Raw genomic sequence first — 144,179 nt, 5'->3', positions numbered from 1 at the left:
TCCGGCGCAATATTCCATCTCTGGCAAATAGCCTGTTGCATGTATGTTGTGCGTTGTAGATGTTGGGTAGTGTGGTGTGCTGTAAGTGTTAACCCCTTATCCTATGCACATTGCACTACACCCACAGTGTGTCGCATCACGCCATCTGGGGAGAGGTACTGTACAGATGGCATTGCCTTAGACCAGGCCCTTTGGGTAGTGGTCATTGTGCTCATATTTGTATTTCTTTATAGAGCATTACTATGAGGTGTTTCGTAGTTCTATCCTGGAAGTAGGAGTAGAATGTGTTAAGGGTCGACTGTAGCCATTCTTTAGGGTGGCATTAAAAATGAGAATGTTATTTTTCAGGCAGAGAGTCTGAGGGAGTTGATTCCAACACCTGGCTGTCCGGTATGAGAAAGATCTTCGCCTAACCTTTCTGAATATGGGATTCCTAAGCAAGCTCTGGGGGGAGCATCTGCAGTGAAAGAGAAGGCTCAACACAAACATTGTAGATCTACCACAATAGGGAGTCTTGTGGGCAAGGCACATGGCCTTGAAATCCATCCTTTCACTGACTGAACGCAATCTGCACTCAGGCTATCCCAGGTGAAATAAACTGCTTGATCTTCAAAAGCAGCCTGGATTCAGCATTCTGGACCCTTCAAGAAAACCCAGATACATGTTGTTGACAAAGACTAGTCTGGAAGATACAAAGGCAGTCACTGCTGTGGCCTTGTGTGAAAACGTTAAAACAAGAGAAGATGTTTTATTTTGCAAAGGTGACAAAAACAAGATTTAGCCAGTGATGACATCTGAGGGACCACGGAAATGTCAGAGAGTATTATGTTTTCAAGATGTATCACCAGTGGTGAAGGTGTGGGGCATGTGCCAAAGGATTCTGGCCAAAACAGTGTTAATGACCACCAGTCCTGTTTGGGATTGAGCTTCAATACGTTCCTGCCCATTCAGCTTTTTATAGTTGTTAGGCAATCTCTGAAGTTTTAGGAGGACATGTCTTGTCAGCCCGATTACTTGACCAGTATTTGAGTGTCGTCTACCTAATTCATAAAGTAGAAACCACTTTCTCTGTCACCTGCATACAGCATTGCAAAGGTGACAAAAACAAGATTTAGCCAGTGATGACATCTGAGGGTCCACGGAAATGTCAGAGTGTATTATGTTTTCAAGATGTATCACCAGTGGTGAAGGTGTGGGGCATGTGCCAAAGGATTCTGGCCAAAACAGTGTTAATGACCACCAGTCCTGTTCGGGATTGAGCTTCAATACGTTCCTGCCCATTCAGCTTTTTATAGTTGTTAGGCAATCTCTGAAGTTTTAGGAGGACATGTCTTGTCAGCCCGATTACTTGACCAGTATTTGAGTGTCGTCTACCTAATTCATAAAGTAGAAACCACTTTCTCTGTCACCTGCATACAGCGTGCCTGTAGCAATGTCACTTATAAGTGTGGAATGTCATTGTACCATGTGACTATGAAGCATTGGCCATGGCCAAGCGCAGTAGCAATCCCACTGCCAATGCAATTATGGCAATACAAGCGGATACATATGATACCTACTGGGACAACATGAGGTACAAAGGACTCAGAATAATCTTTGAGACAGATTCCCCTAATTGAAGCATTTTAAGTACATCTGACCCACTCTGACCCACTAAAAGTAACTTGGGAGTAAATCAAGGTGAGTCATGTTATCTTCTTTTGTAAATTGACAAGGACCCTCTGTTTTAATCCATCTGATTGTCCTCTGTCTTCCCGCAGAATAACACAGCATGTAGCTGAAAAGATGTCCAGGAATTGTATTGATAAAGGACTTTGAACCAGTGACACACAAGGTCGTGTGTGTTAGTCAATGTATCTTCAACTGCACTCTGTAGATCTCTGAGAGGCAATACATGAACTACAGGACCAGAAAGGTCTGCTGATGCTAACCATGTTCTGAATACTTTGAAGATCTTTCAAGTCAGTTTAAGAGAGACCAAGACAGGCTGAGTTGCAGTAGTCAATTCACCAAAAAAGACAAGCAAGGAAGCACTTAAGGCATTTCTGTTGATAAAAAAGCACCCATCTTTGGACCTGTCATAAAGTCACAATCTATCAAGACCCCTACACTCTTGGCATGCCCTATGGTGTGGGGACATACTCATGCATCAAGGACCAAAACCTCTTATCTGTCTTACGGTTAATGAGAACCATCTCTAATTATGATGTGTTCAACTTCAGCCTTTTCCTGGCCATCAAGTTGGCCACCATTTCTAAAGATGTGTTGAATAACGATGTTGAAACTGACGGATATCCCTCAATCCAGAGCTGATTGGTCCATCATCAGCATGCATATAGAAGATAGAAGATCACGCACATGAATCTGATCAGCCAATATCTGCATTGTTACTGTAGGTTTCCATAGAAGTGGCAGCAAGGCAGACCCCATTGCAGTACCACAAGAGACAGCTTACTGGCTATATTTGAAAGAGGGTAAGTTGACTGTCTGGCATCTACCTTTGAGGAAGGATATAAGCCAGTCATATGCACAATCAGATAATCCTGCATAGTAAATGTAAACCAGGAGGATTTGGTGATCAACATTGTCAAATACAGCTGAGAGCTGTTGTCTGATCAGTGCCCTGACACTCGCAGCATCATCCCAAAATCATCCCCCACTGTGACAAAGACCTTTTCTGTGGCTCTGGCCAGACATTACCAAATCTAGAAGAAATCTAGCAGACTGCTGAATTTGGAAAATGACAGCATTTGAGAGGAGCGCTTACCAAAACCAGGTAAAGTTCCCAACTTTTTTTCTCTGGGGATTAGAACTCAAAGGGAACTACGTCAAAACGGATAAACATAAAGTGAGTCTAATTACCCCTCTTTACTTTACTCCAATGTTTCAAAGTGACCAACAATTACTAGTTAAACAGATATCATATTGATGTTAATGTTGTTTACACACCATGGACCCGACACATACCAATCATTACACAAAAATCAATGTAATCATCAAATATTGCATATAGGTAAAATGGCACACATTGCCACATATATAATATTGCCCATTTCAACAATTCGGCAATTCACCATTGATTAAAACAGTTTTTGATAGAACAAACAACACAAAATGAAGAAAAAACACAGGGGGCGTACGCAACTCAAAATGTAGATGTTATTCGAAAACACTTTGTTTGCAAGCGAAATCCCGCAGTCAATATAAATGGATATTTCAGATGACTGTTGACATGTTTCGGCAGTTTATTGTTTCAGACACTATCTCTAGTGTCTTGACTTCTTTTCTTTGAAAAGGCCATCTTGAGGACAATATTTCTTTTTGAAAAGTCAACAAAGACTTAATACCCCAAGGGTTGATCACCAGGACCAATCCTACAACAGAATATACAAAAAAATACTATAAGAGACCATATCTAATACATTTCATGGGTTCATGGTTTTTCTCAGACAAATATGAATATTTGTATTCTACAACAAACACATCCAAACTATTACAAATCCAAATACATTATCAAACCATACAGAAGTACAGAGTTCACTTTGAAAAATAATTTTTAGACATCAGAATAAAGTAAGCACACTGTTCATAACTCCAGTTCATACAATTTACTGTTGAAATACAATAGTTTCCATCCGCTTAGCCTCCAGGACAATCTTCCAGTGGGCTAATTTCTAAGGATTAGGAGGAACTGTTCATCAATGAGTGACTTCATAAATGAGGGTAAAGATCTGAAACTTCGTCGTAAATCCCGTGGGTACCAGAACACAATAGTTCACTGAGCTTTCAAGCGGGCCCAGCACACCAATCGGGAAAGGAGTCTTTTTCCGGAGAAGACCGTAAAAGATGACAAAATCACCTGTGTCACGACATACAGCCCAATAAGCAACAACCTAAGAAGAATAGTGAAAAAGCACTGGCATTTTCTAAAAACCGCAGAGTTTAACCCCACAGTCCCGAGATTTGCCTTTAAAAGGCAAAAGAATAACAAGGACCTTTTAGTCCATTCTTATCCAGTAAAACAGGATACAACACCACAATCAACACTCTGGAATTTGCCACAACTAATAGGTAACCACAAATGCGGACGGTGTTCCGAATGTGAATTGACTAAAAATCTTTCCTTCATTGATCTCAATGGGAATTTGTGGCAGTTACGCATGTTTACTACTTGTGCCACAGATTGCCCCGCTAAGGGACCAGGGCACAAATAACGTGCTTGCCATTTGCAAGCCCATTATTTGCGCCCTCCCCATTCCCATTGAGCCTTATGGGGGCTCAAATGGAAATGGGGAATGGTTGGTGCAATGGGGATTTACCGGTCCCACCAGGGTCAGACTAGGCCGGTAAGTCCCCATTGCACCAAACCGGACACGGTCACGGTATGCGAGGGAGCCATGGAGCTAATTGCTCCATGGCTACCACCATACTCATAATGAGGGCCAATGAAGAGTAACTGTCTTTATCTATTCCTAGCACACGTCTAGTGGATCCCACCATGTCCAGCAATGCTTCGATTTTATGGGAAACATTAATGGTGGCTGGTTTTTGGGCAATTAATGGGATGGTGAAATCGAACACTGCTGGTTGTTGAATTCGGGCCACATTACAACTTTGCCGGTCTGGAAACAACGGTGCTAGTAAGCTTAAAGGCACCATTGTTTCCGGACCAGCAAAGTACAAGTCTGCCTGCCAGAGCCGCTGTGCTCGACAGGGCAGACCCTGCAGAACACAGCAGCCACAGTAAGCAAGCCATAATGGAAGCACCAGCACCATTATTAACAGTGCTGATGCTTCCGTGTTCCCCATTCCCATTGAGTCCTATCGAACTCAATGGGAATGGGGAATTACAATTTACCAGCACCTGACTTTCCGGAACGCTGGGGTGGTAATCCCCCAGTGTTACTGGCAAGCAAACCAACTATAAATCTTACAAATCTAGCGACAACCCGCTGGTAGGGTTACCACCAGACTTGTAATGAGGCCAAGAGAATTGGAATTCTCCACAAAGACAGTGATACTAAATAAGGAAGACATTCTGACCGGCCTAGACCTTAAGTCTTCTCCAATAGCAATTGTTACATCTTTCATTCTGTTTGTGGAGAAGTGTAAGCTAATCTTCTGCCCTACCAAATCTGCTATGACCAAAGAGTCTGGATGAGGGAAGTCTTGACCCATTTTCAAGGAGAAGCAGAGGTTACTCCTCGCAGCCATCAAAATGCCCTCTCCAAACGAGGCAGCCATACAGTTAAGGAGGCAATAATATAAAAGGCAGAAATAGCAAGTGCACTATGGGATGCTCTTTACTAAACAGCAGCCTCCAGTGGCACAAAAGCTTTTTAGAAAAATAATCTTGGGAATCAAGAATGAGTTGGACCTTGGTCATGTTATAGTTCTGAAGATGCATTTCCAGGAACAAGATTCGGTTAGACATTTTAGAACCATACACTACGTACATGAGGCCCAGGGGCAGTTGAGTAAGCAGGTTACTGCAGGGTCTATGGAGGCATTGGCCCTTCTAGCTGTGGGGGAATTTATGTCCATGATAGGGAGACTAAAACCACTCAAAACCCCCAGTTTTAATGGGTTACCGAATAATTTGTTTTGCTCCAATCCTGATTTATGGACTCCGTTTTTAACACTTGTTTTTAATGCAATCATTGTCACCAAACAGATGCCTAACATTTGGGAAACAGGTATAATTGTTCCGTTTATAAAAAGGATGATAGGGCTAACACCTACACCTATCGCCCAGTGACTCTGCTGGACGGCACGTCAAAACTTTTCACTGGGACCCTGCTCAGGATACTGGAGGAATAGGTCGAGGGCCACCATCTCTTATCTGATACTCAACTGGCTTATAGGGCATGTATGGGACTTGTGAACCAGTGTCTCAATCTATACTTGATTCTGTCTAAATATGTTTCCATGATGCGATCCCCTGTCTACAAGGCTCTTATGGACTTGAGCTCAGTCTTACGACCACTTGGACAGGGGGTTGCACTGGATGACTCTTGTTGAGTTGGGCATACTAAAACCTCTGGTTGAGATGACTCTGAGTCTTCACACTTACTCTCAGGTTCGGGCTCACTATGGGAGGGAAGGCGATTTAAGTAAGCTGGTGGAGACAAAAAATTGTGTCAGACAGTACTTGAGTCCCTTTTGTTTAAACTTTATGTTAATTCCCTTGTGTCGCTCCTGGTTGACACAAATACTGATGTGCCTCAATATGCAGTTATGCCAATGATGTGGTCTTTCACGCAAGAACTCCCAAAACCTTGCAGGTATTGGTGGACACTTACAGTGGTTATATGCAGGCTAGAGGTTTAACTGCCAACACAGGCAAATGCAAGGTCATGTGTTTTTCAAAGTGTTAAAATCTGCAGAAGGGTCCCACATTATTCTGAATGGGCAAAAACTTCATGTGTACCGTGACTTTTACTATCTGGGGACTACCTTCAGTCATCACCTCGCCTGGAGCACTAATATAAATAACCAGAGGGCAAAAATGAACCAGGTTATTGGAGGTATATTTGTGTTTGCCAGGTCTTTGGAGTCGTTCTTGGTCAGACACATGCTTGAGATTTTTAGGGGGGAACCTATTGGGTCTGGGGCCTACAGATGTGAACTTTGGGGATATTTATTTATTCATTTTTTTTATTTTTCTATTTGTAGAGTACACACAAACCCTTAGGCATCTGGGTGCTTTTTACCAGTTACATGAGCCCCGTGGAAGGGCGAAGGCATAGTTCCTCTTTCACAGTTATAACTACCAAAGCATAGGTACAGGTGTTATCAAAATGATTTTACAGACATGATAAATTGGAGGCAAACAAAGCCAGAATGATTGTGGTGAGGCGGTTAGACTAGGTGAACATCCAAGTTTTTAGGGTTTTGTGGAAGATCCAGTAAGATAAGACAAGAACTGGGAAGCTAGATCCTCCTGCTTTGGCTCGTTTGAATTTGGGTTGGACCAGCCTGTGGGCGTAGGGTGCTCTTGTAGGACTGCTAGATTGAGCTTTGACAATTTTCTGGGTCAGATAAGGTTGGTCTGAGTTGGAGATGCATTTGTGGGGAACAAGAGTGTCTTGAAGTTCATTCTTTCATTAATGGGTAGCCAGTGAGTGGCTCTGTTGGCGGCGGAGAAGTGATCTGACCATGGGATATTGAGGGCAGCGCATAAAGCATTATTTTGGATAGTTTGGGGTTTTGTGGGATTCTGAGTTGAGGTGCCCGCAAAGAGGACATTGCAGTGATCAAGCCTAGCGCCCACCACTGCCCGGGCAACTGTAAGGCAGTTGTCAGGGGATTGGAGGGATCTCGCAGCATTGAGTAATTTTGTTGTGTAAGCTGCTGCCGATGGGATGGCACTTACTTGGCGTGTTAGGGAGAAGGTGGCATCAATGTAGACACCCAGTGATGTTGAAGTTGGAGTATTGTGAGTCAAGTGTTTTTAGGTAAACTTGACACACTTCAGAACAGTCAAATCTATTTCTTGTCCGTCTTTTGGGTGTGCCTCCCACTAAGGCTGTTTATAGGACACACATTGTGACTGGTACCCCCTTTTTCACAAATGTGCTGAGATTAAGGTTGGTTTTGATGTGACATTCTGTGTGGACAAACAAAGAGGGAACCTTAACTAGGCTATTATTAAAGAACATCTTGAGTCCAGGGAACTCCCACAGAGTAGCATTGTGCAACGTGATCGTAGCCTGCTATTTCAATAGTGACGAAATCAATGAGATTCACATCTCGATCGGAACTCTAAAAACTCATTATTGGTCTTCCCAAAACAGCTTGCATGAAACGACAAACTGGGGCAAACCAACCATTAGAATGTATCTTCCCCTGAGCCCGTTGGGTGGCCCAGCTGAATATCTTATCTGAATCTCACATATTTTTCACCAAACATTGCTAACTAGGGCCATTTTTACTTTTTGGCCCTCAAAGCTATCACTTGCAAGTGGGCAAGGGGCCCCAACACAGGCGATGACAAATGCCTCTGTGGGTTACCAGAAACTTTGTCACATTTTGTATTGTCCAGCCCCTTGTATAGCAATATGCACAAAATATATCTTCAGAATGTTCTTAGATCAAGTGGTGTACACCATTGGAGACCTGCTCTCGTGATAGTGCTACCTCTCCCCACTGTTGGAGTTGCCTTTGCTTTTGCTTGTTTTAGTTTTCAGAGAAATTATGATGCTGGTATGTTGTAAGGTTTTTGCTGTCTCCTCTCACTTTTAATTATATGTGTTTTTAGATGATCTCACAATGACAAAATAGAACCTTTATAGCTTGTGTATTTGTGTTAGTATGAACTGCATGCTGTATGTATTGCATGTGTATTTTGATCTATGTTAATGTTTGATGGATTTCTAACTATAAATCTGAATGAACAGAATTACTACTACTACAATTGCTATGTAGCTCATATGGTAAATACCCAATGTGATCACAGCTCATAACTGGATTATATATATTTTTTTTAATTGAAATATTCAAAATACCACACCTGACAAAATCGCCTTAGTGACAAAGAGGCCCATAATATTTTAAATACCTCTTATTTTTTTTTAATACCACTTGATTAATAGTTGGGCCTACATGTGATTTTTACATTATGAGGTACATGGAAGTTCTGCCTTTTGGTTACTTAGCTCATCCAGTACTTTTTTTATACTTCAAGCTCAAACTGCTCCATGTGATTCAAGCTCATAAGTATATGGTATTTTAAAATATTAAATATTTAAAATACTGCATGTGTTTACAGCTACCACCATACTCATAATGATTGGGGGTATTCATCCCAGTTTAACATATTTTCATAGTAGAAACATTACACAGTACAAATATAGCATATCATTATTAGTTGAACCACATGGTATCAACAGGAATTTGTTAATTATAGGCTAATCTATCTCATAAATCCTGACTTGAAACCTCACTCATATTCACCCTTATCCATGAAGCTCAGGTAGGGTTTATTAAGGGGAGGAAAAGAACCAAAAAACCAACCATCAGGCCAATGCAGGCCGATATGCAATTATACAAGTGGCAAAATGAACCTTCATGAACCTTCATGCTAGGAACGCTAGGGACGATTTCAACGATGTCCAATGGAACTGACTGAATGCTAAAGGCTCTGAACCTAAATTCCCCTTAAACACAGGGATTTACTAGTGTTGAGCCTTCTCTCTACTGTTATTCAAATGTCTGCTTGAACTTGTGGCTTGAGCTCAAAGTAATTAACATATGCTACAGAGGCATGAATTAGCTTTCATAACTTCAATGTGTTGATGTTTGATGATGACATGCTGTGGACGATCTCAAACCCTTGAGAAACACCAAAAGCACAACATGACATGGTTAAAGATTTTGGAAAACTCTTGTTCTGCAAGATAATTTTTCCCAATTCAAGCCCAATGCCATATCATCAATGCTTAGCAGAGCAGACTATCCATGCTGTCTTTTTAGGTGGCAGAAAAGTGATAGTGCCCAAAGTTAAGTGTGTATATACTATGGGGCGGGTGAAACAAAAATTCCTTTGACTTTGCAAAATCAATTGCTAGTGTTTGACTCATTTGATGAATCTGTATGAAGTTTTCGAAAGAGGTTTTTGACTCGGCAAATTTGAAAGTTTAGTACATGTGTGTGTAAAGTTTTAAACATTAAAAAGCATTGAATATAATCAGCAGTTTTAACCCTTTGCATTGTTTTCACCATACTCGGCATTCATTGAACAGGTGCACAACCTAAACTGCATCACAGATTTGCTTTAAATTTGAAACCTGTTAGACACAAAGCAAGGCAGATGTGGTGTTTCATGCTTTGATACACATCCATCCAGTAGTTGTTTTTAACATTTTGTGGAGAACAGGATGCTGCCCGGCACATACATCTTTTATATATTTCCCATGGTGCATTGCAGCAACTAAGACTTTTCAGAAATGAAAAGGTACATTTTTTTTCAAAAAGAATGCAAGCCATTTACATGTTCATTTTACTATAATTTAGTGATAAATTCACTGTCATTTCTCAGTAAATTAATAACAAAGGAGGTGTCACACAAAGCTCTTTTCAAAATGTATGCTTAAGCACCAATGATTGCTCCCATTCTCATTATTGTTAAGTAGCACTGACTCGGCCATGGACCAGTAATGGTAAAAAGTCCCATAGTGCGTACATTGAAAACATACTAACAACATTGAATTTAACATCTGTGATGACATGAAATGAAAACATTGTTAGTACTAAGGGTGATATGAGATGTGGCATACCAAACACCTTTTAATTCAGTAAAAACTCTTAAGAGAATGTTAAGTTGAAAAAGGTCAATGCAACAAAACACTTCAAAGTCAGCGAAAAAACTTTAGTTGAAGTGTGATGGTTTCAAACACTAAAACCCTGGAACTTCAGCAAGTGTTGTAGGCTACACCATCTTCACTCTGAGCACCCCATTGTGCAGCTCATGATGGCATCACCAATGACATAATTTGTGTCATCACTTATATCACTGATGACACTGCATACATGATGGGAAGCTACCCATCAGAGTAGAATATTCTCTTTGCATATTTGAAGACAGTGAAAAGCATATTTTATAGACATATGTTTAGTGCATGCTAACAGAGATGTAATATAGCAGTGGAACTGATTCAGAGAAACAGAGCTCAACAGTCTCTGTGATAACCTGGGTATCACTTTGCTCCAACTTTCAGTGCTATTCAGAAGACACTCTGCTCACTTTCAGGCTTCCCTCTGCCACCTATTCTCCCTCCCTCATCTCTGACTGTCTGTCTGCCATCCTGGTCTGGTGTGCTGCCAATGATCTCTGCCTGGAGATTCTCCTCATCGGCACACCTGCACCCTCCTTTCCTGTCAATCTCTGGCTGGTCTCACATGGCCCTCTTCCTGCTCCCACCTTTGAGGCTAAGAACCTCAGTGTCATTTTCGACTCCACACTCTCCTTTTCTCCTCACATCTCTGACATCTGTAAAAAGTCAAACTATCAACTGCACCTCCTCAAGCCCAGGGATCACATCTCTCCAGCCCTGAAATCTCTTCAATGGCTCCCAGGGGCTGCAAGGGTTACATTCAAGACCCTCTGCATTGTCCACATGGCTTTCTGGGGCCTGGGTCCCAAATACATTCAACTCTCCCTCTGTAAATACCTTCCCACTTGAGCTCTTCGCTCCTCCACCGCCAACTCCCTCAGGGTCAGTCGCTTCTCCAAGCAACGAGTTGGGGGTAGATCTCTTTCCTCGACTGGGGCCTCCCTCTGGAACAGCCTCCCTACCACTGTGAAACTTGAAGAGAGCCATCTCCGGTTCCGAAAGCACCTCAAGACTTTCCTCTTTACCTCTGCCTTCGCTCTTCCTCTCACCTGCTGATCTGTCTGCTTCAGCTCCGTGCACCTGGCTACCCTCTGATTTTGGGCCCAGTTCCCTGCCCACCCAGCCACACACCCACACTGCCTCCTGTCAACTCTTGCACTTGGGTCTGTATCTGTAACCCTACAGTCCCCTTACCTACACTTATCAGACACCCCTTGGCTGCGCTTTAAACCTTGCACTTGCCATCCTGCTGGCTGCACTACCAGTTGTTGTTGATTTTACCCCTTTCTCAGCACTTTCCACCTCTCCCCCTCCCTTGCACTTTCCCCCTCCATTCTCCCCTCTCCATGTCACTGGGCCAAGTAAAACCGTTGTTTTGTCCTCACTTGTTCCACTCCCTTGCATCGTTGGGCTCTGAAACTCGTGTGTATGAGCGCGATACAAATAAAATATCATATCATATCACTTAAGCGATTTCAGCCTCAGTGGCCAAAGAGAGAGACAGTTGTATTTATTTATTTATTTACTTATTTATTTGTATTGCACCGGTAGCTCTCGAGCTTCGGGGCGCAGAGACAAGAACACAAAGACAAAAAGTAAGACAATAAAACACGTAACACGAGATATTAGGGCTGCATAGGTAGGTGGGCAGGTTGTAGTATATGTATTACTTGAAGATGTGGGTTTTCAGTTGTTTGCGAAAGCATTGGTAATTGGCTTACAACCTTAACTGGCCAGGGAGGTTGTTCCAAAGGCCTGCTGCTGTTATAGGCAAGGATTTACCTGCCCCGTTTTTAAGTCTGAAGAGAGCTACCACTATCAGACCTTGTTCGGCTGATCTTAGCTCTCTCGTAGGTTTGTATGGAATGATTTTAGTTTTCAGGTATGCAGGGGCTTTGCCAAAAATACATCTATGCATGAGCGTGAGGGATTTAAATTGGACTCTCCCTTCAATTTTCAGCCAGTGAAGTTCCTTCCTGGCTTCGCTGATGTGCTGATTCCTGGTTTTTTGCTTAATGATTCTCACTGCATTGTTTTGCAGAACTTGGTAGCTGTGGCAGCAGTTTTTATTAGCTCCTAGAATTAGGGCATTGCCATAGTCTAGGCGAGATAAAATGGTAGCTCTTGCGACTGTGGCGCTATTTTCCTCAGATAAGTAGGGTCTTATGGCTTTTAGTAGGCGCAGGTGGTATGTGCACGTTTTTTTAACGTAAAGGGTTTGGGCATCTGATCACAGGGATGCTTCTAGCATCATCCCCAAGGTTTTAACCTTGTTTAGGACCTTAATATGGGTGTTTTTGATGGTGAAGGTGTTGTATGCAGGATGGAGCTTAGATCTGACAAGATTGGCGCCAAAGACCATAAACTCTGTTTTGTTGCCATTTAGGCACATCCAATTTTGGTCCATCCATTGCTCTACCGCGTTGTAAACTAGGCTTAGCTTTTTGTTGTCCTTATGATGGTCTCCACTTAGTTCAATTACCAACTGAGTGTCATCAGCGTAATTGGTAAAGAACGTCGCATTGAGGAAGTTTGCTATTAGACAAAGAACGTTTGTTTCCTGCAGAATTTCTAATCGGCACTGCGAGTCTTGTGGGACACTTGCCGATCCGTGCTCGCTTCCTGGAGGAGGCGGAGCCCATCGGCGGTCACGTGAGTAGTCACGTGACTTTATCCAACTTGAAAAAGCAGCCCCAACCGCCCGAGCGGTGTACTTTGTCGCATTCAGGAAGTTTGCTATTAGACAAAGAACGTTTGTTTCCTGCAGCATTTCTAATGAGCACTGCGAGTCTTGTGGGACTCTTGCCGATCCGTGCTCGCTTCCTGGAGGAGGCGTAGCCCATCGGCGGTCACGTGAGCAGTCACATGACTTTATCCAACTTGAAAAAGCAGCCCCAACCGCCCGAGTGGCGTACTTTGTCGCATTGAGGAAGTTTGCTATTAGACAAAAAACGTTTGTTTCCTGCAGCATTTCTAATCGGCACTGTGAGTCTTGTGGGACTCTTGCCGATCTGTGCTCGCTTCCTGGAGTAGGCGGAGCCCATTGGTGGTCGCGTGAGCAGTCACGACACTTTATCCAACTTGAAAAAGCAGCCCCAACCACCCTTGCAGCGTTACGCCCGACTGCGGAGTAAAGGGCGGTGCATTCTATTTTTATCAGAACTGTTTTGCTGGTGTTTGGCTCTGGGTGGCCCTGATATCAGGAAATATTGCTGTGACTTGGCTATTAAGGAGGTAATACGTTTGGATTTGTGTTGCTCTTAGTTGGACATTGGGGAGGAGAGACGGACTAAGGCTGCTCCTCAAGCCATCGGGCGTTCCCAAGGCAGTGCAAATATATTATACAGAATTATTTTTTTAATTTGATGCTAGATTGCTTTTAGAAAATTTTTGAATATCATACAAATTTTAATTGCTTTCTTTTCCCATCCATTTTATATATAATTGTTTTTTTCTTTCCCTTTTTCCCCCTTCTTACTTTTAAGAGGTTGCGAGTCGTATTCTCCTCTTTTTTTTCTGTTCTATCCAAAGGGAGTGTTCCTATACAATCAAATCACTTTATTATGCCTGCACTTAGAAGCGGGTTTGAAACTGTCGAGAGTCAAGAGACTAAGATAGTAGAAGTCCAATTGGGCTCTTCGATACATTGTGAGGCGCCCATTAATATAGATCATATGGAAAATATGGCTGCCTCAAATGTATCTGTTGAAAACAATAATGACATTTTTAACTATAGATCTGAAGGGAGCATGAAGGGATATCCTACTACTGATCCCGCAACCTTGGAGGTTGAAGCTCCCACTGAGGGAAATTTGGATATATGAGATATAGAGGCTTCTGTGGCTCATAGGGACATGTTGGATTATAGGCAGGAACTTACAGACAAAGAATGTCTTCAACAAAGCTTAATTGGTACTAAAAGGGTTGTCCGTTATCATGCATCCACTCCTCTACAGAAGATGATTATAAATGGAAGAATGCAAGCTAGGGAAATTCAAGGCTCAGATTTATTAACATTGAATATGATGGGAAATAATAAGGGAAAATACCCGTTTGGAACTAAGCAGTACACTCATATCTCGCCAGCAATATTTATTTTTGGAAAGGATAATCAGGATAAGACGCAGTGTACATTTGATTCTACCCAGTTGGGGAACACTAAGCTTGCTGGTTGGGGAGAACAATTTAAAGGGACCCCTATTCGTTCCAAGCATAATCTTAATCAACCTATTGGGGAGAGTGATTTGGATGACTCTTTTTTTCTTATGGCAGATGCTACGGGTGGTTTGCTAAAAGAAATTATTGATTTAGAGATACCAGTAGGTAGAGCCTCATATAAAGATAAGGGGGCGAGGAGCTTATCAGAGGGTGCGCCGTGTGGTGCACTCTCACAATTTAGAAATACTTTCACGATGGGAAAACAACAAGAGGGTAGGCAACAACCCCCTATCAGACCGGTTTCAGAGATACCCAAAACACTCACACAAAGGAAGATAGCCTATACTCAAACAGATAAGGAAGGGTACTTTCGACCTAAAACAGTGGATAGAGCAACCGATCCCCATCAAATTATACCGGAAAATCGCGCTGTAGCTAAGGATAAACAGGAAATACCTGATTTAGGTAGGGAGGATAGAGGAGATTATCTCCTACCACTCCTATCTTACTTACATATTAGCTTGAACTTGGCTTTGAAAACCATGAGTGAGTCAAAAAAGATTCTTTGTGGCTCCATGGTAGGGCAACAAGCTGCTTTTAACCAACTTGTGACTCGTCTGGCATTTCTGGAGGGCATAGCGGATGGTAAAACCAATTATGAACAGAATATTAAAGCACAGAGTCTATTTGATAAATATAGAAAGGAACAAGATACTAGGTTAACAACCATGGATGCTAAGATCACCACTTTGTTGGGAGTTATGCTTACAGGGGATCACCCTACCTCTTCAAATAAAGGGATAGGGGATCTAGATTTCCCTGGCCAAGGAGGTAATAAATCCAGTAATAGAAACTATGGAAAGGAACTGAGTTGTCTAGATAGTCCTTCAGACCTTTTGGATGTTATTACTAAGGCAACAAAAGGGCTTACTCAAGAACAGGATTTGGGAAATCTTAGTGCTCAGGAGCATGGGAGAGAAATAGCAATGGAGGGGGAATGCTTGAATATTAGTAGTGAGGACAACATACTCCACCTAAAAAGGGGCAAAAATGTAAACAAAAGACAAAACATAGAGAGAAAAAAATTAGTAGACCAAGCTTTAGAAACCATGACGAATACCGATGAAACAGGCCCTGTTAATAGTTCTGACTATGATATAAATGAGGTGACCCAATACCCAGTGTGTAGACGTAAAAAGGCAAAAAAGCAGGTTAGGATGCTTAAAAAAACCAAAAATATGCCTAACACTAAAATTAAAGGTAGAAATTCGAATCTCAAAGCAATCAGAAGCATTCCGGTTCAGGAAGAGCGGGAGGATAGTGGGGTAACAAGGGCCGTAACAGGGAAGAGAGTCAGGTCCAGGGCGAGCCCATAAATAAAGGCTCTTTAGCCAGAGGAGAAATAAATACCGACCCTAACATGGATGAGAGTAATTCATTGAAAATTGGGCAAGAGCGCCCACAAACCAAACAAACAAAGATGACAGCTTTTGGTAAAATAACCAGTACCAAACATGCTAGAACATCTATAGGCACACAACAAACTAAGTTCCCTCCTATTGCTCAAGTAATAACACTGGTAGTATGTTCTAGCTTCCCCTCCCTTAATGGGCCAATTGCTATGGTTGAGAGTGGGAGTAGTTTAACCCTTAATAATATGGGGGAAAACCCCCATGATACACAATCTTTTAAAATCCAGGATTCTCAAGGAAACGCATCGAGTAAATCTTATGCTGATAACATCAAGAAGCAATCTACTCTGGCCCAGCCCCTTTCAAAGATCTATACAGGGAACATTTTGGGTTGGATTAACAATAATAAAACAGACTCTAAGGCTAGTTTAAACAGAACACATCTCTTAAATCTGTTCAAAAAGATTCCCTTATTACGGGCAATAACAACAGATGGTATAGACGCTATTTCTCTACCTAATCACAATAACCATAGAATGGTAAGCTGTTTTCATTCAGTGATGATAGCAGATATGGTGCGTGCTCAAGAAAAAAACCTTAACTCTTTGGGCTATGATCTATCTACATTAGCAGATGACAAAGAGGCCGATAATTTCCTTCTATACAAGAAACCGAATAATACTGAAACACAACAAACCACACAATTGGGTAAGAATAAAGTAGAAAATTCCGGTCCGGGGTTGGCTTTAATTTCCAGCCTCCTTAATAGTGGTCAGGATTGGTCATGGTTTCTAACCAGCACTTAAAACTTTGGAGACACTTAGGCAGGGTAATGGGTGCTCCTAACAGCTCTAATATTGATGTGATTTCCTGGAATTCTTGTGGGGGATTACACTTGAATATGTTTTTGAACAAAAGGGAAAACTACACTTGCCCCCGTATTTACTTTTTCCAGGAAACTATGATGTTGTCTGAAATGTATATAGAAGGTTTCTACACTTTTTCTTCATTAGCATCAAGGGGGCTGGCGGGCAGGCCTAGACGTGGCTTGATTATAGTCATCGATCATGACATGGTGATGTGATTTTTAGGAGTGATTGGCTTTTGGGCATTGCTCTTTCATCAGAGAATAATGTAGAGCCGATCCTCCTGTAGAATCTATACTGGAACCCACTAAAGGTGACCATTGAAGTAGTGGAAGACTCTCTTGATGTAATTCTGGGAGGTTGGTTTGAGAAGGGGTTGGGAAATCGTATTATTTTAGGAGGTGACTTTAACTACGCCTGTGCTGAGGGCTCTATGCTAAACGAAAGAGGGGTGATTCCTAGATTTCTTCACCCCAATCTTAAAAGAGGTATATGGTGGGATAATTACCTTGATCATTGGGACTTGGGTCTTTTAGATCATGCTTTATATTGGAATCTACCTAAATATACCTGGAAAAGAGGAAGTAATAGCTCCAGAATTGACTTTTTCTATGTATCGAATACTTGGAAGCAAGCCTGTGGAAAACTGACACTTATGGAGGTAGGGTTGGGTGACCACTTCCCTTATGTTTTTCTCTTTCAGTTCCCAATGCTGGTAACTATATTAATCCTATGTTTTTGGGCCTAAAGGTTGAAAATAATGGGAGAAGGATTGCATGGAATAAGAAAATGATTATGGAATTTAATACTTTGGTTTTGGAGAACGTGTCCCCAGTGTTGAATCAAATTAGTAGGGGAGAGGACAATGATTTGGGGGGATCCTACTATAACATGATACTGTCATGTGTTTATAAAATTAGTAGGACTAGTGATAGGGAGATGCTGAAACCAAGGGGGAGGGCGGTGACTCCAGAATCCAAAGTTCTAAGCGTATTAAATATAGGGAAATTAAAGCCTTGAAGAAATTACCCATTTCCTTTTCTGAACTACAGCTTAGAAAGACAAAAATGATTCTAAAACACAAACATTTAATTAAGTCCTTGAGAATGGAGCAATATCTTGAAGCGCACCAATTGATGATGCATAACCTCTACAAAGGAAGAGATGTAAAATTTTGGGCAACTATTAATACTATACTTACGCCTGTAAAAGACAGACTTGATTGCCCCATCCAAGCGGAGGTGTGGTGCTCCTTCTATAAGAAAACGTTTGCCTTGCCTTCTGCCTTCTCTAGGGAGCAGGATTTGGACTTAGGTCCACCAGTGGTGGGTGATTGTCTGTGGGATATTGAGGATATTATGTGGGTTATTAATAAACTCAAACCACCTAGAGCGCCGGGCCCTGATGGTATTCCTCCTTTTGTCATAAAGGCGGCCCCTGAAATGTGGGCAGAGTTGCTCAAACCCATATTTGATGATATTTTTAAATATCATATCATCCCTAAATCCTGGGCCCAAAGTATTATTGTTCCTATATTCAAAAAAGGGGACGTTCTCAACCCCCAGAATTATAGACCAATAGCGCTTTTAGATGCAGCTAGTAAGGTATTTGGAATTCTACTTTTAAGAGACCTTAATAAAGTGATTAGAAGGAATGCTTGCTTTAGCAAATTTCAGGTTGGCTTTAGAGAAGGCTTAGGAACAGACCTGAATGGGAATATTTTGGCCCATTTAAGAGATTCAGTCCATCAATCCAATATGGGTGAAGTTTTTATGGCATCTTTGGACCTTTCTAATGCTTTCGACAGGGTTATCAGAGCAAGATTGTGGACTAAAATGCTAGCTATGAATTTTCCACAAAAAATTGTCCAACTCTTGGCTCTGTTACATAGGAATACCTTGATCAGGGTTGCGCTTAACCCAAGAAGGTTCTCTTTCCGATGCCATTGATACTAAGGTTGGGGTCAAGCAGGGCTGCTCACTTGCACCCACGCTCTTCAACCTGTACGTTAGCGATGTAGAGGACATGTGGCAGGGTCCTTCCATTGCTCCGGTAAGGTTGGGGAGTTTGGTTATCGAGTGGATGGCCTTTGCAGATAATTTTATTCTTTTTGACCGTACCCCACGTGGCCTTCGTAGAAAGATGAATATTTTCTATCAATACACAATGATGAACAATCTTTCCCCTAATGCATCAAAATCCTGAACGATTGTAGTTTCTAGGAAGAGAATTGTCAAATCATATATCTGGAAGATGGGAGATGATCAAGTGGAACAGGTCTAGGCTATAACATACCTAGGTTATAAGTTTTCCAATTAATCTAGCTTAAAGATGTGGAAATTGAGTCTTGTAGAAAAAGTGGCTAAATTAAAGACTCAAATGAAATTTCTGAGTATTAAGGTATGTACATTTTCGCTCTTACCAATAAGACGTTTCTATCTTGCGAAATGTGAGCCGGTTCTTTTGTATGGTCTGGACATCTGTACCCATGACATGAGCTCATATTTGAATGTGGTTCAGGGGAAAATGTGGAAAGAAGTAATGGGCCTATCTATGGCAATCCCTAATGCCATTATTTGACATGAGCTATGTCATATCACACTCAAAGCTATATATTTGTGGAGACAATTATCCTTATTTAGAAAAATGAATGATCCACCCATTAATACCCTATATGAGTTGTTAGATCAGGTCGCTGAATCCGGGTCAGTGAAATCTATCAGGGGATTCAGTGATAGAATGAATTCTCTGTTAGATACTCTAGGTTTTTGCTTAGATGACCTGGTCCTACGACCGGGACTAGTCAAGAGACTTTTATTTAGGGCAGATTGGGTGGATACACTAAATGGCGTAGAGTCCTATGCAACTTATAAGGAATATGCTAACTTTGGGCATGCAAGGGAATGTATTCCCCTTTATTTATAAAGATTCCCTTGCCATAGGGCGAGAGCAATATTTATGCGGTTTAGACTCAATCAGATGCCAACTTTAGAAAGAATACATCACTGGATACATAAAGAAAAGGTGCTTAATTCTAACCAACTTAGTCTTACATGTCGTTTCTGTGGAGAGACTGACATGTTAGAAACCCTTAAGCACCTTGTCTTAACATGTACCCATTTTGGGTCTAAACGAGCTCTCTACCTCAAAGACAGATTCAATGGGGATTTTGAAATATCTATCAATTTGTTCTGGATCGCTGTATGTGGGGTGTAAATATTTCCTTAATTCTTGCATTGAATATACTGCTCCAAAATATAACGGAAAAATTGGAGGTAAAAAATAAAGAATTGAATGTGTAATGTCGTTACAGTAGAATAACGGCAATGAAAACAAAAAGCAAAATAAAATGAAGGCTGGGAGAGATATTTTAAAGATTTTATGATAATGTTTGTGACTTTGATGAAATCTTTTTTTTTGATTGTATGGAATTTTAGCATTTTCTTCATTTTTATATATTTGTATATTTGTTTTATAAAATGAAGTGTATATTTCCTGTGTGTGAAATGTTGTATAAGGTTTTATGTAAACTAACAATACATCAATAAAAATAAATTAAAAAAAGAAAGTGTTGATGTTGTCGAGGACTATGCATAGAAACCTAAGATAGAGGTTAAACAGGAGTGGGGACATGCTGGCACCTTGTGGGACTCCACAGGTGATTTCTTTTTCTATTGAGAATAGATTTCCCCAATGAACTCTAGATGTTCGGTTTTGTAGGAAAGACATGATCCAGCTTGTTGCTTCATCTGAGCAGTTTCCTGTTTTTTTTAGCGCTGTCTTGAGTAGGTTATGATCTAATAGGTCGAAAGCAGCGCTCAGGTCCAAGAGTACGAGCAAGCCAGCTTTCCCCTGATCAATGATGTTGAGCATCTTGGCGTGTAGATCCAGCATAGCTGTTTCTGTGCTATGCGCTGATCGAAAGCCAGACTGTTGGTGGTGGAGGATGTCTGAGCTTTCTACGTGTTCTTGGAGCTGTGTGGTGGCAATCTTGTCCATTATTTTAAGTATAAAGTTGCAATTGGTTATGGGCCTTAGGTTGTTTGGGTCCCTTTGGTCTAGATTCGGTTTTTTAACAAGGGGGGTGACTGTTACCCTTTTTATACTTTTAGGCACAATTTGATCGAAAGATGAGTTTATCACTTTGGTTGAGGCTGGTGCAAAGATGTCAGGCTGGTCTAAGATGATGCTGGCCAGGAGTATGTTTTCGGCGCAAGTGTGGGTTTCATGGATGCCAGGGCTTTTATCATGTCGTTGGCAGTAATGGGCTTGAACCTAAATTGGGTCATCTGGTGAGTAAGTTCCTTTGGTAAGTCTTGAGTGGGTGACTTGGTAGCCACTTGGGATTTGGCTATAATATTCCTGGCCTTATCAATTTTGTTAAAAAATGCTATCTGAGTTGCATCACATTCCTCTTGGGTGGGTGAGAATGTGGGGGTGATGCCTTTTGGTTTATCAATAGATTTCAATATATTGAAGAGTTTGCTTGTGGAGTTGGCTGCCACTGAGATCTGTTTGTCATAGTAGTTCTTTTTTGCCTCAATTATCATTTCTTTATAGGTTTTCTCACTGATTTTCCAAAGTGTTTTCTTGTCCGATGTGGGTTCTTTTTTCCACTCATTTTCCTTTTTTCTTTTGAGTTTTTTCTGTTCGAGGAGTTCCTCTGTGAACCAGTCATATTTTTTGTCCTTGGGCCTAGAGGTTTTGGTTAGAAGTGGAGCTTCTAGGTCCACTAGGGCCTGTAGGTGGCTAAGTAAGTTGGATAGGGTGGCCTCGCATGTGTCTTCATTATTTCCCAGTGTTTCAAATGTGTCTAGACATTGCATAAGGTGCTCCTTGATGATGTTTTTATAATTCGCAGTGTTTTTTTAACAGGGAGGTTGGGAAGTTTGGGTTTTTGAGTGGGGGGGTGGGGGAAATATGTATTGTATTGCAATACAATGAACAGAGCTACATACTCTACAAGGCCAATCCCACAACAATCTGACCCACTTACCAGCTCTCCACTTTTATAGTTTATAACCAATGACCAAAACGAACTTAAGAAAGAAGACCCTTCCACGAACAGTCCACTGTCTCTAAGAGGCAGCCTGTGTTGCAGGGTCCCCGGGACTCGAGTGGACTCCCTGAGACAGGAAATCTCGAAGTCAAGATAACACAAGTATGAGATGGTAAGTCACCTTTATTTAAGTGAGCTTAGGTGTCAATGCTTGATACAGTTGTACCCGTCTCAAGTAGTTGTTCCCCTAAACTACCAATGCCACCACGGAGGCTAGTTAGTTCTCTCTTGCTGAGTAACCGCTACTCATGGAACCCTCTACCCTCAGTCCTTACTCAGATTCTGTAAATAACATAGTGCTGTGTCACCCCTGTGGACTGCTGCCTAATACACACCATCCCCCTTAATAATGCAATAGCAGATACAATTGACAAATGGTACCAAATAATACTAAGTACTAGAGCATTATGACTGTACTGAGAATCTAAAGAGAACACGGCTAGTGCATAAATCTACTGGACTAATGCATCACCGCCACACCTAGATATGCTTAAACTTCATGCACAAATGTAACAAGCTAGTGCATAGTCACTGTACAAAAATAATTAAACCACTCTATAACACACTGATAGGAAGTTGCATATCCCATTGAAATCACAGTAAACATCCATAATAATGTGATGACGGTAGACACTAGATAATGATAGAACCTTGCTCGTGCATTATTAGGACTGGAACAATGCTCGTGCATTATTCGAACGGGTACTATGTTCATGCATCATTACCATACTCATATATCATCAATCATACACAGAAACAGTTAACAACTTTAACTCATAGATAGGTGGAGTTGCACATTGCAAAGATTGTGCAGCCACACATGCTCATCCCCCACTAAACATATGAACAATTAGCAAAACTCATTACACCAGACTCCCTTCCTTGAACATGAAAAAAACACAACTAACCAAAAACAACTTAAAGGAAAATAGAAAACACATGAATTCCTTTATGATTGCTCTAAACAGTCAATTATCAGAGCATAACACCTCACTCCAACATCATACCTCATGACACCCCAGTTAGAATACACGTATATTTTACCTCTACAACACCACTGGCAAGATCACAGACCCCCAGAACCAACCAAGTATCTGGAGTCTGGGAAATGTACTGTTGTACACCTCCCAAATCCCTGCAGTACTTACAAGATGTACATTGATCATCACTGGCAATGTCAATACCCCAGGACTCAGTTTGAATTACTAGGTTTATCAGCAGGACCCCTTGGCCAAATATGAACTCACGAAGGTCACCTAATAGACACACACAATGCCCCCATGGCAGGCCCTCTTGGCCTAATGTGAACTCACAAGAGTCACCAAATGAGTGCGCACAATGTCCCCTTGGCAGGCCTAATGTGAACCCATGAGATTCACAAATTAAAAACACACAGTGCCCCCTTGGCAGGCCCTCTTGGCCTAATGTGAACCCATAAGATTCACATATTAAATATTAAAACATACAATGCCCTCTTGGCAGGGACACTGGCCTAATATGATTCACAAATGTATACATACAATGCCCCCATGGCAGGACTAACAGTTCAAACTCACTGTGCGAAGATATCAATAAAATCACAAATCTGATTGATAGCCTGCTCATCTGGTAAGCTCCCATAACTACACAATAAAGAAAAAGGAATAAACCAAATTCTATAATGCTAGGGATGTGTTAATTTACCTCAAGAATCCCTCGCAGCAATAGCAGACTTGCAAACACAACTCACTAATCACATAATACACACCCTGGATACCAACTACCCATGTGCTTAGCACCTCACATCACCTCGCATGTCACATTCAATCACATTTGATCACTTTCAATACAAGACAGGATATACCTATCCCCAAATAGACTGTTAAATCTCCCACATAAACACGCACATTCCACTTCTCATATAATCGTTGCAGACAAATAGCCTTGTATCACTTATACCCCGCTATAAATAACAAGTGAACATTAAGGCACCTTAACTTACTTAGTTACTGCAGCAGAATAACTAACATTAGCAACATGCACATCACAACTCTAATCTTCACTTACATGTTTTAATGAAATCTCCTTAAAAATGTTCAACAAGTCTGGGTCCAGTTCCTGTAACACAAACACATCATAATTTCCCGGAGCTTTTAAAACTTCACTGCACACTAAACAGAACCCCAGCTCTGCTGCAAACATCTCTTCCTTCTCCGAACAGTGATGATTTTTTCCCAGCAGTCACTGCATAATCACTTCCCCGCTGCACAGTACCATAGGGAACCATGTCCCATTGATGATTTTTCCTCTGAAAGGTCAGTTTCCTCACTTAGGCCCTCATTACGACCCTGGCGGAGAGGGGTTTACGCCAGCGTAATGCATGGCGTACCTCTCCGCCAGATTACGACTTTCCGTAGCGCCATGGTGATTTTTACGCCCGGATTTTCCGGGCGGAAAAATCCATGGCGCTACGGGACCTCTTGTTAATTACGCCACCGTAATCTACGGTGGCGTAATTAACGCCTTCCCCACTCCCATTATACCCTATGGGGCAAAAATGGGAATGGGGAAGGGTAAATGGGGATTGGGGACTTACCGCCCCGCCAAGGTCGGAATGGGGTGGTAAGTCCGCCAACCCCCATGGCGGAGTTGGCAGCTCTGCGCCATGGTCCATGGTGCAAATTGCACCATGGACCTCCGCCAGGGTCGTAATGAGGGCCTTAGACATTTCTCTTCCTCCATCTTGTTACTGCTCTTTAAGCCTTTGTGCTCCGGCTGCCGCACACATCACTGCGCCCTTTCCCTCGGCACAGGTGATCATCTCGTTCTGGGCAATGGAATTCCTTTGACCATTCACTGGAACATAACGCTGTCACCCTGGGATAATCACCCATTGGTTTGTCTTGCAACCTCTCTGCAGCGCAACAAAGTCGCAGCTCCTGATTCCTTAATGGCCTTCTTTCCAATAACCACAAGCCCAACGGTCTTCTCCACCCACCACAGCCGGCTGTACTGCATCAGTGTGTACCACCATCAACTAACCTGCAGCTATATGCAAACCTGGCACAGAGGGCATCTGCCGTCCACTTCACTGGCAGTACTCTAACAGGCCGATTCATGGAATAATTAGCGCGACGCAAGTGGCCAAAAACGTGCGATTCGCAGTGGAATAGCGAAAATCGCAGTGCAAGTGTGAAAATCGCACGAAAAGCAGCGCACATCGATTCATGGAAGGCCGTGCGCGAGAAAACCATCGGATGTGCACTAAAAAAGTGCGCGGCGCACGTTGGTGCACAGGCCATCTAACGGCGTGCGCCAGGTCACAGCGAAAATCGCACAGGCCACAGCGAAAATCGCACATAGCGCAGCGCACACAACAAAAGTAGGCGGAACACAGGGTGTAACACTCGGAATGGGGAACAACTTGCCAAAATGTGGGCGTCACGGGGGAAGTACAGGGTGCAAGTGCGCGGAACGCCCACACGCTCGCCTACAACCCGTATTCATGGAATCGAATAGGGCAAAAAAGCGCACGGTCAAACCAGCGCACAGGCACAAACACGACCGCCACAAGAAAGCAGGCGGTAGCGTCTCTGCGCCTGTAATAAATGTGCGCCAAAGGGTGCGCCAACAAATGGCACCTATATACAGCCATGATGAATGTCCTATACTGTGGCCCTCCAGGACAAATGACGTGCAAAGGGGTACCCACAAACACGGACACCCGCTGACTGAAAAATAACGTGTGCGTGTATTCCGGGGTGCGCGGGAAGTCTCACACGCGATTTGGCAGGGTACGTGGATTTCAGGGGTGCGCGGGAAGTTCCACACGCGATTTGGCCGGGTACGTGCGCGGGAATTTCCACACGCGATTTGTCTGGTTCGTGGATCTCAGGGGTGCGCGGGAAGTCACACACGCGATTTGGCAGGGTACGTGGATTTCAGGGGTGCGCGGGAAGTTCCACACGCGATTTGGCCGGGTACGTGCGCGGGAATTTCCACACGCGATTTGTCTGGGTACGTGGATCTCAGGGGTGCGCGGGAAGTCTCACACGCGATTTGGCAGGGTACGTGGATTTCAGGGGTGCGCGGGAAGTTCCACACGCGATTTGGCCGGGTACGTGCACGGGAATTTCCACACGCGATTTGTCTGGGTACGTGGATCTCAGGGGTGCGCGGGAAGTCTCACACGCGGTTTGGCAGGGTACGTGGATTTCAGGGGTGCGCGGGAAGTTCCACACGTGATTTGGCCGGGTACGTGCGCGGGAATTTCCACACGCGATTTGTCTGGGTACGTGGATCTCAGGGGTGTGCGGGAAGTCTCACACGCGATTTGGCAGGGTATGTGGATTTCAGGGGTGCGCGGGAAGTACCACACGCGATTTGGCTGTGTGCTCCCAGGTATTCCCTGTACACCCTCCACGGCCCCTGCAGGCAGCCGACACCACAGGGGACTACCCTGCACACCTGCTCATGTCACCCAGCACCCCCACCCCCCAGCACCCAGGGGCACCCTCCACCAGGCCCCCATCCATGTCCCCCTGCACCCCCACCCCCCAGCATCCAGGGGCACCCTCCACCAGGCCCCACTCATGTCCAACTCATGTCTCCCACCACCCCCACGCCCCAGCAGTGCAGGGGCACCCTCCACCAGGCCCCCACTCATGTCCCCCTGCACCCCCACCCCCCAGCAGTGCAGGGGCACCCTCCACCAGGCCCCCAGGCCCCCACTCATGTCTCCCACAACCCCCACCCCCCAGCCACCAGGGGCAGCCTCCACCAGGCCCCCACTCATGTCTCCCACCACCCCCACCCCCCAGCAGTGCAGGGGCACCCTCCACCAGGCCCCCACTCATGTCTCCCACCACCCCCACCCCCCAGCATCCAGGGGCAGCCTCCACCAGGCCCCCACTCATGTCTCCCACCACCCCACCCCCCAGCCACCAGGGGCAGCCTCCACCAGGCCCCCACTCATGTCTCCCACCACCCCCACCCCCCAGCATCCAGGGGCACCCTCCACCAGGCCCCCACTCATGGCCCCTATCACCCCCACCCCCCAGCAGTGCAGGGGCACCCTCCACCAGGCCCCCACCCATGTCTCCCACCACCCCCACCCCCCCAGCAGTGTGGGGCACCCTCCATCAGGCTCCCACCCATGTCTACCACCACCCCCACCCCCCAGCCACCATGGGCAGCCCCTACCAGGCCCCCACTCATGTCCAACTCATGTCTCCCACCACCCCCACCCTCCAGCAGTGCAGGGGCACCCTCCACCAGGCCCCAACACATGTCCCCCTGCACCCCCACCCCACAGCATCCAGGGGCACCCTCCACCAGGCCCCCACTCATGCCTCCCACCACCCCCACCCCCCAGCATCCAGGGGCACCCTCCACCAGGCACCCACTCATGTCCCCCTGCACCCCCACCCCCCAGCAGTGCAGGGGCAGCACCACCAGGGACCCACTCATGTCCAACTCATGTCTCCCACCACCCCCACCGCCCAGCAGTGCAGGGGCACCCTCCACCAGGCCCCCACTCATGTCTCCCACCACCCCCACCCCCCAGCCACCAGGGGCAGCCTCCACCAGGCCCCCACTCATGTCCCCCTGCACCCCCACCCCCCAGCAGTGCAGGGGCACCCTCCACCAGGCCCCCACTCATGTCTCCCACCACCCCCACCCCCCAGCATCCAGGGTCACCCTCCACCAGGCCCCCACTCATGGCCCCTATCACCCCCACCCCCCAGCAGTGCAGGGGCAGCACCACCAGGCCCCCACTCATGTCCAACTCATGTCTCCCACCACCCCCACCCCCCAGCAGTGCAGGGGCACCCTCCACCAGGCCCCCACTCATGTCCCCCTGCACCCCCACCCCCCAGCAGTGCAGGGGCACCCTCCACCAGGCCCCCACCCACGTCTCCCACCACCCCCACCCCCCACCCACCATGGGCAGCCTCCGCCAGGCCCCCACTCATGTCTCCCACCCACCCCCACCCCCCCAGCAGTGTGGGGCACCCTCCATCAGGCTCCCACCCATTTCTACCACCCCCCCACCCCCCAGCCACCATGGGCAGCCCCCACCAGGCCCCCACTCATGTCCAACTCATGTCTCCCACCACCCCCACCCCCCAGTAGAGCAGGGGCACCCTCCACCAGGCCCCCACTCATGTCCCCCTGCACCCCCACCCCCCAGCATCCAGGGGCACCCTCCACCAGGCCCCCACTCATGTCTCCCACCACCCCCACCCCCCAGCATCCAGGGGCACCCTCCACCAGGCACCCACTCATGTCCCCCTGCACCCCCACCCCCCAGCAGTGCAGGGGCAGCCTCCACCAGGACCCCACTCATGTCTCCCACCACCCCCACCCCCCAGCAGTGCAGGGACACCCTCCACCAGGCCCCCACTCATGTCTCCCACCACCCCCACCCCCCAGCCACCAGGGGCAGCCTCCACCAGGCCCCCACTCATGTCTCCCAGCACCCCATCCCCCAGCAGTGCAGGGGCAGCCTCCACCAGGACCCCACTCATGTCTCCCACCACCCCCACCCCCCAGCCACCAGGGGCAGCCTCCACCAGGCCCCCACTCATGTCTCCCACCACCCCCACCCCCAGCAGTGCAGGGGCAGCCTCCACCAGGCCCCCACTCATGTCTCCCACCACCCCCACCCCCCAGCATCCAGGGGCACCCTCCACCAGGCCCCCACTCATGTCTTCCACCACCCCCACCCCCCAGCATCCAGGGGCACCCTCCACCAGGCACCCACTCATGTCCCCCTGCACCCCCACCCCCCAGCAGTGCAGGGGCAGCACCACCAGGGCCCCACTAATGTCCAACTCATGTCTCCCACCACCCCCACCCCCCAGCAGTGCAGGGGTTACCTCCACCAGGCCCCCACTCATGTCTCCCACCACCCCCACCCCCCAGCATCCAGGGCACCCTCCACCAGGCCCCCACTCATGTCTCCCACCACCCCCACCCCCAGCATCCAGGGGCAGCCTCCACTAGGCCCCCACTCATGTCCCCCTGCACCCCCACCCCCCAGCAGTGCAGGGGCACCCTCCACCAGGCCCCCACTCATGTCTCCCACCACCCCCACCCCCAGCCACCAGGGGCAGCCTCCACCAGGCCCCCACTCATGTCGCCCTGCACCCCCATCCCCCAGCAGTGCAGGGGCACCCTCCACCAGGCCCCCACTTATGTCTCCCACCACCCCCACCCCCCAGCATCCAGGGGCACCCTCCACCAGGCCCCCACTCATGGCCCCTATCACCCCCACCCCCCAGCAGTGCAGGGGCAGCACCACCAGGCCCCAAATCATGTCTCCCACCACCCCCATCCCCCAGCAGTGCAGGGGCACCCTCCACCAGGCCCCCACTCATGTCCCCCTGCACCCCCACCCCCCAGCAGTGCAGGGGCAGCACCACCAGGCCCCCACTCATGTCCCCCTGCACCCCCACCCCCCAGCATCCAGGGGCACCCTCCACCAGGCCCCACTCATGGCCCCTATCACCCCCACCCCCCAGCCACCAGGGGCAGCCTCCACCAGGCCCCCACTGAACAAAGGAAACCTACAAAAAACCCTAACTAAAATGCAACTATATACAAAAAGTGGAGCAGTGTCCGTCGACTCCAAATCATAAGAAGAAACAAAGGAAACCTAAAACTAAAGAATTATATACAAAGGCGGCGGGAAATTCCAGCGGCTCACTCCGTGGTGTTCCGGGCCAGGGCATCATCAATCTCCTCGTCTATGTCCCGGAGGCGGTCCTGTTCCATGGCCCCGAGGGTCCGCAGGGAAGACGCCATCTGCTCCTCCAACCCCCTGCGGATTGCCTCGAGGCACTCGGCACGCCTCAGGGCCCTCCGCATGGAGTTTTCTGCCCTGACCATCGTGAGCCGTGCCTCTTCCGCCCGCCGCCGCTCCGCACTTATCTGCTGGCCCAACCGCAGCCACACGGAAGACACTTCCTGTCCTGGGTCCTCCTGCCCTCCGGCCGATGCCTGCCCCTCCGATGTTGACGGCCCCGAGCCATGATGCCTCCCATGTTGACTCTGCTGCTGCCTCCGACGCAACTGCCTCTGCCAGCACGACGGCATCCAGGCTGATGGAATCCACCGACGCCGTCGTGCACGTGCCCTGCCTGATGATGCCGGCACATCCTCCATCTGCTGGGGTACAGTTGCTGTGGTGTCCACCCCTGCTGGACCTCCGACTCCCGACTGTGGCAGGGATGGGATCCCCACCGAGCTGGCTGCATTGGTCAGGGCAGGTCCACAGGGGGCCCTGGTGGCATCTGGGCCGGAAGACGGCAAGGAGAACGATCGGCGTATAGCCTCCACAGAGGAGGAGAGGGCCGCCAGATTGGCCGACACATGCAGGAAACCCCACGAACATGGAAGATCCCAATTGGGCCACATCGGCACGGTGCTCTTCGTGATGACGTGCGTGCTCCTCCCAGGAAGCACGCACGTGATCACGAATTGCACCCGCGCGCATCGTGACCTCGATCAGGACCTTCTCCATACGGCCACGGGTCCCCTCGTCCGCAGGTGGAGGGGTGTCAGGTGACATGGACATCCCCTCTACCTGCGGACGGGCCTGGGACGGGGCATCCCTGCTTGTGCATGGTGGTGCACTCACAGGGTCAGGGACAGCGACATGCACAGGCCCCTCCACGGTGACCTGTGCTGCCTCCTGCCCCTGCCCCTGGACTGCACCACTTTCACCAGCAGGGATGCCCCCACCAGGCCCCATGTGTGCCTCAGTGGCGGCCTCCTCCTCCTCTGTGGAAACCACCAACCTGGATGGCTCCTCACCGTCTTCCGCCGTAGCAGGCCCCTGTGGGGGCTCACCCACCCCTTCCGCTGCAGCCGTGGGGGCATCCCCACCGCCTTGCTCCACAGCGCCGTCTCCGCCCTCTTCTTCACTAGCCCCTGCGTAGAGGGAGACATAGAACACAGGCATCAGGGTACTGTTCAATGGTCCCATAGACAGGAAGCAATAGCAGATGAGTACCACTGTCAAAGTACACTTCCATCATGTCCCTCCACAACACATGGGTCAGTCCAGGCAAAACACACACAGTAACAGGCATGGTGCATACCATGGACATTTCCATACATGTCCAATGGACTCTTGAAACATACAATGATATGGAACTCACATGCATCATGGGTCATGCCTATCACATGCACACACTACACCTCAGTCACATCCATCTGGCCTCATACACCCCAAACACAGCGGATACAAGGATAACTAGGCTGCATCAGTGAATCTGTGCATTGTCACACACATGTGTCATGCATCCATGGCATTCACAAGTCACAGACACGCAGGCCAAGCACACAGACATGGCTACCATATATGTACCTGGCATCAGCACCCATCCCTCACCCCCACCCATGTCCAGGAACAGAGACTGGCATGCCCTCATGTGTAAAATCTGCATAGGGCTCCCCATGTCGCATTTAAACACATGCAACAACCATGTGGTTCACACATCACTGGTCGCACATGCATTACCATGATGTCCCTGCACACATACATGCATACATGGCCTATGTCACACATAAAGGCAAGTATCAGACAACCAGCACACCGCAACATGCCCTGTCTCACACAGCAATGCTTGGCCACTTACCGCTCAACTCCAGACGGGTCTCCCTCTCAAGGATCTGGGCGTGGAGCACTGGGCGTATGCGTTCCAGGACCCTCATCTGGATGGAACTCATGCGGCCCCGGCCCCCCTCCACGAGGCGCCGGGCCTTCACGAGGGTCCTGGACCTCAAGTCCTCCCAGCGCTTCTTGATCTTCTGGATGTCGCGGGTTGCCACCTCCTCCGCGTTGATGGCAACCACACAGTCGGCCCAGATCCTCTCCCGTCATTCCTTGCTGGCGCGGGACGATCCAAAGAGGGCATCATACTGCCCCAGGACATGCTCCACCAGGACACCAACTTCGGTGGCAGTGAAGCTGGTGCCCCTCTGCCCCTCTGGCCTGGGGTTGCCACTGGTGCCAGATGTGGAAGTGCCCGACATGGCAACCCCAGAGGCAGGAGTGGGTGGGCAACTGGGTCCTGGGGCTGGGCTGTGGAGCGATGTTATCCCAGTCGGGAGTCTTCAGTTCCAGCAGGGGTGGACACAACAACTGGACCCCTGCAGATGGCTGATGTGCAGGCACCAAATGGCAGGGCACGGTGGCGGCAGGCAGGCAGGCAGGCAGGCAGGCAGCAGCAGCAGATGGCACGTGGGAGGCTGCTCGGGGCACTGGGGGGCAGTAATTCGGCCTTCTGGGCAGGAGCGTGGTCTTCCGTGTGTTTTCGCGTGGCCAGCTTGATACGGAGTGATTTGGCACGTGAAAATGCTGCACGTCAGCGTGAAATTCGAGGAAAGGCCCTTAGCGCGTAAGCGCGTCAGCACGCATACGCGATTCTATTGGACCAAAGGCCCTCAGCGCGTAAGCGCATCTGTGACGTGACCCGCACGGGTGTTTCCCTCATAGCACGTGATGACGGAGCACACGTGGAAAGACTGCACGTCAGAGTGTCATCGCGTGTAATTGGACAAAAGAGCACGTACACGCGATTGGCCTATGTACGTGTATTTCAGGGGTGCGCGGGCACTTACACACGCGAGTACATCAGCGCACGTGTATTCCGGGGTGCGCGGGAATTTCCACACGCTATTGGCCTGGGTACTGGATTTCAGGGGTGTGCGGGAAGTTTCACACACTCGCCTACAACACGCGCAAAGAAACACGTACGCCAGTAGGAAGCAGGCATACGTCCACCCGCGACGCATAAATTTGCTCGCAAAAAAAAAACAAGCTCAGACACCAGGATGAATATACCGTTCCTAGCAGCAGTGGCCGTGGGCTACCAAATGAGGAGGAGGAGGATAGTCAGGGCCAGAATATTCACACCCAGAACCAGCCTTTTCGGGATGCCTGATGACCAGGTGTATGGGAGGTACAGGTTTCCACCACACATAATACTGGACCTGGTGAGTGAGTGGGAGGATGTCCTCACATCACCCATCCTGTGCTCCCAAGCACTCAGCCCCCTGGAGAAGATCCTCAATGTACTGCACTTCTTAGCCACTGGATCATTTCAGCGGACAAGTGCCATAGTGTGTGGTGTGTCACAGGCCACGCAGTCACGCTGCCTACACCAGGTCTTGAACATCATCACTGCACGCCCATCAGTCCGCAGGCACATATACCTTCCCAGAACACAGGCAGAAGGCATGCTGCCGCCCTGGATTTTTACGGTGTGGCACGATTCCCCAAAGTGCTAGGTGCCATCGACTGCACCCATGTGGCTCTACGTCCCCCCAGGGCATCTGAGCACATCTATAGGAACCGCAAGCACTGGCATTCCATCAACGTGCAGGTAGTATGTAATGCCAAGGGAATCATCACCTCAGTATATGCCAACTATCCCGGGTCCACCCACGACAGCTTCATTTACCGAATGTCCACCCTAAGCCGGGACCTAGAAGCTGGGCGGCATGGCGATACATGGCTGCTTGGTGAGTATGAATGCCACTGCACATGCATGCATGTCAGATACTGAGCAAGGTCACAACCCCACCAATGATACCAATCACCACCTCCACAGGGGACAGTGCCTACCCTCTCAGCCCCCACATGATGACGCCAATTCGGAACCCCACCACGCCACCCGAGGTAAGATATAACACAGCCCACATTGCAACCTGGGGCATAGTGGAGCGCACATTCGGAGTGCTTAAGTCATGCTTTCGCTCCCTTGACTGTTCTGGCGGGCAGCTGTTATACGCTCCCCCAGTAGTGTGCAGGATCATAGTGGCAGCATGTGTCCTGCACAACGTTGCAACACGCCGGGGCCTGCCTGTGGACATGGTGGTGCCCCCACATCCCCAACCACATGCACGGCTGCTGCGCATGGGAGGGGAAAGGGCACGGGGGGAGGCAGCCCGTACACAGCTAGTGGCTAATTACTTCACATAGAAATCACACCCCTGTGGAGTGCACACTGCCCTGGCACATATCATCTGACAATCAATGATGACTCAACCTGACACTGATCCTGAATGTCTGGAGAATCAACCGTCAAAACCATATCAGCCTGAGATTGTTCACCTGGAAGTGTTACAATGTGTGCATCCCTACCTACACAGACACCACCAATGCAGTTTCGTGAAAAAACACATTCATGCAGCTAAAATGAATACCCACTTGCAAAATGCAACATGAGGACAGTGCCATGTCACCCAACCCATCCCCAGCACCGCCACACGACACACCGTGCCATGTCATGCTATGTGCACGTAAACAAAGTAATCCCCACAACATGACACAAGTGTCACAATGTAGAGTGTCCCTAATTGAAACTCACGACACCTGAAATGCTCACAGTAATGCAGGACCAACAACACACTTGAGCAGGTATTTAGCAAAAACACTTATCATCTACTGACCCTCAAAACTACCATTAACATGACATTACGAATGTAAGGAATTAGTAGTCTCACCACCTGGAAATGCCTGCACTCCCACCACTTCCAACTGTATGGTGTTGCCGCCATGTAGAGTTGTAGGTGCACTGCTGCCAACATGGACCCCATCTCCAAAGTAGAGGGCCTTGTGTAGACATGAGGAAAGGACCTGCAAATTAGGAGGTAGACACGGATGATGAGTTACACATCAATGCAACATGCAGTGTACAACACAACAGCAATATGCACTAGGAATGTATACACAGTATTGACTAGACTGCCCACACATGTAGTGGGAGTCCAATGTCACCATGTACGTCAATGTCACTTGGGCACACCCTTTGCAAGCCCATGGAAACGGGAAGCAGGAGGGGTGTGTGTGACATAAACCCAAGCATCTGAACCAAATACATGACAAGCCTGCATGTGCCCAGCCACAATGCAGCGTATGCCCACGGGAGCCACACAAGGCAACACATTGTCCCAAAAAAAAAAAAAAAATCAAAAATGGCCATTAATGGGCCCGGGGGGGTTGGGGAGGCCACCCAGGAGGTCCGAGGACAGGGTGCACACCAAAACCCACCTGTGTGGATCTTGCAAATAAAAAACACCTCCATGGGCTCATGGCCCACACGGCTACCCTATTGTGGGAGTATCACTGCTGTCGCTATTATCACCCTGTGCAGCTGCATCCGGAGGTGGTTGCACTATTGGAGGCAGCCCACGCAAGGCCCTAGCCTGTTCCTCCATGGCTGCAAGCATGCGGGTGTGGTAGGTCTCGTTCTGGAGGATGAGTGTGCGGAGGTCCCCATGCAACAACTCACGGGATGCCCGGGCCTCCGCCCTAGTTGCCTGCATCTCAGCTGAGAGCGTACGGGTGAGACGCTCCATCTGCTGTTCTGTCCTTCGGTTTGTTGAAGCCTCAAGCTCAACAAGAGTCGTCCTGAGGTGAAGGAGTTCCAGCCTCAGGGCTTCCCTGTGGCCCTGGGACTCTATAGAGATGGCTTCCTCCAGAATCGCCAGTGCCACCCGCCTGTCCCTGTTGGACGCCAACATGTCCTCCCTGTGTGACTGGCAGATGGAGTCGGTTGCCTGCTCTAGTCGCTCCATCAGCCTTTCGGGGGGGACAATGGAAGTGGCCACCCTATCCATGCCCTGAGCCATCATCTCTGATGATGCTGCCTGTTGGGTTGCCATACCGTAAATGGATTGCTCCCATGCGGTATTGCCAGGTGGCGTACGGCCACCACGTCGGCGGGCACCACACCTGTCTGGGGCAAGGCGAACTGCGCCTTGCTGTGCCGGCACTGCCTGAGGCTGCAGGGCTGCATTCCCCCTCTGATCTGCTGGCCCAGGAACAGGATCAGATGTCGCGGAGTGTGACCCTGCATCCGTAACCACCAAAGGCGTAGCTGCCAACACTGACATCCCCATTGAGGGTTCTGACCCTGGTGCAGGTGGGTGGGACAGAACAGAATCCCTCCCAGGAACACTCACCTGCGACGGCACGTAGGTCTCATCATCCGAATCAACACCTGAGTACAGCTCGGGGGAGGTGCAGCCAGAGACACCCCTTGAGAGCACGACCTGCAGCAGGTGTGGGTTCTCACCCACCACCACACCACGTCCCTCACTGGTGGTCGGTCGGCCCTCGGACCCCTCCTGGATCTGCACCATCTCCACAACCCCAGCAGTATCAGGTGCGTCTTCCCCTGCAAAGACATAAAAGCAAACAAATGGAAACAGGCATTAGCACCATGGCACACAATAAGGGCTGAGAAGCAACAGAACCAGTACTTGATTGACACATGTCCCACATGACTAAAACCCTCCCATGCATGCACCCTCACTGCATATGAAGGGGAGGCAAATGGCACACATTGATGACACCAAGATGGAAGATGAACAAATTTGCTGCATGCTGCCTAGCAGTGGCATCACACATTGGCCTGTGATTGCCAGGTGAAATACACATGCCATCACACAGATGGCATGCACCATTGCTATTGAGTGAAGATGGAGAGGAGGGCAGCACTTATTCATTCAGTCCAGTTCCCTCATGTAACAGCTTTTCTAATTCAAACAGGTCTGATTTTTCACCTGGAGCTGCCAGTCCAAAATGGTCCGATTGCACAGGGACATGTCTAAACAAATGATATCCAGGTAACAAAGTCACTCCACTTTACCATAGCCATGTCAGACATGTGACTAGAGGACTGAGAAATGCCTAGTAAAAGTGGTGGAATGCAAACAATCTGCCTGACTGAACAGAGAAAAATAAGCAACAATGTTGGTGCAAGGTGACACTTCAAGGGCAACTGGCGTGCTGTTGGGCCATATGTCTACTGTTGGCAGAAGGGATACTGCTATGGCCAAATGCTGCTGCGCAGAATGTATTGCATGAAGCACATGGGTGACCCAAACGACTCAGGCGTACACACCCTCACCTGGCACACAAACAGAAGCCCTCACACACACACCAAGCACATGGATGACACACACATGCATGTGCACTCACCGGACAATGCCTCATAATCAGGCAGATCTCCCACGCCTTGGATCTGTTCCTCCGTGACACAGGTCCCAGCGACTGACTCATGTGGAGTGAGTTCCATGTCTTCTACTGGAGACCCACCTCCAGTCACTAGAGTTGCGGCATGACTTGAGGCCAGCTTATTCTTTGCCCTGCGCTTTAGGTCATTCCAGCGCTTATAGCAATCATTGGCTGTGCGCCTCACGATTCCAAGGGCACTTACGATGTCCGCAACGGTCTGCCAGTGTGCCTGGCGTTGTGCAGGTGTGGTCTTGGATCCTGCAACAATGACCATCTCGTTATCATGTGCGGACACATACTCGACAAGTGCATTCAGTTCGGCATCCGTGAAGCTGGGCTTCCTCGACGGGCCAGACTGTGTAGCAGTGTCTGGGGCATCAGCCTGTGCCGGACGAGCACTCTTCCTCTTCCGCTTGGAAGGTGGTGGTGATCCTGAGTGTCCTACGCCGCTCTGGACACTAGGGGCAGGAGCCCTGGTGGACTCTGTATCAGGAGTGTGGGATTGCACACTCAGCATGGGAGTTGGTGCAGGCATTGGCTCAAGTGTAATGGTGTCAGAGGGAATGTCAGCAGGATGGACTAGGACCGACACTGTCCTGGCTGGGTGCGTGAGAGCTGGGGTGGATGGAGCCGCAGCTGCCCCTGCAGCCTCTCCACCCTGCCTACTTGGGGCAGCAGATGACCTTGCTGCCCCTGATCCACGTGGCCTGATGACATCAACGTGCACCGGGGCACGTGTCATAGGCCTGCTGACCTGGAAGTCTGCCATGGAGTCAGCCAGGTCTAGTGCCACAATGGGCTGGTCCAACAAGGGCTGAGCATGGATGGTGTCAGCCACATCAGCCTCAACCAGGGGGGGGGTGATTATGGGTGCCCTTGACTGGTCCTCCACACATGGGGGGACAGGGTCACCCTGCAAGTAACGGCCACGTCCCCTACCGGATCCACCACGGCCACCACTTGTGGCTCGTCCACCTTTGCCACCCTTACGGATTCCTCGCCTCCCAACCATGGCACTGATGTTAATGTGCGTATGGGAGTGGCTGTAAACTATTGTCCTGGGCAATTGGTGGTCAAAGGGGTTGGGTACCAGATGGTAATTGTACCCTAGTGCTCTAGCAAGGCTGAATGTGACCCCTGGGGAAAGATGACGGGTCACGCAACGCACAGGAAGCCCAAAAAAGGGAGATGACGTGCACGCAACCCCTCCTAGACCACGTGTGCGGAAAAAAAAACCTGCACTACGCTGTGGCACCCAGTAACACAAGAATGAACGTATGCGTGTCACACGCAGCCTAGAATGACCTCTGAAGGGGTAGGCTACACACGGGGCAAGCACAGATGTTAGATACGTGCGTGACTCACCGTCTGCCAGGAAAAAAAGCGTGAAAAAGAAGCGTGTGTGCGCGTTAGCAACACCCCCGCCAAAAGAAGAATTGTACGCTGTCTGAGGAGACAGGACAACTGTAGAAGGGAACGCTGTTTGAGGGAACAGGCCCAGGAAAACCAGAAAAAGAGAAAAAAGAGAAAAAGCTGTCAGAGGTAACAGGAAGTACGAACTTGAAACGCCGTGAAGTAAATCGCGTGTGAAACGACAAGAAGTACAGATTTCACCCACTCGCTCTCCACGAAAAGCACGTACAAGGAAATGGTGTTCTACACGTACCTTTTATGCAGGCCCACACGTCCAGCGTCACTTACGCGGCGTGTACGCGCTAGGGCCATTTCCACCAATTACACGCTTTGTCACTTCTGCGTGTACACGCTAAGGCCATTTCCACCAATTACACGCTTTGACACTCGGACGTGTCTTTCATTTTTTTAACACGCAACATTTCCAACGTGTGCCCTATTCAACGTGCACGTGACTTCATAGACGCACATACGCTGGTGCCCTTTGGGCCAATGAATGTACAGACGTGTGCTGATGCGTTTACGCGCTAAGGGCCTTTCCTCGAATTACACGCAGTCGTGTTGGATTTTCACGTGCAAAATCACTCCGTATCAAGCTTACCACGCGTAAGCACACGGAAGACCACGCTCCTGCCCAGAAGGCCGAATTACTGCCCCCCAGAGCCCTGAGCACGCTCCCACCTGCCATCTGCTGCTGCCTGACTGCCTGCTGCCCACGTGCCCTGCCATTTGCTGCCTGCACATCAGCCAGGGGTGCTGTTGCTGTGACCACCCCTGCTGGAACCGAAGACTCCCGACTGCTTTTCCATCCCCCCACAGCCCAGCCCCAGGACCCAGTTGCCCACCCACTCCTACCACTGGGGTTGCCATGTCGGGCACTGCAACATCTGGCACCAGTGGCAACCCCCGGCCAAGGAGGCAGAGGGGCACCAGCTTCACTGCCACCGAAGTTGGTGTCCTGGTGGAGCATGTCCTGGGGCAGTATGATGCCCTCTTCGGAAGGTTGCGCGCCGACAAGGAAGGACGGGCTCGGATCTGGATGGAGATTGTGACTGCCATCAACGCGGAGGAGGTGGCAGTCCGCGACTACGAACGTGTCAGGAAGCGCTGGGAGGACTTCAGGTCCAGGACCCTCAACAAGGCCCAGCGCCTCCTGAAGGCAGCGGATGCTAAGGGGTGCCGGGGCCACTTGTCGGAAGATCAGATGAGGGTCCTGGAACGCATATCCCCAGCGCTCCACATCCAGGTCCTTGAGAAGCAGACCCGTCTGGAGTCGAGCGGTAAGTGTACATGCATACTGATTGTAAGCTGTGCGTGTGGTGGAGTGCCAGGAGTGTGCAGGTTGAACATGTATTTTTATGTGGCCAAGTAGGGGGGGTGTACAGGGCCGTGAGGGTGACACATGCGAGGGGTCTCATGTGTGACACATGGATGGTGCTTGTGTGTGTGTGGGCTTGCATGGCACAGGATGTGGAGGAATGATTGTCAGGTGTGACATGGATGTCGATCAAAACACTGCGACAGTTGGCGGAGGTGTACACATGCATGCAAGTTTGGTGGTGTGTGTGCATGTGTAGTGTACTCCCTATGTTGCATGTGATGTGTGGATGACCTTTGGCTGCTCATGCTGTTGTATGTGAATGGATGGTGCTGGCTGTTGCAATATGGCTGTGGTATGGCTCATGTGTGCAAGTTGAAATGACATGTGTGTTGGGGATTGTGATGCCATGTCTGAGGTTTACCAATGCCACTCATGTATAACTGTCATGTGTGTATGAGTCCATTTTACAGTGCCCTGTTGCCTGTGTTTTCTTTCTCCCTGTCTGCAGCGTCAACTGATGAAGAGGGCGGAGAAGGTGCTGTGGAGCACAGCGGCAGGGGTCGCACCACCAGCCGGAGACGCAAGGCCCAGATCCCCTCCAGGTTGTGATCTCGTCAGGGAGTGAGGAGTCCGGAGCCGCGTCCCAGGCTGCAGCTGCCGAGGGGAGGTCCAAGAGGCGGAGGTTGGAGTTGGACTCCTCGGCAGCAGAAGGGGCAGCTGGGACCCCACAGGGACCAACGGAGGAAGAGGGCACGGAGTCATCCAGGTTGGTGGGGGGTTTGGTGGAGGAGGAGGCCGTGCAAGCGACAGTGGCGGGGTCTGGAGGTGGGGATTCCACTGGTGCTAGTGGTGCAGTGCAGGATCAGGGACAGGAGGCAGCACAGGCCGCCGCAGAGGTGCCTGTGTGCAATCCTGTCCCTGCTCCTGTCACTGCATCATCTTGCACCAGCGGGGATGCCTACCTCCAGACCCGTTCTCAGGGAGAGGATTGGCTTACAACACCAGGCCTTCCTTTCCCTGCGGATGTGGCTATCCTGCACCAGGTTGAGCCTGTCCAGGGTGGGGTGGCGTTGTGTCAACGGGCCATGCGAGCTGACCTGCAGTCTTTTCATGATGAGTCTGCACATCTTCTCGCATGGCTCGTTGACCGCGTTGACCCACTGGGACAGCTCACCAGGGCTGGACTCCTCCGTTTCCTGGACCTTGTTCCGACCCCCTTCTCCACAGAACCCCCTATGCCCCATTCGTCCTCCATGCCATCTTCCCACCCATGTGTCACCTGGGTGCCCTGTGGAGCTGCCTCCGACCGTGCGGCCAGGCTGGTGGACAACAGATCCCTGCCACAGTCGGGAGTCGGACGTCCAGCAGGGGTGGCCACATCAACAACTGCACCCCAGCTGGAGGAGGATGTGCAGGCACCATCGGACAGGGCACATGGACAGCAGCAGCCGCAGCAGCAGGAGGCTGTAGGTGGGAGCCACGATAGCTCGGGGCCTTAAACATCGGAGTGGCAGGCATCGGCCAGAGGGCAGGAGGACCCTGGACGGGAAGTGTCTTCCGTGTGGCAGCGGTTGGGCCACGCCATAGATGCGGAGCGGCGGCGGGCGGAAGAGGCGCGGCTCACGATGGTCAGGGCGGAGAACTCCATGCGGAGGGCCCTGAGGCAGGCCGAGTGCCTCGAGGCAATCCGCAGGGAGTTGGAGGTGAACATGTCGGCCCCTCGGGGCCATGGAACAGGACCGCCTCCGGGACATAGACGAGGAGTTCGATGATGCCCTGGCCCGGAACACCACTAAGTGAGCCGCTGGACTGGCCCGCCGCCATTGTATATAGTTATTTAGTGATAGGTTTCCTTTATAGTTTATTTTTATTTGGAGTCGACGGACACTGCTCCACCTTTTGTATATAGTTCCATTTTAGATGGGATGATGGACCCTGAATACTTTGTACATAGTTGGACTTTGGATTTGGATATTTTTTTTACTATGAATATTTTTTCCCATGGACCAATTGTTTACTATTTCTTTTTTCCCTTCATTTCCTTTTCATGGACTTGAACTTTGGAAGATATATTTTTTGGATTATCATTTATTGATTTTAATTTGAAAAGGGACAGCCAGCTTAATTTTGTTATTTTTTTACTTGTGTATTTTGGTTAATTTTGATTGCCATTGCTGTTGTTTTTAATACATTATTTGGATTTTTTCATTCTTCAATGTGTGGTTACATCTCATTGTTTTCATGCATGTCATGATATGGGTCTTCAGGTTCACTTGCAACCATTGTGTTTGTGTGAGACACATGTGTTGATTTACATTGTTTCCATTGGAGTAGTATCATGGGCACATGTAATACTTGGTTGTGTCTTTGGGCTGTGGTGGCTGGCCATGAGGCACATGCTTGAGGATTGTCAGGGCCTGTGGGCAGGGGGACATGAGTGGGGGCCTGGCGGAGGCTGCCTATGGTGGGTGGGGGTCGTGGGAGACATGGGTGGGGGCCTGGTGGAGGGTGCCCCACACTGCTGGGGGGGTGGGGGTGCTGGGAGACATGAGTGGGGGCCTGGCGGAGGCTGCCCATGGTGGGTGGGGGGTGGGGGTGGTGGGAGACATGGGTGGGGGCCTGGTGGAGGGTGCCCCTGCACTGCTGGGGGGTGGGGGTGGGTGGGAGACATGAGTGGGGGCCTGGTTGTGACTGCCCATGGTGGCTGGGGGGTGGGGGTGGTGGGATACACGAGTGGGGGCCTGGTGGAGGCTGCCCCACAGTGCTGGGGGGTGGGGGTGGTGGTAGACATGGGTGGGAGCCTGGTGGAGGGTGCCCATGGTGGGTGGGGGGTGACATGGGTGGGGGCCTGGTGGAGGGTGCCCCACACTGCTGGGGGGTGGGGGTGGTGGGAGACATGAGTGGGGGCCTGGCGGGGGCTGCCCATGGTGGCTGGGAGGTGGGGGGGTGGTAGACACGGGTGGGAGCCTGGTGGAGGGTGCCCCTGCACTGCTGGGGGGTGGGGGCGGGTGGGAGACATAAGTGGGGGCCTGGTGGAGGGTGCCCCACACTGCTGGGGGGGTGGGAGTGGTGGGAGACATGAGTGGGGGCCTGGCGGAGGCTGCCGATGGTGGGTGGGGGGTGGGGGTGGTGGTTCGAGACATGGGTGGGGGCTTGGTAGAGGGTGCCCCACACTGCTGGGGGGGTGGGGGTGGTGGGAGACATGAATGGGGGCCTGGTGGAGGGTGCCCCACACTGCTGGGGGGGTGGGGGTGGTGGGAGACATGGGTGGGGGCCTGGCGGGGGCTGCCCATGGTGGCTGGGGGGTGGGGGGGTGGTAGACATGGGTGGGAGCCTGGTGGGGGCTGCCCCTGCACTGCTGGGGGGTGGGGGTGGGTGGGAGACATGAGTGGGGCCTGGTGGGGGCTGCCCATGGTGGCTAGGGGGTGGGGGTGGTGGTAGACATGGGTGGGAGCCTGGTGGAGGGTGCCCCACACTGCTGGGGGGTGGGGGTGGGTGGGAGACATGAGTGGGGGCCTGGTGGAGGGTGCCCCACACTGCTGGGGGGTGGGGGTGGTGGGAGACATGGTGGGGGCCTGGTGGGGGCTGCCCATGGTGGCTGGGGGGTGGGGGGGTGGTAGACACTGGTGGGAGCCTGGTGGAGGGTGCCCCTGCACTGCTGGGGGGTGGGGGTGGGTGGGAGACATGAGTGGGGGCCTGGTGGGGGCTGCCCATGGTGGCTGGGGGGTGGGGGTGGTGGGAGACATGAGTGGGGGCCTGGTGGAGGGTGCCCCTGGATGCTGGGGGGTGGGGGTGGTGGGAGACATGAGTGGGGGCCTGGTGGAGGGTGCCCCTGCACTGCTGGGGGGGTGGGGGTGGTGGGAGACATGAGTGGGGGCCGGGCGGGGGCTGCCCATGGTGGCTGGGGGGTGGGGGGGTGGTAGACATGGGTGGGAGCCTGGTGGGGGCTGCCCCTGCACTGCTGGGGGGTGGGGGTAGGTGGGAGACATGAGTGGGGGCCTGGTGGGGGCTGCCCATGGTGGCTGGGGGTGGGGGTGGTGGGAGACACATGTGGGGGCCTGGTGGAGGGTGCCCCACACTGCTGGGGGGTGGGGGTGGTGGGAGACATGAGTGGGGGCCTGGTGGGGGCTGCCCATGGTGGCTGGGGGGTGGGGGTGGTGGGAGACATGAGTGGGGCCTGGTGGAGGGTGCCTCTGCACTGCTGGGGGGGTGGGGGTGGTGGGAGACATGAGTGGGGGCCTGGCGGGGGCTGCCCATGGTGGCTGGGGGGTGGGGGTGGTGGGAGACATGAGTGGGGGCCTGGTGGAGGGTGCCTCTGCACTGCTGGGGGGGTGGGGGTGGTGGGAGACATGAGTGGGGGCCTGGCGGGGGCTGCCCATGGTGGCTGGGGGGTGGGGGGGTGTTAGACACGGGTGGGAGCCTGGTGGAGGGTACCCCTGCACTGCTGGGGGGTGGGGGTGGGTGGGAGACATGAGTGGGGGCCTGGTGGGGGCTGCCCCTGCACTGATGGGGGGTGGGGGTGGTGGGAGACATGAGTGGGGGCCTGGTGGGGGCTGCCCATGGTGGTTGGGGGGTGGGGGGTGGTAGACATGGGTGGGAGCCTGGTGGGGGCTGCCCCTGCACTGCTGGGGGGTGGGGGTGGGTGGGAGACATGAGTGGGGGCCTGGTGGGGGCTGCCCATGGTGGCTGGGGGGTGGGGGTGGTGGTAGACATGGGTGGGAGCCTGGTGGAGGGTGCCCCACACTGCTGGGGGGGTGGGGGTGAGTGGGAAACATGAGCGGGGGCCTGGCGGAGGCTGCCCATGGTGGCTGGGGGGTGGGGGTGGTGGGAGACACGGGTGGGGGCCTGGTGGAGGGTGCCCCACACTGCTGGGGGGGTGGGGGGGTGGGAGACATGAATGGGGGCCTGGCGGAGGCTGCCCATGGTGGCTGGGGGGTGGGGGTGGTGGGAGACATGAGTGGGGGCCTGGTGGAGGGTGCCCCTGCACTGCTGGGGGGTGGGGGGGGTGGGAGACATGAGTGGGGGCCTGGTGGGGGTGCTGCCCATGGTGGCTGGGGGGTGGGGTGGTGGGAGACATGAGTGGGGGCCTGGTGGAGGGTGCCTCTGGATGCCCCTGGGAGACATGAGTGGGGGCCTGGCAGGGGCTGCCCATGGTGGCTGGGGGGTGGGGTGGTGGGAGACATGAGTGGGGGCCTGGTGGAGGGTGCCCCTGGATGCTGGGGGGTGGGGGTGGTGGGAGACATGAGTGGGGGCCTGCTGGAGGGTGCCCCTGCACTGCTGGGGGGGTGGGGGTGGTGGGAGACATGAGTGGGGGCCTGGCGGGGGCTGCCCATGGTGGCTGGGGGGTGGGGGTGGTGGGAGACATGAGTGGGGGCCTGGTGGAGGGTGCCTCTGCACTGCTGGGGGGGTGGGGGTGGTGGGAGACATGAGTGGGGGCCTGGCGGGGGCCGCCCATGGTGGCTGGGGGGTGGGGGGGTGTTAGACACGGGTGGGAGCCTGGTGGAGGGTGCCCCTGCACTGCTGGGGGGTGGGGGTGGGTGGGAGACATGAGTGGGGGCCTGGTGGGGGCTGCCCCTGCACTGATGGGGGGGTGGGGGTGGTGGGAGACATGAGTGGGGGCCTGGCGGGGGCTGCCCATGGTGGTTGGGGGGTGGGGGGTGGTAGACATGGGTGGGAGCCTGGTGGGGGCTGCCCCTGCACTGCTGGGGGGTGGGGGTGGGTGGGAGACATGAGTGGGGGCCTGGTGGGGGCTGCCCATGGTGGCTGGGGGGTGGGGGTGGTGGTAGACATGGGTGGGAGCCTGGTGGAGGGTGCCCCACACTGCTGGGGGGGTGGGGGTGGGTGGGAGACATGAGTGGGGGCCTGGTGGGGGCTGCCCCTGCACTGATGGGGGGGTGGGGGTGGTGGGAGACATGAGTGGGGGCCTGGCAGGGGCTGCCCATGGTGGTTGGGGGGTGCGGGGTGGTAGACATGGGTGGGAGCCTGGTGGGGGCTGCCCCTGCACTGCTGGGGGGTGGGGGTGGGTGGGAGACATGAGTGGGGGCCTGGTGGGGGCTGCCCATGGTGGCTGGGGGGTGGGGGTGGTGGTAGACATGGGTGGGAGCCTGGTGGAGGGTGCCCCACACTGCTGGGGGGGTGGGGGTGGGTGGGAAACATGAGCGGGGGCCTGGCGGAGGCTGCCCATGGTGGCTGGGGGGTGGGGGTGGTGGGAGACACGGGTGGGGGCCTGGTGGAGGGTGCCCCACACTGCTGGGGGGGTGGGGGGGTGGGAGACATGAATGGGGGCCTGGCGGAGGCTGCCCATGATGGCTGGGGGGTGGGGGTGGTGGGAGACATGAGTGGGGGCCTGGTGGAGGGTGCCCCTGCACTGCTGGGGGGTGGGGGGGGTGGGAGACATGAGTGGGGGCCTGGTGGGGGTGCTGCCCATGGTGGCTGGGGGGTGGGGTGGTGGGAGACATGAGTGGGGGCCTGGTGGAGGGTGCCTCTGGATGCCCCTGGGAGACATGAGTGGGGGCCTGGCAGGGGCTGCCCATGGTGGCTGGGGGGTGGGGTGGTGGGAGACATGAGTGGGGGCCTGGTGGAGGGTGCCCCTGGATGCTGGGGGGTGGGGGTGGTGGGAGACATGAGTGGGGGCCTGGTGGAGGGTGCCCCTGCACTGCTGGGGGGGTGGGGGTGGTGGGAGACATGAGTGGGGGCCTGGCGGGGGCTGCCCATGGTGGCTGGGGGGTGGGGGTGGTGGGAGACATGAGTGGGGGCCTGGTGGAGGGTGCCTCTGCACTGCTGGGGGGGTGGGGGTGGTGGGAGACATGAGTGGGGGCCTGGCGGGGGCCGCCCATGGTGGCTGGGGGGTGGGGGGGTGTTAGACACGGGTGGGAGCCTGGTGGAGGGTGCCCCTGCACTGCTGGGGGGTGGGGGTGGGTGGGAGACATGAGTGGGGGCCTGGTGGGGGCTGCCCCTGCACTGATGGGGGGGTGGGGGTGGTGGGAGACATGAGTGGGGGCCTGGCGGGGGCTGCCCATGGTGGTTGGGGGGTGGGGGGTGGTAGACATGGGTGGGAGCCTGGTGGGGGCTGCCCCTGCACTGCTGGGGGTGGGGGTGGGTGGGAGACATGAGTGGGGGCCTGGTGGGGGCTGCCCATGGTGGCTGGGGGGTGGGGGTGGTGGTAGACATGGGTGGGAGCCTGGTGGAGGGTGCCCCACACTGCTGGGGGGGTGGGGATGGGTGGGAAACATGAGCGGGGGCCTGGCGCAGGCTGCCCATGGTGGGTGGGGGGTGGGGGTGGTGGGAGACACGGGTGGGGGCCTGGTGGAGGGTGCCCCACACTGCTGGGGGGGTGGGGGTGGTGGGAGACATGAATGGGGGCCTGGCGGAGGCTGCCCATGGTGGCTGGGGGGTGGGGGTGGTGGGAGACATGAGTGGGGGCCTGGTGGAGGGTGCCCCTGCACTGCTGGGGGGTGGGGGTGGTGGGAGACATGAGTGGGGGCCTGGCGGGGGCTGCCCATGGTGGCTGGGGGGTGGGGTGGTGGGAGACATGAGTGGGGGCCTGGTGGAGGGTGCCCCTGGATGCTGGGGGGTGGGGGTGGTGGGAGACATGAGTGGGGGCCTGGTGGAGGGTGCCTCTGCACTGCTGGGGGGGTGGGGGTGGTGGGAGACATGAGTGGGGACCTGGCAGGGGCTGCCCATGGTGGCTGGGGGGTGGAGGGGTGGTAGACACGGGTGGGAGCCTGGTGGAGGGTGCCCCTGCAATGCTGGGGGGTGGGGGTGGGTGGGAGACATGAGTGGGGGCCTGGTGGGGGCTGCCCCGGCACTGCTGGGGGGGTGGGGGTGGTGGGAGACATGAGTGGGGCCTGGCGGGGGCTGCCCATGGTGGCTGGGGGATGGGGGGGGTGATAGACATGGGTGGGAGCCTGGTGGGGGCTGCCCCTGCACTGCTGGGGGGTGGGGGTGGGTGGGAGACATGAGTGGGGGCCTGGTGGGGGCTGCCCATGGTGGCTGGGGGGTGGGGGGTGGTAGACACGGGTGGGAGCCTGGTGGAGGGTGCCCCACACTGCTGGGGGGGTGGGGGTGGGTGGGAGACATGAGTGGGGGCCTGGCGGAGGCTGCCCATGGTGGCTGGGGGGTGGGGTGGTGGGAGACACGGGTGGGGGCCTGGTGGAGGGTGACCCACACTGCTGGGGGGGGTGGGGGTGGTGGGAGACATGAGTGGGGGCCTGGCGGAGGCTGCCCATCGTGGGTGGGGGGTGGGGGTGGTGGGAGACATGGGTGGGGGCCTGGTGGAGGGTGCCCCACACTGCTGGGGGAGTGGGGGTGGGTGGGAGACATGAGTGGGGGCCTGGCGGAGGCTGCCCATGGTGGCTGGGGGGTGGGGGTGGTGGGAGACACGGGTGGGGGCCTGGCGGAGGGTGCCCCACACTACTGGGGGGGTGGGGGTGGTGGGAGACATGAGTGGGGGCCTGGCGGAGGCTGCCCATGTTGGGTGGGGGGTGGGGGTGGTGGGAGACATGGGTGGGAGCCTGGTGGAGGGTGTCCCACACTGCTGGGGGGGTAAGGGTGGTGGGAGACATGAGTGGGGGCCTGGTGGGGGCTGCCCATGGTGGCTGGGGGGTGGGGGGGAGGTAGACACGGGTGGGAGCCTGGTGGAGGGTGCCCCTGCACTGCTGGGGGGTGGGGGTGGGTGGGAGACATGAGTGGGGGCCTGGTGGGGGCTGCCCATGGTGGCTGGGGGGTGGGGGTGGTGGTAGATATGGGTGGGAGCCTGGTGGAGGGTGCCCCACACTGCTGGGGTGGTGGGGGTGGGTGGGAGACATGAGTGGGGGCCTGGCGGAGGCTGCCCATGGTGGCTGGGGGGTGGGGGTGATGGGACACATGGGTGGGGGCCTGGTGGAGGGTGCCCCACACTGCTGGGGGGGTGGTGTGGTGGGAGACATGAGTGGGGGCCTGGCGGAGGCTGCCCATGGTGGGTGGGGGGTGGGAGTGGTGGGAGACATGGGTGGGGGCCTGGTGGAGGGTGCACCACACTGCTGGGGGGTGGGGGTGGTGGGAGACATGAGTGGGGGCCTGGTGGAGGCTGCCCATGGTGGGTGGGGGGTGGGGGTGATGGGAGACATGGGTGGGGGCCTGGTGGACGGTACCCCACACTGCTGGGGGGGTGGGGGTGGTGGGAGACATGAGTGGGGGCCTGGCGGGGGCTGCCTATGGTGGCTGGGGGGTGGGGGGGTGGTAGACATGGGTGGGAGCCGGGTGGGGGCTGCCCCTGCACTGCTGGGGGGTGGGGGTGGGTGGTAGACATGAGTGGGGGCCTGGTGGGGGCTGCCCATGGTGGCTGGGGGTGGGGGTGGTGGTAGACAAGGGTGGGATCCTGGTGGAGGGTGCCCCACACTGCTGGGGGGGTGGGGGTGGGTGGGAGACATTAGTGGGGGCCTGGCAGAAGCTGCCCATGGTGGCTGGGGGGTGGGGCTGGTGGGAGACACGAGTGGGGGCCTGGTGGAGGCTGCCCCAGAGTGCTGGGGGGTGGGGGTGGTGGTAGACATGGGTGGGAGCCTGGTGGAGGGTGCCCCTGGATGCTGGGGGGTGGGGGTGGTGGGAGACATGAGTGGGGGCCTGGTGGAGGGTGCCCCTGGATGCTGGGGGGTGGGGGTGGTGGGAGACATGAGTGGGGGCCTTGTGGAGGGTGCCCCTGCACTGCTGGGGGGGTGGGGGTGGTGGGAGACATTAGTGGGGGCCTGGCGGGGGCTGCCCATGGTGGCTGGGGGGTGGGGGGGTGGTAGACACGGATGGGAGCCTGGTGGAGGGTGCCCCTGCACTGCTGGGGGGTGGGGGTGGGTGGGAGACATGAGTGGGGGCCTGGTGGGGGCTGCCTCTGCACTGCTGGGGGGGTGGGGGTGGTGGGAGACATGAGTGGGGCCTGGCGGGGGGCTGCCCATGGTGGCTGGGGGGTGGGGGGGGGTGGTAGACATGGGTGGGAGCCTGGTGGGGGCTGCCCCTGCACTGCTGGGGGTTGGGGGTGGGTGGGAGACATGAGTGGGGGCCTGGTGGGGGCTGCCCATGGTGGCTGGGGGGTGGGGGTGGTGGTAGACATGGGTGGGAGCCTGGTGGAGGGTGCCCCACACTGCTGGGGGGTGGGGGTGGTGGGAGACATGAGTGGGGGCCTGGTGGGGGCTGCCCATGGTGGCTGGGGGGTGGGGGGGTGGTAGACACGGGTGGGAGCCTGGTGGAGGGTGCCCCTGCACTGCTGGGGGGTGGGGGTGGGTGGGAGACATGAGTGGGGGCCTGGTGGGGGCTGCCCATGGTGGCTGGGGGGTGGGGGTGGTGGTAGACATGGGTGGGAGCCTGGTGGAGGGTGTCCCACACTGCTGGGGGGGTGGGGGTGGGTGGGAGACATGAGTGGGGGCCTGGCGGAGGCTGCCCATGGTGGCTGGGGGGTGGGGGTGGTGGGAGACACGGGTGGGGGCCTGGTAGTGGGTGCCCCACACTGCTGGGGGGGTTGGGGGCGGTGGGAGACATGAGTGGGGGCCTGGCGGATGCTGCCCATGGTGGGTGGGGGGTGGGGGTGGTGGGAGACATGGGTGGGGGCCTGGTGGAGGGTGCCCCACACTGCTGGGGGGGTGGGGGTGGTGGGAGACATGAGTGGGGGCCTGGTGGGGGCTGTCCCTGCACTGCTGGGGGGGTGGGGGTGGTGGGAGACATGAGTGGGGGCCTGGCGGGGGCTGCCCATGGTGGCTGGGGGGTGGGGGGGTGGTAGACACGGGTGGGAGCCTGGTGGAGGGTGCCCCTGCACTGCTGGGGGGTGGGGGTGGTGGTAGACATGGGTGGGAGCCTGGTGGAGGGTGTCCCACACTGCTGGGGGGGTGGGGGTGGGTGGGAGACATGAGTGGGGGCCTGGCGGAGGCTGCCCATGGTGGCTGGGGGGTGGGGGTGGTGGGAGACACGGGTGGGGGCCTGGTGGAGGGCGCCCCACACTGCTGGGGGGGTGGTGTGGTGGGAGACATGAGTGGGGGCCTGGCGGAGGCTGCCCATGGTGGGTGGGGGGTGGGGGTGGTGGGAGAAATGGGTGGGGGCCTGGTGGAGGGTGCACCACACTGCTGGGGGGGTGGGGGTGGTGGGAGACATGAGTGGGGGCCTGGTGGGGGCTGCCCATGGTGGCTGGGGGGTGGGGGGATGGTAGACACGGGTGGGAGCCTGGTGGAGGGTGCCCCTGCACTGCTGGTGGGTGGGGGTGGGTGGGAGACATGAGTGAGGGCCTGGTGAGGGCCGCCCATGGTGGCTGGGGGGTGGGGGTGGTGGGAGACATGAGTGGGGGCCTGGTGGAGGGTGCCCCTGCACTGGTGGGGGGGTGGGGGTGGTGGGAGACATGAGTGGGGGCCTGGTGGGGGCTGCCCATGGTGGCTGGGGGGTGGGGGAGTGGTAGACACGGGTGAGAGCCTGGTGGAGGGTGCCCTTGCACTGCTGGGGGGTGGAGGTGAGTGGGAGACATGAGTGGGGGCCTGGTGGAGGGTGCCCCACACTGCTGGGGGAGTGGGGTGGTGGGAGACATGAGTGGGGGCCTGGTGGAGGCTGCCCATGGTGGGTGGGGGGTGGGGGTGGTGGGAGACATGGGTGGGGGCCTGGTGGAGGGTGCCCCACACTGCTGGGGGGGTGGGGGTGGTGGGAGACATGAGTGGGGGCCTGGCGGGGGCTGCCCATGGTGGCTGGGGGGTGAGGGGGTGGTAGACATGGGTGGGAGCCTGGTGGGGGCTGCCCCTGCACTGCTGGGGGGTGGGGGTGGGTGGTAGACATGAGTGGGGGCCTGGTGGGGGCTGCCCATGGTGGCTGGGGGTGGGGGTGGTGGTAGACATGGGTGGGATCCTGGTGGAGGGTGCCCCACACTGCTGGGGGGGTGGGGGTGGGTGGGAGACATGAGTGGGGGCCTGGCGGAGGCTGCCCATGGTGGCTGGGGGGTGGGGGTGGTGGGAGACACGAGTGGGAGCCTGGTGGAGGGTGCCCCTGCACTGCTTGGGGGTGGGTGGGAGACATGAGTGGGGGCCTGGTGGGGGCTGCCCATGGTGGCTGGGGGGTGGGGGTGGTGGGAGACACGAGTGGGGGCCTGGTGGAGGCTGCCCCACAGTGCTGGGGGGTGGGGGTGGTGGTAGACATGGGTGGGAGCCTGGTGGAGGGTGCCCCTGGATGCAGGGGTTTGGGGGTGGTGGGAGACATGAGTGGGGGCCTGGTGGAGGGTGCCCCTGGATGCTGGGGGGTGGGGGTGGTGGGAGACATGAGTGGGGGCCTGGTGGAGGGTGCCCCTGCACTGCTGGGGGGGTGGGGGTGGTGGGAGACATGAATGGGGGCCTGGCGGGGGCTGCCCATGGTGGCTGGGGGGTGGGGGGGTGGTAGACACAGGTGGGAACCTGGTGGAGGGTGCCCCTGCACTGCTGGGGGGTGGGGGTGGGTGGGAGACATGAGTGGGGGCCTGGTGGGGGCTGCCCCTGCACTGCTGGGGGGGTGGGGGTGGTGGGAGACATGAGTGGGGCCTGGCGGGGGCTGCCCATGGTGGCTGGGGGGTGAGGGGGGGTGGTAGACATGGGTGGGTGGGAGCCTGGTGGGGGCTGCCCCTGCACTGCTGGGGGGTGGGGGTGGGTGGGAGACATGAGTGGGGGCCTGGTGGGGGCTGCCCATGGTGGCTGGGGGGTGGGGGTGGTGGTAGACATGAGTGGGGGCCTGGTGGAGGGTGCCCCTGCACTGCTGGGGGGGTGGGGGTGGTGGGAGACATGAGTGGGGGCCTGGCGGGGGCTGCCCATGGTGGCTGGGGGGTGGGGGAGTGGTAGACACGGGTGGGAGCCTGGTGGAGGGTGCCCCTGCACTGCTGGGGGGTGGAGGTGAGTGGGAGACATGAGTGGGGGCCTGGTGGAGGGTGCCCCACACTGCTGGGGGAGTGGGGGTGGTGGGAGACATGAGTGGGGGCCTGTTGGAGGCTGCCCATGGTGGGTGGGGGGTGGGGGTGGTGGGAGACATGGGTGGGGGCCTGGTGGAGGGTGCCCCACACTGCTGGGGGGGTGGGGGTGGTGGGAGACATGAGTGGGGGCCTGGTGGGGGCTGCCCATGGTGGCTGGGGGGTGAGGGGGTGGTAGACATGGGTGGGAGCCTGGTGGGGGCTGCCCCTGCACTGCTGGGGGGTGGGGGTGGGTGGTAGACATGAGTGGGGGCCTGGTGGGGGCTGCCCATGGTGGCTGGGGGTGGGGGTGGTGGTAGACATGGGTGGGATCCTGGTGGAGGGTGCCCCACACTGCTGGGGGGGTGGGGGTGGGTGGGAGACATGAGTGGGGGCCTGGCGGAGGCTGCCCATGGTGGCTGGGGGGTGGGGGTGGTGGGAGACACGGGTGGGAGCCTGGTGGAGGGTGCCCCTGCACTGCTTGGGGGTGGGTGGGAGACATGAGTGGGGGCCTGGTGGGGGCTGCCCATGGTGGCTGGGGGGTGGGGGTGGTGGGAGACACGAGTGGGGGCCTGGTGGAGGCTGCCCCTCAGTGCTGGGGGGTGGGGGTGGTGGTAGACATGGGTGGGAGCCTGGTGGAGGGTGCCCCTGGATGCAGGGGGGTGGGGGTAGTGGGAGACATGAGTGGGGGCCTGGTGGAGGGTGCCCCTGGATGCTGGGGGGTGGGGTGGTGGGAGACATGAGTGGGGGCCTGGTGGAGGGTGCCCCTGCACTGCTGGGGGGGTGGGGGTGGTGGGAGACATGAATGGGGGCCTGGCGGGGGCTGCCCATGGTGGCTGGGGGGTGGGGGGGTGGTAGACATGGGTGGGAACCTGGTGGAGGGTGCCCCTGCACTGCTGGGGGGTTGGGGTGGGTGGGAGACATGAGTGGGGGCCTGGTGGGGGCTGCCCCTGCACTGCTGGGGGGGTGGGGGTGGCGGGAGACATGAGTGGGGCCTGGCGGGGGCTGCCCATGGTGGCTGGGGGGTGAGGGGGGGTGGTAGACATGGGTGGGTGGGAGCCTGGTGGGGGCTGCCCCTGCACTGCTGGGGGGTGGGGGTGGGTGGGAGACATGAGTGGGGGCCTGGTGGGGGCTGCCCATGGTGGCTGGGGGGTGGGGGTGGTGGTAGACATGGGTGGGAGCCTGGTGGAGGGTTCCCCACACTGCTGGGGGGTGGGGGTGGTGGGAGACATGAGTGGGGGCCTGGTGGGGGCTGCCCATGGTGGCTGGGGGTGGGGGGGTGGTAGACACGGGTGGGAGCCTGGTGGAGGGTGCCCCTGCACTGCTGGGGGGTGGGGGTTGGTGGGAGACATGAGTGGGGGCCTGGTGGGGGCTGCCCCTGCACTGCTGGGGGGGTGGGGGTGGTGGGAGACATGGGTGGGAGCCTGGTGGGGCTGCCCATGGTGGCTGGGGGGTAGGGGTTGGTAGACACGGGTGGGAGCCTGGTGGAGGGTGCCCCTGCACTGCTGGGGGGTGGGTGGGAGACATGAGTGGAGGCCTGGTGGAGGGTGCCCCACACTGCTGGGGGGGTGGGGGTGGGTGGGAGACATGAGTGGGGGCCTGACGGAGGCTGCCCATGGTGGGTGGGGGGTGGGGGTGGTGGGAGACATGGGTGGGGGCCTTGTGGAGGGTGCCCCACACTGCTGGGGGGGTGGGGGTGGTGGGAGACATGAGTGGGGGTCTGGCGGAGGCTGCCCATGGTGGGTGGGGGGTGGGGGTGGTGGGAGACATGGGTGGGGGCCTGGTGGAGGGTGCCCCACACTGCTGGGGGGGTGGGGGTGGTGGGAGACATGAGTGGGGGCCTGGCATGGGCTGCCCATGGTGGCTGGGGGGTGGGGGGGTGGTAGACATGGGTGGGAGCCTGGTGGGGGCTGCCCCTGCACTGCTGCGGGGTGGGGGTGGGTGGGAGACATGAGTGGGGGCCTGGTGGGGGCTGCCAATGGTGGCTGGGGGGTGGGGGTGGTGGTAGACATGGGTGGGAGCCTGGTGGAGGGTGCCCCACACTGCTGGGGGGTGGGGGTGGGTGGGAGACATGGGTGGGGGCCTGGCGGAGGCTGCCCATGGTGGCTGGGGGGTGGGGGTGGTGGGAGACATGGGTGGGGGCCTGGTGGAGGGTGCCCCACACTGCTGGGGGTGTGGGGGTGGTGGGAGACATGAGTGGAGGCCTGGCGGACGCTGCCCATGGTGGGTGGGGGGTGGGGGTGGTGGGAGACATGGGTGGGGACCTGGTGGAGGGTGCCCCACACTGCTGGGGGGGTGGGGGTGGTGGGAGACATGAGTGGGGGCCTGGTGGGGGCTGCCCATGATGGCTGGGGGGTGGGGGGTGGTAGACACGGGTGGGAGCCTGGTGGAGGGTGACCCTGCACTGCTGGGGGGTGGGGGTGGGTGGGAGACATGAGCAGTTGTGCAGGGTAGTCCCCTGTTTTGTGGGCTGCCTGCAGGGGCCGTGGAGGGTGTACAGGAAACACCTGTGAGGTTCCACCCAGCCTAATCACGTGTGTAACTTCCCGCGCACCCCTGTAATACACGTACCCAGCCAAATCGCGTGTGATAATTCCCGCGCACCCTGTAATACACGTACCCAGCCTTTTCGCGTGTGAGTATCCCGCGCACCCCTGTAATACACGTACCCAGCCAAATCGCGTCTGACAATTCCCGCGTACCCCTGTAATACACGTACCCTGGCTAATCGCGTGTAAAACTTCACGCGTACCCCTGTCATATACGTACCCAGCCAAATCGCATTTGATAATTCCCGCGTACCCCTGTCATACACGTACCCTGGCTAATCGCATGTAATACTTCCCGCGTATCCCTGATATGAACGTTACCCGCTTTGCGTTCCTTGTTTGGCAGCCCTGTAAACTGGTCCAGGGATAGCGCAGCCCTTTGCGATGATTTAGCGATTTTGATGGCTTTTCCTTGCGCGAGGGCGTTCTTGGGGGCGTTACTGGCGCTGCTGCAGGGTCGCTGCGATACTCTGCGCCACGGCTGGTTTGGGAGCCTGAAATCCATGAATACGCTGTGCGCGGAAATCGGTTTTGGCACACGCGCCTGGCGCAGACAATCGCACGCGGACACTCTGCGCCAGCCGCTTGCGACACTTTTCTGCGAAATTCTATGAATTACCCTGTAAATGTCACCGGCTGGGCGAAACATGGCAGGGGCCATCAGCACTTGAGCCCTGGGTGGTGGCTCATTCTGGGGGGGCGGTAGGCAGGCTTCTTCACTTCATCCCCCACAACAGCCCACAGGGTCTTGGATGTACAATGTTTCTCTGGAGGCTGAATTCATCAAGGCCCGGTCGCCTGGATGTGTACCCAGAGCACTCTCACTCTGTGTAGGGATATGTATTTCCCTGATTTTTGTTTGCTAAAATATGGGGAACTTACCGATATCCATACCTTCTTTTTTATATGGGACCCTTGGCTAGGGAGATACAAGGCTTGGTGTAGTGCCAAGCACGCTAATTTTCATACTAGTAATTCTGATCACCAAATAAACAAATCACATTAAAAAATAGATCAGGAAACAAGCTTTCATAAACTTGTACCTTTATATGCTCACTTGGAAACTCCAGCACAAAATGAGACGTTTACATGAAAACATCAGCCAGGATGTGCCTTTTGTGATAACAAAACACACACGGTTTCCACGGCTGTGCCCTGAGACACTTACTAAATCTTCAGCAAACCGTGAAAGTATGGAGAGAAAGCAGTTATCTTCAATTTGAATATGTGCAAAATAAACAGAAAGAACAGTTTGCCTTGGGAAAAAATATTGTTTGTAAGGCAACACAATCTCAGACCCCCCTCTAGTATCTTATTCTTGGAGAAAGGAAAATACAATTCATATACACCCCTCCTCCCCCCGCCACACTCCAGGCAATTATATCTCTTTTCTTCAAGCAAAACGTGCATTTGATCTATCTGTAACTTTGGAAGTTAAAGCCTTTGGAACTCAGCTAAATACCTCTTTTTCATGGATCTATCTTTTCGCACAGGAGAACACAGCTGTTTTTCCATAACTAAGAACGCATGTGATCATGTCCCCTTGATCATGTCCCCTTGTGTTTGTTTTATCCCAATTTGGCCCTTCACAAATCAGGTCAGGGGTTTCCCTAATTCATTGTTTCATTAATTCTTCTTGTTTTAAACTCATACTCACCAAGAGCCTCGTCAGGTGGGGATTCAGTCTGTACGAGGGATGCCCCCCATCCCATGTGCACAATGTCTCCCACTTTCAGCTGCCTGCTGAAGCCCAGCAACGTCCACCCCTCCTTCCTCTGCAGCTTGGGTCAGCAAGTCTGCCATCCCACCGATCAGCACCACCAGCACTCCAATTTCTTTGATTTATTTCTTTCTTCTTCCCTCTCTCCTGCTCCTCTACTCCATCTTGTTCTAGCCAAACCCTTTATTTCCTTCTTATCTGGACTATTAGCTTGTCTCTGTTCACCCACAACTTGCTTATATCTTTCTTCAGAATCATTTCAGCTTTTGCACTCATTCCTGCATAAATCGTGATGTCATTAATAATGTTTCTAGACACATACCACCCTTCTTTAGTCGACACCTAGTAACTTTTCAGTCTCCTTCCTCAATGACCCTTGTACAGCAATCTTCCCCAGCCCAGATGAAATGTGCCACATAGCATCCTGACATTCTCTGTGTTCTTTCCTTTTAAACAAAGAAGCTGTCTTTGCAATAGATTCTGCTGTCTCATTGCACTCTGAACCTCATGTCCACAAAAGCACACTGCATTTCAGCTTTCTACTTTTTACATTTATTTTCGAAGCCAAAATCGTGTTGTGAATGCCCCTGCACCCACAGCCTGCAGTGTGGACTATGCCAAAGCAACCCAATCTAATTACCAACAATTACAAGTATTCTTGTTAACATCAGTCATTAGTAGTGTTAGTTATTAATCATGTTTAGTTTGTAGCACTGTACACTACACTGTGCTAAGCTAGATCCCAAATCACCTCTTCTTTAGTTCACCCTCAACGTCTCACATCATCACTTAGTCACACACCTAACATGTGCTGCACATTAGCATCATTTGTGCACGGTGTGCCACTTACCACAATTGGAGTCAGTGGTGCTGCTAAAATTAGTGCATGGCTGAAATGTGTGTACTAATTATCCCTACATCACCCCCCCCCCCCCTTTCTTCTGTAGGGACCTGAATCAACAAGGGCCTCTACAGAAACAAGAGTCCTAGCAACACCTCACCAACCCATGTAATCCTCAGACATGACATGATAATGTGTAAGAACATATTTGTTTTGAGTGACTCAAAATTAGCGACAATCGTCTATTGAACCAATCATTCACAAATGCTCACGGCACTGAAAATGTGTTTTGCAAATATTTTTGTTCTTTTTTTTACCCTTTTTTACCAAGTGTAACAATTAATTCATACATGAGAGTATGTGGTCTGTTAAATATCGCAGTAACTAATGCCTTCTAAAAAAAAATATAGTTGACCACAGATAAAAGAAAAATAACAATGTATGTCCACACATTCAATAAATGCCGAGGGATAAACGTCAGCAAATGTCTATACCTAGGCATAAGTAGCAGTGATTGTCTGTGCCTAGGAATAAATAGCAGCGATTGTCAATACCTAGTAATAGATTTCAACCAATGTCCAAACCTAGGAATAAAATTCAACAATTGTTCATAGGTCAAGGATAGACAGAGGTTAAGGAAATGGGGATATCATTGAATAATTTTAGAGAAAGTACAGAAAATGAAAACTCCTTTAGACCAGCCATGGCATATGCATCACAATGTCCAACGCTGGCCCTGGCAATTTTGCACAATGCGTCTGTTTGCCAGACAGGCCTGTGTCTATGCCACAAATGTCATCACAAAATGGATGCAGGTTTCCATCCCATATGTCTGGGTCCCTCCTTTATGCTCATTAGTTTCCCCATCTTCTTCCCCCTTTTCAGTTCAGGGGACTCAGTCCAGAGAACTCGGGTTCTGCGATCTCCTCGGTCAACACTCGGCTGCAGGGGTTCTGGTGAGGTAAACAAATGAACAATCTAAACCAAAAGAGAAACAGACAGGTTAAGCATCAAGCACAATATATTTATTAACTCCCCTTTCAATTACCTGGAAAGCAAATGTTACACTAGCATCATATATTTCCTACTTTTTTAATTTATATCTTCAACTTTTATTTACACCTTTATAAACACCACACCCTACACACCTACTTTCCTACTCCGATTAATTATTTTCATCCTTTGTGTGAGTTATTTACCTCACTTCCATTCACAGATCTATTTATCTTGATGTTTATGGAACCATTAAACCTTGCATTCCCTATTAGTTTCTTCAGACTGTTCCAGACTCCTGATCTCATGTATTGAAACCCACCCCCTCCTTTCCTGTACTCTCTGGCCGGAATCTCTTGGCCCTCCTCCTGCTCCAACCTGCGAGACTTAAAACCTCTGGGTCATCTTTGACTCCACACTCTCCTTCTCTCCTCACATCTCTGATGTCTCTAAGAAATCACATTACCAGCTGCACCTCCTCAGAGGTATTCTTCCTTTCCTCTCCTTTCACCAGAAGCTCACTGTCTCCAGAGCTCTGGTTCTCTCTAGGCTGGACTATTGCAACAGCCTCTTTCTAAATCTGCCTGCTTCTACTCTCTGCCCTCTGCAACTCATCCAGAACAGGACTACGAGACTTGTCCTTGGCCTCAAGCCCAGGGATCGTATCTCTCCAGGACTGAAATCTCTGCACTGGTTCCCAGAGGCTTTGAGGATTAAGTTCAAAACCCTCTGCATTGTCCAGAAGGCCTTCTGGGGCCCTGGGGCCTCAATACCTTCAACTCTCTCTTCCTACATATCTTCCTTCTCAAGCTCTTCGCTCATCCGCCTCCAACTCCCTCAGGGTCAGTAGCTTCTCCAAGCAACAAGTTGGTGGTAAATCTCTTTCTTTGGCTGGGGCCTCCCTCTGGAACAGCCTCCCTGCCTCACTGAAACTTGAGGAGAACCATCTCCCGTTCCGGAAGCACCTCAACACCTTCCTCTTTGCTTCTACTTTCTCTCCTCCTCTCCCCTGCTGATCTTCTGGCTGAAACTGTAACTGCACTGGTCACCTGGCCACCCTCTGATCTCAAACCCAGGTCCCCTCCCCTGCCAGTTTCACACCTGCACTGCCTCCCTGGTTACCGCCGCACTTGTTGACTCTTTTCTGTATCCCTACAGTCCCCTATCAGCACTGACTCCTGATGTCTGCACTTACCCTTGCACTTGCCACGAGCTGGCCGCACTTTCACGTATTAATTTATTTATATTCTATTTATCCCATGTACTGCACTGTCCCCTCCCGCTTGCCCACGCACTTTTCCCCTTCCCCCTTCCCCTGCACTTGTGCAATGTGAATGACACCTGGCCTAGTAAGATTGTTGTCTCTGTCTTCCCTCTGTTATCCCTCCCTTGCCTCGTCGTGCCTTGAAACAATTGTGTATAGGCGCGTTATAATTGCCATATCATATCATATCATATTATATCACATATCAGGAGAATGGCTTTATGTTAGGGATACTTATCATGTCTATGCTAATTCCCTTCTACCTTAGAGCCCCCCAATTCTTTTGATGGACTTGAGGTCTTTTAATTTTGATCCTGGAGTGAGACCTTTTTCTCACACTCTCATGTATTTTTATCTGATTTGGACTCTGAGAGGAGTGCCTGCTACCTTTTTTGAAATATTTGCAAGGAACTTGGGGTTGGTCACCCTAAATTACCTGGGGGCAACCAGACGTGGACTCCCTGCTCACTGTGCTCAGAGAGGCGCAGCTTCACCTCACTGATGAGGCCCAACAAAGCTGAAACACGTGTATGGGGTTGCTGTTGGTACTCTTGTTCAGAGAGGAATTGCCATAGCATTTCGGTGCTGGACTGCCCATGTGGGCGGGTCAAAGACTGAAATGCAAATGGATATTTCCCATCTGTGAAAGGTACAATGAGCAAAAAGCGTGTGCTGCAAACTCTCATCTCAGAACAGGTTATCATGCCTTGTTCTTTCTGGAGAGGAGCGCCTGCTACCTTTTTTGAATTCTTTTGGTTTTGGAGTCTGACCTCCATAGGCATCACCTTCTTTATTGCGACATACAGCACCTTCGGTGCAGTGTCACAGAGAAGTCCTTTGGATTTCTCTTAAGGTTTAAATACCTTCTCTTGGATAAACTACTGTTTCCAAGAGTAGTAAAGTGAAATTGACTTTACTTACTGTTTTCTCTTTGTAGACCCAGCAAACCTCATGTTATGTGGAGTGCTGGGGGGTTACTTAGTATCCTCTTTGTCTACTTTCTCATGTAACATTTTTATGTTACCCTCACTACTATTAATGGCTGGTGGAAGTGGTTTAATTTTCCTACCATTTTGCGTTTTTACCACAGACTGTATCCTCAGCTGCAGTATTGCACCTATGGGTGCCCATTTTATCAAAATGGCCACAGTCTTCTTTTTTCACCATTTCTTGTGAGGTCTTTCTTGTGTTTTACTCTGAGTGCCAAACCAGGTTTGGTCCCTTTGTTCATTTTGTCTTTGGTGTGCTTTAGTGCTGAAACCTGGCTCCAGCGTGTCTAGCAGGGCAGGAAACGAGGGAGGTTCCCGAAACTCCCTGGGCTTGGTCTTATTGGTTACAGGAATGCACCCAAAGGTGATTGGCTGGCTGGCTGTCCTTGGAGGACAGCCACCCTGCTGTGTGAGTGACAGCTAGGCTGACCTTGGATGACAGCCACCCTGCTGTGTGAGAGACAGCTAGGCTGCAAATGAATGGGAGAAACCTGCATAAAAGGCAAGGTCTTTTGAGTCGACCATGGATGAAGGAACCAAAAAAGAAAATGGAAGAGAAGCTTGCTGCACCCTCCTGGACTGTTGGTTGGCCGGTGAAGCCCTGCTGCAGACCTGAAGCTCCAATTTTCGTATCGACTAGAGAAGCCAGAACAGATGACTTCTTCCCTTGGGTTGGTGGGACCAACTGACCCCAAGACGAAATTGACTGGAACTCCTCTCCCTGCTGGCTGTACTTCTTCGCTGCTGCTGGAAACGAGCGCCAGGGGACAGGAACACCAGGAACAAGCGCATTGTCTTTAAGCCGGACCGAAAGCTCCAGGCTCCAGGCAGCAGTCTGACACAAGCCTGACCCACTCCAACAGAGTGCTGGACCCCAGAAGCAAAGGGAGCCCACAAGGTGTCCAAAAACCACAGTGTTGATATTTGTCGGTAGTTGAAACTGAGAAGTGGTGCTGATCTGGAGTAAGCCCATTGCTGCCGACAACCTTCGAACCACAGTACAGGAGTCCCCAGACGTCCTCTCTCTTGTCCCCATGACTGAAGGCCAGGAACACAGGATCTGCAGCACTGCAACAGGAACAGAAGCCAGCTGGATCCTTTTCTTCAGACCTAAGGTAATGTCTAACTAGGGATACTTACCTCTTGTTGTGTGTAGCTTGCTTGCTCTTGCTGGAGACTTGCATTTACTGCCCTTTGCAGAGTTGCTTGCATCTTTGCTTTTCGCAAGCTTCCCAGCCTGTGGCCCAACAGCGATTCTTTTCTACAAACTCTCTATATAACATTGTGCAAGACATTTGTGCTATCCTCAAGAAGATGACTCCCCTAGACTTTGTTCAATTCACATTGGCTGTATTGGCTCCCTGCAGACTCATCTGACCCTCTGACTTTGTGTTTACCTGTCCCCCAAAATGTCATACATAAGTTACTTGTATAGCTGGGAAATGGTTAACCTATATTTCATTGGAGGAGTGTAAAAGTACTTACCTGTTCAGAGAACTTGCTAACCTTTGTTTCCTTCCCTAGCCTTTTCATTTTGCTACAATCTCAGTATTGCATTTAAGTGCTAAACGTGATATATTAATGTCCACAGTGTCCTAGCTAATGAAGCCATCTCAGGGTGTAGGAAGTGTGTGTGTGTGTGACATCCCAAAAGGGTATCTACTTACTTAACTGTAACTGAAGGAGTGTATCTTTTGAAGTGTATTTTATTGTTGCATATTGCCCTCTATAAAGAAAGCTTAGTTTAAAACTGACTGTTAAATTAATAAATGATTATTTTAATAAGAAACCTTCAGTATAAGTGTTATTTTAATGCCTATCACTGTGAATATCTATGTTGCACCTCTACAGCTCACATTGACTCTGTCTGCTCAGTCACTCTACCAACTAGTGTAGTCCAGACCTATACCAAAGTTTGGATTCCCTATGGCCAAGAGGACAAGGGTGGTGTAGTCTCCCACAGGGTTACTACATACAATCTTGACTAACACTTTATTTGATTGACGTGGAAAAATTGTTCCACAGCCATATCTCCTTCCTTCATCATATTCCTGTAAACAAAGGGCAAAACCTTGTCCACAATTTTGTATAGGCCGTGCCAGGATACCATAAATTTAGCATTTTTATTTTTGCCTTTTGCAAAATTAAACTTAAACACCTACTTGCTGACTTCATATTCCCTCACAGAAGTCTTCCTATTACAATATAATTTGGCACCCTCAGCTGCCCTTACCAGATTCTGCTGTTCAAATGTGTGTTGCAACTGCTTTCTCAGCTCTTCCACATATTCATGAATTGTGGATGCATTACCAAGACTTGTTCATTGGCCCTGTAGAACACATATTGAGGCAGAACTATTTTCCTACATGTCATAATTTCACGTGGACTGAGGTTTTTGGACCTTGATGGTGTTGACCTAATGGTCATTAGGACTAAAGGGAGCACCAAATCCAACTGGACCATGCTTCAGCACCAAATCCAACTGGAGCATGCTTCAGCCATACATGTTTTTAGACTGTCAATTATTGATCTATTGCAATGTTCCACACCACCAGAAGAAGATGGCCAATAGGAAATATGTAGCTTCCTTTTCACTGCATGAATCTGCCATATCTAGTCACCAATGCACTAGTAAAATGACTTCCACAGTCTGATTCTATTCTTTGAGGCAAACCAAACCTAGAGAAGATATGATTCACTAGCAAGGTGGCTATTGTTTGTGCACTGTAGTCAGGTACTGATATGCACCCTAACCATTTTGACATTAAACAGGTAGCTGTTAAGAAGTACCTGTTTCCCCTGGCTGATCTTGGGATTGGGCCAAAAAGAATATATGCAAATATGACCAGGGTAGTGTCAGATCTCTTTACATTAATGACACACTATGTGTTGGAGAGGCAGGTTGAAATTGTGCACACACCACACTCACCCAAGTATACAATGCTACACCTTGGGACATATGTATCCAACAAGCATATTTTTGGAATATTTCCAATGTTTTCTGTGAACCTCTGTGTTGCTATAATAGCATCATGGGCATGATGTATCATCATACCGCTAAATGTCAAAGGAACTACACATTGGATTTGACCTGACACAGATTCTCACATTAAAAGTCCATCTTTCAATTGAAATCTCTTTTTATTCTTTAACAACATCCTAAATGATGTTCTCCCTTTGCAGTCCACCTTTGTTAAAGGAGTTTGCTCTGCATCTGACAGATTATTGTAGAGCAGACCTAAGATTGGGTCTTCTTTTTGTGCCTTTATCAAATTCTGGTCAAGCATATCAAAACTACACTGCACCACAGGCTGATCAACTGTTCCCTGAGATTTGGAAAGTGTTATCACATTCACCTCTATTTCACCAGATGCTCGGATGCTCAATGGGAAATAACTCTGCCATCACTGCCCTGATTTTCGCCAAGTGATCTACCTTGCCATTCCCCTCTTTGTCTTCTCCTGGTACTTTCAAACGGCCTTCTATCTTTCTCCAGTGAATGATCACGTCATTATTTGAAACCAGAGTATTGATTTCCTGACACAGCTTTCTATGTTTGAGTGGCTTTTTGTTACATGTGACCATTCCTCTCAATTTCCACCCCAGTGAATATTCCATAAAACAGTTTTGGGCATAATTAGAATTGGTGACTAAAACTATTTCTTTTAATGTATGCCCTACTTCTGTGGATATTGCCTTATAAATGGCAACCAATTCTGCAAATTGACTGCTTTTGGAACCTAGCCTCATGCTTAGTCTTGGGATGCCCTTACATTTGACCCACACATTCCCTATTCCTGCCACAAGTTATTTTTCAGAATTTCCCCCCCCTGCGTGATATGCACATCCACCCACACACATGATAGGGAGATTCCTGCACACTTCTTCATTGGAGGTCTTTCATGAGAATGGTTCGAATTCAGCCAAATTTGGTTCTAATTTTGCATCATATGTGGCACCCATGGCTGCACAGTCATGTAAATCTGACAGCCCTTGAGCAACTGGGGTCTTTTTGTTCTGTCCATATCTCACTTCCACTGGGAACCCCTACAATGTCCATGATGTAATTCTTGACTGGTCTACGTTCCCTGACCTGATACTTTTACTTTGCAAAAATTTCAGGGGCTGATGATTAGTTTCAACAACTACCAGTTCTCCCCTGAATAATGGTGTGGCAATACTGTAATGCCCACAGAGTGGTCAACAGGGCCTTTTCACATTCTCTAAAATTGGTTTCTACCTGTGACAATGCTTTGCTGGCATATGCAATGGTGTTCTTCTTTGAATAATATTTTTGATATATGGCTGCTAACATACACTGATTTGTAAACCCTATTTCTATAAATACATTGTGGTTCTTCTTTGGATAAGCTAAACATGAGGGTTTTATCAGACACTTTTTCATTTTGGCTACTGCCTCACATTGTTCCTTTCCACATTTCAAGGGCACTCCCTGCTTCAGTAATTTAGTCAATGGTTGTGCAATTTGTGCATACTCTTCAATACATTTCCTGTTGTAACTTGTCATCTCTAACAAACTCTTCAAACCATTCAGATTTGTGTGATGTTTTAATTTTTGTTCTTTTGTGTGTTTAACCCTTGTTCTGTCACTTTGTGTCCCAGGAAATGTACCCTTATTCTGAACCACTGCACTTTCTGCAATTACACATTTGCCCCAGACTTTTGAAACTGGCTGAGCACATGGTTAATTTCATTGAAATGTTTTTTTATGTTTCATGTTTGATCAGGGCATCATCACAGTCCCTCACTCACTTGTATCTGGGAGTTCTGTGTTCAGAAATATCCCAAACTCACTTTCACTATTGATATACCCAAATGGGACTACGATTCTTCACATATTGTAATCAATTAAACCAACAGGCAAATAGATTTTGTATATGTTCGGCTAGGGACACACACAATACCCTGCTGTGAGATCCAATGTGCTACAAATAAGTTTGACCTTTGGATCTGCCCAAGGCCTTGATCAATAAATGGAAGCCAGCACCTTGATACAGGTACCCTCTTATTTAGTTCTCTCAAGTCTGCACACAAATGGCATTGACCACTGGGCTTCAGCACACCCTGGGCATATTTGAAGTACTGTGTATGGGTCTAATAATTCCTCTACTTTAAATTCAGTATTATTTCTGCCTAGGACTCTAAACAGACCAAAGGTAGCCTATATTGTCACACAAATAAACAGGATCCCTATCATATCCTTCTGGCAGTGTAGTAATATGCAAATCAGTGTTCCCCCAATCATAGGTGTCTTTGGAAAATACCTCTTTGAATTCCATGAATATTTTCCTCAACTGATCTTTCTCCTCTTCATTGGTGCAAGCATCTATAGCTTTAACTTGCTCCTTTACCATCTTAGAGAATTCTGTGAAATCCTCTGAAGGAGGAACTTCACTATTTGCTTCTAACTGCGTGGCAGTATCACTTTTGAGAGACACCACCCTAACGTATCTTGGCATTTCAGCCACTACTTTTATTTGCTGTTTTTCCTCCTCACGTTCATTAATTTGCAATGGGATGCCATCATAATCATGACAACAAAGCACATCCTTTGGTTCATAATGGTATACTGACTGAATTTTGAAAATCCCCTTTAGTTTAAAATCTGAAGACTCAGGCAGTTCACCCTGTGAGGTGACATAACTTTCCGGAATATTCTCAATGACTGGGTTGTTTAAATCTGCAGTAGTGTGAATTTTGCATTTCCATCCCTAATGGTGTCTCTTCTTCCAAGTGAACGTCCTAACATTCTTTGTTATTTACCAGACTCCGAATGGGACCATTCTCAACTTCCACCAAAGGTGTATATTCACATTCTAGTCCCTGCTGTTTCATGGATTCATTGAGACATACAGATGCTTTGGGCCCTTCCATCTGTTGCCCCTTTCTGTACTTTAATGCTATTGCGAATTGGCTTGTGAAAGCAGGAATAGTAACTTCTTTTTATACTTATAGATCAGTTGCATATGGCATTATTTGTGCACAATGCTAAGCTTGCCTTCTGTCCTCAAATTCAGGTGCTACTCCACCCAGTCTAGACCAAACCTTTTGATTCAAGAAAATTTAAACAATGCACATACTGTGCATGATGTCATTTACCAAATAGAAATAGCCCTAGTTCCACATACAATCCATACATTGTGATGAATGTTTCTGGACTGTAATGTGATTTTCAATATGTCTGCAATTATTTGTCCCCAATCAGGGCCATCTAAAATAAAAATGTGTTGATATTTTATTTAAAAACTTGGTATCTCTTCTCTGTCAAGCATTTGTTTGAACACATTCTCATTGATGAAACTCCTTTCTTTCGCTAGGACCAAAACTGCCTCAATCATTTCTGGATGCCTATTCACATGCACAGGTAGAAAGGCCTGGACCATCCTTCATATGTATTTTTGCAATTGTTGAAATATATTTTTCCTGCTCCCAGACCTCACTTTATTCACAGTCTTCATCACTTAGATGAAAACACAATGTGTTTTCATCTATATGTATTCACCAGTTTTTCTTGGGATCCAAATAATAATAATAATAATATCTAGTTTAACATTGCGCTACAAGCCCGCAGGCATCTGAGCACTGAGATAACAGTTGATACGATTATGCCACAGCGTGATTGCGTGGTACTCAATTTATCAACCTCAGAAGGATGAAAGGTTGAGTTGGCCCTGCCGGGATTTGAACCTGCATCGGCAGGCTGCACACAGATGTCAGAAACGAGTGCTCAAATGGACCTTACATGACTGCTCTTCTTTTTCTCCTTCTATTTCACCCTGGCAAATGAGAATTACCATGCGACTAGGCACATAGCCATTCTGAAGAAAAACTTCCATTGCTCCCTCTGATCTAACAATAGTGGGGCATTCTTTTGCATTGCTACTCTGTCTCATCACTTTTTAAGGTTTCAAGGGCTTTTTGGCCAAAGACCACAACACCCCATTTACCCCATCAATTAGGGGTGGCAGTCTCTTTAGACAATTTGTTTCTAGAAGGAATGGGGTCTCTTCAATAGGTGTGACCACCACCCCTTGTCTCAGTCTATGCTTGCCTACCTTAATGTCAACTTCAGTGGCACTTTCCCCTGGTATTTCTTCCCTATTGAAATTATTCACAGGCCTGCAATCTGTCTCAATTTCAGCATGTCTTGTGGGGATCTTCCTTCATTTATGCTGTCCAAAAGTTTCCTTGACATCATGGTTGCCCGCGTGCCTGTGTCCACCATTGCAAAAACATTGCATTTCTCTTTAATGATAACGGGGGCATAATACCTGTGTTCACATTCTTCAAGTATACAAAGGAAGTGTGAATTGTTGTTCATCTCAGGACTTATTTTATTTAGGCCTGCTTGGCTTCTTGCTAAGCAAAGGGGCAAATGAAATGACATTTTAACCCCCTTTATGCTCATCTCTATTTCAATTTCTCTGTTTATTTTTCTATCCTAAGGATTCATTTAAAGCATTGCTACTGATTGGCCCCCTTTTATATCAGGGTCATCTGTGTTCTCACCCCATTCCTCTTATTTTTCCCCATCATATGGATCTCCTTCACTTAACTGCACTCTATAGCACAATTGTTGTGGGTCGATTCATGGAACAAATGTGCGCCAAAATTTGTGGCGAAAGCTGGTGCAAGCGTGAAAAAGCAGGCGCTTGCGATTCATGGAATGCCCTTCGCGTGTTTTCCCCGGGATGTGCTCCAAATCCGCGTGTGGCGCACATGGGTACACACGTCACTGCAATATCCCGAATGCTGTGCTTGTCACGCACAGCGACGCACACAATGTGTAGCGCACACACCAAAAAGGGGGCGGAACACGCGGAATGGGGAACAATGCGTGAAAATGAAGGCGTAACTGGGGAAGAACTGCAGGGAAATACACGGAACGCCGACACGCACGCAAACAACACGTATTCATGGAATCGAATACAGGAAACCCACGCACGACAAAAGACACGCACAGGCGGAAACACGTCTGCCACACAAAGGCAGGCGGAAGCGTCTCCACGCAGAATAAAAGTATGGGCAAACAACAAACACGTATATACAGCTACGATGAATGTCCCATTCCTCGCAGCACTGATCGTGGGACACCGGAGGAGGACGAGAATAGCCAGGCCCCGCATTTTTTTTAAAAGGGCCAGCCTTTTTGGGATGCCTGATGACAAGGTCTATGGCAGGTATAGGTTTCCACCTCGTCTCATCCTAGAACTGGTCACTGAATGGGAGGATGACCTCACATCACCCACCTTGTGCTCCCAAGCACTGAGCCCCTTGGAAAAGGTGCTCAAAGTCCTGCATTTTTGGCCACTGGGTCATTTCAGCAGACAACTGCCATAGTTGGGGGTGTCTCACAGGCCACACAGTCACGCTGCCTACACCAGCTTTTGGCAATCATGACTGCGCGCCCCTCAGTCCGCAGGCACATATGCATGCCCAGAACACCCGCAGAAAGGCAGGCCATGGTCCAGGACTTTTACAGGGTTGCACACTTCCCCAAAGTGCTTGGTGCCACAGATTGCACCCATGTGGCACTACGTCCACCAAGGGCCACTGAGCACATCTATCAAAACCGCAAGCACTGGCATTCCATAAACGTGCAGGTTGTATGCGATGGCCATGGAATCATCACTTCTGTCTATGCAAACTAAACTGGGTCTACTCATGACAGTTTCGGGTACAGAATGTCCGCCCTGAGCCGGGACCTGGAAGCTGGGAAGCATGGACGACACATGGCTCATTGGTAAGTACAAATGTCTGTGCACATGCATGCATTTCACACACAGACAAATACGCAAACCCAACTAATGACAACCATCCTCACCTTCCCAGGGGACAGTGCCTACCCTCTGAGCAACCACATGATGACGCCAATACGGAACCCCACAACACCACCCCAGGTAAGATACAACACTGCCCATATTGCAACCAGGGGCATAGTGGAGTGCACATTCGGAGTGCTCAAGTCACGCTTCCGCTCCCTTGACCGCTCTGGCGGGCAGCTACTCTATGCACCCCCAGTAGTGTGCAGGATCATTGTGGCGGCATGTGTCCTGCACAATGTTGCAACACGGCGGTGCTTACCATTGGACATGGTGGTGCCCCCACATCCCCAACCTCAGGCACAGGCACTGCTCATGGGAGGGGAAGGCATGTGGCAAGGCAGCCCGGACCCAGCTTGTGGCCACATTTTTCACCTAAACTCCCACCCCTGCACAGTGCACACAGGCCTGGGACATACCAGGTGACAATCGATGATGACAAAGAGACAGTCAACTGTCACAACCTTAACACCCTGAGAATGTTGCCACAGAAGTCCTACATTGTGTGCATCCCTAGCTACTTAAACATAACCAATCCTGTGTGACCAAAAGGAAAACATGCAAGGTGTATATCACACCACCCCCCTACAAAACATGCCATGACAATCAGTGGTATGTCAACCAAACCCTCCCAACCCACATCACCCTTGTCGTCCACACCATGACATGGCATGCAACAGCAAAAGAACAAACCAAAAGCACAACACATGACCAATTAGATACAAAGTGACACGTGATAAATGGAAAGAAGCCTGAGACAATCACACCTGACATGGAATCAGATGAAATGACTGACCAACAACCTCCCACACATACAAAGTCATACACAAATGCATGACACCAGCGGTACCATCAACAAAAGACAGAATGCCTGTTGGCATGCACATTGGCCAATCCAAATCCGCAAATCACAAACCCGTGCGCTGTGTGTGTCTCCTGCAACACACCGCTCAGCACACAGCACAGTGAGCAGCCATTGTGTTGGGGATACACCTTGAGCATCATATAAAAAGGACAAGCAACAAAAATAACCTATTGATGCTTGTACACGATCCCCAAATGGTAAGTGATCATGCGCTGCAGGGACACAGCATGCCAGAGAAGGCAATCTGTGTGCACGTGTGGGCATGGAAGGGTGGTTGTATGTGTGGTGGAGCATTGTGTAAGTGTGTGTGTCAGTAGGGACATGCACTCAATACATGCATGTGAAATCAAGTGACCCTCTTTGTCCTGTACACATCACATGTGAACATTGGCCATGTGTACACCCCAGTATGTCAAACCACAACAATCCCTTGACACCTGAAAAGTAAACTCAACACAGGAACAGCCATTGACCAGCAGAACACACCATGTACATAGTACCCCACAATAAGAATGTCAGAGAGTGCCCAAACACTGTAGCCCAAGCATACTGACCGACAACAAAAGGCCCTCCCTCATTTACTCATCACCATGACCTTCAGAAGAACTGTGTCTGGGGTCTGTTGGCTTCATCTTTCTAGTCTACCTGGCTTCAGGATCCCCTTACCCATTGCTTTCTTTGTTCTACCTTTCGTGTAAATAGGGTCCAGCCCCCTCAGAGGCCACCTTGACTGGTAAAAATGCCAAATCGCAGAGAACTACAAGGAGCCAAACCCCCAAACTTGGGAAAAAGCCTGTAGCCACCAAAAAACCTGTAAGAGTCTCCAGTAGATGACTTGAAGTCGCTGAATATGTCCAAGCACATGTCCAAGCAGAATGATAGAATAACTACAAAGGTAGCACAGCTGAACAATGGTTCAACAGGATGGTTAGCAATTTCAGTACACAATAATCAATGAGGATGCAACAACTTATGGCTAATGTCACAGATCCACCAGTCTCCAGGCGCAGGAGTGGCACGAACCAACCACCACCTCTGCGATCTGGGTGCCTGCAAGGTAAAACGTTCAAAGGCCTCTGAGACCCCGGCGGGGAATGAGGGTTAGGGATCCGTTGGTTGGATAGGCATTGGTATTCAGGATAACTGGAAAGAGGCTCAGGAGAGGGGAGGTGGATGGGCAAGGGTAAGTGGTGAAAATACAAAATACAACAACTGACAATTACACATACTCAATAAGAGAAACCATGTACTTCATGCACATTGTAAATATGGCTCAAAGGAAAGCAAAAGAGAGACTTATTTCTGGGGTGAACGCTGGGCTCCTGCCTATGCACTCTCAGGTCCGGTAACAGGAGCAGTTCAATGCTGCAAAGAGAGCGTGAGTTACTATTCTGTGTGTGTTTTTCCCACACACATAACACCATTCATGTCTTCAACTTAGTGACTCCTCCCCAAACAAGCACTCTTCTCTGCTGCTTCATTCGTATAGTTTAGTTTGCCCCCGTGATGGTTTATTTATTTTAATTTTTATTTTATTTTAATATTTATATTGCGGCGGTAGCTCGCAAGCCTCGGGGCGCAGAAACACGGACACGAAGGACAAACAGTAACAGGAATTATACGATGAGGACAGGACGGCTACATAATTTTACTTTGGCTGGGGTTAGACTGGGTGGCAATTTATTTGAAGATGTGGGTTTTTACCAGTTTGCGAAAACAGGTGTAGTTGGTTTCCAATCTTAAATGATCCGGAAGACTATTGCCTAAGCCGTTTTTGAGTTTGTGTGGGGCCGCTGCGATTTTACCAAGTTGGGTCGATCTCAATGTTCTATTTGGAACATACGGTTTAATCCTCGTTTTAAGGTAGGTTGGTGCTTTTCCATAAATACATCTATGTACAATGGTTAAGGACTTGAATTGCACCCGGTCTTCGATTTTCAGCCAATGGAACTCCCTTCTGGAACTGCTGATATGCTCGGTTCTAGATTTGAGCTTGACAATTCTTACCGCGTTGTTCTGTACAACTTGGTAGCTTTGTAGACACTGCTTGAAGGCACCCAGGACTAGGGAGTTGCCATAGTCAAGGCGCAACATGATGGTAGCTCTTACTATGGCCGTGCAGTTGTCCTCTGATATAAAGGGTCTGATAGCTTTTATTAGTCGGAGATGGTAAGCACAGTTTTTTTTGATGTACTGTACTTGGGCGTCCGCCCCCAGAGATGCTTCCAGCAGCATGCCAAGGGTTTTAACCTTACCTAGGACCGGTATGGGTGGATCTGGAAGGATGTGTAGGAGGGAGATAGCTTTGCTCGGGCTGAGGATGGGCCGAATTTCATGAGCTCTGTTTTTTTCCCGTTGAGGCACATCCAATTGGAGTCCATCCATTATTCAACGTTGTTATATATCATGGTTAGTTGCTCACTATCTTTCAGATAGTCGCCACTTAGTTCAAACACCAGCTGCGTGTCGTCAGCATAGTTTGTGAAATAGGTGTTGATATGGTCGAGAACAAGGCATAGGTACCTCAAGTAGAGGTTAAATAGCAGTGGCGACATGCTAGCCCCTTGGGGGACTCCGCAAAGGATTTCTTTTTCCAAGGAGAACTTGTCCACCAGTGCACCCTAGATATCCTATTTTTTAGGAAAGACATTATCCAGCTGATAGCTTCATCGGAGCAGTTGGTGGTCTTTTTTAGTGCGTTCTGAAGTAGGTTGTGGTCGAGGAGGTCAAATGCGGAGCTGAGGTCAAGTAGGATGAGGAGACCTGTCCTACCCTTGTCGATAATACTGAGCATTTTGGTCTGTTGGTCTAACATGACCGTCTCAGTACTATGAGCAGGGTGGAAGCCGACTGTTGTGGGTGGAGGGAGTTTGATTCCTCCACGTGTGCCTGGGGCTGCATGGTGGCGATCTTATCCATGATATTAAGGATGAAATTGCAGTTTGTTATAGGTCTGAGGTTGTTCGAATCGCGTTGGTCGAGATTGTTTTTTTTTACCAGGGGGGTTACTGTGACCTTTTTGATGGCTTTAGGGACTTCCTGATCTCTGAATGAGGCATTAATGATCTTTGTCAGTATAGGGGCGAATATGTCTGTGTTGTCCAGTATTATTTTGGGCGGGATGATGTTTTCTGCGCATGTCGTGGGCTTCATGGTGGCAAGTACCCTGATCAAATCACTGCTGGTGATTTCTGTGAACTTGAAAGTTCCAATACATGGTGTTGCGGTCTCATCTGGCAGAGTGACTGTCGTTTTTTTGTTGGTCAGGGAATTTATAATAGTGTCTCTAGCTTTAGAGATTTTGTTGAAGAAAGCGATCTGAGTAGCATTGCATTGTTCTTGTGAGGGTAGGAAAGGAGGGGTGATGGCTTTAGGTTTTTCTATGGATTTTAGAATTTTGAACAGTTTGCTGGTGGAATTAGCGGCTGTAGAAATCTGTTAATTGTAGAAGTTTTTCTTAGCCTCAGATATCATGTGTTTATATTTTATTTCACTTTCCTTCCATAGTTTATACACTGTTAATGCGGTAAGGTAGCCGCACATGGCCCCGCATTAAATGGAAGACCATGTGTTAAGAATCACACATGATAGAATGTGCCATGGATGTGCTTCTAGACGCTTGTGGTGAGGTGCGACTTCAGTACAAGTAGCGGTCTGCCAGCCGCGGCTTCTATAGGCAGCACACGTGGCTAATTGTATATGCTAATGATATGCACTGCACTTGAGCTTGTGAGTCACTGGCTGCCCCCCCTTGTGCTGTATTAGTTTGTGGCTAGGAACGCTACTGCGCTAATAACTTAGCTTCTATGAAGCAGGGGGGGCTCAAGGGTATGGGCGACAACCCCCGGCTTGTGCCTCTGACAACTTGGAAAGCTTCTTGGCATTTTCTTCTCAGCGTGGCTTTGCTGTACTGTGTGCATCTTCCCCAACGCCTGGCTAAGTTCACCAGCACTGGCGCTACTTAGCTTGCATGTGCGAAGGGCCTGGAGGAAGGTCGGCTGGGGCGTGGCCCCTCGTGCTGCTCACCGTGCTTGGAGATCCTGGAAACACGTCTGCTTCTGTCGGACATCTGAGCACAAGCCCCGTGCTTCTGCTTGTGCATGCATGCGCACGTGTGCACCACCCAACGTGGCCAGGGTTTTGTAGTTCTTGGCCCGGTGTCTGCTGGGAAAGGTAGTCTGGAGGCTCATTTTCCTGCAGAAAGGTCACAAAAGCTTTTAATAAGGCTGGAAAGTTTCCTGTGTGTGTGTCTTCATGCTGCTTGTCACTGAGCCATGTCTGGTACCTACATCTGACCTCCTCCCACACAACCCCAGGTTCTGACAGGTAGAGCTGGAACTTGAGTCGAAGATAACCAAGGAAGCTTGCACAACACAGGATGGTTTAGCTGAAACACAATCAATCCTTGATAGCGTGAACAAAGAAAAGCAGATACAGCAGAAGTCTTGAAAGGCACAGAGAATGTGAGATAGCTTGAAACAGCTGACAGCAAGTTAAGAGCCACAACAGTTGAATAGCATTGGTAAAAGCCAACAGCCAACATAAAGGTATGGATGTAATAGATGAAAGACAGGAGGAGTGACAGAAAGATGCTGTTGAACAGAATTGTACAGAGGCAAACCGAGGCAGTGTAAGAGTATGTGGAAATAACAGCCCGAGAGACTGACAGACATATCTGCAACAAGGACAGTAGCATGAAGAAGGGACTAAAGGCACCAGAGTGTGAAAAACAAGTAAAATAGCAGTAGTCCAGTAGGAAAACTGCACCCTCAGGCATAATCAAAGCCCAAGAGGGAAGACAGACACAACGTGCCATCCAAACAGAACAGAGCATAGTAGTAGTATAGGCAGATATCTCAGGTGAGGACTGGACCATGACTTGAACCTCTTGGGCCGCATTCCCAATGCACCCTCCTTTGCCACAATCCCAGGGGCTGAACTCAACATGTACCAACTTGATATTGTCAACATCCAGCCCCCTCCCACCATCAGTGTGACTTTGACAACCAAAGGGTGCAGGCTACCGTCTACAGCATGAAGTGCATCACGCACATATACAACAAGAAAAGAACATACATCACAATCAACACCAATAAATGGACAGTTCAATAATGTACTCACCAAAATTGATTGCAGACATGCCATGGAGAAAACATCCATAATCCCCACTAGGGGTGTTAACACAAGTAGTACAGCAGCAGATATGACGAAAGTTCAATTCCCTTGTGTAAATGGTTGTCACACTGAGCAAGCCTTGCAAGCGCATGGATAGGAGAAGCAGGAGTGGCATTTGTGAGTCAGGACCCCAAGCCACAAACACATACACGAAACAAGCTTGAATGGACCCAGCTGGAACAGACAGTGGATGCTTTCAAAAGCCACAAAGCACCACACCGTCACATGAATGCACAATAGACAAACAATGTTAAACTATATTAACTAATTAAACTAACTAATAAAATAGAAAATGGCCACATACGACCCGGAGGGGGGTAACCAGGAGGAGGGAGGTACAGGGTGCACATCAACACCCAAAACCTCCATGGGCTCAATGCCAGCACAGCCTGACCTGTTTGGGAGATAAGTCGTTGTCCTGCTCACCCACTGACTCAAAAGGTGGACGTGGCACAGTACCCTGACCACGCCTATGCACAGCTTGCTCCTCGATGGCAGCAAGTCTACGGGACTGGTAAGCCTGATCCTGTGCGGTGATGACACATACATCAGCATGCAGCACCTCACGTGATACGTGTGCTTCCTCTTGCAAGGTAGCACATGTAACACTGAGTTTTTCCTGCATGGCTTGGCATGATATCTGGAGCACCTCCCGGCATACGTGTAGCTCAGCCAAGATGGTATTCTCAAGCTGCTCCAACCTCTCCTCTGTCCGCTGCCTCTGGGTCATGTTGAGCACACCCAGAGTAGATTTGAGGGATTGATGGTCATCCCTCAGGGCCTCCCTGTGTGCCTCTGCGTGAGCAGCAAGTGCTTAACGCAGAGACACCATTTCAGCCAGGCGTGCCCTGTCTGAGGCCGCCATGCCCAGCCTGAGTGAGTGGGCCGTGGACTGTGCTGCCCACTGCTGGAACTCCACCTGCCTGGCAGGCGGGAGCACGGATTGGGCCACACGTTCCATGCTCTGAGCGATCTTATCAATTGATGCCCCCTTTTGTTCTGAATTGGCACACATGGATTGCTCCCACTCAGTATACCCCAGTGGCGCACGCCCACCACGTTGCCGGGCTTGACACCCCAGGGCCGAAGGGTTGGCACCGCCCGCGGCTGCAGGACTACATCCCTCCATTGACGTGATGCCCCAGGCACATTATCAACTTTTGTGGATTGTGACTGTGCATTCCGATCCACCACAGGCGGAGGTTCCAACACCGTCTGGCCCCTCAGTGCAGGTGTCGCGGACAAAAAATCATCTGCATCAGAATCACTCACCGTCGACGAATGGACATGATGCGCATCCAACTCAACATTGTCGTAAGAGTGATCATCCGAGCTAGACTCATTGCCAGCCCTAGACACGATGGTCTGGAGCACAAGTGGGTTCTCGTGGCCTACCACCCCACGACCCCCACTTGTGCTGGGTTGCTGATGTAATAACAACCCATGTCTGGAATGACATCACCATCCTCTAGCTCCATTGCGTCATCATCTGTAATGTAGAAAAAACAAACATGAGTACACATGTCAGAAGCACACAACCCACACACACATAGACATCACACCGACAGCCAACACATGAAGCAGACATGTCATACACAAATGAAATTCCGGCATGCATCCAGTGGCATTGATATGCAAATACATACCGAAAGCAGAAATGGATGTGTGTAAATAGCAAAGCCTACACATGTACAGAATGTAGTATATCACCTCCATCACACACCACCTCTGTAAGGCACATGTCACATGCAGAAACGACAGATGGCAACAAAGGGCCATGTAGATATAGTGAATGTCCCGAGCAAAAGCGAGGGCCTGCAACCAGGCATGAGGGACCATAACACCCAGTACGGTCTGAGCTGCCGGCCATGAAGCCCCTAGAACACCCCTGATTGAGCACATTGTGCACTGATGTGCCCTAAAACATTATTCAGTGTGTCAAATCATCACGGCCAGGCTACACCAGATTAGCTAAGTGGGCCTGAGCGTACACATACTGCACCAAAGTGCACCTTCAGGATTGTGGCAGTTGAACATTACGGGCACAATGCTGAAATCGCAACAGCATTAACGTTAATCAACTACATTTTAGTCATTCAACAAAAAAGCTGCAGAGAACACATGTGTAAATAAACACCTTCACACAAACATGAGTGAGTAGCTGCAATGTTGCACTACACAACGTTGAAGCTGCTTGCATATGTACATGTGAAAGTGTTCAAGAACACCCGTGTCCATATACACCCATATGGTGATTATGAACAGCAACCTATACAGCAAAGCAAGCAGCTACAACGCTGCTTGCTTCGATGTATGTGAAAGTGTACACATACACACGTGAAGGCAGCTCCACAGTCATTACAACCCGATTGGCAGGCTATAATCAATCTGCTGCCTATACCAGTTGGTATTGGCCTAGAGATTGACCAATCAACTTTGCTAAACACCCACTAGCGTGTTCCAATTCTGAGTACATGTGTCACAGGATGCACCTGTGCCCGTGCCTTTCATGGCAGTGAAGGGATGACAATCTGACCATACATGCCAGGTCACCTTGACATTGCAGCAGTGAGTAGGCATGTAGAACGGTGTAACATGGCTCAGAAGTGGGTTGGTGCAGTGCAGAACATGTGTCCGTTACCGACTATCTATATCAACAAGTACATTATGATGGCAATCAATAAACATGAAGGCAGTGTAAGGGCAAGTTCAGGCATCACGGGGTTGCATGGCTACAGGCAACCCCCCCACCCCTTAGTGAAAATGCAGGGAGGCATTGCATGGCAGCGAAAGGTTGACCAGAGAACTGTGTATTGGCAGACAGTGTTGACTTGCATCATCGGAGTCAACTGACAACACAGCAGATGATAATGGGACAGTAAGAAGGAGACATGATGAACCCTCAGTAGCACACCCATTTGTGCAGAAGGCACTACATCAGTTGAACAGAGTCAGGGGCCTGAAACAGGGTGAAGCCTGTGCCCCACACAGACTATGACACCCTAAACATGTGCGTGATGCAGGATTGAGCCAGAGTGGGCATGGAACGGATGCTCAAATTCCATTAAATGTATGTGATCCTGCACATGTACTACAATGATCATCATGCCAAGGACACATAGGGGCATGCATGGAATGCACATGGAGCATGAATGGGCACTCATGTCCATGCAGAGCATCTGCCATCTGCACAGTCCAAGTGAGACACCCTGCGTCAAGGACAAAGGATGTACCGCACAGTATGTGTCTGGCAGGTTGGCAGGGGGAAGTGTGCATGTACACAGGAGCGTTGAACAGGCCCTTGCAGTACTCGAACATGATACCCACCAGTGCCATGGTGAAATTGGGGAGAAGGGGGATGGAGGGGCAAGGGAGCATGCCTATGTGGAGTCCCTGCATGTAGGAAGAACACACATGCATGTCAGTCATGCGATGAAATAGTCAGAGTGCTGAATGGAAAGACACCCCAGGCTACATGCAGAAGGGCCAGTAAGCTGGAACATGGCCCGGAGGGGCAGTCGGGTACTAGCATGTGATTAGGGTGCAAGTGTGGTGATGAGGACAGTCCCCGTCTGCTCTATATGTCCAGCATGCTGCACAGCAGGCACGCATAAGTGAACCATTGCATGACTCGCACATGAGAACCATGTACACATAGCATGTAGTGGCAGTCAAGCAAAACACATCACACAAGCAAACCACACATGGGCTGGACAAACACGCAACAACACTCACTGGACGGGGCATCAAAGTCCAGCATCTCTCCCACTCCTTTGTACAATTCTGCCGGTATGAAATCTGCAGTGATTAACTCGTGCGAAGTGAGATCTTCCTCCTCAGGAGGTGGCCCACTGCCAGTTACCCGAGTCATGGCATAAGTTGAGGCACGCTTTAGCTTAGCACAGCGTCGGAGGTCATCCCAATGCTTTTTGCACTCCTGAGCTGTGCGCACATTATGTCCGAATGCACTGACACCTTCTGCAACATGCTTCCAGTGGTACAAATGCTGGGCAGCCATAGTGTGACAATTCAGGCCCACTACCATATCACGGTCCTATCCCGACACATAGTCCACAAGGAAGTCCAGTTCCTGCTTGCAGAAAGGCTTCTTCCTCGATGTGCCAGAGGCAGGAGCCGTGTCTGGGGTCCCAGCCTCTGGTGCAGGTGCAACCTTCCTCCTCTTGAACAGTGATCTTGACCCTGACTGGCAAATGCCGCCCTGATCAGTAGGGGCAGTGGCGCTGGTGGATTGAACCGAGGGAGTGGCAGGTGGAACAAGAACAGAAGCCCTGACTTGCTTCAGTGGCTGCTGGGTGCCCTTGACTGGACCCTGCGCAGCAACATCTGCTGTGCCAAGGTCATTGACCGAGACTGTGCTGGATGGCAGACTCACAGCCAGGGTGGTGTCGGCTGCATCTGCCCATGCAGTTGCCAACACCCAGCTGCTTGGGGCAGCAGATGACAATACTGTCCCAGGGACATGTGCCTCGGTCAGGGCAGCCCTGTGTTCACTTACCGTGTGCCTCCTGACCTCCTGGAAATCATCCGAGACTCTTGATGTGCCAACACAGCATGCGCTGGCCGACCCTGAGTCTGGGTGGTGGCCACAGCTGCACCTGCAGCTACCACTACCCTTGTACCCGTGGCAATCGATGAAATGGACTGCCCGGTCACATGGGCGCCAGTGCCAGATGCAAGAGCTGCATCTCCTGGAACCACAGGGGGTGGTGGCATGACTGCACCAACACGTGGCAGAACATCCTGCAGAAGTGGCGCACCCCTGCCTCTTCCCCATCTGCAGCCACCCTGGACACCCTGGAGTCTCCCCACTCCCTGGTCACCCTGGCAACGTCCCTGACCATGCTCGCCACATGGAGGACGCCCAGCTGAGGTACCCCTCACCTTTTGTGGCCTCCCAACCATGGCACAGATGTAGTAGTGCCGGCACAGATGTAGTAGTGCCAATGGGAGGTGTACACGACAATTGTCCTTGGCAATTGGGCTGAAGGGGGTGGGATACTAGATGTTAACAGCACCCCTGTGCACCTGCAAGGCTTTATGTGACCCTGGTGATAAAGTGACGGGTCATGCAATGCTCAGGCACCCAAAACTGCAGTAAAACTGTGCACGCAACCCCCGGTAGCCCACATGGGTGGAATTAACCTCCCACAGTACATGGTGCACCCAGGGACATGAAAAACACGTACACGTGGGATATGCAGGCTACCATGACCTCGAAAATGGGTAAGCAATACACAGGGGGACCCAGAGTGCAAAAAATAGCATGCGTGACTCACCGTCTGACTAGCGTGGTAATGAAAAACATGCGTAGCCAATACCCCTGCCAAAAGAAAAGATACTTCCTTGATCCGCTGTGAAGTAGTGATGGCGCGTGAAAAAACCAGAAGTAGCAACAAACGCATCTGTCTCCACGAAAGACACGTACAGCGAACTGCTGGGACCCGCTCACCTTTAACCCGTGCTGAGGGAAACGCCCGCTCGCATCACATCATTTATGCGCGCATCACATCACTTACACACTTAGGCCCTTTCCTCAAATTACACGCATAACACACGGACATGCTGTTTTTTCACGTGCTGAATCACTATGCACCCGTGATGAGGGAAACGCCTGCGTGTGTTACATCACATACGCGCTTATGCGCTAAGTGCCTTTCCTCGAATTACATGCTGACGTGCTGTTTTTTCACATGCCAAATCACTCCGTATCAAGCTGGCCACGCGACAACACACGGAGGACCACGCTCCTGCCCAGAAGGGCATTTTCCATCCCCTCAGAGCCCCGAGCCGACTCCCACCAGCCATCTGCTGCTGCCTGGTTGCCTGCTGGCCACGTGCCCTGCTATTTGGTGCCTGCACTTCAGCCATCTGCAGGGGTCCAGTTGCTGTAACCACCCCTTCTGGAACAGAAGACTCCCGACTGCAGTTCCATTGCTCCACAGCCCAGCAGCAGGACCCAGTTGCCCACTCACACCTGCCTCGAGGGTTGCCATTTCAGAGAAAACACCATCGGAGACCACTGGCAACCCCCAGCCAGAGAGGCAGAGGGCTGCCAGCTTCAGAGAAGTTGGCATTCTGGTGGAGCACGTCCTGATGCATTATGATGCCCTCTTCGGAAGAACATGCGCCGACAAGGATGGACAGGAGAGTATCTGGATGGACATCGTGGTTGCCATCAACGTGGAGGGGGTGGCAACCTGCGACCTACCACACGTCTGTAACTGCTGGGAGGACTTCAGGTCCAGGACCCTCAGGAAGGCCCGGTGCTTCTTGGAAGCAGCGGATGCAGTGAGGCGCCGGGTCCACCTTACCACCGACGACATGAGGGCCCTGGAACACATTAACCCAGCGCTTTACCATCAGGTCCTCAAGAGGGAGACCGGTCCGGAGTCGAGCGGTAAGTGTCCATGCGTACTTATGGAACTCAGTGCATGTTGAGGTGTGCCAGGAGTGTGCAGCTTGGATATATGTCTGAAAATTGCCATATATGGATGTGTATGTGCAGGGACATGACCATGTTGCATGTGAGTCCTGCCATGTGTGATGCACATCAATGGTGTATGTGTTCCAAAGCATGATGCACAACTGCATGTGGAGATGCACACATGTTAGCATTTCTGTGTATGTACTATGGCATGGTTGGGGTGTGACACATGGATGCTGGTTCCACCTTCATGTAGGTGCACAGCATGCATATACATGTGTGTGTTTGACATGTGTGCGACTGTGATACGCCATGGATGCATGTGACACAGACATGTAGGAACCCGATTGGCAGATGTGACATAGTTGCCGATGATTGCACTGTGACAGTTGGTGGAGATGTACAGATGCATGTCTGTCTATTAGCGTGTGTGCATGTGTTCGGCACTCCCCATGTTGCTTGTGACGTCATGCCAACCTTCGGATGTTCATGCTGTTGTGTGTGTATGGATGCTGCTGCTTGCTGTACGATACCTGTTAATGTGTGCATGTGTGTGGGTTCAAATGATATGAGTGTTGAGGAGTGTGATGCCATCTGTGAAGTTGGACACTGCCACTCATGTGCAACTGTCATGTGTGTATCTGACCATTGTACAGTGCCCTGATGCCTGTGTTCTGTCTCTCCCTGTCTGCAGCATCGACTGATGAAGAGGGTGGAGACGGTGCTGTGGAGCACATCGGCAGGGATCCCACCGCCAGCTGGAGATGCAAGGCCAGGCTCTCCTCCCACGTAGTCATCTCTTCCGGGAGTGAGGAGTCTGGTGCCGCGTCCATGGCCACAGCTGCCGAGGGAAGGTCCAACAGGTGGAGGTTGGAGGTGGACTCCTCGGCAGCAGTAGGGGCAGCTGAGCCCCCTCAGGGACCTATGGAGGCAGATGGCACGGAGTCATCCAGGTTGGTGGGGTGTTCGGTTGAGGAGGAGGCTGTGGAAGGCCCACGCACGGGGCCTGGAGGGGGAGATCCACTGGTGCTAGTGGTGCAGTCCAGGGGCAGGGACAGGAGGCAGCAGGGGCCACCGCGGAGGTGCCTGTGTGTAATCCTGTCCCCGATCCTGTGACTGCATCATCCCGCACCAGCAGGGATGCCTTCATCCAGACCTGTTTTCAGAGAGGGGATGCGCAAACAACAACTGGCCTTCCTCTCTCTGCGGACGTTGCAATCCATGACCGTGTTGAGCCTGTCCTAGCTGGGATGGTGTTGCGCCAACATGGTATTCAGGATGACATGCAGGGTTCTCGTAAGGACAATGCACGTCATATTGAATATCTCATTGACTGCATCACCCTACTAGGACAGGTTGCCGGCACTGGGTTCATCCGTGTGCTGGATCTTCTTGTGACCCCCTCCTCAACTGAACCCCCATTAGCCAGTCGTCCTCTGTGTCATCTTCCCACCCAAGTATCACCTGGGCTCCCTGTCGAGCTGCCCCTGAGCCAGTGGCCAGGTTGGTGGAAGACACTTCCTTGCCACAGTCGGGAGTCAGAGGTCCAGCAGGGGTGGCCACCCCACCAACTGGACCCCAGCAAGGGAAGGACATGCAGGCATCAACAGGCAGGGCACGTGCACGGCAGCAGCAGGCTTAGAGTGGGAGCGATCATGGCTCGGGCCATCAACATCACAGGGGCAGGCATCGGTCGGAGGGCAGGAGGACCCAGGATTGGGAGTGTCTTCCGTGTGGCAGCGGTTGGGCCAGAAGATAGATGCAGAGCGGCAGCAGGCAGAGGAGGCACGGCTCACAATGGTCAGGGTGGAGAACTCCATGAGGCGGGCTGAGTGCCTCGAGGCAACTCGCAGGGAGTTGGAGGAGGCCATGGCTGCATCCCTGTGAGACCACAAGGCCAGGGAATATGCCTGCCTCCAGGACATTGAAGTGGAGTTCGATGATGCCCTGGCCCGGGACATCAATGAGTGAGCCGTCGGACTAGCCTGCCACCTTTGTAAATAGTTATGTAAGTGTAGGTTTCCTTTCTTTTTTTTTCCTTTGGGGCGCATGGACTGTGCCCTGCCTTTTTGTAAATAGTTATTTATTAGGTAGGTTTTTTGTTAGGTTTCCTTTGGATTGTTGGGATCATGGACTCTTAATTTTTAAATTGTATATAGTCATGGACCGGATTTAACTTTATTTATTTTTTTCATGGAGGAATGGTTTGCTTATTTTTTTAACTTTGGATTTTGTTTTGTGGATGGACGCTTTGGAGCCATTTTACTTTTGATTTTATTGATTTCAGCATTATTTTTTTTTCCTTTATTTCGGACATCCAGACTTTTATTTATTATTTATTTTCTTGTGTGATTTCATTTAATTCATTCTGTTTTGTATATAATACATTTTTATTTTTATTATCTCATTGGTTTCGTGCATGTCACAATGTGGGTTTTCTCATTCATGTGTCGCCATTGTGTGGGTCTGACGGAGATGTATTCATGGTTATACTGGTTATTTGGGATCTATCATGACATGGGGATTTCAATGTGGAGTGGATCGAATACTTGGTTGGGTGTTTGGACTGCAGTGGCGTGGAGTGGAATTTGGGTGGCCATAAAGGCCATGGGTCTGGATTGTGATGACGTGTTGGGTGGGGGACATGAGTCGGGGCCTGCTGGCAGGTGCCTGTCACTGAGGGTGGGGTGGGGGACATGAGTCGGGGCCTGCTGGGAGGTGCCTGTCACTGGGAGTGGGGGATATGAGTCAGGGCCTGCTGGCAGGTGCCCGTCACTGGGGGTGTGGTGGGGGACATGAGTCGGGGCCTGCTGGCAGGTGCCCATCACTGGGGGCAGGTGGGGGACCTTAGTCGGGCCTGCTGGCAGGTGCCCGTCACTGGGGGTGGGGTGGGGGACATGAGTTGGGGCTCCCAAGTGCATGGTGCCATTTGGCCTGCCTGCGGGTCATGGTCTGGGGTGAAGGGATGCCTGCGGGTCATGGTCTGGGGTGATGGGCTGCCTGTGGGGCATGTACTGGGGTGATGGGCTGTTTGTGGGTCATGGTCTGGGGTCATGGGCTGCCTGTGGGTCATGGGCTGCCTGCGGGGCATGGACTGGAGTGATGGGCTGCCTGCAGGTCATGGTCTGGGATGATGGGCTGCCTGCGGGGCATGGCCTGGGGTGATGGGCTGCCTGCGGGGCATGGACTGGGGTGATGGGCTGCCTGCGGCGCATTGGGAGGGTGAATGGGCTGCCTGCGCGTATTCCGTGGATGTCTATGGAGTTTCATAGGGAATTGGCATGCCGCGAGCAGGGTACGTGTATTCTGAAGGGTGCGCGGGTAGTTTTACATGCGATTTTGCTGGATCGAGTGGGGTACGTCTATTCCGAGGGGTGCGCAGGGATTTGCTGGGTACCTTTAATTGCCTTCTATCCATGAGTTGCACAAATGCATATCCTGGTATCAGTCAGACAACATTTCTCATCTCTGACACAAGCTTCATAAACAAAATATATTGAGTCAGGGTTTTGTAATGTAGACATGTGGTTCACCATCAAATGGAGTGGCAGCAAATAGATTGGATTTAGAATAGGAAAACATATCAATCTTATATTTGAGGAGTTCAATAGCAAAATCTCCTATTTGGTAAAGCTATTGTTGGGATTTTGTTTTCAACAATAGGGCTAATATGGCTGGCTACCTATAGCGGCTGCCGTAATACTTTGGATTCTCATAGTTATACTTCAATAGCAGCAGCTGATACTGACCTAAGACATTGTGGCAGTCCTGCTGCAATCATGCTTATGGGCTGCACTGTAATATGCTGTTTTTTTCTGTGCTTTTCTGAGAGAATGGATAAGGAAATCTTTTTCAATTGTGACTGTACTGGGTGGAATGTTTATATCATCAGGTAAATCTAATGCTGGAACCTATGATAGCAACCATTTAGTGAAATGGTTTTCTGTTTATTAAGGACTCTGTGTTATTCAGCTGTTGCAGTGGCTTAAAAATTTCTGTGCAATCTAATATCTGGTGTCTGCAGTATTTTGTCATCCATAGAAATAGTTTAATCTAGGTTACTGTTTGGGATTTAGGTGCTTTCAAAATGGCTTCTGTTTGTATTTTGGTTAGGAATTGTTGGCCTGTCATACTGTCATTTCTTCAATAATAAACTCTTTCCCATCTTCTGCTTGGAGACCTAATGTCCCTTGAGAGTTAAAACAGTACCCATGTGTCTTGTTTACATAAGTCATCAGAAGGGGATGCGAACACAAGCGCATCTACCTACTGTACTAACATATACTGTCGAGGGAACTTAACATATTCTAGGGTTTTTCAGTTCTTGGGAGAAAAAAGTGGGGGCATCAGTGTATCCGTGTCGGAGGCGTGTCCCTGTGTACTGTATTTCTCGAAATAAAATTGCAAACACATATCTACTTACCATTAGCCTTGAGGTAGAAAACAAGGCAGAACAGTCACTTACAGGGGTAAAGTGTGTTGATGTTGAAGGTGTAGAAGAAAGTATAATTGCTGAGTTTGGGACCAGCAATACGGATGTTAACACAATCACATGTACTGCCCTGAGGTCTTGGATAAATGTATATGTAGCTCCCCCTTGATTTTGTACGGGCAGGAAAGGGGTGTCAAAAAGGGTGCTAATTGCATCAATGATCTCTTGCTCAAGAAGTGATTGTATGGCATGGGCTATTCCGTTGTCGTCCTTTTCGCACAATTGATACTGGGAAATTATGAGCAATTGTTTAAACTGATCTATTTTAATTTGTATTGGCTGTGAATTGCAAATGCAGCCCACTTCATTGTCATGCATTGACCAATAGGAACTTGAGACTGTGGCTAATAGATCTGGGAATAAATGTGTTTTTGAAGGCTAAACTGGCTGGCGATATGCCTTGCAACAGGGCCCATACAGTTTCAGTATTAATGTCAGGACCATGTAAGAACCATCCGTTCTGTGTACAATAAATGCTACAGTTCAGTATGCATTGAACACCCCTCCTTAACTGAGTTACAGCTGCTGATTGGCTCATTAGGAATGCTTGTGTGTTAGCAATTGGTCGCAAGGTAACAGAAACAGGTTCAGTGACTGAGTGTATGACCAGTGTAAAGGCTATTTCTTTTGCATTGATGGTTGCTGTCGACAAAAGGATGTCGCGGTTAGCCCCAGTATCTATTAGGCATGAGAAGGTTTGCTGTTCTGCCTCAAAATGTAAATGTAAATATGGGCTTCATGATCTATTGGAATCATTGGGCCCATAATGAGATTTTCCCTAATGCTCTTAATACTGATTTATTCGCCTTAATGCATTCATATTGAGAAACCAGTATGGGTCTGGTTGGTTCAGGCATTTGTTATTCCAGAAATCCTCCTGTCGAACACCCCTACATCTTTCTGACCCCCTCTCTAACTCCCCACCAGAAAGCCGCTCTGCCCACATGGGGAACTTGACTGCAGATTCTGCAACTGTATGACCATAAGACTATTATCAATGTTCTCCTTTTTTCTGTACCTGACTAGCACCACAATGATTTGCCTCTGTCAGCAGCTCAGAGGGGGGTGTTGCCTCCATCCTGTAATGAAGGTATTAGCTACCATTTCCACCACACAGTCTGCTGGTTTTAGAATACCTGAATGTTCAGTAAGGACTATCTTGAACATTTTCAATAATGCACTTGTCACCAGTGACTGGTGATGGCCCTTTGTTTTGTTTGCAGTTGTGCATCTTACCTCATTCTGGGTTCCCTGGGCACACTGTGGTAGCTGCAACTAATAGTCTATTCCTGGCTTGTACCAGCACTCTAACTATTACAGGGTGTTCATTTGGCCACTGTCCTTGTTGGTCAAGTCTCTGATCTCTTTTGGCATAATGACCCTTCATTAGCTGGTTCATGTCATACTAACAGGGATGATAGCACTGGATGACAGCTTCTAAGTCTTCAGCAAAATATTGAGGCACCTCCCGGATATTTTAAAAACCTTTGACCAGATTTCTAAGGGCTCCAGCTGATCATGATACATGTACTGTTAACAAGACCTTGTCTCTGTCAGTTGTTGCCACGGCAGCTGTGTTAGTGGAGCTTAAATGGTAGGTGAGTTCTCTCCTGAAATTGGTACCTCCCCTTGTAAGTGATGATAAAAACAAGCACCTGTGATGGAGAAAGCAACGTGGTACTGCAGTGTACCAACATCCAGTAAATAGGAAAGTCTGTGGATGAAAACTGATGAGTAAACAGTTGATGAGCTGACCCAGGATGTTCAACAACTAGCCCCTGAAGACTACAGGGCCTCAAAGTCTGGGCTGCCCAAGTCGATGTAATTACAGTTGGTGGTGGGACTGCTACACCATTAACATACTACCTCTGTCAAGGAGCGGCTCAGATGCCAGTGAAGAATCATATTATGCCCTCTGCCATTTCCTCATCCTGCTTTTATTTTACCAATTGAGCCTGCAGCAGCTCTGTGAACCCATTTGATCCTTATTTCTAAGACTTTTAACCTGGGTTTTTAATTTCTCATTTGAATCCTTTAATCCCCTAACTTTAGAAGCATGTTGTCTTTCTGATGCCTCTTCATTCCAATCAGAATATGCCCCACACTGTTTTGGACAGATGTTTTCCTTTTTAGATTCTAATGTAGGCTTTGATTTAGCTACCTCTCTATATAAATGGTATCTTCTAGCGGCAATGGGCTATGCCAATTTTCCCACGTTAAATCAAGCCATTCTTGTAAATATTTGTCCGGTTGGTCATTCTGCTTCATATACATCAAATGTGCAGGTGTGCATTTATCTGGTATCTGCACTTCTCTGCACTGTCTTTTAACAATGGTTTGTTATATTTCCTCATTCGTATTGTTCCCCTTACTTACATGACATCAATTACCTCACACAAGGAAAGTTGCAGTTTTCTGCAGCCCCGAATTGGAAAAAGCGACTACGGTTTCAGAAAACTGCTAAGTGGCCCTAAGAAGGAAAAACTCAGTCATCTCCATTCACGCCGCTAGACATGATACAATTCTGCTGTTCCTGACAGTTATACCTGTGGATGTGCTTTGTGATAACAGATTCCCGAAAATCCATCTTTCACAAGCGCATTGGCATCAGCACCTGTGCAAAAGCATTTCCACTGGCACTTATACTTTTGGCTTACTGCACAAAAACCCAGACTCATTTACAAGTGGAAAAGGTCGCTTTAATGTGACAGGCCAAAGCTTACAATTAAACGCTTACCTGGCTCCTTGGCCTTACAGACTGAAGAAATATGTTAAACAACCAATTAAATAATTAAACATTTTCATTTTCCCCCAACAATTAAACAATTAAATAAAGCCACTTCCTTCCTAACTATCCCTTGGATCCTACCGTCTCCTTACCCCTTTTCCAGGCGTCCCGCTTTCTCCCCGGGGCCATGCCCCTCCAGGCTCAATACCTGTTCCCCCGGGGTGGCCCGCTTGTGCATACAGCACCACCCCATCCTTTCCCGTGCCATACCCCCATTGTGCTTCCCTCCCCCCACATCTAAAGGGGCCATGCCCCCGGCACCAGAAAAACCCTCCACCGAGGTGTTCTTTCTGCCCCACCCCCCACTAGTTTTCTTTACCTCCAACTCCTTAACCAATCTCCCAGCCAAGAGCCCAAGTCCGCCAGATAATGATTATTCCCATAAAACGACAAGTGTAGACCATCCTCTCTAAAGATCATGAATCCCTCATAGACTATTTCCTTATGGTCCATAACCTGTACCGCCACCGAGGCACAAAACTTAACCATCTCTCTGTTTATCCCCTACCTAGCCCGCTCTATCGCTCCCTCACTTCTCGCTCCCCTTCAAACTGTCCGTGGCAACAACTTAGACCACGCTACAGCTGCTTGAGGCCACATTTCACGAACCCAGACTAAATCCCTTTTCATTTTTCTCAGAAGAGCCACCCCCGTATCTCTTACCAGGTCATTCTCCCCAGCATGAATAATCAATGCCTCGGAGCCCCATAGCATTCCCTCAACCCAGCCAACATAGGAAGCAACTGATCCCCGCGCAGACCCCCTAACCTGTGCCATCTTACCACAACATCTTTATAGTTGCAACCCAGTTGCCTGCCAACAACCCTTTTCTCAGCTTCTTTCCCCGCCCACTTAAACCTAGAATGTCCCACAAACCAGATTTCTACCAGCTGACCCGACCTCCTAGCAGCATCTGAAAAAGAAATTACAAAATCACTTACAAATCAACAACAACCTAATAAATGCAACACTCCTGCTACCTACTGAAAAATTCTATAAAGACATCCCATTTGCCCCAGTCCCTGACATACCCTTTGTATCTCCCTTACTTCCAGCGTCCCAACCTTTTCACCTATTCCTCTGAATAGCCCAGCCTGCTACCTAAAGATGCTGCACCCCTCCTAAATTAATGAGTTCCAACCCCCTAACCTTTCCCACACCACTAGTAACACCTTCCTCGGTACCCTATCCTTCCTTAACCCTCTCCGAAAACACCCCCGGGCCTCTCCTACCTGTCCCCCTATATTTCGCACCTTTCACCTAACCTTTAAACAATACACCTAAACCCACTTAGCCCCCCTTTTTCTTCTAAACTATTCCACTCCTGCTCACCCTTGCCCCCCACCTTCCATCACCTTATTAATATGGCCCTGCGTTGCCCCCCCTGCACCGGGGTCCCACGTGCACACCCGTCCATGCAGGCCCTTTTCTTTATTACTCCTCTTTGTCACTGCACCAGGGGGCAAACCTGCACCCCCGTCCACGCGGTCCATTCCATATAACTAATCTTCAAGCTCCTTGCGTCCATTACCCCTGTTTCCCAACTGCACCAGGGGCCCTAGTGCAACCGCGTCCATGCAGGCCCCTTTTCTGCCTTACTCCTCTCCACCACTGCACCGGGGGCCAAACCTGCACCCCCGTCCATGCAGTCCATTCCATATAAATTCCTCTTCCAGCACCTTGCTTCGTTGCTCCACTTCCCCCAGCTGCACCAGGGGCCCTGGTGCCCCCCGCCAATGCAGACCCATCTCATCACTTCCCCCTTCTGCACCAGAGGCACTCCCGCACCCCTGTCCATGCAGCCTGAAGCTTACTCACCTTGTCATGCTGCAAGCGTGAGGGCTTCGCCACCGTCGTCCATGCCCTCCAAACGACGGCCACCACCCCTTAACAATTTCCACAGTTACATCTCCCCTGCGGCCCTCCCCTGCCCTACCTACACGTCTTCCTCCTCACCCCTCTCCTACCCCCTTTGGATTGCCCCCAAAACCTCTCATCAAACCTTGCGCCCCCCCTCCTTTTACGATAAACTGAGCTCGACCTACCAGCACACCCCAATTTACCTGGCATGCGGTCCTTCCCCCCCACCTCCTTGCCCCGCTTCTGGCTCTGACCCACTGTCCCCCGCCTGAAAACAATCTGTAACCGGATGCCTACCTGCACACCTACTGCACTCGTGTTTAAATTTGCACATCCACCTCGTGCAGCCTTCTTTATTAAACGCCCAACATGCTGCTGAGGGCTGTCCTCTGCCTCCTCCCCGCACCCCCTCATGGGCGGGGGGACCAAGAAAGGGCTGGTAAGGCACAGGCAGCCCACTTGCTGTGTGCAATGTCGGGGCAGGCCTCGTCGGAGCCATCCATTGCAGCCAAAGATCCATGTCTGTCTCCCCCCAGACCGCCTGACTGTCCTCCGCCATTCTTGCTCTGAATTCCTCATCATAGCGTACCCAGGCAAAACCCCCAAAACTTGTGAAAGCCTTCCTAATTACGTCCATATATTTAAGCAGGGCCACACAACGCTCCAGGAATTTTTCGCAATAAACACTGCCATAAATGATAAATGCCAACGTCCAATTTTCAATAGGCACCGGGACCCTTGGGCGCGAAGCCAGTTTCCTCTCTTCTTCTTTAGACCCCTCCTTTGCTCTCACTTCCCTATGGAGCAACTTAAAAACATCTACAAATTCCCCCGCCTGAATTTTCTCCCTGGTCGCTGCCATCAAGTGAGCCCCCAACGGTTTTGTTATACCCATGTATGGCAGTTTTTTCTCCTTGCCTTTCACTTCAACCTCCTTTTCTTTTTCAACTTGCAACTCGAGCACCAATGGCTCCACCACCTTGTCTGTTTGGACCTCCACTGAGTAAATGCTCTTCTCATCCCCCAAGGCTCCAATGGCCTGTACACCAACTTCTTTCCTTACAACTTGTCGTCCAGACCTTTCATTTCCTGTCCCCCTGCTCGTGTCCCCTCTCTGCCATGCAGATGACCATTCCCTTGCCCGCTCACCTCTTTCCATGCCGGCCGCCTGCAGTCTGGCGTCCACACCGATGCTCCTCATCTCTTTTCTTAGAGGACTCCTACTGCGGGGACAAAACATGTCAGCAGACTCACCCAGCCAATAGTTCCCCCGACCTCTTGCCCCCCGACAACCCTGCACCTGCCTTTCCAGATCCCACCTCAAACTTCTTCTCTCCTCCCCCCTTTCCCTTACAGCCCTATAACCTTCTACCTCCCACTGCCCCACATAATCCTCCAATCCAACTTCATCACCCCTTAAATACCATTGTAGATGTGAGCTCGTGCCCGAGTTAAGTTGATCTTCTTCTTGCGAGCCCGGGGTGTCCGCCCCGCCACTCCTTTGACGTCTTCTCGGCGGGGCCGCAGAAACCCCTTCCTGGTCCTCTTCTCTCGGGCGAGGCGTGCAGTCCTCCACCCTGGAATCCTCATCGTTAGGGGCCGTTCTGCACCCTCTAGGCTCTCCTTGCGCTAACCGAGGAGGGGCCGTTCTAAAACCCTCTACCTCCACCTGAACAGCGGGGGCTGCGCAGCACCCTCCGCCCTCACTCCTCGTACCCAGGGGGCCGTTCCGTGCCCCACTCTACCCTCCTCAATTGATGGGGACCTCTCCTTCCTTCTCCCACCTGCACTCTTCTGCAGCTATTTACCCCCTCTTCCCCTCTGCCCTGTCAACCCCTTCTGCGCCCCATCACCGCCCCCACCGTGGTTCCCTTGCCCCACCTCTTTTTGAGCACTCCTAGCTTCCTTTGGGCTCTCATTCACTCCCTCCATCACTGGCTACCAACCCGACATTTCTCCCCCGGACGCCCTCCTGTCTAACTCCCTCCTCATCTTCCTGCCTCTGGATTCCCAAACCTCCCCTCTCCCCGCTGCGGGGGTGCAAGCCACCACTGCCGCGAGAGCCCCGGCAGCTGCAGCTCTACACTTGGGCCTGCCTCCACCTACCTCCTCTTCTCCCGTTACTTCCCCTACCGCCCCTTCCAATCGGGCCTTAGATGCCCTGCTAATGATTTCCAGGGCCTCCCTCAGAGCCCTAGCATCCACGAGACCCTTCTTACTGGCTCCCTGTCCCACCATTGTGCACTAATACTCTTAATGTGCATTACCAATATGCCCCTTGCAGCTCAACTAGCTAAGCTAAACCCCCGAGCCAGCACCTACCCTTGGACAAACCCCCCTAGGGATGTGAAACCCAGAACAGATAACTGTGCTCTAAAAGCTAATATCCCTTAACAAAGGTCAATTAACTTCTATAATTCCAAGATACAACCTATATAAATAATTATGAACCTACAGGAATTTTTATTTTTTTATTTTTTATTTGTATTTTAAATAATACCCCTGTCCTAAATCCCCCACCCCAGGCTCCTAACCTGCCCCAGAGAAGAAAACGCCCAAAACCAGAAACCCAGGATCAACTGGGGCCCAAAAACGAGATTCGCACACTGCCCCCTAGTGGCCTGCAGGCTGCACCGCACTAGCACAGAAAATAGAGCTGTCACTATAAGGGAACTGCAGTGCCCCCTAACACCAGCGAGTGCTACCACGCATAAAACGCTGCGTAAAAAGATGACAGCCACACACGAGGGGCCCGATGATCCCTGCCTCACTAATCCTCGTCAAATGAGACAAAAACTTCACTACACTGGCACCGGATGACCGATGGCTGATCAATAGCACTTTACTCTCCCTCATAACAACAACAAACGAGCTGAGATGCCCGCCGCAGACCGAAAACAACAGCTGCTCTCTACGCGACCCGCCTGAACCTCTCGTAAGCAGAGAGGGGTGTCTTATCTACGACACCCCTAAATATATGCAGTTTCACTAAATTATAAATTTAAATTACCTAACTAGCTGCCTAAACCCTGAGTCACTAACACCAACCCTACCTCACCTGCTCTAACCTTGGACACACAAGGCCCAGCTACTTCAGGGAAGGCTCGGGAGCAGGCGACAGGACTGATCAATCACCAAGCCCAACCGTCGCCTGCCTCCCGAACCTTCCCTGGACCCTTAAATACCCTGAGGAGGCGCTCTGCCCCCCACGGCCACCCGCTGGCCGTGTGCAGCACCAAAAACCTCCCCGGGGGGGAAACGCTTTGCGTTGCCCGCTGGGCCCCCCTACTGCTCACCCACAAACAAGGTTTGCACAAATGGCATTTGCAAGCGGCACTTGCGCCATTATCCTGCCCCTGGTACGCATACAGGTTAAATATGGAAAGATAACATTGAAAGTCTTGAGAACAGACTCTTCACTGATTCTGAATCTTCAAAAGGTCAGAAAGCATGATCATCTTAAATGATCCTATTTCAATTAAATATTGTACTTCATAGCAAAGGAAGTCGCTCTCTGGTATTTGTGATGTGAAAAACTATTGCTTTGGAATAAGAAATGAAGCAATGCTATGAACGTTTAGCAATGGCAGTTGAAAAAGTCAAACATGGCTTTGTAACCTACTAGAGCGGCAGATGTGCTATTTAGGAATGGCCAGGCATAGCAGCTGATAACCCAGGCCATTTCCTCCAATGCTTGTAGCTCAACAAGGTAGCCCTGCTTAACAGCCAATCATAAAGCAGAGAATGGGTGTGTACACACCTGGGGTGTCAGTTGCAGCCTAAGCAAAACATTAGCACCTAGTGCAGCAGTCATAGAGTGGGAAAAATTAATTTACTTGCTAGCACCTTCAAGTAATGGTTGCACAGTGGCTTGGATGACTTCCTTTCTGTCACCTCTTCCTCAGTTTTTCTTGGAAGTCATGCTCCTTTTTCAACTTGAGGCTCTCTGTTCTTACTCCTCCCCAATCCCTCCAACATGCACACTGTGATGCGCTCACCTTTTGTTCACTTGAGCTGTGTTCTGTCCGTGCCTGCTTGCCTGCGCTTTCATCACATAGATAGCTTGATTCCTGCCTATCCTGAAAGACTTTCCTCTGCTCCCCAGACGCCACACCCTGTTCCTGGACCTGTGTGTCAAGGGTATGTAGAGACAGCATGCACCCCAACTAAGAAGAAACTTAAAGCCCTGGGCCCCCTTCTCCTATTGTGCCGTCTCTTTTAAGGTAGTGTGCCTTGGTGATTAGCAGGTTGCAGTCCCAGAGAAGGATTTCACATGAACACCATTCTAAGTAGCGTTGCTTTTATCCCACATTTATTAATGATTGACACCCTTGTTTATTAGCCAGCAAACAATGATGCCATGCTTTGCTATCTTGTGCTCATTGTTATAGCTGGACTGTGTAACCATTACGTGTGTAAACTGGTGCGTTGGCCAATGAGGCCCGTCTATACCGCAAAAAAGGTTTCCCTGACCCTGCAAATTGGCATCTCCTCAACCTGTACAGGTGGAGCATGACTGCAAGGTGAGCACGGACATTTTTCAGCCATGTTCAACCGTTCCCCTTGTTACTGAGACTGACAGCAAAAATGGCTGACTAATTGTGATTGTGCTGTTTCGGCTTGCTAAAGGACGCGTGTCTGTTTGGTAGTGGACTGCTCCAGCTGGAGAGAAAAACAACAGACTACCGAGTTGTGCACTGCTACTCTTTGAGTGAAGCCACATTGATATGCTCTTCTGCATGGGTGCACAACATACGGCCCGCGGGCCAGTTGCGGCACGCCATGCATTTTGTCAGGCCGGCGAAGCACAAAGACTTTCCTAATGGAGTGCGGCCGCAAGCAGCATCGGCCACACTCCAATAGGAAAGTCTTTGAAACTCTTCTCTTCTGGGTAGAACAAAACACTGGCCCTCATTGGCTCAGCACACACGCACAACATAGTTCCTATGAGCCACGTAGTGCGTGTGTGCTGCACCAATGGAGTGCCAGCACTACGGCTGCCGTGGTCAATAAGGCTTGATGCCGGAAGGCATTTCAGCCTTGCCCCGCCAGCTGTAGTACCACTCCAGTTACCTCGCAGCTATCCTGCCTTCCAGCATGTCTGGTAAGTGGTCTGTTTGTTTGTGTGTCGGGTCTGTTCTGCTGTATGTTTGTGCGGTGTATGTTGAGAAGCGGGGGTGGTGGGGGTGTCGGGTGTGCATGAATGTTTGTTTTTGTATGTTTGTGCGGTGTTTGTTGAGATGCGGGGGTGGGAGGTGTCGGGTGTGCATGAATTTTTGTTTTTGTATGTTTGTTCGGTGTTTGTTGAGATGCTGGGGGTGGGGGGTGTCGGGTGTGCATGAATGTTTGTTTTTTTATGTTTGTGCGGTGTATGTTGAGATGCGGGGGTGGGGGAGCGTCGGGTGTGCATGAATGTTTTTTGTTGTATGTTTTGCAGTGTTTGTTGAGATGCAGGGGTGGGTGGGTGTTGGGTGTGCATGAATGTTTGTTTTTGTATGTTTGTGCGGTGTTTGTTGAGATGCAGGGGTCGGCGGGTGTCGGGTCTGCATGAACGTTTGTTTTTGTAAGTTTGTGCAGTGTTTGTTGAGATGCAGTGGTTGGGGCGTGTCGGGTGTGCATGAATGTTTGTTTTTGTATGTTTGTGCGGTGTTTGTTGAGATGCGGGGGTGGGGGTGTGTCGGGTGTGCATGAATGTTTGTTTTTGTAAGTTTTGTGCAGTGTTTGTTGAGATGCGGAGGTGGGGGAATGTCGGGTCTGCATGAATGTTTTTTTAAGTCTGAGTGTGTTGTATGTTGGGGTGGTGGGGTCGGGTCTGCATGAATGTTTGTTTTCAAGTGTGATTGTGGTATGTTGGGATGGGGGGTGTTGGGTCTGCTTTAATGTTGTTTTATGAGTGCAAAGTGCCGTGTATGTTGAGATGCGGGGGTGGAGGGGTGTCGGGTGTGCATGAATGTTTGTTTTGGTATGTTTGTGCGGTGTATGCTGAGATGCAGGGGTGGGGATTGGTGTCTGATGTGCATGAATGTTTGTTTTTGTATGTTTGTGCAATGTTTGTTGAGATGCGGGGATTGGGGGGTGTTGGGTGTGCATGAATGTTTGTTTTTGTATGTTTGTGCAGTGTTTATTGAGATGCGGGGGTCGGGGGGGTGTCGGGTGTGCATGAATGTTTGTTTTTGTAAGTTTGTGCAGTGGTTGTTGAGATGCGGGGGTGGGGGGTGTTGGGTGTGCATGAATGTTTGTTTTTGTATATTTGTGCAGTGTTTGTTGAGATGCGGGAGTCGGGGGGGTCGGGTCTGCGTGAATGTTTGTTTTTGTATGTTTGTGCAGTGCTTGTTGAGATGCAGGGGCGGGGGTGTCAGGACTGCATGAATGTTTATTTTTAAGTGTGAGTGTGGTGTATGTTGGGGTGGGGGGTGTCGGGTCTGCTTGAATGTTGGTTTTTGAGTGCAAGTGCAGTGTATGTTGAGATGCAGGGGTGTCGGGTCTGCCTGAATGTTTGTTTTGGAGTGTAAGTGCGGTGTATGTTGAGATGCAGGGTCTGTATGGGTGCATGCTTAAGAGTAAGAGTTTTTATGCTGAGTTGGGGGGCGGGGGGTTTGGGTCTGTATGGGTGCATGTTTGAGAGTGTGTCATGATTTGGGGGGTGGGGGATTCGGGTCTGTATGGGTGCATGCTTGAGAGTGTGTGCTGAGTTGGGGGTTCAGGTCTGTATGGGTGCATGTTTGAGAGTTTGTGTGCTGAGTTGGGGGTGGGGGTTTGGGTCTGTATGGGTGCATGCTTGAGAGTTTGTATGCTGAGTTAGGGGGTGGGGGTTTGGGTCTGTATGGGTGCATGTTTGAGAGTTTGTGTGCTGAGTTGGGGGGTGGGGGGTTCGGGTCTGTATGGGTGCATGCTTGAGAGTGTGTGTGCTGGGGTGGGGGCTTTGAGTCTGTGTGGGTGCATACTTGAGAGTTTGTGTGCTGAGTTGGGGGTACAGGTCTGTATGGGTGCATGCTTGAGAGTGTGTGTGCTGAGTTGGGGGTACAGGTCTGTATGGGTGCATGCTTGAGAGTTTGTGTGCTGAGTTGGGGAGTGGGGGATTTGGGTCTGTATGGATGCAGGCTTGAGAGTTTGTATGCTGAGTTGGGGGTTGGGGGGTTTGGGTCTGTATGGGTGCATGCTTGAGAGTTTGTGTGCTGAGTTGGAGGGGTCTGCATGAATGTATGTTTTAAAGTGTGAATGTGGTGTATGTTGAAATGCAAGGGTGGGGGGTGTCGGGTCTGCTTGAATGTTTGTTTTTGAGTGCAAGTGCTGTGGTGGGGGCCGTGGGGCATAGTGTTTGGTTGGGGGTGAGGAACATCGGGCATAGTGTTTGCGTGGGGGGTGGGGGCCATGGGTCATAATGTTTGGTTAGGAGTGGGAGCCATGTGGCATAGTGTTTGGTTGGGGGTGAGGGACATGAGGCATAGTGTTTGGTTGGTGGTGGGAGCCATGGTGCATAGTGTTTGGTTAGGGGTGGGAGCCATGGGGCATTTGTTTGGTTGGGGGTGGGAGCCCCTTCAAGTAATGGTTGCACAGTGACTTGGGTGACTTCCTTTCTGTCACCTCTTTCTCAGTTTTTCTTGCAAGTCATGCATCGGCCGCCTTCCATTAGGAAAGTCTTTGAAACTCTTCTCTTTGGGGCAGAACAAAACACTGGCCATCATTGGCTCAGCACACACGCACAACGTAGTTCCTACGAGCCACATAGTCCATGTGTGCTGCACCAATGGAGTGCCAGCACTACGGTTGGCGTGGTCAATAATGCTTGATGCCGGAAGGCATTTCAGCCTTGCCCCGCCAGCTGTAGTACCACTCCAGTTACCTCGCCAGCGTTCCAGCTATCCTGCCTTCCAACACGTCTGGTAAGTGGTCTGTTTGTTTGTGTTTGTGTGTTGGGTCTGTTCTGCTGTATGTTTGTGCGGTGTATGTTGAGATGCGGGGCTGGTGGGGGTGTCGGCTGTGCATGAATGTTTGTTTTTGTATATTTGCGTGGTGTATGTTGAGATACAGGGGGTGTCGGGTGTGCATGAATGTTTGTTTTTGTATGTTTGTGCAGTGTTTGTTGCGATGCAGGGGTGGGGGGTGTCGGGTGTGCATGAATGTTTGTTTTTGTATGTTTGTGCGGTGTATGTTGAGATGCGGGGGTGGGGGGGTGTCGGGTGTGCATGAATGTTTTTAGTTGTATGTTTTGCAGTGATTGTTGAGATGTGGGGGCGGGGGGGTGTCGGGTGTGCATGAATGTTTATTTTTGTATGTTTGTGCTGTGTTTGTTGAGATGCGGGGGTGGGGGGGTGTCGGGTGTCATGAATATTTGTTTTTGGATGTTTGTGCAGTGTTTCTTGAGATGCGGGGGTGGGTGGGTGTCGGGTGTGCATGAATGTGTGTTTTTGTATGTTTGTGCAGTGTTTGTTGAGATCTGGGGGTGGGGGGGTGTTGCGTGTGCATGAATGTTTGTTTTTGTATGTTTGCGCAGTGTTTGTTGAGATGTAGGGGTTATGACGTCTCGGGTGTGCATGAATGTTTGTTTTTGTATGTTTGTGCGGTGTTTGTTGAGATGCGGGGGTTGGGGCGTGTCGGGTGTGCATGAATGTTTGTTTTTGTATGTATGTGCGGTGTTTGTTGAGATGCGGGGGTGGGGGTGTGTCGGGTGTGCATGAATGTTTGTTTTTGTATGTTTGTGCAGTGTTTGTTGAGATGCGGGGATGGGGGGGTGTCGGGTCTGCATGAATGTTTTTTTTTAAGTCTGGGTGTGGTGTATGTTGGGGTGGGAGGTGTCGGGTCTGCATGAATGTTTGTTTTCAAGTGTGATTGTGGTGCATGTTGGGGTGGGGGGTGTTGGGTCTGCTTGAATGTTGGTTTATGAGTGCAAGTGCAGTGTATGTTGCGATGCGGGGGTGGGGGGGTGTCGGGTGTGCATGAATGTTTGTTTTGGTATGTTTGTGCAGTATTTGTTGAGATGCGGGGGTCGGGGGGGTCAGGTCTGCATGAATGTTTGTTTTTGTAAGTTTGTGCAGGGTTTGTTGAGATGCGGGGGTGGGGAGTGCTAGGTGTGCATGAATGTTTGTTTTTGTATATTTGTGCGGTGTTTGTGGAGATGCGGGGGTCGGGGGTCGGGTCTGCATGAATGTTTGTTTTTGTATGTTTGTGCAGTGTGGAGGTGTCAGGTCTGCATGAATGTTCATTTTTAAGTGTGAGTGTGGTGTATGTTGGGGTGGGGGGTGTTGGGTCTGCTTGAATGTTGGTTTTTGAGTGCCAGTGCAGTGTATGTTGAGATGTGGGGGTGTCGGGTCTGCCTGAATGTTTGTTTTGGAGTGTAAGTGCGGTGTATGTTGAGATGCAGGGTCTGTATGGGTGCATGCTTGAGAGTTTGTATGCTGAATCGGGGGTGGGGAGTTTGGGTCTGTATGGGTGCATGTTTAAGAGTGTGTGCTGATTTGGGGGTGGGGGATTCGGGTCTGTATGGGTGCATGCTTGAGAGTGTGTGCTGAGTTGGGGGGTAGGGGGTTCAGGTCTGTATGGGTGCATGTTGAGAGTTTGTGTGCTGAATTGGGGGTGGGGGTTTGGGTCTGTATGGGTGCATGCTTGAGAGTGTGTGTGCTGGGGTGGGTCTTTGAGTCTGTATGGGTGCATGGTTGAGAGTTTGTGTGCTGAGTTGGGGGGTACAGGTCTGTATGGGTGCATGCTTGAGAGTTTGTGTGCTGAGTTGGGGGTACAGGTCTGTATGGGTGCATGCTTGAGAGTTTGTGTGCTGAGTTGGGGAGTGGGGGGTTTGGGTCTGTATGGGTGCAGGCTTGAGAGTTTGTATGCTGAGTTGGGGCATGGGGGGTTTGGGTCTGTATGGGTGCATGCTTGAGAGTTTGTGTGCTGAGTTGGAGGGGTCTGCATGAATGTTTGTTTTTAAGTGTGAGTGTGGTGTATGTTGAGATGCGGGGGTGGAGGGTGTCGGGTCTGCTTGAATGTTTGTTTTTGAGTGCAAGTGCAGTGGTGGGGGCCATGGGGCATAGTGTTTGGTTGGGGGTGAGGAACATCGGGCATAGTGTTTGCGTGCGGGGTGGGGTCCATGGGGCATAATGTTTGGTTGGGAGTGGGAGCCATGGGGCATAGTGTTTGGTAGGGGGTGAGGGACATGGGGCATAGTGTTTGGTTGGGGGTGGGTGCCATGGGGCATTTGTTTGGTTGGGGGTGGGAGCCATGGGGCTTAGTGTTTGGTTGGGGGTGAGGGGGCCATGGGGCATAGTGTTTGGTTGGGGGTGAGGGAGCCATGGGGCATAGTGTTTGGTTGGGGTTGAGGGGGCCATGGGGCATAGTGTTTGGTTGGTAGTGAGAGCCATGAGGCATAGTGTTTGGTTGGGGGTGAGGAACATGGGGCATAGTGTTTGGTTGGGGGTGGGAGCCATGAGGCATAGTGTTTGGTTGGGGGTGGGAGCCATAGGGCATAGTGTTTGCTTGATGGGTGGGGGTCATGGGGCATAGTGTTTTGTAGGGATAAGGGGGCCATGGGGCATAGTGTTTGGTTGGGGCTGGGAGCCATGGGGCATTTTGTTTGGTTGGGGGTGGGAGCCATGGGGCATAGTGTTTGGTTGGGGGTGGGAGCCATGGGGCATAGTGTTTGGTTGGGGGTGGGAGCCATGGGGCATAGTGTTTGCTTGAGGGGTGGGGGCCATGGGGCATAGTGTTGCACTCCAAGAGTGAACCCAATAATAAAGCTAAAACAGGCAGAGTTAGGAGATGTACATCCTCTGCTTTTTGAGGAAACCTGACTCAACGAAGGCCATACTCCTCATGGGCAACCCAAACAGCAAAGTATAGCAGTCCAAAATAACGGAATGTCCAATCAAGGGTCAATAAAATATATATAATTTTATTAAGCAGACGATATACAATAACTAAATAGAAATGAAATATAACAATGGAAAATGTGTAGTACAAAATGTAAGTTTGAAATACAAATAAAAATCGTTACCCTCAAAAACATATTCGTTTTCCATGTGTTTAATACAAATTGGGGGTTGAAAAAGCCTCCTGCCACGCCCCGCCTACTGCCCTGCCCACATTTACTTTTCGGTCCACTATAGCCATCATGTAAGCCAAACAGAGCCCACTCCACATTGGGGGTCTGGTCTGTGGGTACAGAGGGTATTCCAGTCTGGGCAGGCAGCTACGTCAAGGATGTGGTGCTGATAGACACAGTGCAGTCATCGGTTCCCATCCTGCAGTTAATGTGTGCCCTCTGAGGTGTCTGGTCTAACGGCCTCTAAAGTCACAGAGGATATTTGTCATTTGATGTGACTTCCTTTGACATCATCATTGAGACAAAAGTCAGATGCTGCCACTCCTACTACTTCTATGATTTGTATGAATCGACACTCAAAGTCAACAGAGATGTGACGCACCAAGTGGCATCCTGCGACTGTCACGGTCTAAGCATACAGCACTTTGGAGTTTCCCTTGCTACTTTCTGGACACTGAGCCTTAAACATGTGGGAGTAGCAACAGCATGAAGTGACATGGCAAGGGGCAGTCTGAGGCAGTCAATCAGCATCATTACAGGCAACTCCCGGTAAGTTCACATAGTTGGAAAGCACGGTTAGTCCACTAGACTCCAAATTAATAAAGTGTAGGAGCATTTAATCTTTGATAAACTTAAGCATTGGGCATTATGTCATATGCATATGCCCTTTACAGCAAAATGTTATCTGAGAATATTGCTTCCACCCCGAAGTCTGGAAACATCATCCCTGGGGGTATCATGGAGGGAACCTCGGAAACAGTTCTGCAGAACATCCCGGTCCTCACATCGGCTTTAGTGGGAATTCTGCTACAGAAGCTCACTGTGAAGGGAGGACAGGCTAAACCCTTTATAACGGACCTATCACTGCAGCTTTCTTCCGCGGTTACGGGTAAACCGGCTTCGATGTCAGTCTCCACTCCTAAAATCACATCGTTTTTTCCGAAGCAAACAGACTGGTAGAGAGCCAGTTAATCAGGCTCAAGAGGCCATTTCTAATGAAATTGAGGATGAGTTGTTGGTAAGGTGAGCGCAAGAGATTAGTCAAGCAAGAGAAGGTGAACTTTGATCAAATTGCAGAAGCAACATGACGAATAATGCAATAATCCTACAATGTGATCATAATGCCCGGGATGAGATACCAAAGGATTTGGGTAATTCAATTACGGCCCAAATTAAAGATTTTCACCAGGAGTGCTTACGACTTACGGCTAGTTGAATTAGGTGGCCCTCAACAACTACATCCGAATACACCAGCCACTTTAGATGCCTTGTCTTCTAGCATTTTGAGTCACATGACGTCACTTATCCAAAGCGACCCAGTTGCAAATATGCACACATCCTTAACTTCTATCTCGACCTTACATGTTGCATTGATCATCCTTGTAGAATTATACAAATTAATAAATATAAAGGTCAATGAACAAGCGGCAGCACTCTCTCACTTTAGTTCTAAATGTGTATTCCTTGAAGGTTACATTACTTGAAGTGGGATGAATAGTTTATATTTGGGTGACACGGATGGGACACCCACTAGTGAAGTACCAGGACAAAAGGATTGCTGACTAGCTCCTTGTGTGTTCTTCTCAAGTGAGTCTGGGGGAGAAAGGAATCCAGGGGGCATGTACCTGGAGAAAAGTGTAACAGAATTAGACCTGTCTGTGAAGTCGCCTTTTATAGATACTCCGCCTTCGGTTTTATGTCAACCCAGATCTCAAATTGAAGACGAAAAACAAACTATTCTATTTTCCCTAACAGGCCTCAAAACAAAGTAAAGGGGAAACATAAATCCAAAACATCTAAAAATCAAAAGCTGGTTGTCAAAAACAGCAACTATGGATCTCGTAAAGTTTAAAAACCAAACTATTCCTCAGTTGTCAAGTAAGCTGATGGGTGCTTCTCGACCAAACATCAAACCCAAAAAGGTTAATAATGCCATTAGTCAGCAGAAGCAAAGGACCTCTAAGGCCAAGAAGAACGTGGTCATTTCTTCAGATCCAAACAACGAATCAGACTTGGTGAAGTTAATGGATCTCTCATTGAACCCCGAAGATACAGGGACAGCATTAGTGGGCCTGTCTACTGGGGGCAATGTGAAGTCAGTGTCAAAAGTGGAAGTCCCCCGGGTGCTAAAAGGGCTCGTGGAGGTGACAAAAGATTTATGAAACAAAATTTGGTTCTAACCAATAAAGGCCCACATAATTTATTAACGCTAGAGCAGAAAAGGTTGGGCCTTGGGTGGCAAGCAAAGACCTCAGACAGACAAGAAGATACAAACCTCTTCCTTGGGCCAGTCAAACTATGATGGACTTACTTGCTTGCTGATAGAGGGTATACTTGCTTATTTTAAATCGCTCCAGTGTCCTAAGACTGATTAATAGCATTCTAAGTTTAAGGACTATTCAGTTGGGGGACATTGACCAGGTGTACATTTCTTCTAATCACCTGTTTGACAGGGATTTTATGCATATCGGTCCCAAGATGGTAATTTCCTTTCTGTTGCCGGCAGCTCCTTTATTCTATCCTATGGGTTATGAACTAACAGAAATAAATAGCTCTGAATACATTACATCTATGCTTGATAAACCGGTTAAATAGGTGAAGTTTATTAATTTTGCTCCTCTAAAAATCACTTGTTCCTTCGGAGAGGCGGAAGGCAGGATTGTAACCAATTTCTCAAAGTCCCAGGATGCTGCGGTAAAACAGCACACATGGTCCTGGCTACCAGCAATTCTCAGCAATTGCAAGAGCCAGGAATAATAAGTCTCTTTGGAAAGGTCAGATGACTTGATAGCAGCCGCATCGAATACCAGAAGATTTCTTTATCTCTTCCAGCCATCAAATTTCCCTTCAACTTCTTTTAATATGATCCTAATGCATGAAACCTGGCTTACGTCAGTACCATCAATAGATGGTTTCACCACCTTACTCACCCTTGCTGGTAAAGGAGCAGGGACGAGACCTACATCAGGTTTATTAAAATCTTTAAGCACTTGCAGTGGTCTTTCACTACCAGAATGGGGTTCTCCCAAAAATTCAAATGGCCTCAGTCAAAAGGGAAGTATTTGGTGATCTCAGTCTTGCTCAATTTTTATTGCAATCCGATGGCGACCACCTCAGAGGCATATTTGGCCTGAGTAGTGCAGGCTTGTGATTTCTGCCTTCAAGAATCGGAAATGTCATCAATCATGGGGGGAGACTTAAATATTGCTAGCATAGAGGGGGATCCTGATTTACCTGATTAACAGAAAGGAAGAATCCAAGCTAGAGAGAGGGGTTGCAAGTGGTCCTCACTGATGAAATCTAGAGACCTGTGTATGGAGAATGGAGCGGCCAGAACAACTTGGATGTGAGATGCGTCACTATCATTATTAGATTATTTCTTTGTATCAGGAAATATCTTCTCATACAACTAGGCCATGATTGTAACACTTTCCCCGAATAGTGAACACGCAATCCTTCTCGCCAGTTGGAGGATTCCTTCTATGAAAAGAATGAAAGATCGATATTTACCACAACTAGAAATAAATCAAAACAAAACAAGGTTTAAATGGCATGTGACCCAGATTGATGAACTTCATAAAACACTTGTGAAGTTCTATGATGGGGACAATCAAAGGAACATCAGTTCACTAGTGGTGTGCGCAGACATCCCAATGGACGATGCTCCATGAGAGATTCGGTCAGTACTCAATTTGTCCGGTTTTCATTTTTTACAATCCAACAATAGTCAGATCATTGGTGTTTGGAGCAGAGACAATTTTGTATCCCTCTGGTGTCAATTGGCATTTATTAGAAGGCATCTTCTTGAAAAGAATTGTGGTTGTTCCTAAATGCCTTCCAGTGCCTGTGTTTGCAATTTGAGTTGGGCCTCTTTTCATTTTATGCTATGGCAAATTGGAACACACTCTATTTAAAAAATGGAATCGAGGCATGAAAGCTTGTTAGAAGTGTGGGAACAGGAATGTCTAAAAGAGTTGGATTAGGCAATTATAGACATAGCTTTACCGTTTGAGAATCCCCTTATGGTCAAAGAAACGTTAAGGATCAGTGATTGGTTGGAAACTCAGGTTGTATGTAAACAGTATACAGTTTTTAATAATTTTTAAAATTAATTTAAATATTTCGAGATCTTACCGAAGTATCTTGGAAATTTGCCCACTGCAACATACAGAAACCTGTTTTTTTAAGAGTTGCATTTGATACCTACAAAGAAGGTGCTGGGAACTCATAACAAGTTGTAATATAATGCCAAAATATGTAGATGTTGTAGTGTGTCTACAGAAGTAAAAACCCTGAAGCATCTGTTGTTAGGGTGTGAAAGGTTTAAACAACAGAAGACACCTGTTTTCGGAAAAATGTTAACCAGATATGGGGCCTCATTACGACCCAGGCGGTAAGTTACTGCCTGGGTCGTACCCTTACCACCATGGTGTAAACTATGTTTACACCATGGTGGATGGCGGATTTACCGCCCCATTCCAAGGTGAGTGGGGCGGTAAATCCCCATTTCCCATTTTACCCTTCCCCATTCCCATTTTTGCCCCATAGGGCATAATGGGAGTGGGGAAGGCGCTAATTACGCCACCGTAAATTCTGGTGGCGTAATTAGCACCATGGTCCCTTAGCGCCATGGATTTTAACGCCTGCAAAAAGCAGGCGTTAAAATCACCATGGCGCTGAGGGACCTTGTAATCAGGCGTTAAGGGTTGGCGCCGTTTACGGCGCCGTTAACCCCTTAACGCCTGACTCGTAATGAGGCCCATGGACTCTTAACATCAGATCAGCGGTGGAATGGTGTACCTAGAGGACATTACGTAAATATCACAATTGCAGTAATACAATTTTTAAGTAGCTTTTTAGGTCTGGTCGATGAGAGATTTAGTTCTCTACCACAGCCATTACAGCAGTAATAATAATATCATTTGGTGATGTATAGAGTACACCACGTTACATTCTTCAAGTTGCTAAGTGCTATAATTATCAGCGTTATTATTGTTACCCACTCGTTATACTCAATTTATTGACTTTGCAATGATGGAAGGCTGATAAATCATGAAAAGGGGAGTATTGCTGTGTCACAGGTTTTTAGAGCAAACAGGTTAATATAATTTGGTAACCTCTTCTTGCCAACCCTCCATTTAGCAGTACGTAAATTAGTGTGTGTCACATCTATACCTTTGACAAGGAAAAGAGAACACCAGAGAGACAGAAAAAATACTAAGATGATTCTGTATTTGGTTGCACAAAAGGATAGAATAACTGTTAAATGGTGATATTAAAACATACAATAAAGACAACCAGCATATAAATAGTGTAAATAAATGCAGAGAACAAAAACGACATTATCAGCAATTGGTTTGTGAATCAAAAAGACACCTATATATTCATGTTCAATAATCACAAAGATGTAGGTTTTAACCAGTGGACTGAAGAAGGAAAGGAAGGGGAAATAAACGGAGAGGAAATGGAAAAAGTAGCAAAGGTGTGGAAAGACACAAGTGATATTAGCAGGAAACGAACATAATCATTCCTTTCCTAACATAGATCGTTGAGCTGAACAATATTTATACATCTCTTGTTTTGAATTATCACGTTGTCAATCCCACTTCGAATCTAGAGAAGAATTCAAAAGATGCAAACAGAGAAATGGTGATACATCTCGGGATTAGCTTCGTTTTCTGAGGTCAGGTTTGCCAACGCAGCGGGGGAACTTGATTAAGAGTGGGATTTCTTGTGTTGGAGTATAAGAAAAACCTACAAGCCCCTCACAGATATTGCGTTTCAGCAGTTAATGACCAAATTAATCATGAAAGTAAAATATTCCACCTTCATGAGGGCAGTAGTGACAGAATCCTGCAGTACATGAAAAGAAAAAGAAAACAATGAATGCCATATTTGTTGATATCTGGTGAGTTTGTCAAAGGTTAGATGTAGATTGTTTTATATCGAAAGGGAAAGATAGGTCACCATATAAGGATATTACTTGGTTAAGCCCTGTGGTGTCAAGGGCTGTCTTTACTGGCGCTGTTTGGCTGTGCTGCGTGAGTGGAGTGGGAAACATGAGCACTGGCTGACAGCTGCAAGGAGTATCAGCTGTTTTTGGATTGAGCTGACGGAGCGCCGTGAGGCAGAGTCATTGAGTGACAAGTCTGCAGAAGCCCGCCTATGGCCCTCGACTCCGCCCCCTTAAGGAAGCTGCAGGTTCAAAAGAACCCCCCGGCGTACCTTGCGGCGTTAAGCCCTGTGGTGTCAAGGGCTGTCTTTACTGGCGCTGTTTGGCTGTGCTGTGTGAGTGGAGTGGGAAACACGAGCACTGGCTGACAGCTGCAAGGAGTATCAGCTGTTTTTGGATTGAGCTGACGGAGCGCTGGGAGGCAGAGTCATTGAGTAGCAAGTCTGCAGAAGCCCGCCTACGGCCCTCGGCCCCGCCCCCTTCAGGAAGTTGCAGGTTCAAAAGAACCCCCCGGCGTCCCTTGCAGCGTTAAGCCCTGTGGTGTCAAGGGCTTTCTTTACTGGCGCTGTTTGGCTGTTTGCTGCGTTGCTGCAGCGGTAGCCAAAGATTTGTGAAATTTGAAAAGGATAACACCTGAACAGGAACGTTCAACCCGAGAAGTTTCAGCGGCGGGGGATAGTTGGTAGTATGGCTGAAAAATCCCCTGCGGATGTGGCTATCCCGAGACACAACACCCGAGCAAAGTCAAGATTACCTACTCACCCTCGCGCTATTTTATCTTTTGATATGCCCACGCAATTGGTCGCTGTAAGATCAGGTGAGGAGGGGGATCGGGACTCTCCCACGTCAGGTAATGCATTAGCCACAGAGGTTGGTGATAAAGGAGGCACTTTGGGGAAACCTAAACAACAAGAACATACAAGTAATGTTGTAAGAGATGAACCGCTATCCAATATGGGGAACAGTTCTATACATCAAGCATTGGAAAACTATGGAGCACAAATGCAAACACATTTAACTATAGAAGGCAGTTCACAAGATCTACCTACCTCTTCTCAGGGGGTAAATAGCAGTTTGCAGCAAAGTACTGGTAATACCTTACAAAAAAGGGCCTTAGCCCAACAGAAATTATGGCGTGAGACTCAGGAGAAGCCATTTAACACCAATAAAAGAGTGGACAATGCAGTGGCGGTTACGGATGTGGAGCTTTCCAAAATAGGGAACCAGATGGATGATGTCCTTGCTAATGTACAGACGGAAACCAACGGTGGAGATGGGCTATTGGATGACAAAGTCATCAAGAGTAATGATTCGATAAATACGCCACATGTATCAAATTTAGCAGAGATTTCAGCTGAGACAGACCTAGTGTCTGTCACAAATCTGGATGAATCCATATATTCTGATGCATCAGATGTAATGTTTGCTGTAGAGTTATAACATCCAATGGACAATCAATGGGAGAGGAATTAGTAACTATAAACATTGCCGCAGTTCCACTACATTCGGATGAGTCCTTGAGGGTCGCCAATAAAATCCCTAGGCTGGTTAAAGGAATAGAAGAGGTAGGGTATGTGGTGCCTGAATACAGAAAAGAGGCACACTCGAGGGGCAGTAGCGATGACCTGGAAAACAAACAAAATATGAGGGGCAAAAGTATGGAAAGGTCTCCAGGCCCCCGGAAAAACCAACGAAAATGCTATACCAAACCATGAAAAAAACTTCCAATTTCCAATGGAAAGGAAAATGAGGGGGGAAGTGTGGAGGAATCTAAAACTCAGAACAAAGAAAAACGTGTTTCCAAATCCAGAAATCTACATACCCAAGTGAAACGGCTGTTAGATGAAGTGAGAAAAAAAGCAGCCCCCCCACCCAATTGGGAAAAGAATAAGGCAACAAAGTACAAGTAAACATGAACTTTCTATTGCAGATGAAATTTGTGAGCAAGAAAGGAGAGAACAATTCATAAAAACGATGAAAGGAAACTCCAAGAAGAACAAAGACCAAGACACACCAGTTAAGATGGCATATTACAATGACTTGACGGAGTTGAATGGAGGTGCTATTGTACAATCACAACTACAATCGCAACATGCTGCGACATCCAAGAATCCCCAGATGGTCACACGCTTACTGAATAGTTCTGAAGATGTAGACACAACCAAATTTTTACAACAAAGATAAATACTGTTTGCAATCCACCTTTATGGCCAAAGGAAAACACAGTGATGGCTCTAAAACGCAAGAGGCAATGAACTGCGCAAAAGAAAAAAATAGGTCAATTGCGACGCAAATGGAAAAACTCACGACCGTTGCAAAAAATAAAGGTGTGTCGACTGGAAGTGAAAACAACGTAAACAAAGAGATAGAAAAAAGGGAAGTAGCAAATTAGGGGTCAAAAACAGTATCTGACAAAACTGACAACGGTGAAGGGAATCGAGGAAATAAAAGTCAGCTGTCAATTGCAGCAGGCATCAGATTCACAACAACCTCATGGCCGCACTTGTAATCTCCTAAACCCCCTACACGAAGGTGTATTAAAATGTAAGTGACAGCTTAAAAGATAACAACGCATTATTAGCCCTAATGCTAACCAAACTGTCAGCTCAAGAGATTATGTTAGTCAACTTGGATGCCAAACTCAATCAGGAAGCTGAAAAGTCAGCGGCCTGGCAACGTAGACTCTTTGACCTAGCAAGTGGCGAAAAAAGCGAAAAAGAACAACTATCGCATGCACTGGTGGACTCCTTAAAATGGATGAGGAAAACCTACGAATCAAGAGACATTGACCTAAGGAATGGGCATGAAAAAAAGATCAATAATAATAGAATAAAGCGGTCGCTGACTTGGAGGGGAACTGCAGTATTTCAAATATGCAAAAAGAAACTGGAAGCAGATAGGGAGACAATCTTCCCAATATAGTGTGAACCACGAAAGGCTCAAACGTGACACCAAGGGCACAGAATGGAGAGGGGTCAATGCAAGGAATAATGGCCTCAGAACCTAACAAAGTAAAAGAGATCACTCAAGAGAAAGATACCAACACAAACATCTCTATAACTTGAACAGAAAAAGAGGGGGTGGATAAAATACCTCCACAGAAGGAAAGTCTGACAAAAACAGCAAAAAGCACGGTGAATGACGAACTATTCCCCGTATTTGGAGGGAGTCAAGGTCCGTTACTATCCAGTACAGCACAGGGCTTACAAAAAAACCTCGGAAATGGAAAAAGAATTAAGAAGGGAATGGCTCTAAAGGAGGCTCATAAATCAAAAAATGTTAAAGGAAGTCAACGGAACCAAAATACTGGAGAAAGAGCTTTCTTTAGAAATATAAATCTGAAGCCAAAGGCCACGATGGAGGAAAACAAAGGCAGTATGACAGTTCAACAGTTCAAACAGTGAAAATGAGACCGAGGCAGATAGTAGAGAGCATCGAGGACACAGATTCTGAGGCAGAACAACAATCGCAAGATCTGATAGATGACGTTTCATTTTTCATTAATGAAGCAGAACAAATACCAGTAGCAAATCTAATGGGTCAATTCGAAGAAAAGATAAGCTCAGGAACAACACAAAAAGGTCGTGTAGTGGAGATTAGGAGTAATGGCTCCATAGACACAGATGACGAAGACACAAATGAAAGGGACCAAGAATTTCTAACATTATATAAAAAAAGAAACATACTTATGAGACAAAGTGAACATCCACCGATAGATCAGGGGAAAAAAGAAACTAACAGGGAACACAAAACAACGTGGAATCCAACAATGCCAGGCAAAGGTGACAACAAATATAATAGTAGGGAAAGAGAGCCCGAAAAAAAGAAGTTAAACTGCCCAGATGAACTAAAGATTGTGATTGAGAATATCTTACCCAAGAACAGTGAATACAACCTGAATCGGAAGAATGTCATGCAACTATTACAATGTGTCCCAGGTTACAGGGTAATAAGCTCCAATGACAGTGCCGTTGTGGAATATGTTAATGAAGAGCGGGTTGATCACGTTATTTTGCATCTAAAGAAGAAAACAACAAAAACAGTTCTGCTTAAAAATGCAAAGGACCTTAAGAAAAGAGGTTATGACATGAAGGGCCTCAATGACGAGTTCCCAGAGAGGGTAAATAACGAGATTATCCCACTGTTTCTGAATAAAGTTGGTGAAGTTAATGTGCCAACTAAAAATGTAATGGAATATAAAAAAGTAAAGAAGAATTTAAAATAACAATAAGAAATAATTATAGTGAAAATATGAACCAGTCCCCAAAACAGGTTGCTGGAGGTTTAACAAACAACAGCGAGGACTGGTCTTGGATAGCAACCTCTTTGGCAAATAAGAATACACAGCAGTAGCATGACGCTGAAAACGTCACAAGTCACGACATCATAATCTCATGGAACACAAGGGAGTAAATGATCTCCCAACTAGCAACAGGTTTGACGTACACATGAACAAAGCTATAAAAGGTCCGCTTTGTCGACCATCGGCAGGCTTATTGATACTGGTTAAAAAAGGAAATGGTTACCGGATATCAAAGAGCGGAAACCCTAATACATTTTTGCAATGGGTATTAATTGAAAATATAGAGAAGGAAAGTCAAAAGATATGTAAAATATTACTGATCAATGTTTACTGGAACCACACAGGGATTACGGTAGAGAATTTACTATCAGCAGTAACTGAAGTACTGCAAATCCAAACTGCCACAAACACCAACTTGGACATACTTATTTGTGGTGATCTAAACATAAGATGTTTGAATGTAAACAGAATACCGCGTCGGGACGATTTGGATTGTGGTGGTTCAAATGCCTCAAAATGGGTACAAATGGCATTTGAAAATAACCTAGTAATGCTAAGCGCCCAGACAAAGGGTGACATTCCCGCTGGTGCTACATGGTCTAATGGATGTTAAAATCAATAATTGACTATATGTGGGCATCAGCGTCAATGCTGCAAAAAATAAAAAGGTTCAGAATTATTTTTATTTTTTATTTTTTTTTTATTTTTTTGCTTTTATCAATTCAATGATTTTGCAAAAGCGAGACAAACAAATCTTTCAAAGTTTCTTTTCTATTCTTTCTTCCCAAGTTTAGTTAGACTTGAAGTTTGAAATTTGAGCTTTGCAGTTACCCTCTTGGACTTAGAAGTCTGAGTAGATTGCACATTCAGCTTGGACCTGTCAGTGAACTGGGATTGGCACTATCTGTCCCCTCTGATTTGTGTACACAAGACTCTAGGGCGTTTTTTAGTATTTTGGCAGTTGCTAAAGCCCAAGTTGTCCTCGATCCACTCATCAATCGATTCCACCAGACTTTTTCTTCATACAAGGAATTTGGGTCGATCAGCGGTCTCAAGTAAGCTCTCTCCACTTTATTGTTTCGGGGCAATGCAAAAGAAGATGTTTTATTGTTTCTGGCTCACGCTCCGTTCCACACAGTCGACAGAGATTTGTTTGAGATTGACCTCTAATGGCCCTTATTTCATTTGTCGGCAGTAAGTTAAGGCGAGAGCGCAAGAAGATGGATCTTAACAACTTGTCTGGAAATCTCTTCAGAACTTCATTCGGTGAATGCAGTTTTTTTGGTTCAAAGTTCACGTGAAGGAGAAGTTTATTCTTTCCTGCCAATATTAGGGTATCAATCCAATCCAGTTGGTCCATCTTACGTTTTATTCTCGTGGGGTTTTGAATTAGGTCTTCTTCGGTGCATCCGTTATTGGCCATAGATGCTCGCTGTTTGGCTGCCTAGCTGGAGATGGCCTTGCACCTTCCTTCAGAGATTTCGGAGTTGATTATTTTGTATAGCGGTGGAGAGTCCAGCATTATTATTTTTCTGAAAAGCGCCATTTCTCCAGCTTCAATTGTTGCTTTTAAGGAGAGAGTTCCCAGTTCTCTTCTGATGATCGAAATACCTGTTGAATTTGGGAGTTGAAGGACTTTGCGCCAAAAATAGGCTTCAGTTTAGGCCAAATCGCCGGAGGAATTGCTGGCATTGCCTCGCAACCATACGTCAAACTTGGTATTACTTTGCCCTTGTAGAATTTGATAACAGGGAGAAGTGAGAACCGCCCGTATTTATGATCGATTATCCTTGCCTGTGTGGTTAGTTTTCGGGTCTTATCCCATAGGTGCTGTTGCATTGAAGCTTCTCCTTTTTGAATTGTCCAGCCACACCCCCAGGTATTTGAAGAATTTTACCACTTCAACAGGTGAATTTTCGATGTGCCATTTGAAGGATTTTAGGTTCGTCTTTGATGACTGGCCTAATATCAAGATTTTTATTTTTTCCTTGTTAATTTCTAAGTTGTTATTCGATATGTAATTGGCCAAGTTGTCAAGTTGCCTTTGAAGACCAATTTCGGTTTGATCCAGGAGGATGATATCATCGGCGTATAATAGGCGAGTCACAGGTGTAGTTCCAATTTTCAGAGGAAAAGATCTTATCGCTTCCGAATTGTCTTTAAGGTCGCCCAAAAAAGAAATGAATAGGGCTGGGGCCAATGGACAGCATGTTTCACGCCTCTAAGGGTCAAGATTTCTTCAGAAAGCCTTCCTGCTTGGTCCAGCTTGACCCTGATCGATGTCTTATCGTGGAAAGCCTTTATTGGGTCAAGAATGTTAGATGGGCACTTCCATTTGTTTAATTTTGACCAAAGCAGATTTCTGTCGATTTGATCAAAGGCTTGGCTTAGATCTATAAAGGCTACATATACCTTTCCAAGTCTTTGCATGGATCTCGCTTTTATTGTACTCAGCGCCATGATATTCGCTGTGGTCCCCAAATTTTTCATAAACCCTGTTTGAAATGGGTCTCTGCATGGTGCTGTTTTTGCCCATGTTTGGAAGCTCCTTAGAAGAAATGATCCATAGAGTTTCCTGATTGTGTCCAGGGGTGCTATTGGACGATAGTTTCTCGGGTCAGTTCTGTCTCCTTTTTTGTAAATTGGAGCAATCACTGCAGTGCACCAAGAATTTGGAATCGATCTTGCAGTGCTGCAGTTTTTGAATATCTGCTCTATGAAGTTTGCCCATTCCTCTGGATGGTTCAGAATTATCGAACAAGAAGACACCGACCACAAAATATTAGAAGCATCCTTATTGCCAAGAAAGAGAAAAGGAAGGTTACCAGATAACATAGGCACACAGGACTTGTCATTGAATCCAGCTGGAAATCGGCTACGTTTTACCATTAAAGACATTACGAACTTAAGTGAAAATATCACAGCTCTGCATAAACATCTTGAATATGATTCCTTGCTATCAGTATATGTGACAAAAAAACAGGCCTAAAACAACATGCGATGATACGCAAATATCAGTACAGCATTGAACTAGTGGCGATAAGGAAACAACTTAGGCAAGAACTAAGGCGATTGCAAAAACAAGGTGAGCTAATGTTAAAGTCCCTAGGGAATGCAACATTAAGAGACACATGGAAGATCATTAATAGCTGCTCCTTAAATCAACAACAGAGATTGACGGTTGGGGTTGCTGAAAAAGACTGGATCGCTCACTACACTCAAGTCTTCAAAGCTTACGATGAAGATGTGACTCAGTGTGAAGAGGACACAAAGACTCCTTGGTCAGGGAGGATGGAGATAAAAGATCTAATAGTCACAATAAAAAACCTAAAAAATTTGACGGCGGCTGGTCCGGACGGATTAATTAATATACATCTGAAAAAAGATCAGAAAAAATGGGCAGTATTAATTTATAACATATTTGACCAGATAATACTGCAAAAGAAAATACCAGGAGTTTGGTATAAAAATATTACAGTTCCAATATATAAAAAAGGAAATAGGGACGAACCAAAAAATTATCATCCTATATCCCTCTTGGCAACTATCGGAAAGATTTTCTCTGCAGAATTACAACGGCAATTGACAAGATGGGCAGAAAAAAACAACATAATTGACCCCAGACAAACGGGATTCACGAAAAGAACAAGTACAGACCTGAATCTCTTTATACTAAACATGGTCAAAACAAATGCACAAAAGTCAAAGAGAGAACTACACCTGCCATTTATAGATCTTAGTCAGGCATTTGACACAGTACATAGAAGAAAATTATGGGACAAAACTGGAAAACTGGAAATGCCCGAAAAATCTTCTATACCCAATAAGAGCTTTACATCAAAACACTACAACACAGATACGTCTTGACAATAAAGGGACCCTATCTTGGGACGTGGCTATAAAAAAAGGAGTTAAACAAGGATGCCCGTTGGCAGCTACCCTTTGTAAGTTATATATATCCGACCTCCCGAGAATAACAACGAACACAAGACACTTCTCTCCAAAACTGAACGAAAAAGAAATACTAATCATTTGCTATGCCGATGACATAGTATTACTGGATGAGACAAGAATCGGGCTACAGAGGCTACTAACCAATTTGCAGGTCTATATGGCAGATAATCACTTGGTGATCAATAGTGAGAAATCAAAGATTGTCACTATTGGAGGAAATATGATGCTTTCAACAAAAAAATTCAAATGGCAAATTGGAGGTGATCTACTGGACAATGTCACAGAGATCCGTTATCTCGGTATCAGGTTTAACAGCTCAAGCATAGAAAAAAAATGGGAGGAAGAGTTACTGTCAAAGGTAAAGCTGTTATGCTCACAGGGTATTATTATAAATGGAAGATTTGGTAAATCCTCCCTTGTACCGGTGAGGATGTTTTACTCTCAAAAAGTGGTGCCGTCGCTAACGTATGGAAGTGAGGCAGGCTTGAACTTAAGTAACAAAATCTGGCCACAACTTGAAAGTATGTTTTGGAAGACCATACTAAAATTGCCGAAATCAATGCCAATAGTTGCAATAAGAGCAGAGCTATGTCTAGAGTCAATGGAAGCAAAGATGAAATGGAACTCCCTATGTCTTCTAAAGTAAATCAGCGAAGAAAATCCCACTGAAGGGTATAGAATATTGTTGAAAAATGGTAAAGGAAAAAGTGCTGAGCTCCTAAACATATGGAAACAGGAGTGGGGAGAATTGCTGATAGAGTTGGACTCATCTATGGATGAACTATGATCCAATCCAAATAAAGTGAAGGAGAAACTTCTTAGACTCGACTGGATTGTGACAAGAGAAGCGAAAATGGCTCTCAAAAATAGTGTAAATATGGCAAACGAACATCGAAAAAGAAATGAAATGCCTGGATAGCTGCACAAATTTCCCTCAAATTTCTATAGAGAAAGACTGATGAAAATCAGGCTGGACGTTTACCCAACCAACGAGTATAAAAACCGGACTGGCAAAAGAGGGATTGCCAACGGAAGCTGTAGAGGATGTCAAAAACCAAATCAAAGGGAAACAACAGCCCACCTACTATTAGAATGTAGTGCCGAAGAAAATGCAAGAAAACACTTGCTGAAGATTTACCTCGACACAGAAGGGGGAACAAGCAACAAGGAACGTTGGGACTATTTCGCGCAGGGACATAACCACAAATTCATGTGTCAAGGGATAAACTTCCTAGAAAAGACTCTCCAGAAACTTGAAACTAGCGTGCAGAAATCTACCAATGATGAAGGGACAGAGAAAAAGGGGATGTAGTAATATAACAGTGTTTTTTGTGGTTTTGTAGGAGAGATGGGTTTTCCATTTTTTTTAACAATGTATTAAAAGTTTTCAAATGTAAAACAAAATGTCACAATAAATAAATACATTTAAAAAAAATTACTTGGTGTGTTAGTTGTCAAATACTTTCTACTGTGACTGCCTCATCGCCAGTGGAAGGGATAGAAAAAAGATTCAGGTTTTCTATCCTATGTGTCATGCAAGAGTGTCTCGTGAAATGCACCATCCACCCGGCCATGCAACACACTGTGGGGATTAGTATGTGGTGGAAGTAGCTAATATACATTGGAGGTACCTTTATGAAAAGCGGGAGAGGCGTCCAAATGAGATCTTCATGGGTTCATCCCCATTCGAATGCACGCTTCTGTGTTAGAGGGAATTAGCGAGCAAAGTTTGTGCACCATTATTTGGAAAACCAGTTGTGAGAGCCGTGTGGTCACTCTGAAATGGCTGCTGAATACCTGCCGTTCCGGCATGTGTGATCTATAGAAAAAGAAGGGGTAAGAGGAACATGGTTGTGGTAAGTGGCAGTGATGCAACAATGCATCTATCAGTGAAATCTGCTGGGGCCGTTGTGGCGTCTAAGTCCAAAGGTATAAATCTCATGAGGTGAGTTAATGGTAAGATCCTTAATTGTTGTGTATGGAAATAACTCTGCCAGTTGAGTGGTTGAGAGTTCTTGTCTCTCATCAATGATGATGGAAGGCTGAGGCAGCATGCTTGCGCTACTGTACCCATGTTGCACAGAATCATACTGTTTTCATGTTGATCTTGACTATCATCCCAATATGGAGAGAAGTCTAGGTTCCAAGTAGATGATCCAGGATGAAAAAATAGTTCATCATGGTGAAATGTTTGTGCTAGCTTCAGCCATTTTGTAAAAAGAAGTATAACTGTGTAAATTGGCTATAGATTCTTTAAAGTTGCTTTTAAAAAACTTCTCTTTTGTTTCTATGCTCCTTGATTCATTGATGTGTTATGTTTGTTTGTGCAGCATAACAGTGTGGTTAAAGACTATAGTAGCAAAGCTCTCAATCCATAATGGGCAGTTTTCCATTATAAAGAGAGTGGCTCTCATGAAGCAATTATATTAAATACTTTTATTTGAGAAAATTGGCAAATTATTCAATATTTATCATAAACAAAATGAAAAATATAACTCAGTCATGTACTATCCCTTTTCTGCGACCCAAATATGCAATGCATTCCATACCTTGACATTTTGAAATTGAGTCCATCCCTAGCCATAATAGTACATTCCAAACTAGCTACCGTTTTTAAGCTCTTATCACCATTCCTCAAATCAAGGTTCTTCTTGATTTTCCACCTTCTTGGTATTGCAGTTCTTGAAGTACTTGTTGTACATATACATTGTCAGGAAACATATGTTCTTGGAGATACCAAAAAGAGAAAGTGATAGGTCGACTACCCCTTCCTTTACTCCTAGAGGAACACAAGTTTAGATCCACACTAATCTAATTAAATTTAAGATCAGTCATACCACAGCAGTTGTACATTGAAAAAAAACAATTCATTTTATTTTAGTGCATCTTATGCCAAACATAAAAAAGGCTCACAAGAGGCCTATACACATAAAAACCAAATCTGTGCTATCCACTTACAATCTAGCTGGTGTACTGACACCAGACCTTTCATAGTGGATAGAGAGAAGTACAAGTACTTCAAACATAAACAACGGGCAATCAGTATACAAAACTGTTGACACAAACACGTATTTTCATAATCGATTGGGGGATCAATGACCTTGATCCTGACAGTATTTATGCATACACCAAGGGTATTTTAGGAGCAGTTGATAGTTTGTTCATTTCATATACTTATTCAGCAACCACTCTATTTTATTCTACTATGTCAGTATAAGGAATAGGGTTATCTATTACACCCAAGTTCCCTATATTTTAGTTCTTAATTTGACAGATAGGAAAAAAGCTAAAAATTCCTATTAACAAATCGACATATGTTTCGGCCCTTTTAACTCATACGGTACACTCTCTCTGTGCCGTTGGTTTTGATGTTGATGGCCGTCTTCAGGATAGAATATCTAGTGTTTTCACATAAGTAGTTCATACTTTCCCATTAGCTTATTTTGCAGTCTATAAATAGAAATAAATAAAAATTGTTTTTACAAAGAGCTCATAGACAGAGCTACGCTTAAAAGCTGTGGTAATACACAGTATTTACACTGCCACTTCGTGGAGCAACCTGTGTGCGACTCAAGTATCTTCAGGATGTATTAGGTAGATTTTTAGTAAGATGACACCATCTGGTTCCTTAACGGATGCTTAAACTACAGAGTGTGTTCCTTCACCATATCTGTAAATATATATATTTGTATCAATGTAACGTTCATTTCTGGTGTACAAGAATGCTTTGTCTATTGTGCTAGGCACCCAGTCATATGTTAGAAAGTACCTTTTACATTTTTATTTCGTAGCAGACATTGTAGTCCTGTTTCCACAATGTGCCACTGGTGAGACCGCTCTCTTTGTTCAGTATGATAGTAGTTCCATGTTTTAATAGGGAAGGGCACCAGCTAGAAAAACAAAAAAGGGCAGCATAGCTGTCATTGCTTTTTCCTTCTGGAGCACATTAATGCATCCCAGGCTATTCAGAACAAGGCAAAGGGGTGTGAGTCATGCCCAATCAAAGTTCTGCTGCACTTATAGTTGTGCTTTTTAGTGATGCATAAAACACCCTGGGTGTTATCCTAGTTGTGTAGTTGCCTCAACACCTCTAAATATGATTGCATATTGTATAGGAGTTTATTTAACGCCCTTCAATAGGTTACCTATGTGTTTGTATGAAAAACTATAGGGATATTTCTTGTTGCAAAAGGGAGGTGCACTCATCTGGGGGTGCCTGGGTCATCTATCTGTGCCAGAACTAGGGAACCGTGCTTCCAAAGAGATCAGGTAGCCAGAGGGGAATTGTCCCCGTCATTCAATAAAGATGTTCGCTACATTAGCAGTTTATCTAGCATCAAATTCAAGGACAGCACCAAGTCTTAGCGCTTACCTTACGTGAGCAGTACCATCTGCCAATCGTCCACAATCTATTCCAGTCAGAGCAGAAGATTTCCGATTGAGAAAGAACAACCCTTTTCTATCTTCCAGCTATACCAGAAGATAGGATGATGTGGCAGTCATGTGATCGGGCGTGACGTGCCCGTGTTGTTTAAACAGAACTACAGTATTGCTGGAATCTGAAGTTTGAGGACAAATATCCCGTGATGGAAAATCGAAAAAGTGGCAGCACCGCATATCTATAAAAAAGTGAGGTGAAATACTAAGGGGAAAGTAAATAGACCTCAGTCTGTTTGCAGACCTGCACAGTTTGAATGGAACTTCAACCTTGCTGAAATTTGTAGTTTACGCAAAGCGATCCTTCAATGGAAAAACACATATTAAAGGAAAATGCTGCCCCACATCTCTACTAGGATGTGAGGTAAAATATTGGAACACGAGAAAACCTCATTCTATTGGCCGACCTGCACAATCTTAGGTCAATTTTTCAATCATTATCAGCAGAAATACATCTTGATATGGACAATGCTTAGCCTTCAAGGAGGCCAAACCCGTTCTAATTTGTTCTAATTTGTCTGTGGGCGCTGTATTTTACCAATCGCCGTATGGTCTAAATACGTTACAATAAATGTGCTAAGCTTTTATTAGTGTGAGCTTATACCATTGTGGTGCTGCAATGGTGCAGCCTTGAACAGCTTTAGTGAGGGGGCTGCTAGTCAGATTGACTTTTATCAATGCAGCATGGTTGTATTTAAAAGTGACTATAACTGGAATGTGCCAGTGGATATTATTGATGATGTGTAGGTCTTGCCAATTTCAAATACAGGCGGGGCTCTGCTGGGACTTTAGTTTTACCATAAGGTGGTTCAGGTAGGGAAACCTCCAAAGGTGTAATAGAAAGAGCCCTAAGCTAGAATATCTCTACATTCTTCAAGAATATGATCTTCCTCCAAATGCAGACCACATAGATTGACAAATATAAACATACAAGGCTATAGGTAGGGCATTACCATATAGTGATTGTGTCAGCGGTGATTACATAAACAGAGGGACAGCCCAACAGCTAGGTAGAAGTCTATACATGTTATTCCCCGGTGGTTCGACAAGGTTAGACAGGAGCACTTCATAGGAATTTGCTCCATTCAACGGCCACATTGAGGCCTTCTTTAACCAAGTTAGTTTCATAGACCCAACATTGTTCACATCTAGTAAGGGACAGATCACGATTGCCTCCTCTAGGGGCTTGTTGGACAACCTGCAAGACACACCAGAGAATATCTGTAAATTTGTGCTGTTTTTTCATGTAATGGGCTACATAGGTTTGTTGTCTATTTGATTTTTAATGCAAGACTTGTGCTTGCAAATGCGTTCCCTCACCTGTTGTTTGGTTTTGCCAATGTAAACTAGGGTTTATAGTCAAAATCTCGAAAAAAAAATCTCGAAAAAAAAAATATCACATTTTTTTTTCAATGCGTTTTTTTTAAAAATGGGGGGGTTCCCCCACCAACCCCCCTTTTTTTCATTTTATTTTTATTTTACCCCTTTTTTTTACTTACCTGACCCCAAAAACATATATAAATAAATAAATAAAAAATTCGATATTTTTTTTTTCGAGATTTTTGTTTCGTGCTTTTTGTCATTCGAGATTTTGTTTTCGGGATTTTGACTGACCACCGTAAACTAGGTTACAAGGGCAAATGATAGCATGCACTGCCCAGGTAGTAGCACAGTTTGTAAATTCCCGCAATGGGACCACTCGAGTGCCTAAAGTAATGTTTTTCATGTTCTTAGTTTGTGGGCACACAGAGCATTTGCCACATTTATAGTGACCTGTCACCGGTGGAAGACCCCATAATGTATTTTGAGTGAAATTATATGTACCTGGTGATGGGTAAGTATGTACCAGGCTGTCTAAATTTGTTTTGCCTTTTGAAGGCGAACCAAGGTTTTAATGGATTAAAATCCTCTGTTTTTAGCATGTCCCAATGTTTTAAAATGATTTTCCGAAGGGGAGCACTAATTGGACTAAAAGTACTAACACAGGTGATCTTGTTCAAGGTGGTTTTCTGTGTAGGAGTTAGGCATGTCTCTCTGTTCATGTGCTGTGCTCTTTTGTAGGCTCTTTGTATTGTCGATTTTGGATAGCTTCGGTCTTTTAGTCTCATTTTCAGGGCTTGATTGTGTATTTTGTAATCAGTTATCTGGGAGCAATTCCTCCGAATGCATAGAAATTTACGAAAAGGAAGTTCTTCCTTTAAGCTTTTGGGATGGAAACTAGCATAATTTAACAGTGTGTTCCTGTCGGTGGGTTTCTTATAGAGCATTGTTTCTAGTGTTTTGTGGTATGTCTTAATAATCTCTAGATCTAGAAAAGAAACCTTGGTATTATTATGTTCAATGGTGAATTGGATGCACAGATTTTGGGTGTTTAACCATGAGTAGAAATCCATCAATTGCATCATGGGGCCTCTCCAGATCAGGAAGACGTCATCAATGTACCTATACCAGGCATGGATGTTAGATTTGAAAGGATTATTGCAATGGTAGATAAATTTAGTCTCAAAATCGTCCATATAGAGGTTAACGAGGTCAGGTGGAAATGTTGCCCCCATGCTCGTCCCTTGTAGTTGGTTAAAGAAGGTGGTTCTATATAGAAAGAGATTTTCCCTTAGCGCTAAACGTATACATTCTAAAATTAAAGTGGTGGTGCGTAGGTCCAAATATTTTGACATCACTGTGAGGCAGTCCTGTTTGGGTATCCTCGTGTATAGAGCTACTATATCTAAGGTCACAAGTGTGTCTTCAGATGTTATGTGAATATCTGCAATAGTCTTAATCATGCTAGTAGTGTCTTTGATATATGATTGCATCTTCCCAACAAAGGGGCGATGGAACCAATCGGCATACACCAATAAGGGTTGTAGAATGGAGTTTATGGCCGCTACAATGGGGCATCCAGGGGGCTTGGACAGATTCTTATGCACCTTCGACAAAACATAAAAGGCTGGTGAAGTGTGATTTTGATTGACTAAGAATAACTGTCCATCTTCGTCAATCCATCCTTCATCAAAAGCGTGTTTCATCAGACTGATGATTTCATCTTTGAGTCTGCTGGTGGGGTCATTGGTAAGTTTACGATAGGCCAAAGGATCATTAAGATGTATCATTACTTCTGTTTCATAATCTTGTTTGTCCCAAAGGATTATGCACCCTCCCTTGTCGGCAGGTTTGATTATGAAAGTGTCATTTGATTTTAATTTGACAAGAGCTTCTCTTTCTTTTTTTGATAAATTATCTTTGTTGTTGTTTTTGGAACGTAAAAGGGTATGAGTTTCTGCAGTTATGCGATTTTCACATGCCATAATGGACGAACTGACCATGGAATTCAATGGTGTACATTTTGATGGTGGTTTTAAACCAGTAATGCAAGGTTCTTTTCCTTTGGTCGAAGGGTTCCTAAAGAAATATTTGAGTCTGATGAGTTGGAACATTTTTTGCAACTTGACTCCTGTTTCAAAACTTTGTGCTCTCATCATGGGAACAAAGGTCAGACCCTTCAATAACACTTGTTCTTCTTCTTTGGACAAAATATATTTGGTTATATTGTACAGGGGAACTACCAATTGAGTGGTGGACCTTGCCAGTTCCTCGCCTGCATATGGGGGGCCGTTGGTATTTGTTCCGGCCTCTCTTGCCCTGCACCTGAAAAAACTGGGGTTGTTGCTGTGGTCTGGTCGAAGTGTTAGCACCAGTTGATGTGCTGGCATTCAAACCACTACTTGTTGAACTATTAGATGAATTAAAAAAAATCACATATGGTCTTTTTCTGAAAGTTGAGTTGGCATTCCTTAACTGGGCTTGTTTGTTGAGATCATCATAGTAGGTTTCCACCAAATAAGGATAAGTTTGAGTTTCTTTATAGTGTTCTACATCTTTTTTTAAATTTCCAGATTTTTTTCTCTCTAATGGCTTTATTGAATAATGCTATTTCCTCTTCCATTTTGGCTAGAACCTCTTGGAGAACTTTAATTACATTTTCTTGTTTTATCTTTTGTTCCAACTTCTCGATTTCCTCACGTTGGAGTTTTGTTTCCTCAGCTGAAGTTTCAATAATGAGAATCAGAAGGTCACAGGAGCATTTATTGCTTACTCCACTGAATTTACCTGTAAATTTGTTGCTGTGAGTAAAAACTCATGGTATATTCCTAGTCTGTAGGCCTTCCGGTATTACTCCGGCCTTTAAATAAGCTAACATTAGTTGGCCGTGGCTTTCTGTTCTTACCAGCTTTTTCTTTTTTTTGAAGCAATAATTCTGCTTCATTGGATTGTATGTTCACGGGTGGTGCGCTTGTGCCTTCACCCAACAAAGAGGGCATGCTCATCAATTTTAGATAGACCTCATCTGTGAACGGAACTATATTTACGTTCTCCATTCTATCCAATAGAATTGAAAACAACAATTGCTAGTCCCAAAGAAACCACAATTATTTTTCAAAATGAATTGTTTGCACAACAATTACTGGACCCAACAACCAAAGGGTTGTCCAAAGGTAATGTTTAGAGAATGGGTACACCCTGTTTTTTGTTGTCGGGGGGTCAACACTATCAAATGGCGAGACTATTTGACAAAAAGAGAAAGTGATAGGTCGACCACCCCTTCCTTTAGTCCTAGAGGAACACAAGGTTAGATCCACACTAATCTAATTAAATGTAAGATCAGTCATAGCACAGCGTTGTTATTAACACATTGTATGTCTATAAAAATAGATGAACACCATAAATGTCACTTGAATTAGTAAACGCGTGGCGTTTTATTTTCATTGGATTAAAACTTATAGAAATTTTAGAACTATTCTGTTGTCAGTTATTTACTAATTCAAGTGACATTTATGGTGTTCATCTATTTTCATAGACATACTCTGTGTTAATAACAACCCTGAGTTAGGAGCGCAAGGAGTGAGGCAAACCAGCTTTTATAGTCTATACTTTAGGTAGGGGTGTCATGAAATTACCCCTCCGCGCCCCACTCCTGCTGCATACTATGTGATCAACATTTAAGAAATCTACATGATATACTTTTGATTTTGTGCGCAACTACCCGCTATTGGGTTAATTTCTCGAACTTTTCTTCAGTCACAGCACAGCAGTTGTACATTGAAAAAAACCAGTAAATTTTATTTTAGTGCATTTTATGACAAACATAAAAAAGGCTCACCGGAGGCCAATACACATAATCTGTGCTCTTTGTAAAAACAATTTTTATTTATTTCTATTTCTAGACTGCAAAATAAGCTAATGGGAAAGTATGAACTACTTATGTGAAATCACTAGATATTCTGTCCTGAAGACGGCCATCAACATCAAAACCAATGGCACCGAGAGAGTGTACTATATGAGTTAAAGGGGCCGAAACATATGTCAACTTGTTAATAAGAATTTTTAGCTTTTTTCCTATCTCTCAAATTAAGAACTAAAATATAGGCAACTTGGTGTGTAACAGATAACCCTATTCCTTATACTGACATGGTAGAATAAAATAGAGTGGTTGTTGAATAAGTATATGAAATGAACAAACTATCAACTGCTCCTAAAATACTCTTGGTGTATGCATAAATGCTGTCAGGATCAAGGTCATTGATCCCCCAATCGATTATGAAAATACGTGTTTGTGTCAACAGTTTTGCATACTGATTTCCCGTTGTTTATGTTTGAAGTATTTGTACTTGTCTCTATCCACTATGAAAGGTCTGGTGTCAGTACACCAGCTAGATTGTAAGTGGATAGCACAGATTTGGTTTTTATGTGTATAGGCCTCTTGTGAGCCTTGTTTATGTTTGGCATAAGATGACCTAAAATAAAATGAATTGGTTTTTTTCAATGTACAACTGCTGTGATATGACTGATCTTAAATTTAATTAGATTAGTGTGGATCTAACATTGTGTTCCTCTAGGACTAAAGGAAGGGGTAGTCGACCTATCACTTTCTCTTTTTGTGAAATAATCTCCCATTTGATAGTGTTGACCCCACGACAACAAAAAACAGGGAGTACCCATTCTCTAAACACTTCTTGTCAGATACCAACCAGATATTTTAAATCCAACATTTTCTATGTCCTTAAACCCACAAATCACTTATAATGAACACCTCATCTGAAAACTCAATTTTCACTGGACAATATGCTAATATTTATGTTAGAGATCCTTAGATATGACAAGATAAGTGAGACCATTCCCAACCCACAAATCTCTTCACTCTGGCAAGTGTAAAATGTAATCAATGCATTAAAAAATATTGTGTCTTTAGATATGAATTCACCATCAATGAACTCTAAACTAACTTTAGAACTCTACCCTATGATCTCACATCAAGTATGATCCCACATCAAGTAAAATCTTTGTCTCTTTCCTCCATTTTTAAAGAGTGCCTGGTCTGAGCCTTTAGTTGCAGACACAATAATTTGATGCACTACAGAAATGTATTTAAGGCATCTTTCTTAATCTAAGTGATTGCAAGTTGTATTTGGCAATTCATTCGCTGCCTGCAGTTTTGCAATAATTGCTACACATTACCGCCCTTTGTGGGTCATATACTATCCCTATGTATAATATCACGGTCACGTTAATCATGTATTCCACTTCCAGAGTGTGTAGCAGAAACATAGGGTCAGACTGCCTGCTACAACTACTGTGATTGATGACAAAATTCGTATAGTACCAGCCCAAGCGATTGTGGTGACCTGTTAAGAGAGAGATATATGTCAGGGCAGGTCTGGTGATTCTTGAAGGTGGGTGCATTGGTCTAGCCTTGAAGAAGGTCATGTAAATGAGTAGTTGTATAAGAGAGAGCTGAGGGTGAAGAGAGAAAATTCCAAGTTGAGGACTTTGCTAAGGTGAGGGAAAGAGTAGGGGGGAAGTCCAAGCAGAAGGCTTGAACATTAATAATTGTTCTTAGCACAAGAGTAGAGATTTGTGTTTTGACTTAGTGGTAGGTGAGTTTGGGGATATTTTCCAAAGAATAAAATATTTATTCTTGCATCTATTTCAGTAGATATAATGAACTGTTGAAGTCTTAAAATCGCTGTCAAAGAGGACCTTAATGCTTAATGTTGCAAAGCCTTGAATGAAGGAATGCGATCATCAGGACGGTAGGCGATGGTAGATGCTAGAGCGTAATCAGCATTGGAGGTGGGGAAAATGATGTTCTGTACTTTGGAGGAGTATTGCATCAGGCAGTGTAATTTGATGTGTTTAGAAATGCTGGACTGAAAGATGGAAAGTATAAGAGGATCTGGGTGTTAAGAGCAAAGATGTGGCAGAGAAAGCCAAATGGTAAAATGAATGCACTGTAAGGGGACTGTAGTAAGACTCGGACACAGTGACATCTTAAAGGCATGGTCTAGTAAAAATGTTTATTTAAAAAATAGATAGGCAACATAAAAAAAAATACTAGCATTCTCTTTTTTAAAACTTCCTATGTAAAATTTTGAGCTATTCAAGCTCAAAATTCGCAAAAGCAAGCACATGGGCGCATCCATTTTGTGAAATGGATGCCCTCCTGTGCTGGCTTTTGCTTTTGCGGCACTAATGAAGGAAAAGCCAGCCAGCTGTAGTAAACAAAAGCTTCCGCTGGGTGGCTTTCCCTTCATTAGCGCTGTACGTGGAGGACGGGGACCGGAGACCAGAGCAGGCCCCCGTCCTCCGCGTACAGCACTAATGAAGGGAAAGCCACCCAGCGGTAGCTTTTGTTTACTACAGCTGGCTGGCTTTTCCTTCATTAGTGCCGCAAAAGCAAAAGCCAGCACAGGAGGGCATCCATTTCACAAAATGGATGCGCCCATGTGCTTGCTTTTGCGAATTTTGAGCTTAAATAGCTCAAAATTTTACATAGGAAGTTTTAAAAAAGAGAATGCTAGTATTTTTTTTTATGTTGCCTATCTATTTTTTAATTAAAATTTTTTACTAAACCATGCCTTTAAGCTTTGTTTATAAACTTGTAGTATCAAAATAATAAGAGGGGTTGTGGAAATCCTCCCTGTTCCTATGTCCATGAGGGGTTTCCTTGCCTCAACAAAGCTAATTAATTTATGTCAGGATGTTTAACAAATAAAGTATCTTCTGTCCTGTGTCAACAACTCTAAGCTGACCCATACATGCTAAACTGAATGCCAGGTGCAAATGGGATTTTCTTTGAACAACAAACGTATAGCGTGTTCTTAAAGTCCCAAACATAAAGTTCTAAGATGCATAAAAGGAAAAAGGAAATACAGTTCCACCAGGAAACAGGGGCTCTCCCATCTCTGTTTCTCCTGGTTTCTTTCAATCAGTCAGGTACTTCTGATGCAGCCAAACATGTTACAATGTTTTCCAAGAAGATGACTCTCTCCTTGAATATTTTTCCGCATTCACAGTGTTATTTCACAGTTATAAGGGTTTGGGGGGAACCCCTTTAATCTTCACTGAATCAAAAATCTTCCCGGTTCTTTAATTTATTTACATTTTTCTCTCTCTCTTGTTCTTCTTCCTCTTTAAAGGGGTATGGCTTCCCCCCTTTGTTAATATTAACAAATGTTAGCTTCCTTCACCTATTGTTCTGCTCCTGTTTTGCTTCCCTGCCAGGGCTGCACTGTTTAATTTCTTCTCTTGAAACGTTTGTTCCTTAAAGGGATAAGCTCTTCCCTTTCTACTTAGTTTCTTTGGTTTTATCTCTGGAATTCTTTAAAGGGCCATGAATATTCCCTTGTCTATTACTTTCTCATATTGGAGTTTTGACCCCTGATCTTGCTCAATCTATCTTCTTTTCCCTGGTGTACTCTCCTGCCAGGGTGTTGTTCGGTGTTCCAACCAAAAGAAGGAACCTTCGCTTTTTTATTCTTTACACTTGTTACCCCTGGTCTACTCACCTGCCAGAATGTCATCTCTTTTTTGCTTGGGTTTCAGTCCCTCACTCACTGGTTGCCCACTGGTTGCCTGGTTGACTAACCTGCCAGGGTTTCTCCGTTCTTTGCTTCAATTCCTCTTTTATCCAGCTTGCCATGATGCTCCAATATAGGGCCAGGGACCCTTTCTTACTTCTATCTCCTTTCTCTAGGCTTTTGCCTTTAACACTGTTCATATTTGCAATGATTTCACTGTCTTGCTCAGGTTCTTTCTCTCAACAATGTTCATGTCAGAAATAATTGCATTGCCTTTACTTAGACTCTTTTTCTCAACAAGGTGTGTATCGATAATACCTGCACTGCCTTTACTTAGGCTCTTTTTCGCAACGATGTTTGTATTGGTAATACTTGTACTGCCTTTACTTAGACTTGTTCTTTAACAATGTTGCATCAGTAATATTCACTTGCCTTAACTTAGGCTCATTACTTCAACAATGTTCATATTGCTAATATTCACTCTTGGGCTCTCTAGTTTAGTATGTTGTACACAGCATTTACTCAGACACTCCGCTGTAACCCACTCACTCTCTCAGGTGTTGCCAGTCATGGATTGCATCTTCAGCATTCCTTGTGTTTCCCCAGTGTCTGTACTCCCGGTCCATTGACCAGTCTTGCGTCCAGCGAGTTGTTCGCTTCCCGCTTCACCTTCCTCTGACTTTGGCAGCTCCAGCTGCCCGTTTTAAAAGCGGAAACTTCTCTCTCTTCTTCCAGTTTTTGTCTCTCTCGTTCTCCTAAGTTTGTTTCACCTGTATTGCTTTTAAATGTCACCGTCTTTCTCTGCAGTCTCACTTGACTAGACTGCAGCATGGGTTTACCGTGTCCGTCACAGCACCTAGGGTGGTTGTGCAGAGGGTGACAATAAGTGGGCACAGGGGAGAAACCTGCAGATTCCCAGTAGAAGGAGAATTTGGGAGGAGTTTTTAGAGTTCCAAAAGAAGTAGAAGTAGTGGTCAGAATTATAGGAGGCCACATAGTTAAGTCAAGAGAGGAGATGGTTGGGAAGTCAAAGAGATAAGAGCGATAAGACTGATTACATGGTGTCTCATATTTTTTGTCTTTAGAGGAGAAGTAGGAGGCAAAGTCATCAGCCAAAGGAGAAAGGGACCTTCTGGTTTAAGTGGGGCGAATAAACTAAAGGGCACAACAAGTGTAGAAGGGAGGGCAAGAAACAGTTTCTATGTTCGGTGAGAAGGGTAGATGAGTGATCATTAAGCACTATTGGTGGAAATGCATGGATGTCCTCATTTAGCTGGTGACTGAGGAGATGTATGGTTGAAGGCAAGGGATTAAGGGAGTGAGCAGTGTAGCAATAGTCAAAAGAGGAGGCAAGTTCATTGTTGAACACAGCAAAGGCAAGTTTAATTGAGTGGTCAAGCTGAGGAGAGATGGCTTGGAGGGAGGAATTGACTTGGTTCAGGTAGGATGCCCTATAGTTAGGTGTAGACTTCCTCTTAGTGAGAGATAAGGAAGGAATAAGTGTGAGTGGAGGGGGAAAGGAAATGGTAAAGTGAATACATGAGAGATCAGAGGGAGAGTAGCCAATAGAGGACTGCTGAGTGAGGGTGGCGTTTAGGAAGATGAGATCAAGGTAGTTTCCACAAGTATGAGTCGGAAAGCTATGATGGATGATCAGAGAGTGGTCAGAGTGTGATGTCAAGCTTTACTTGATGCAATTTAGTGATGGTGGTGCTGTTGAGGTCGTCCAGTATGACTACACGAACATTGGTAGGTACAAGGTCTAGATCAAAGAAGAAAAGATTGGGGTGCTGGGATGGTGGTAAATGATAGGGGTGTGGTGAAGAGTTGGATTCTAAGTTTCTATTCTATATTTTGAAACATAACACAAAAAATCATACAGGAATATTTGCTCATGGGCTTGTAAACGGAGGATAGCACAGGGGCAACACACTGGTCTTGGAAGCAAGACCACGCAGCAACAGAGGTTTGAATCCCGAATCTCAGGTATGGTATAAGGCACATTAGAAAAAATGAATTAAATAAATAAATAAATGGAATAAATTGTTCCTCCTCATCCTCATGCAACACTCCCAATAAACCATCCCACAAAGCGGACACTGATTATTCAACCATCCACTGAGCTATGATAAAGTTTGTACCTGCAGGAAGACTCATGATGGCAGAACAGCTTTATGTTACAGATGTAGTGACGTGGTGACGCTACACCTGTGATGGAGTGGCACATCTCGGTCATGACGTGGTGATGCTACACCTGTGATGGAGTGACACATCTCGGTCATGGGGAAAAAATGGGGCAGTCCCATTCATGCGCGACAGTGCTCAGGCGGCACCCGGACAGAATACACATGTCTGTGTCATTCTGTGGGGTTATGGGGGCTACCGTAGCGCAAGGCCGTGAGGCCTTATAAAAATGTCGATGAAGAAGTCGCTTTCCCGGGTCCGCTTGTTGCATCAGCTGTGCTGACGGAGGAGGTTGGAATGCTTGCTTCTCTCGACAGCTGAGCAAGGACACGAGGGGTGGTGAGACAGGCCCTGTAATGCCGTTTGGAAGGAGGTTGAGATTTCCCAGTTAAGAAAGTGCACGTTCGCCTCCAGAACAATTTATGGAGCACCTGAGGGTGCGTTTTCTTCAACAACAAAAAAAGAAAAGTTTATTTTATTTTCTCTTTTTCCCTATTCCAAGTGGAGCTTTGAGAGTTTTTTTTACATCATCCTTCATTTTTCACTAGAGCTGTTACTGTGCACGTCTTGTTTGAAGGTCATGCTGAGTTGTGGCCTCCGGTGAGAGGGGGTGCCTGTGCGCACAGTGTGATGCTACTATGTGCAGTGCTACGCCAGCATGCAGGATGGACAGGCGGCAGCCGCAGCTGCACCGAAAATGGCCCATGTGCATCCCCAGCAAGGGGCACTGGCTCCTATGCCAGAATTCTACATTTCGGGGGTGCCAGTGGCCCTAGGCCCCAGATGGAACTTGTGGCTGAAGTGCCTGGAGATGTACTTCACTGCCGTTTGGGAGGTGAACGACCAGTCAAAGAAGTTAACACTTCTGTATGTGGCAGGGGTGGATGTTTTTAAGCTATTTTAGACCTTGAGGCCAGTAGAGGCCTCCTATGATGCAGCAAGGAACTCTCTGAGGGACAATTTCATCCTGTTGGTAAATCTAGATTACCAGAGGTTCGTGATGTGTGCAGCCAAGCAGAGGGACGACGAGTCGCTAGACTCTTTCAATGGCAGGCTGAGATAACTAGCAACCACGTGCGCGGGCTAGTGAGGAAGAGATGTTGTGTAACCAGCTAATTCAGGGACGTGCCTCAGGGAAGCGAGGTTACAAATCCTGAGGGAGCCAGGACTCACCCTGGTGAGAATCCTTGAAATTGGACAGTCCTATGAGCAGGTGGACACAAGTGCCTCCAAGATGGACAAGGCCATGAAGATGCTAAAGTTGGAGGATGTCTGTGCGATAGGGCACCAGCAAGGCGCTAGTGGTGGTTGGTGACGAATGGGCCCCAGGAGGTACAGGGGGCCAGAAACACAGGCACATGCAACTGAGAGCCTGCCAAAGGGCGTGTTTGTGGGAGGTGTGGGTCAGTGGATCACTTTGCACGCATGTGTAAGGCCCCAGGGCCAGTCGTCACACCACAAAGCCCCACCAAAATGGGCATGTTTGCTCAGAGAAGATTCCTGAGGCTTGCTCAGATGGATCAGGATGAGGACCAACAGGCTCATGATCCAGACCCGGAGGATGAAGAGGAAGACTTTTTTTATCTCCAGCCACAGTGACTTGAAAAGCAAGAGGAAGAGGCAACCCAGATGTGACGTGTCAGTGGATGGGTGTGAGATCCCTGTTTTGATAGACACCAGGGCCTCATTAAGCATAATGGCTGTGGAACAGTATAAGGGGCGCCTAGCATGGGAGAAGGTGAGGATTTTCAATTTTGGTGGTAAGCAACCACTCCCGCTAAAGGGGGCTTTCAAACACCATTAAAGTGAGATTCTTCATTACCGATGTCAGGAAGGGCACCCTCTTAAACTGTGCTGCAGCAGAGGCCCTAAAGATTGTTAGCTTCACATATGGGTTCTATGGAGAGGACATCCACCAGTTAGTGCGAAAGAGGTGTTTGTCGGCATTGGTAAACTGAAAGGTGATCCCGTTAAGCTACATATTGATAAATCCATCCGCCCCATGGCACTCAAACACAGGAGGGTCACATTTTTAATCTTAAGTACCAGGTGGATAAGGAGATGGAATGCCTAGTGGAAATGGACTTCATCAATACTGTGGAGGGCACAACCCAGTGGTTGTCACCAATTGTGGTGGACCGGAAGCCGAAGCAGTTGGAGTCATCCCTGATTTGTGTGGACATGCGCCTTCTCAACAAGGCCATTAAGTGAGTATGGCACCTCACGGCCACTTTGGATGACACCATTGCTGAGTTACATGGGGAAACAGTCTTCTCCAATTTGGACTTGAGAGCTGGCTATCATCAAGTTATCCTGCAAAAAATAGCCCCACTCAAAAGCAAGAAAGAAAAAAAATCATTGCACTGCAACTCCTGGTTCTCGGATGAACTCCAAACCCTCAGAAAGCAAAAGCGTCAGTCACTAAAAAATTGGAAAACGGATCCCAGTGACCTAAATAAGAGCCATTTCAAACAGATAGCCCTCCAATATAAACAAGCCATCCTATCAGCAAAATCCAACTCCTTCAATGATAGGATTTCAAAGGCCAATTCCCAAGCTAAAGAATTATTAACAATCTTTAATGAACTAGTCAAACCACCGGCTACCGCAGACGAGATAACTAAAGACAAGGCTTGGTGCACTAGCATTCAGCCCGTCATGCTCAACAAAATAAAACTCATCCAGAATAAAATCTAAAACCACTGCAAAGCTCACCCAATCCAAAAAGCTAACCGCCACACATAAGACAAGTGTAGCAATCCCAATCACGCTCAACTCGCCTTCAGAGCCGTCACTGAACCTGAGATCCTCAACCTCATCAAAAACCTCAAACCATCCCTCTGCAAAGCCGACATCTGCCCTCCCAAAATCATCAAGGAATGTGCTAATGATCTAGCATACCTGATTACTGCATTCATTAATGCATCATTCCAAACAGGCACTGTCTCAAACAATCTCAAGGAAGAATGGGTACGACCACTTCTAAAAAGGCCACACTTGACCCAGCACAACCCAACAACTACAGACCGATAACAACAGTCCCGTTCCTCTTGTAAATCCTGGACAAAGCAGCCCACAACCAGATACAAACATACATAGAAGCTAACTCCATACTAGGCAAAAGGCAATCTGGCTTCCGCATAGGGCAAGGAACGGAACCTGCCTTATTAGACCTAAAAAATCAAATCTCACAGATCATGGACAAAGGCAAACCTGCCCTGCTCCTCCTTCTAGATCTATCAGCAGCTTTTGACCTGGTAGATCACCAAACACTTACCACCCACCACCCCCAGGCAGCCCATTTCTCTGAACAAGCAGCATCCTGGATCACATCCTTCCTCGAAGGAAGAGCCATGAAGGTCTACTCTGACACAGCTAACGCAGATCCTACCACCATAAATTGCGGTGTCCCCCAAGGATCCTGTACAGCTCCCACCCTCTATAACCTCTTCACAAAACTCCTTTTTGACCTACTTGACTCCATGGGTGTTGCATATACTAACTATGCAGACGACAATCAAGTACTCAAACCTCTATCTGGAATCTATCACTACGACCCTGCTGCCCTTCAAAACATCTATGCTACCATCCAAGCATGGATGGTGCTCAATGGCCTCTGTCTTAATGGGGATAAGACTGAAATTCTCATCATTGGGCAGAAAAACACAATAACGAAGCTCAGTCCCCAATACGCCAATTTCAACATAGACAACCCAACCATCTCTGTTTCATCCTACATCAAGACACTAGGTGTTCACATTGACGCTAATCTATCGATGAACAAACAAGTCAGCACCATAGCTTCTGCATCAGCGTACAGCACCAAACTCATCAATGCCATTAAACCCTACCTATCCGCTTCTAACCGATTAGCCATAGCTAGAGCAACTATAGGTGCTAAACGCCCTCCTAGCTGGCACCTCCGCTAAGAACATTCACAGACTGCAAACCACACAAAACAATGCCCTCAGAACCGCTATGAGCTTCCCTAGAAGAGACCACATATCACATGCCAGACGTGCAGCACAGTGGCTTCAGGTCATAGACCGAATTACTCTGAAAATCCTCACCATCACACACAGATGCATCAACAACACTTCTCTCACATACCTATCTGAAGCAATATCAAGGACCACTTCCACACGCCCCACCAGGGCTCAGTACACCAACCAACTACACTTACCTTGCATCAAGAGAGCCACCGCTGGAGGTCTAGGCTTCTCCTATATTGCCCCAAAACTCTGGAACTCACTCCCTGCCACCCTTAGAGCTGAAACTTCCATCTCTGTCTTCCGTAACAACCTCAAGACCACCTTCCTCAACTAGCAATGCAGCCCCCTCCTCCTCTGCTTCTATCATGTATATTGTAAGATAAACAGAACTGTAATATAACTATATTGTGACCTTGTATATATACTCTGCATTACTATGTAACTAAGCTTTGTACTGTAGCAAGTGCCACAATGTCTTCGGGCTGATGTGCGCTATATAAATACTAATAAAACAAACATCACAACTTTTAGACTCACAGGGGCTTCTTGTACAGATACAAGCATCTCAGTTTTGGTGTATCGTTAGCCATGGAAGTTTTACAAAACATCATACAGGGGGTGCTGGCTGACCTGGCTGGAGTGATTAACACCATTGATGACATTTTGGTGGTCGCTGAGTCTGAAACTGAGCACATGGAGAAACTAGAGAAAATGTTAGTTAGAATCCGGGTGCTGGGACTAACTCACCACAGGGAAAATTATGAGTTTTTCAATCAGAAGATTGAGTTCTTTGGTTTTGTATTTCAGCAGGGGGGAGTGTCACTGGATCCCAAGAAAGTTAAAGACATCAAGGAAGCCATATCACCAGAATCAGTCACAGAGGTTAGAAGGTTCCCTGGCATGGTGACATACTGCAGGTGCTTCATCCAGAATCTAGCGACGCTCTCAGGGCCCCTGCAAATCTGACTAAGAAAGACTGTGTATGGCATTGGGGCCCACTGGAACAGAATGCATTTGAAGATATCAAGTCGGTCCTGACAGCTGAGGGCACCAGCAGAACTTGAAAGGTGATGTCCTGCTAGTAGCGTTCGCAAGTAGGGCGCTGATAGACACAGAACAACAATATGCCCAAATCAAGCAGGAGGCACTGGTGGTGCTCTGGGGTGCACGCACTTCAGGCTCTAAATACTGGGGAGGCCAGTGACAGTGGTGACAGATCATAAGCCGTTGCTGCCAATCTAGGCAGGATCATCATCGAAGCCCACAGCATTGATCGAGCGGTGGATGCTCGCTCTACTAGAGTATGATGTCTCCTTGGTGTATCGACTGCGAGCAGACAATGCTGCAGACTATCTGTCCAGAGATCCCAAGGAAATCTGAAGCGGAGTCTGAGAATGGAGGATTGAATGTCGAGGAATTTGTCAAGATGGGGGTGGAATCCAATGTTCGGAATTCCATGTCAGTGCCGGCGATGGCAGACCACTCCACAGGAGACAAATGTTTCTGGTTACTCCAAGAAACTCTCAGCAAAGGAGAATGGAAGTGGGGCCTGATGGGGCTGGACAAGTGCACACAGGAGGTGAAGACCACGCTAGAGCAGCTGCGGAAGGTGAGAAGTGAGCTGTCCTTCACAGAGTCGGGCTGCTGTTGAGGGGCCAGAAAATGGTCGTACCATCGGAGCTTGTGACAAGGTCATATCACTGGCACATCAAGGGTCAGCCAAAACCAAATCCTGTCTGAGGATGAAGGTGTGGATCCCCAAACTGGAAATGCTTGTTGATGAATTTGTAAGGAAATGTATGTGGTGTCAGGCTGCAGCCCCCATGCAGAGAGAGCCCCAGATTGAGTCAATGCTGAGGGGCACCACGTTGTGGGAAGTAAGCCACGTGGACTTTGGCTTGAAAGATGTACACTTCCTCGTGGCTATTGATGAATGGAGCAGATTTCCAGAAATAGAGTTCATCGAGTCGACATCTTTTGAGAACCTAATAGCCATGGTGGAAAAGATGTTTGCATCTCATGGGTTCCAGGAGGAGGTGTGTATGGACAACGGCCCACCTTTCCAAGGGGATAGTTTTGCTGCTTTCCTGCAGCAGTGCATAGTCAAACACCGGAAGATCTCTCCGCTATGGCCCAGAGTGAATGGTGAAGCTGAAAGCTTCATGCAGATGCTGAAAAAAGTGTTCAGAATCACCAAGGGACAGGGGCAGTCTTTGCATCAAACCCCATATCAGTTTTTGAGAGAGTATAGGGCTACTCCCCACAGCTCCATTGGGGTTGTTCCCACAAAAAATCATGTTCCAAAGGTGCATGCGTGGTGCGCTACCAGACTGTGCAGACAGAGAGTTGGGGGTAATCAATGAGGAGCAGGTGGCCGATGACCGCAGGAGGCAGAACAAAAGGGAGAACATCATGAGTAAATTGCAACCACCCGGCATCTTGCTGGGGGATGAGGTGCTGGTCAGGAACTGGCACCCGCAAGGCAAGTTCTCTTTGCCCTATGACCCACAGCTGCTGGATGTTGTGGGCGTTAAGGGGTCTGCGGTGATTGCATCAGATGGGAAAAAGACGGTGACCCGCAACTCCAGTTTCTTTAAGAGGTTTAGTGAGGATCACCCTGTTAATCTAAACCCTGTGTGGAGTGAGACTGACCCGGACCCTGAATATGCCTGGAGCCCATCCAGAGCAGCAGATCCAGGCCCAGGAGAGGAGGATGAAGCCTGAGTACGCGCCTGAGGACGCGCAGGAGGGATGTGGTGACGTGGTCATGCCACGCCCATTACAGAGTGACGCAACTCCATCGTGGGGAATAAATGGGGCAGTCCTGCACATGCGTGACAATGCGCAGGCTGAGCCCGGACGGAATACACGTGTGCGTGTAACTCTGTGGGGGCCCCCGGGACTACGTTAGTGCAAGGCTGTGAGGCCTCATAACAACAACAAGGAAACATTCACTGGCAAAGAAACATTAATAGATGGATCCTGATTTACAATGATTTGTACAGGAAAAAATTAAAAGATTTGTAGCTGAGCAAAAGTTTGAGAATCACATTTGAAGAGGAGCTTATTAAAAATGATGCAGGCAACGCCAGACTTGCTTCAGAGTTGTGTCGGTCATTCCCTTCCACGCTAGAAAGTAACTATTCTCAAAGTGTTTAGGCAATTACACCTCGTTATTTTGCAATCTGTACGACGAATGTCATAGATCAGTATTTATTTCGACAATACAATTTTAGAGCAATCCAAACTTTTTTTCAGAGAAACTCAATAATGTCATTTGTCGCAGCAAAAGACAGTTCATTTGGAAATAAAATTAATTCACTAGTGAAAGTCAATATTTCAAAAAGGAAAATAAGTTCTTTAACTGCAAAACTTCAAGGCTGGCGCTGTCTTCGGAGGGACCATTTTCTGAAATGTGGTTTATGCTTTGATCAAAATGCTTGCGGAATCCTTCTGTTTGCTCATTTTCAATTTCCCTGAGGAAGGGAGACGGGAAAAAAACATCCCACAATGATGCAAAACGGAGTCATATATAATACAAAAACTTCAAATCATTCATAGGAACGTTTTCTTGTTTTTCCAAGATCTTAGGAAAGGATAGCCCTCTGAGTATGTTCGGAATATTGTGATCTCGTTGGTGCACGCAGAAGCCAGCGCATCTCGACATCAGGTCTGTAGGGAAATGATCAAGTGAAGTGATGTGTGGGGACAGAGCCTGCCTTTGAAGCTGGGGATCTAATGGTACACATGTAAACATGTTTTTGCATCCTTTTATGAAAAATCGAATCTAGTTATTATAACTATTCATGAACAGGAATCTGAAGAAGGAAGAGTACAGGGAAACAATGAGAAAACAAAAAATGGTTGACATAAACTCGCAAATGAAATATTGGGCCTCATTTCGACCCTGGCGCTAAGTGATTAACGGCGCTGTAAAAGGCTGCGGCGCCGTTACACACTTAGCTCTACAGCAGCCATTAAAGTAGGGACCCGCAAAGGGACCTTGGTGCTAAGTACGGTACCGCAATTTGCGGTACCGTACTTAGCGCCTTCCCCATTCCCATAGAGCCCTATGGGGCGAAAATGGGAATGGGGAAGGGCCATGTTTCAATGGGGAATTACCGCCCTGCCAACCTTGGAATGGGGTGGTAATTCCCCATTGTACCATGGCGGACCCGTTACAACACCGGCACCAACCATGGTGCTAATAGCGCCATGGTTTAGCGCCGGTGTTGTGATGAGGGCCATTGTCTTTGCTATGTGCTGGGGTTAATAGTGGACTTTGTGTTCCATATATATGATATTCAGACTAGTTTATTTTGCTCTCCTTTTTATGTTTTTGTTGTATATATCTTTTTCTTTTGTGTTGTATGTTTTGTATGCGCCATCACGCCTACGGGTCCATTGTGCGTGATATAAATGAAATAAAATAAAGTAAAAGAAAAGGTCAGTCTACTTTGCCTATTGAACTCCCTGCTGCGCCATCATTGAAGCTATTTAATCTCTCGACTTCGCATTACTTTGCCTTCATGATTACACCGTATATCTGCCACTTTCAGATGTGTCACTGATGTCTAACCAATCAAACAGGAAATCAATTCAGTGCTCTCATAACGCCCACTGGAAAGTTGAACTTACTGACATCATGCCACAAACTCCCTCAACATTTATTAACTAAAGCCGCATTGCTCTCCACTCAAACTAGACTTACTCTATTAGAAGCTGTTTTATTACCCCAATAAAATAGATCCCGCAATCATATCAGCCCATCCTTCTTCTCTACTGCTCCACGCAAACATGTGGACTGTCAGCTTTATTCATAGGATTTCTCCTGCAGATCTCAGGCCCATAGCATTAAACTACCACCAAGAATCAGCAATCTCAATTATGGATCCCTAATTCAGGTAGGGTTTCTGGGCCAATCGGGGAGAGCCATCAACATTGCACACAGTTATATTACCTACCCACCTTAGAGAATGCAAGAGTAGGGAGTGATGCAGCTACTTCTTCTTCACCTTCGTGCTCTGAAACACTGGTGTACGAGCGCGATATAAATAAAATATCATTTCATTTCACCTAGGCTGGTGGAACAAGCTAGCATATGCTACTCCTTTGTCGATGATGACATGGTAAAGTGAGATGCAGTCAACAAGACACATGTGGCAAAATCGTGGATAGAGGCAGGTTGGTGTAAGAGATAGCGTAGCTATGCTGGGGATTGGGGTACAGCATAGGGTAGTCAGGATGAGAACATCCCAACGGAGACCATCAAATAGAGAAGTGGATGGGAGAGAGTAGGGCCATGCTTCTCCACCAAACCTCAGCAGGTCATAGCCAAACATTCCGAAAGCCTTAACCTTGTATTCAGCCTGGCTGGAATGTCCAACCACTCTGTCAAAAGAGATCCCCAAAGAGAAGACCTGGAAGGATAAAGTCAGGAGGACCCTGCAAACACCTTTCTACCTGAGAGGGAAGACATTTGTGTACACACTTTAAGATTTTCTTTGGAGCAGACTTTGAGTGGCTTTTTGATTTTTTTGTTTGCATCCACCACCTGACCTTGGGATTCAATAGACTTTGTAAACTGTGCATCAGAATGAAAACCCCTTTGGAGCAAGAGGGGTAGTCCTGTTCTTTTGAGCCCGTATTTGAGGACCGCACTTTCCACTCCCACTCATTATACCATGACATTGTCAGCTATTCTTCTACAGATTTCTAATAAAGAACAAGAGAGATAACCTTCTAAACCTAATGACTGCACAAAGTCAGACAGCCATGGGCCATGCTGGTGGGTTAGGAGCTATAGAACCCCAGCATTTCCTATGGAGAAGGTCACATAAAAAGTTCAAAATAAAACCCATTTTTAAAAAAAAGCATGCTTAAGAGAGTCTGTGACACCTTCATGACATGTTTGATACTCATTCCCATCACTGGTGACTACTTGGCTGACACCAAGGCCCTGAATGATGTTTACCTGGTCATCCAAGCTTGGATGGCACAACACCAGTTATGCCTCAATGATGACAAGACTGAGCTCCTCATCTTGGGTACTATGCAATGTCTTAGTAAACTTGAGCCGCCCTACCAATTGTTCATCATTGATGGCAACAGCATCCAAGTTTCGAAAGACACTAAAACCTTAGGCGTATACCTTGATGCCACCTTATCCCTATCACGACAAACAAATGCAGTCAGATCTGCCTCAGCATACACCTGCAAACTCATTGCAGCCTGTAGGCCATTTCTGACCATCCTCAACACAGTCACACTGGCCAGAACCCTCATCATGGCCAAAATCGACTATGGTAGCGCCCTCTACTTAGGAACCAGCCAAGAGATTTGAACAAATTGCAAATCTCCCAGAACAACACCATCAGAGCGGCCCTAAACATCCCACGTAAACATCACATCTCGGAATCTAGATCCAACCTACACTGGCTACCGGTCAAACAGAGAATTGCACTGAAAACCCTAGGCCTTACCCACAAATGCCTAGCCAACCAAGCCCTCCCGTATCTCTGCAGCTGGCTTTCCCACCACGAGCCTACCTGCCCTCAAAGAACCGCCCAGACCCACTGTTTAACCATCCCTAGGTTCAAACTACAAAAAGCGGGTGGATCAAGCTTCCCCGTCCTAGCTTCCAAGCTTTGGAATGCCCTCCCCTTCATCATCAGATCAGAAGAATGCTTTAGTACCTCCAAGTCCAAAACGAAATCCTGGCTCTTCAACCAGCCTTGAAACGCGGATTTCTTATGCACCTGGGAGCCCTGCCCTAGTAAAATGCCTGTTCTAACCTCTACTCTGTAAATGATGTATATTGCGGTATGTTCTTAATTACTTTGCACTGTATCTATTCTCGCTATGTAACCATGCCCAAAGTTGGGCCCTGATGCCCTGACGGTGCGCGTTACAAATAAAACAAATACAAATACAAATTGTAAAAGGCAATACAATAATGCCAACAAAGACTACCCTGATATGACCAACATGCCCATTCCCACTTCTGGGTCGTTTGGATATGCACCAGTGTTCTAGCCTTCATGTTTAATTCTTCCACTTTGCAGCTTCAAGATTCCAAACATAATTATTAAAAATAGGAAGATTTTGATAAATGTGTGCATTTTAAGAAATACATTATCATACATTTGGGAGATTCTTTTTCTTATTATTATTGTGATGCTTGTTGAGTCCAGACCTAGCTTTGTGAAGCAATGGAGCACTTTACAAGTCAAAGGGTGAAGTACACGACAGGAAAGCAGATTGCAAGGGAACTGCAAGCAAACAATGGTGGATGGGAAGGGTGGGCAATTTGGCATCAAGGGATCTACAAGCAACCAGGGGCGGAAACAGGGGGGAGCAGATCGTCCAGTCTCAGGTTAGGTGGAGCAGGAAGGGGGTGTGCATCTAGCTGTAAGGAAGAATACCATTTTCTCACATGCAATAGGACTGGCGATATGTATCCAGTCCTGTTACATTTCAGGATTTGCAATGGAAACCCGGGATTAGAAGACCTAGAATGCAAATACAAACAGGATTGGAGAAGCACCTACTAATGGAATGGGTTCATATGTGTATGCATTTTAATGCACTGTCCCTAACTCCTGCTACCCCCATGACTTCGGCTTCTTTACCCCCACTGACTCCTCCCCTACTGCCTGACCTTGCCAGTAAACTCACAGTGTTAGGCAGCACATTGGGCCTCTGCTACAGACAGGTTTCGAAGTACAAACTAGACTAATGGTACTCTGGCTTTAGCAGAAGAAAACTGCAAAAATCGAGTGCGGTTTAATAAGGAGGCAGGGTACGGGCCAGGCCTTCTTATCCTTGTTTGACAATCATCAAGAGTCAAACCATAATTGCTGGGACAGTTACTAGTGTTGTGGCTCCTTAGAGATCAAATATAGTCGATGATCTGTGACAGGAGTGTGCAACCTCTGGCTCTCCAGGTTTTTTGGACTGCAACTCCCATCAATCCTAGCCAGCATAGATAGTAGTGAAGGATCATGGGATTCAAAGTTCAAAACATTGGGAGAGCCACAGGTTACAGACCTCTGATCTAGGATATGCTGCAAGCCAAAAACTCAGAAAGAAGTGGGAATTGTTTGGTATTCTGATCATATGTTATCTGTGAGTGCATGGGGGCTGTGTATGGTACATGACTG

The sequence above is a fragment of the Ambystoma mexicanum genome, chromosome 2q (assembly GCF_040938575.1).
Source record: "Ambystoma mexicanum isolate Mex_15411 chromosome 2q, UKY_AmexF1_1, whole genome shotgun sequence".
In the NCBI taxonomy this organism is placed as follows: Eukaryota; Metazoa; Chordata; class Amphibia; order Caudata; family Ambystomatidae; genus Ambystoma; species Ambystoma mexicanum.
Note: the sequence above shows the minus strand (reverse complement) of the source record.